At 46.5% G+C, this 111,989-nt stretch overlaps 5 protein-coding genes, 1 long non-coding RNA gene and 2 other non-coding genes across 9 annotated transcripts in view; 5 read left to right on the top strand and 3 right to left on the bottom strand.

Annotated features, from left to right (window-relative positions):
* HSPA8 (heat shock protein family A (Hsp70) member 8) overlaps window positions 1–1,984 on the top strand; it is a 6,177-nt gene extending 4,193 nt beyond the window's left edge. The window contains exons 7-10 of one of the 2 annotated variants that reach the window (XM_027906968.1): window positions 1–100; window positions 371–569; window positions 819–1,051; window positions 1,497–1,984. In XM_027906968.1, coding sequence (XP_027762769.1) covers window positions 1–100; window positions 371–569; window positions 819–1,051; window positions 1,497–1,682 — 718 coding nt within the window. In that variant the 3' untranslated portion in view covers window positions 1,683–1,984. The remainder of the gene's footprint in view (window positions 101–370; window positions 570–818; window positions 1,052–1,496) is intronic. The other variant, XM_027906969.1, reaches the window with a different exon arrangement.
* Window positions 189–285, top strand: LOC114069871. The gene has a single exon (XR_003573838.1). It is a non-coding gene; the product is annotated as a small nucleolar RNA SNORD14 (small nucleolar RNA).
* On the top strand, window positions 1,116–1,212 carry LOC114069870. Its single transcript, XR_003573837.1, has one exon. It is a non-coding gene; the product is annotated as a small nucleolar RNA SNORD14 (small nucleolar RNA).
* A 19,110-nt stretch (window positions 1,985–21,094) lies between the features above and the next one.
* On the top strand, window positions 21,095–24,359 carry BSX (brain specific homeobox). Its single transcript, XM_027906967.1, has 3 exons — window positions 21,095–21,430; window positions 22,267–22,463; window positions 22,829–24,359. Exons 1-3 carry the CDS (start codon window positions 21,163–21,165, stop codon window positions 23,066–23,068), a joined length of 705 nt encoding a protein of 234 aa, XP_027762768.1. The 5' UTR covers window positions 21,095–21,162; the 3' UTR covers window positions 23,069–24,359.
* Window positions 24,360–28,709: 4,350 nt separating this feature from the next.
* Window positions 28,710–41,618, bottom strand: JHY (junctional cadherin complex regulator). The gene is made up of 6 exons (XM_027906964.1): window positions 41,246–41,618; window positions 38,576–39,005; window positions 35,451–35,543; window positions 30,654–30,734; window positions 29,872–29,997; window positions 28,710–29,086 (listed from the first exon to the last, which is right to left on the bottom strand). The coding sequence occupies exons 1-6, from the start codon at window positions 41,605–41,607 to the stop codon at window positions 28,886–28,888; spliced, it is 1,293 nt and encodes a 430-aa protein (XP_027762765.1). The 5' UTR covers window positions 41,608–41,618; the 3' UTR covers window positions 28,710–28,885.
* Window positions 36,564–38,521, top strand: LOC114069868. The gene is made up of 3 exons (XR_003573836.1): window positions 36,564–36,675; window positions 37,628–37,736; window positions 38,089–38,521. It is a non-coding gene; the product is annotated as an uncharacterized LOC114069868 (long non-coding RNA).
* Window positions 41,619–43,663: 2,045 nt separating the features above from the next.
* CRTAM (cytotoxic and regulatory T cell molecule) lies at window positions 43,664–53,458 on the bottom strand. The gene is made up of 11 exons (XM_027906962.1): window positions 53,410–53,458; window positions 50,921–51,079; window positions 48,833–48,985; window positions 48,474–48,605; window positions 46,788–46,958; window positions 46,267–46,368; window positions 45,493–45,564; window positions 44,919–45,023; window positions 44,379–44,525; window positions 44,109–44,192; window positions 43,664–43,972 (listed from the first exon to the last, which is right to left on the bottom strand). Exons 1-11 carry the CDS (start codon window positions 53,456–53,458, stop codon window positions 43,842–43,844), a joined length of 1,305 nt encoding a protein of 434 aa, XP_027762763.1. The 3' UTR covers window positions 43,664–43,841.
* A 4,499-nt stretch (window positions 53,459–57,957) lies between these two features.
* On the bottom strand, window positions 57,958–111,658 carry UBASH3B (ubiquitin associated and SH3 domain containing B). The gene is made up of 14 exons (XM_027906963.1): window positions 111,446–111,658; window positions 73,217–73,270; window positions 72,476–72,662; window positions 71,807–72,005; window positions 69,555–69,724; window positions 67,512–67,720; window positions 64,549–64,684; window positions 64,000–64,120; window positions 63,163–63,285; window positions 61,718–61,810; window positions 61,227–61,371; window positions 60,562–60,668; window positions 59,529–59,638; window positions 57,958–59,167 (listed from the first exon to the last, which is right to left on the bottom strand). Exons 1-14 carry the CDS (start codon window positions 111,595–111,597, stop codon window positions 59,030–59,032), a joined length of 1,944 nt encoding a protein of 647 aa, XP_027762764.1. The 5' UTR covers window positions 111,598–111,658; the 3' UTR covers window positions 57,958–59,029.
* Between the last annotated feature and the right edge of the window lie 331 nt (window positions 111,659–111,989).

Here is a 111,989-nt window from a genome sequence, read left to right as displayed (position 1 = left end):
TGTCATGACAGTGCTGATCAAGCGCAACACCACCATCCCCACCAAGCAGACCCAGACCTTCACCACTTACTCTGACAACCAGCCTGGGGTGCTGATCCAGGTAAGCACAGAGCTCTGGGATGATATGATGTAGTTCCAGTAACTCCTAGGCCAGAGGTGGTGTGTCCTGGCAGTTCATAAATCCCTGGTTGCTGTGATGAAAGTGATTCCAAAGCCATTCGTAGTTTCCACCAGAAGTCGAAAGACTTGTGTTGGTCCAAGTTCCTTCCTTGGATGTCTGAGCGACCACGTCCCCTCAGGATAATGAATAGTTCATTATGATTTAATAATGTTAACCTTAATGACATAATTGTCTGGTTTTGCTCACCAGGTGTACGAAGGAGAACGTGCCATGACTAAGGACAACAACTTGCTGGGCAAGTTCGAGCTGACTGGCATTCCCCCTGCTCCCAGAGGTGTCCCTCAGATTGAAGTAACCTTTGATATTGATGCCAATGGCATCCTGAACGTGTCTGCTGTGGACAAGAGCACTGGCAAGGAGAACAAGATCACCATCACAAATGACAAGGGTAAGGAACCCACATGTTCCTCAGGGTGGGAGGCTGGAGAGCTCTGACCTGTACCCTTTAATCACAGCTTGCTTGTAATTGGCATTTTCACATTGATTTATAGCAGTGAGCCTTGCATTGCTGCTGGTGCAGTAGTTCTAAGAAAGCACATTTTGTGCCTCTTTAGCCTGCCCAAACTAACCAGAAATGTGTTATTTTTAACATGTGGGAATTTGTGACTGAGCTCAAATCATGCCTTGTGCTTTGCAGGCCGGCTGAGCAAGGAAGACATTGAGAGGATGGTGCAGGAGGCAGAGAAGTACAAGGCAGAGGACGAGAAGCAGAGGGATAAGGTGTCCTCCAAGAACTCCCTGGAGTCCTATGCCTTCAACATGAAAGCAACTGTGGAGGATGAGAAGCTCCAGGGCAAGATCTCTGATGAGGACAAGCAGAAAATCCTGGACAAATGCAATGAGATCATCAACTGGCTGGACAAGAATCAGGTAGGTGACATTCCGTGCTCCTGGTGTCCGGCTGGGCTGGTCCAGGATGGTGGGAGAGCAATGGTTGCTGTGATGAAAGTGATTCCAAAGCCATTCGTAGTTTCCACCAGAAGTCGAAAGACTTGTGTTGGTCCAAGTTCCTTCCTTGGATGTCTGAGCGACCACATCTTCCACTCCCTCCTTTTTCCAGCTGGGTTTCTCCCTCACACCCGTGACCTGACCTCAAATGTTGCTCCTTGAGCAACAGGAGGTTGTGTTGAACTAAGCAGAAGTTCCCTTGGATCTATCCAATTCAAATCTGACTTGGTGGGGCTGAGCATAGCCTAAAATAATAATAATCTGGACTAAAAATAAGCCTGGGTTCTTGAAGTATGTAACCCCATTTTGTCTCTGGGCTGTGTCCATGGGTGAGAGCAAAGTTAACCGAGCTCTTGTCTTTTTCCAGACTGCAGAGAAGGAGGAGTTTGAGCACCAGCAGAAGGAGCTGGAGAAGGTCTGCAACCCCATCATCACCAAGCTGTACCAGAGCGCTGGAGGGATGCCCGGTGGGATGCCTGGAGGATTCCCAGGTGGTGGAGCTCCTCCCTCTGGGGGAGCCTCTTCTGGACCAACCATCGAGGAGGTGGACTAAGGACACTGGGAAATGCATTCCACTAGCAGTTAGTGTTGGAGGACCCCCAGGTGGGGGGTAGAGTGAAGGACCTACCTGTAGGCACATCTGGGTTGGTTTTGCCAGATTAAAAACTCCATAACTCAGCTGCTGTAAAAAAAAAAAAAAAAGAAAACAAAAATCAAAAGAAACATTTTTTCTGGGCATTTTAAATACTTGAAAGTGTGCACAGGAGGGAGATGAAACCATTGCACTTTACAGTACTGTAATGAGTGGAAATGCAGTTCATGTCCTAAAGAATAAAAGCTATTTAATGGGCATCACACTGTCTCTGTCTTCACTTATTGGTATTTGTAAACGAAGGGAAGAGAAGGGTAAATAGAATTAAAGTTAGAGAAGCTGTTGCTGGGTGGGAAGAGGTGGTTTTGGGTGGTGGTTTCACCAGTAATGGGCAGTAATAGCTATTTTATGGAAACTGCTGCAGTGGCAGTTATAAGGTGCAAGTGCAGTCCATGAGAACCTCTAGGACAGGATCAGTGGGAAGGGAGTTAAAAGAGATCATCCAGTCCCTCTGTCTGAGCAGGGCTGGGTGACCTGGTGTTTAAACCACAGTTTACCCTCCCTGTCAGTAAGGAAGCATTTCCCTGTCCGCTCTAACCCTGCAGCACAGCTTGGTGTTCCTGTGCACCCTGCCCCTGGATCCCAGGCAGGGATCAGCCTGTTCCCTTCACGAGGTCACCTCAAAACGAGGCAAACCCAGCTCCCTCAGCTGCCTGTGGCGTTCAGATCCCCACACTTCATTTTTGGGTCGTAGTGCCAGGGCTGTGTGTGGTACTTGGGGGCAGAGCAATGCTGGGAGAGCTTGTGGTTGGCAATTTATTTGGTAAAATGAAAGCAAACCATGAAATTTATTCCTCACACCTAATGGTGACTAGGGAGGGAAAATCCCATCCCTGTCTCCACTTCTCCTTCCCCCAGCTCTCTATGCTGACTGTGACCCCACAAGTTCTGGGGCATCCTTTGGGGTCACCTGTCCTGGCTGTGTCCCCTCCCAGCTCCTTGTGCCCCTCCAGGCTATACTTGATGGGGTGAGGACCAGAAGAGGCTTCTGTGCCAGCCCTGCTCAGCAGGAACTGAACCATCCCTGTGTGATCATCCCTGTTGTCATCCCACACCCCAATCACAGCCCTGGGCAAACCACTGTGAACAAATTACCCTGTCCCAGGTGACCTTGGCATAGGACAACAACAGGACTGTCCCTAGGTGTCCCCTCAACCTGTGCCTGCTGATTGCAACATCTGTGCACTGCCAGCTGCTATAACCCCTTAATAACAATTAGGGGAAAAACCAATGAATTAATCCTACCAAATTGGGTGGGAAATGAGTGTTGCTCTGCAGGGTTTAAATTCCATTCAGCTTGGGGTGGCTGGGAACCCTGCTGGCACTGCTGGTGCTGGGCCACCAGATAGCAGCACCTGACCATGGAATGGCACAGGGGCACCTTTTTTTGGTTGCCCTCCCTCTAAGGTTTTGAATTTTATCACTCAAAAATATTTATGGCATTTAACTGGATCCGTGGCAGCACCTCCCATGAATATTGTGTGGTGCCTTTGTTGCCCTAAGGGACACGAAGTGGAAATGGGGGTGGGAAAGTGGATTTTTAGGATGTTTTAGGACCAGTGGGTGAAGCCAGCACAGTTCTCACAGGAGGATGTTGCTGTCAGAGCTCTGGTTCAAACCCACCATCCTGCTCAGGCTCAGGGAGGAGGTTCCACACTGTAAATCCTAAACAAGCACAGGTACAGCCTGGGGGTCTGGCCAGGGGGATGTGGGACCCAGAGTGGGACAGAAGGAGCTGCTGCAGAGTTCTGCAGCCACAGCAGTGCTTGACACAGTCAGTTTTCATGAACAAATGAGTGAAAACGATGTTGAGTTTGTGACATTTTACATTAATGACAACAAAGAAACCTGAAGAGTTGTCTGCAAAACAGGGGAGCTGTTTTTAGGTTACTGTGTGGCTAATTCCAGCTCTTGATTTCAAGTTGCTTCCATCCCTCTTCTTTATAAGCACAAAATCAAATTTATCCTTTGTTAATAAATAAGGGAAGGAAACTTGAGAGTCAGACTCAGTTTATTTCCTTCACATACCACAAAATGCAAAGACAAGGAGCTCTGAAGAAGCTTTCACAGTCTCTTCAAGAAGAAGGTGTGATTGAAAGACAGTTTATTGATGTTAAACACTCGTGTTTGTGAGCAAACTTAGGTTCATAATCTGCAGTGGCCTTAAGGATAATGAACCAAGCTGTGCTGCTTTTCCCTGCCTTGTAGAAGAGGGAACTCCTTAACCTCCAACAGCTACAGAGGTGCTGTTTGTCGACTCTTTCAAACAGCCCTCAAGAACTCCCCCCACAAGCACAAGAGAATAAAAACACCTCAGGAAAGGTGGGGACTGGGTGTTCAGGGGCGGGTGGCTGTGAGGAAGGGGCACAGATCAAAGCTGTGGTTTGAAAGTGCTCGGTGTGAAGGCAAAATGCAGCTGAACCAGCAGACCCAGAGCCTGCTCGGTGCTGAGGCTCAGCACTTGTCTCCTGTCCCTGGTCAAGTGCCTGTTTTTCCATCACTCCAGGGGCTGTTTTGTTCCTGCTGAAAGCCCGAGGCATTTGCTGGAGGAGGGAGTGGATGGGGTTGGGAAAAGCCAGGATTAATGGGGCTGGCTGTGCCTTGGAGCCCTGTACCAGAACCAGCAGTGAATCCAGGCTTTCTTCTGCCAGGCTGCAAGGCCAGGGCTGCCCTGCCCTTTGGGGAAGTGAGGGTGACACAACCTCAGCTAATTTGGGACCTTCAGCAGCAAATCAAGCACAGCCACCAAAAGAAAGGATACCCACCAAAGCAAAGCATCTCTCTGGGTGCATCCACCTGCATTTCATGTGTCATGGAGGGGGGGATGCTTTGACATTTAAAAGCACCAAAAGAGCACCTAAACCTGTGCCTGGGAGCAAGTGCAGGTATTGTATGAGGGTACCTGGACAGGTGAATTCCTGGACAGGTGAGTGCCTTGTGTTGCTTTTACAGTACAGGCACAGGTACTTGTATTATTTTTCTCATCACCTCTGCCCCATCACTGGATTTATTTGATAAATTTGTCCCCCAGCAGACACGGGGACACACCAGCCCTCCTCCTCCCCTCACACCTTCCCCGCTCTTCGTCCCCTCTCCCACATCATCACCCCTTTCCTGTCGATTTTCCACCAATGCCTCGCTCTCCTGCCTGGAATGATTTCCCGCTGGGCAGTGGTTTTATTTCAGTCGTCAAATCTCGGCTGAAATCTTTAGCCCTGAAATATTTAGCCCGGCACCAGCAAACCACACATAGTGTTAACGTGTCACAGGCTGCCTGGAGACAGCATTAGGCTGTAATTTGAAAGTGAGTGAAGTGATAATGCCACGAGCCCTGCTTTTGTGAGCCTGCATTAATGCAGCTTCTGCCAGCACCAGGCATCGACAGCACATCGACTCCCACTAATAGTGGGAGGGAGGGCAGCAAAATTGGGGGTGATGCGGAAAATAAAGCGTATTGACCAGCCCACTGCAGCGCCACAGTGGCCTTTAATCCATGATTGCCCTTGATGGGGGGGTTTTAATGCAACTTTCCAGTCAATCTCATTTGTGGTCTCACACTCTGCCTGCTGGGGAGCACTGGGAAAATGGCAGAACTCGGGTCATGCTGTTGCTTAGAACTCATAGTTATTGATCCTGGCCGGGCTCAGGAGTCTGGGTTATAATTATTTCATTAAACCATTTAATGGTTATCAAATATGAACCCTTGCACCGTTCCATTTCGGGAGTGTGGCGAGCTTTGTGTTTTATTGCTAATCCATGTCGAGCTACTTCTTCTTAAATTGGCTGATGCTCCCAAGTGGTCTCTGTTCCACTCCCAAAGCTCCCTGGGCATTGATCCCTCTCACATGGCACAGGGAGCTGGGGTTATGTGTGATGGTCATCCCAAATGAAAACTGGACACCCTGGTCCCCTCTCTGACCCGTTTTTGCCGTGGTGGGGTCACTCTCAGGCTTCCAGCTCAGGATACTCTGTGATTCTCTAATTCTTATGGAAGATATCTCGTGCCTCAGTTTCCCCAGGTCTCACTTTCTCACTTCACCAATGGAGTTCTTGGGTTTTTTTCACTCATTTGAGGCTCAGGGAAAATTATGACCAAAATCCTCCCCTTATTCAAAGACAGGTTGCTTATCGCTGTAAAGGAGGGAGAAATTTCCCCTTCCGAAACGTTCTTGGTTTCTTTCTGAGAATGAAAACAATTCTGTTGTTTTCCTCATCGAACCAGACTGTGGCTGCATCCCACTTGGTCCCAAATGTTTGAGGCAGCCTTGAGAGAAAAACACAGGCTGTTGCTGCAGCCCTGGCAGGGAGCATTTCCCTCTTCCCTGGGTGTATTACCCTCCACGTGGCAGCTTAGAGCACCTTGTCCTGGAGTGATTTTGGGAGTCTCCTCAACCTCTAGAGGTGCAAGAGCTGCTCCAGGCACTTCCAGGCACCATCTCTGTGGGCTTTGGGGTTGGTTTGTTCCATTAAAGGGGCCCAAGTGATCCAAAACCCTCTTCCTTTCACTTTTCCTCCGTGGTGAGTGGCAGATTAGGTCAGAGTTTAATTCCTGTAACTGGAAAACCCCAGAGGAACTGTAGGAATCCCAGGGACTCTCATCAGCTGCCCCCAGGGCACCTCCCGCCCTCCCTGACCCCTCAGTGCCTTTCCAAATCCTCCAGAACTCCTGGATAAAACTGGATGAGCCCAGGTCTGGGGGGACAGGGAGGAAACACCTCGGAAGGCATTTGTATTCCAGATCCATTGAAAGCCTGTATTCACTGGCACCTTTCCATTAAACCCCTGGATGCTCTGGAAAAGCTATCTCTTAATTTGAACAAACTGATTCCTGTTTCTGTGGGCAGGCAGCACAGTTCCTGCAGAGTCCTTTATCAGTATTCTGTGCTGCCTTCTGGCAGCTGCTCATTTGCTGTTGCCTCAACCTGTGCTGACCTCATTTTCTGTCACAGAGCAGTGAAGGATTTGGTAAAAATTAGTTATATTAGTAGCTCCCCATACAGCCAGTTTATTTGTGATATGACAAATATTTCAGCCATTAGGATCTTTCCATCTCTTAGCAGCTTAAATGCACTCACTTATATTCCAAATCACTGCTTAATTTAAAAGCCTATTTGTGTAGATTGTTGCAGGCATGAAAAAAAAAAAAAAAACAAAACCAAACAACCAACAACTGTGGAACACTTACCCTTTCAAATAGGCCTGTGCAGAGCTGGAGTTGTGGCTGTGATTGGATCTCCCACTCCATAACTTCACACTCCCACTAATCACTGGGTGCACAGCAGAAGCACAGCAATTCCAGGGAGGAAGGGAGGGTGTGATGCCCACCCAGGATGAGGGGGCTGGATTGTTGTTGGCTCCCCTCCCTGCTGGGATCTCACTGTGCCTCAGTTTCCCCACCTGCCCTGCTGTCCTTGCTTTTTCCCCTTGTTTATTCCCCTGGGGAACTTCTCAGAGCCCCTTTGAGGGGATTTTTTCCCCCCAAAATGCAGGTTGTGTGATGAATTTTCTGCCTCTTCTGCCGCCCTGCTGCCCCTGGATCTCAGGGGGATGAGACACACCAGACATTTCCCTCTGAATTTTAGGAGAGGAGATGCAAATTTGAAGCTGATTTTTGGGGAATGAAGGATCCACAGGTTATCCTAGTTAATTCTGCCTCCAGGAGTCTGCAGAGGAACCATTTCCAAGCCTCTACCTGGGGCCTGGGTGTTATTCCTGCCCCTGGTTTTCCCTCTCCTCCTCCCAGGCAGGCAGTTGGTGTTCCTGGATCTCACCTTGCAGGGCAGATACGGCTGGATTTGATGGATTGCAGAGCACTGGGAAGAGCAGGAATTCACCAGCTCTAAAAGACAAAGTGGCCCAAAGTGCCATTTGCTTTAGAGGGGAAGGTTTTGTGCTCATGGCATTTGTCCCTCAGGTTCACAGGCATTGCCTGCTGCTGATAATTCTGCAGAGGGCTGTGAAGGGTGAAAAAAAGAATTTAAATTTAATTTAAAAGTGAAATGCTGCAATTACTGCATTTGATTATGTCAAAAATATCTATTAAAAAGTTTTGTAGTGGGTTACGGTGGATGATTCTGACCAAAAAAATTATCCTAAGCAACTGAGTCTTGATAAATTCTCCTGCACCTTTCACAGTTAAGGAGCTGTGATGGAGACATATTTAATTGCTGGAAAAAGCCTCACAAACCCAGAGCCAACTGTAATTCTTGCTTGGCTTCACCATTCAACTTGCAAGACTCTGGGAGTTCAAATGCTGATGGAAGTGTATCGATTTTGCCCTATATTGAATGCTTCCAAAAAAAAAAAAAAAGAAAAACCAACCCTCAACAAAAAAAACCCACCCCACCTCCCGTGATGCAAGTCCCATGGTTCCAATTAAAATCACCTGTTAACTTAAAAAGGTCTCCTTTTAAAAAGGCTTTAAAAGATTTTCATTTAATTGATTCAATGTAAAATGCCCTTTACAATTACCACCATAAACTACTTGTTTCCCACCGAGTAAGACCCAATTTGAGATGTTTATCAAGACTTTGCACTCTTTCCACTCCTCATACTGAGTTCTTAAATTCCTTATTGACAGCTTGCATCTGTCAGCAATGGATATTTTTAGTTGGTTGCAAGAAAGCTTTTAAAAGGTCGTAATGGCTTGATTTTGTCTCTGTGGTCTCAGGGAATAAATCAGCTCTGAATGGCCTCGTAAGTGTGGCCAGTGCTGGGCTCCCCTTATTTCAGAGCAGCGAAATGACTCGATTTAACCAATTTCTCCTTTCCTTGCTCCAAGTTTTTCCATAAAGACAGTGGGTTTGGTGCAAAGATCACACCCCTTGTTCTTCTTTAATTTTTGCCTCTTACATGAACTAATAAATGTTGTGGCACTGGTTGGGTTCTGCTGAAGTCTGGGGGGCTTATTTAGAACTTCAGGGGTGTCTTATGCAGGGTCAGCAGTTGGACTTTAATGTTCCTTGTGGGTCCCTTCCAACTCAGGATATTCTATGATTTGTCCTCAAAAGAGTGATGATCTCCCCCAAATTTAATTGAGGCAAGTTTGCTGTATTAGAAGACAATTTATTTGCACAATTTACTCTCTCACTGTGCATATTTAATCTCAATTTTTCGGTTTGCTTTATTAGCAGATGATTTATTTGACCACATTTTCTCTCTCATATTTAATGTCAGTCTCCTTGTTGCATTTTAGCTCCCAAGATCTATCAGGGGAGAGAGCCAATCCATCCAGAAAGCCACAATATTTTTTTTGTGCCCATGAGCTGGATGGTTTTTTACAGGGTCACCCTGAGGGACCCAGACCCCAAAGCACATCCCTTGATAGAAAGGGAGGGAAGGGAGAAAGAAAAGAGTCATAATAAAGGATCCAGAAACCAAAGCCCACCTTGTTGAGTGTTTGGTTGAATCGGGGAGGTTTCTCTATATAAATATAAAGGCAGCTTTCCTTTCTTTTCTCTCTCCCCCCTCTTTTCCTGGGAAAGCTCTTCAACCCAAGGGGGTTCAAGTCTTGCAGTGCCTCGAGAAATCAAGTCATTCCTGTCACTCCAGCTCTTTGGGCATGTGAAATATAAACATTTTAGCAGCAAACCCCCCTTACTTTGCAGTTTTACACCATGGGATAGTCTGATCCCTCAGGTTTCCTGCAAGGGCAGGCACCAGGGAAGGACCTTTCTGCAGAGGGGTCTCCAGGGAGCTGCTGGAAAATGGGTTTTCCTAGGGAAATCCAGCAGCTCCTCTGGCTTTGTGAGTCCTTCAGGCACCAAAGGGAAAGAGATTTTCCTCCCTTGCAGTCGGCATGGATAGAATTCAGCAAACACCAGCCCAGGAGAGGCTTTTCCCCCTGCAAACCCATTTGTGTGTCCATTAAAGGGGGTGCTCTGGGATGAAGGAAAGCACTTCCACTGCGACTTGTACACCTTCCCCCAGCATGGAACAGCAAAATACAACCACAGCTCCCCCTTCAAACAGGGGCTGCCATCTCATGCTGGATTTCAGCCTTTCTGAAGGGGGTGGGGGGGGTAAAAAAGGCTGAATTTTTGCTGCTCAGCAGCAATTTGTCCTTATTAAAATAGACTCACCTAAGTGTGCTTAAACCCAGCCCAGCTTTCTGACCCAGGCTTGCTGCTAATAAAAACCCTCCTAAATTACCCCAATTACAGGTTCAGAAACGGAGAGTTTGTTTCCACACTTGCAATTCAGACCCTACCTATGCCAAGGGAGGGGGGAGGCAGGATGGTGCCTTAAAGCCCCCAACCCTAATTGCAAATCACAACAGGTTAAAGTGTCCAGCACAAAGGTGATAAATATGGGCATAATTATGGGTTATTGTAGGAGCTTAATTAGGATAGCTGTAATTAGCCTATTTTTCCCAATTTTCAACGAGCAGCAAACAAAAATCAAATGGGAAATATTTTAATTTAAAAGGCATTCTCAGTGCAGGGTTACTAGAAGAGACTTAATTATTCATTGATAGCTGTGAGGGGGAGAAATCAGCTCTTTTGTGCCAGGAGTGATGAAAAACGAGGCTCTCAGCCAAAAAAAATAATCCCCAGCAGGTTTAACCCTGGAATTTAGGTTCCAGCCCATGCAGAAACCTGGGAGTCCTCACTTTCACTTTAGCCAGGCTTAACTTGCAAACTGGCATCGACACCTTCCTGGAAAGGTCTCTCTTGTCTTTTTTGGGGTTAGGTAAGTGCTGAGCACTGCTAAGGGGGTCCCAGAGCACCCCAAATTTCCTGCTGCTTGGCTGTTTCAGGGAGATCTGAGTGGGTTTAAACACCAAAGCCTTGGAGCTGAACTCTTCTCCTCCCACCGCTCTTACAAAGGAAAGAGGGAAAGAACTGGGCAGGTTTAAGAGGCAGGTTCTGGGTGTGGGTTTAGCAGTAAAGGGGCAGGAGAAGATTTAGGTTTAAATTCAGGTGTTCAGGGGATGATTAAGTCCTTCTTTGAAATATTTTTGTTGTCAGAGCCTCCAGAAGCAGCCTGGAAAACCCTCCCACTGCCTCACGTGGGATCTCCAGCCCCTGGCCAAGGAAAAACTGCAGAAACCCTCAGTTCCCTGAAGATTAAACAAAATAACCAAGTCCCTCATCCCTGCTGGTGTGGTGGGAGCAGGGCACAACCCACACTCACCATCTCAGCTTTTTGGGGTGTTGTTTTTTTTTTTTTTTTTAGAGGAGCCCCTCCTGCCAACCATCCCCCTGTGGATTAGGCTGCTCATTTGCTGGCCTTGAAAAAAACATCTCCCTGCCCACGAGCTGAACAGATGAGAGGCTCCAAGACTCCTCTCTTTCTTGTTCACTTAGGGGTGAAAAATTGCCAGCAAGGATTCAATTAGCATCATATCTGCTCAGCCTGGGCTGTGCTGGGGGCCTTCCTGCACCCACACTTGGTCCCCACAATAGCAGCATCTGCTTTCTGAGGAGTTGGTTAATTGATGCTGACGTGCCCAGTTATTCTATGTTCACAGTGTCCTCTGGGGTGAATGGTTGGAGGGGATGGGGTGGGTTAATCACAAAGATGGGTTTCCCTCTGTTTCTTGGGCCTCCTTTCAGCATGAAAGGCCTGGGCTGACCTGGTGCATTGCTTTATTCACAGAAAGGTCCTTAACTTCTGGACCTGGCTCACGTGGCGGGTGCTGGTGGATAATTTTCCCCTGGGAGTTTGGGTTTGGTTGTAGATTTATTTATTTGTTGTTTTTTTAAATCAGAAAATGCATGCTCAGCACCGGCAGGAAGGCTTCTAATCTCCTCTTATATGAAAATTGCTTTTTTGCTGGTGAGGATTGAGACAAGCTTGGCCAGCAAGCTTGGGCAGCATCTTCCAAGAGCTCAGCAGATACACTCAGAAAAACTGGAAACACCTGGAAACACCTTTTGAAGCTCACAAACTCCCCTCCAAGAACTCTGCACAAACTTCAGGGCCATCAGTGCTTTGGAAGGGGGATGAGATCAGCAGCAGGACGTTGCCTTCCTGTGGGAATTGTAAAAATATCCTGACTTTTCCTCGTGAGGAAAATGTATACAAATATATATGTATACAAATATTCAGTCCCTTATATATGAAGCATATATAAGGAACTGAAGCCCAGAGACTGTACATAATACTTATATTTTATATATATATAAATACTTCTATCTAAAGAACTGAAACCCAGATTATATATAATATATAGAAATGCTTCATATATAAGGATTAAGGATTTGAAGCACAGACTATATATAATATATAAAAACATATAGAAATGCTTGATATATGAAGAAATGAAGCCCAGAGACTATATATAATATATATTTTATATATATATATGCTCCCTATGTAAGGAACTAAAGCCCAGACTATAGATAATATATATAGTTTATATATATATATATATATATAAATGTTTAATATATAAGGAATTGAAGCCCAGACTACATATAATATATAAAAATACATAGAAATTCTTGATATATAAGGACATGAAACCCAAAGACTATATACATTATATATATTATATATATATATGTGTATATATATATACACACACACTTCCTATGTAAGGAACTGAAGCCCAGATTGTATGTAATATATTTAATGCATCATATATATACAAAATTGAAGCACAGGCTGTAGATAATAACTATAAATATATATATCTTTCAAATATGAGAAACTGGAGCCCAGAGACACCGAGGTGTGCAAATTAAACCCTGTTACCCAGAGTGGACCCATCCCTGAGCAGACTCAAACATCCCCTGCAGGGTCAGTCCCTCCTCGGCCTAAAAAAGGAAAACAGATCCCAGAATTTGTGGAGCTGCCTTTCCCTCCCACCCCAGCGGGTGGGATGTGAAGCTGCACATCCCCGGGAAGGCTCCTGAATTTCATGGGAGTAACTTCTTAGGGAGCATTACTACAGGTTGTTCCCCCGGCTGAAACAAATCCTCCCCTAAAAATCCAGGCTCCAGGAATTGCTGGGTGTGCGTGTGGAGAGGCAGCAGCAGCGTGGGAGGAACCAGGTTTCCCGTCCTTTTAGGGTTGGATGGCAATAACCTCCCAATGCTGACAGCTAAATTAGCCAAGATGGCTTTCCATAATTTCTCCAAACAATCACTTAATGGGAGCGGTGTAATTCCACGAAATAGGTGAATGGAGCAGTGATCCATTTTATGGAACCATCAATAAACTAAACCTTGCCTGCTTTTAAGATTAAACTGGGGAAAAAAAAAAAAAAAGAAGCCCAAAAAAACCCCCCAAACCTTACAGCCACTGAAGGGAGAAAAAAAAAGAGAGTATTTATCTTTACACAGAAAATTTGTGTGCTAGTAAAGTGCAGGCAGTGACAGGAATTTCAATTATTTAATCAAAAAGAAAATGAAAGTGGCTTTAAGTGTTGTGATTTGAGCCAGTGAAATCTAATGTGGGCTCACATTGAATATGAGGAAAATGGGAAGAAAATTAAAGCTGCTCCTACTTAAATCATGTGGTTACAAATGGTAAATTAGTTTCTCGATGTTTTCATTTAAGTGTTTAAGTGGAAGGTTTTATTCTTAATGTAGTGTTGTGACACAGAATAAAAACCTTATCTGTCTCTATGGCTTTTTTTCTTCCCCCCTCCGTGTTGCTGCCTTAGAAGGCAAAAGGGGAAAAAGCTGCAGCAGTATTAGACTGCTTTTGTTAAAATTGGGAGGCAATATGCTTTCACCACAAGCTCATTAAGGTAATAGATGAATAATGCCTATTAAAAATGCACTAGGCTAAATGAATTTAATGTGTGTTGCATTTGCCAGAGGATACAAACTGGAAAATTCTTCTTTCCTTTTTTTTTTTTTTTTTTGTACTTATTTGGAGGCTCAAGGACTGATCTGGGCTGGGCAGACATGCACTGACAAGCAGACACACACATCTCGTGTTTTATATCATTTTATTATGATGATTTCTGTTATATATATATTATAGACACCTCTTTTACATAGAAAGAGGCACAAGCTTATAAAATTCTAAAATCCCCCATATTTTGAGGGCGTTTTCTATGATCTGTTGTTTCCCTTACCATGCTGTTGTTCTCTTCTCTTCTCTCCAAGCTTGTTTCACTTGACCTGTTGGACTTGCAGGTTTAAGTTTCCATCTACCACAACAAATGGCAAACTCCTTTGCAAAGGACTCCTTCAGGTTGCTGAATTCCAAGTCTTGATCCCCTCCAAAGTCAAAAGAAAACAAAATTTGAGCAGAAAACTGATATTTTCTTTGCGCTGGTGGACCTGGTGATTACACTGCGTTGAAGAGCAGAAAATGAATTTATGGACTAAGAAGCCTCATTATTAAAAATAACAGATGGGTGGAAGCTAAATCAAGACCTAAAAAGATCAAGTTTGTGTGTTTCCTCAGTAAGAAAATCAGCACATTTTTAAGTCTGGGCAATTTTCCATCACTTTTTTTGTTCTGAAGAGAAACACCCAACTCACCGTAGTGATTTGCAGCCTCACACTGCAATAATGGAGTTACTGCCTTCTATCCAGCCACTTAATTATGAAATATTTTGGGGAAAATGTGTGTTTGAGGCTGCTAATTGTCCAACTAATTTGACAGAAATTGATTGCTCTGTTGAAACCACGGTCAGGGGGGAAAGGAGAGTTGGAGAGGGATGCACGAGCCTCCCTTTCGTTTTAGCAGGAAATCATATTGAAGTAAAACATCAGAAAGAGCTGAATCAAACATTGCAGAGCGAAATTAATTGAGTTTATTTTTTAAGGGTGGCACTAATCTGTTGCCCACCTGCGTCGCCACCTGTTTCAGGTGACTTGGAGCGTTTTAATATTTCCCTTTGCAGATTATATTGACAAATGTGAGGAAGTGTTTTTAACCCTAAGCAATGCTCCCTCACAGTCACGTGGCCATTTGAATACCTCACCCCTGGAAATGGACAAGATACCATTTGGGAAGGCAATTTCCAGTTTTAAAGAGTTATTTGAAGATGCATTTGCGAGATGCTGACTGGATTCTGTCATTTTTTTTTTTTCTTTTTCTCAACCCCCCCCCTCTCCCCAGACCTGTCATCCACTTCTGGAGTGCTTAAAATAAAGTGCACAGATACAGAGTAAGCTGAAACAGTCAAGAAGCCATATAATACAAAAATGTTGCCAGTAAAGTGTGTTACTCAGATCTTTCTAAAGTACATTTCTGCCTTTATTCTGAAGGCCACAGCGCAGACAACTCGAACTAATGCAAGTAATGGAACCAATCTCTCCCTTTGATCATCAAAAAAAGGTTATATTTTTTTTTCTTTTTTTTTTTTTTTTTTTTTTTTTTTTTTTTTTTTTTGTAAACTAGGTCCAACTAGTTTTGCAATCTGTTGGGAGCAAACATGAAAGAAAAAAAGGTTTAATTATCTTTCACCAACGAAGAACAATTCCTCTTCTTTGGACACACACCTGAGTCGTGACATTTGTGTGCATCAGGTGACGGCAACGATTTGTGTGTTTAAACCAGGAGGAAAAACCAACCCTAAGTGATTTATAAAATCCACTCTCTAGTAGAATTGACCTTTTAACTGGAGGCTGAAGCGTGTTTACTGAGAGTGGTTTGCAGATGATTTTCAGGGGAGCTGCTCAAAATATAAACACGGAGCTGAGGGCCTTGATAGAGATCCGGGGATGAGAGAAAGCTGCTCGTCCACTTTGTTTATCAACACTTATTTCCTCTGCAGACACTGCGATTCAAACTGTGATTTAAAGACTTAGAAACCCGGGGTTTTTGTTCCACAGGCTGCCAAGGTTGGGTGTTTTCTCCGTGTCTGATACAGGAGGTCAAGCTGGATGGTCATAACAGCTCCCTCTGACCTTGGAGTGCATCACTTGTCTGCTTTTTGTTTTTAAGGCTTCAAAACGAGACACTCTAAGGTTGGAAAGTGAAGAGTGGAACTGAAAAGAAAATCAAAGTATTTGAGTCGTTTCGGTTTCTGTGCTCTGCCGGTTTTTATTTATTTATTTATTTATTGCTTCTCTCTTACTGCAGCCTGAGCTCAGACTTGGGGGTTGTATATTCAGTGTTTCTCCCGGTGGAAAAGGGATAGGAGGTTTCCATGAGGAACCTGGAGCTGCAGAAAGCGGAAAAACACAAAGAAAAAGTAGGGAAACAATGGGAATAAACTCAAGGTTGAATGGAGAAGAAAGGGAAAAGGAGGATTATCCTGCCCCAAAGGTTAAAAGCAAGGACGTGCATGGTTCATACATCACGAAACTGGGGGGGAAACAAGGGAGGTCCCCAGCCATTAATGCAGAAAAGGGAATGAAAATGTTGGGTTGTGCAGATGCTTGTTACACAGCTGGAATGAAAGACCACGAGTGAGCATTAATGTGCTGAAGGCAACAACAAAGCAGGGACTAGAGGAGCGAGAATGGATTTTTTTTAGAGAGCAGAGGATTAGCCCAAGATCCCCAAAGTACAGATGGCGTTGGGTGAAATAATCACCTCGGCCTCGAGGGAGCCAGCAGTGCCCGTGGGTTGGTCACACCATGAGGAGGAATTGAGATGCAACCAAATGAAGAGGAGACTAATTGAAAGCAGGTCCCAGGGAAACTTCTAAGCCTCCCTCCCAATTTCTGACTCATTCCAAAAAAAAAGAAAAAAAAACCAAAAAAAAAACCCGAAGAAAAGAAAGAAAGAAACAAAGAAGAAAGATGACCCTGCTGAAGTTGAAAACAAATATTAGGGAATTAAAAAGGTCTATTTTAAGCAAGTGTTTAGACCAAACCTGTCAGTGTTAACACTTTCTTTCTCTTTCTGTGAGTTCCCTGCCTTCAGAAAATGCTCAGGGTTTCCAGCTCATGAGGCAAATTTTCAGTGCAGAGATAAAATTTTGGATCTAGGAACGAAATCCCTGAGCTCGTGCACACATAGTTGGGTTTGGGAAGTGTGTAAGGAACCTGCAGTCTGGTTTTACACTTCAAATGTTGTTTTGCCCTTCAGTTGCCATGCCTCCTTTTATCCCCCAGGTTCTTGCAGGTGCTGGTAGTGATACAAACCTCAAAAGTGCCTTCCTCTCTCAATGCCTTCTTAATGTGGCATCAACCACACTTCCACACCCTGGAGTTTTCACCTGGAACTCCAGCCCTGAAATTATTGTGCAGTTCACGGGGAGATTCAGTGACTCTGTGAGAATAACACAGAGCCAGCTTTTGACCTGAGTGTTTCTTGTCTGGGGGTAAAAATCAAGGGGCTGATTTCATCCCTGTTCCTCACTCTGTCTCCTCTTCCTCTCAGCACAGATGAAGGACATGGGCAGTCCACAGGATGACACGTTTCTGAGGCAGCAAAGGCCAAGGGGGAGTTCTGATTCCTGGAAAACTCTGGATCTTCTCCTGGTTAGGAATTAACCCCCTCTTTGATGCTTCTTTCCCCTCCCACCCTCTCTCAGCCCTGGGACAGCCTCCCAGGCCCTGTGTTTTTAGGCAGCACTTCACCTCAAACCCATCCACGCCCTCCTTGAGCTGGTGCCAAGGCACAGCAGGGGGTTTCCAACACTGAAGTATTCATGGAATCACGGAATATCCCGAGCTGGAGGGGGGACCCACAAGGAGCCCAGCTCCTGATTTTCTGTGGCAATCATGCCAGGAGAAGCCTCTGGTGCAGACCCAACCTGGAACTCGGGAGGTTCTCACCACTGCCTTTACCTGGTGCCAGCTGAGCTGAATTTATAAAATCATATCATCCTTGCTCCTGGAAGGATTTCCCACAGCCTGCAGGGTGGTTGGAAGCAGGGTTGGGTGCCAGGGGTAGGCATAGGTAGGTGGGGTGTGGAAGGGCAGAGGGGCTGGAGCAAGACAGGAGTGGTTTTTCCTCACCCCAGCAGCACCCTCGGGGAAGGGGCACCTGCTCCTGCAGGGTGAGAAGTGGTTTTGCTTGAAGCACCACGATGGAACATTCTCCATTAAGCCATGCTTTGTGTTCAAAAGACCTCTCTCCAGGTTGCAGTGTGGGGCTACTCAAACCTGAGCTCTTCAGACCTTTTTCCTGCAGCCAGGCTCCCGTTTTGATCATATCAAGGCTGTCTGGCTTTAATTTAACCCTTCCTTTTGGAGTGGATTTGTCCTGAAAGGCATGAAAAGGCCGGGCTCCCAAGCTACCTCACCTCTTCAAGAGCCACAGGGAAGGTAAGTGCATGTATTTTTAAACTGCACCAAATTTATCCCTAATGCAACAAGACTGAAATAAAGCTGCCCACGTCGATGTGGCTGCACTGACCTTTTAAATGACCCCCGGGGTTTTGAGTCACACGAATTTCTGTTCTCCTGGGCAAAATTCTCCCTGTGACACCTTCAAATGGTCTCGAGTGTGCAAGTGATGGTGGTTGGGGTTTAGCTGAGCAAAGCAGGTGTATTGTGTGTGTTGTTAAATCATGAAAGGAGGGGGTTGTACATACACAGTGGGGATATGTTTATAAAAGTCCATAAAGCTCTTCGAGCCTGTAAGAATCATTTTATTTTATTTTAGCGAAGAAACAACAGCAAACAAACTCCACAGCTGCGTGGCTGCCTGGGTTGGGTATCAACCATGAGGCTTTGGGGGTCCAGGAGCCCCTGCTCTGTTCACCCGCCAGTTTGGCAGCAGGTGGGATGATTTTGTGCTTGCAAAAACCCACAGGAACATCTGCTGTGTGCATGCCTGGCCAGCAAAAAGGGGCCAACCCGGGATCTGGGGGCTGCTCCTCAGGGAGGGCACGTTTTGGGGGTCCCTGGGTGAGATCCATCCTGCTGGTCCCCACCACCCCAGGGACCTGCAGAACAGGGGAAAAAGGGGAAAATTGGTAAGAGACTTTCAGGGCAAACCCACCTGCTGAGGGTGGGAAGCCCCTGGCACTCCCTTTCTGTCCCAAAAAGCCATGAAATGCTAAATTTCGAACAGCCCTGGGTGTGAGGGCTGCAGGGTAGAGGTTCCTCCTTCCTGGGGGTTCCCTCCCTTTCCCTTCTCCACAGATGGGGGGGTTATCATCTCTGCTTCTTGCCCCTCAACTGGCACCAGTGCCTGAAGTGCCACTGCCTGGTTTGGGGCTGGGTTTTTGCTGCTGTTGCTGCAAGAAAACACCTGAACAGGACCCCAATCCCCTTCTCCTTTATTTGTCTGTGCCCTAAACAAAGAGGGACCCCAAAAAGCAGCCCCTCTCAATGTGGTTTCAGGCAAAAAACTCCTGCCTGAGCCCCAAAGCTGTCACCCAATCTGGCTGAAGGAACACAACTTTAATCTTTCAGATCTGCTGTAAATAAATATATATATATATTTATGGACTGAGCAAAGCCCCAACCCTCCCAGAGACGAAATCTCAGCTGATGAAATGGCCAGTCAAGCAGCTTATACACTGTAAGTTGGGCTTTGGACCCTTTTAATCACTGTTAATTCATTTAGTCATTTGCTCCTCAGAGAAAGTTGTTGGCATGTTTTTAAACCCCCAGCCAAAATCCCGTGGTGATGCTGAAATGGGCATTTGAGGGGGGGACACCGCGACAGATTTGTTACATTTATCTATTTATTTATCTATTTATATGTCTATCAATTTATTTATTTATTTTTCCCAGAGAAAAAGAGGGAGTTTTGTGGGCAACACAGGGAAGGGAGAGTATTTCCCCCCCCCCTCCAGTTCAGAGGGGCTGCTTCTGCTTCCCTGAATCAGTGCAGCTGCATCCATACTCTGCAGGCAAGAGTTTATAGCCATATCTGTAAAATATACATACGAATATAATATTTAATATAAATAGAATAACTGGAATAAATATATAAGTATACAAAATATAGAAATATACAAAAATATAGAAATATACAAAATTTACAATATAAGAATAAAATACATAAATATAAGAACTAAAATAAATGTATAAATACATATTTAAATGCATATATGTGTTGTTTAAGCGAGTGCTGACTGCCTGCACGTGGACACTACACGTGTAAAACAAGGTGTGTGTGTGTGGCTCTAACACACAGGGAGTGAAAAAGCGCCCCTGTGGGTTTTCCCGGTGGGATGGGGAGCTCTCTGGTCCCCTCCGAATTTTTGAACTGATGCAGGAGCCACATTTTCCTCCCGCCCTCGCGTGTCTGTGCCCGGCGGTGGCGGAGAATCGACGGCACCGCTGGAAAGCTCGGGCGTCTCACATTCATTAAAGCCCGACGATTGCCATTTCTATTCTTTTAAAGCTTTTTCCTCATCTATTTACCATTTACCAGCTCATCCATATGGAAGACATGGCTTACACTTCCCTGAGAACTGTACTTTTAGGACTAATTGATTCGGGTAATTAATTTGTTCTACCTGCTGGATCAGATGGAAGCGCTGTCCGTGTGCCCAAGGATTAGCACTTGCCTTTCTAACATCTTTCTTAATTATCTAATAGCATGGGTTGTGCGAATTCTGGCTCTATTAGAACACTTTTACTATTAACGGTAGTGATTGGAATTGTGATGACAACTCGATTTCAACAAATTAGAGCTTAAAATCAGGAGATGAAGGAGAAGCGCCTTCTTTTAATTTCCCTGAGTTTAACATCAATAATTAGAGCAATTTTCCGAGATGCGAACCGAAATTATCTCGGCTATGATGTGGTGTATCACCCTCATTTTAGCAAATTGACTCCGGGGAAATGAATGTTACAGATTAGAGGGGAAAAAAAGAAAAAAGACAAACAGAGGAAAGACCCCCTCCCACACCAAAAAAAGTCTTGGCTCAACAGAGAGCGGGGAAGGGAACAAAACCCCGACGGGGTGAGAAGCTGAGCGGGAAGGGAGAACCTGAGCGCGGGGGGACAGGTTGGGGGTGGTTTAGGAGCGGGTTTAACAGCTGATTTATTTCCCCCAAAGTTTTCTCTTTTTAAAAAATAAAGGGGAAGGGGGAAAGGAGATAACGCTGAGATTTGGGAAAACGCTCCAAGGGGGCTGAGCGGGGCTGGTGCTGTGCGGGTTGCGGGGGATGCTACTAGGCACCGGAGCGGCTCCAAAGCTGCTCCTCGCCCCCTCCTCGCCCCCGGGGTGGTTTGGGTGGCCCGGCAGGCCCGTCCCCCCCCTGCTCGCCATTGGCTCGCAGCGCAACCCCCTTCCCACCGCGCCTCAAAGGCGCGCAGCGCCCCGCGCATCCCCGACCCGCCCGCCTCGCCTCCCCCGGCTCCGCCAGGTTATTTCTGGCTGGGGGGATATTTTTATTTATATGTATTTTTAAAATTATTATCATTATTTATTTTTACTCCGTCTCTTTTTAAAATTGTTGTTTACTTTTTTTTTTTTTTTTTTTCATCGTTATTTTTGTTTATTCCCTTCCGCGCCGGGGTTCGTTCCGCCCGCCCCCCTCTCTTCCCTCCTCCGGCAGCTCAGCCCGGCTCGTTCCCTTCCGCGCTGCCCGTGGGGGGACACGACCGACATGAACCTCAACTTCACGTCGCCCGTGCACCCCGTGTCGGCGCCCAGGCCCACCTCCTTCTTCATCGAGGACATCCTGCTGCACAAGCCCAAACCCCTGCGGGAGGTGCCGCCCGAGCACTTCCCGGGCTCCTTGGCCTCCCGCGTGCCCCTCTTGGACTATGGGTACCCCCTGATGCCAACGCCGACCCTGCTGGCGCCTCACCCGCACCCTGCCCTGCACAAGCCGGAGCATCACCACCACCACCCCTATTTCCTCACCACCTCGGGTAAGTGCGGGAGGGACACGGTGGAGTTTGGGGTGGTGAGGTGGGGACTCGGGTGGGGACAAGAGTGAAAGACGAGCCCCTCTGGGGTGGGTGGGCATCTTCCTACACCCCTCACGGACACACTGGCTGCATCCCCCGGGGCAGCACTGGCTTTGTTAGTGGGGAGAAGGCAGAGTAACCCATCGCGCTGCGGCTCATCGTTCACTCGGCTGCCCGAAATCTTGAAGGTTTCTCCATCTTTGACTTTAATTTTATTTTTTTTTAGACTCGCTTTTATTTTGGGACTGGTAACCTCTCTTTTTCCTTGCGCTGTCCAACCGGGCTTCGCTTTTCCGCCACTGGGGCTGTGCCGCTCCTCTCCCTCATCCCGGGGCTCTGCTCTTCCCCAGGCCCGTTCCTTGCTCTGGAAGAAGAAAATCTCAAAAGTTTCCCACTGGGCAGCCCAGAATGTGTCCCAGCGGCGCCGCGGAGGACCGCTCTCCTCCTCCCAGCCTTTTCCAGGGCTCCCTTGTGTTTTTCCATGCCCATTTCGTTGTGGTTTCGTTGCCGGGAGGGCGCAGTCTCGACTCCCCTCCGGTGGCAGCACTGCGGGCACTGCCCGCGCTGCCTTCGCCTTCCCGGGGTGAGCTCGAAGCGCTTGGAAAAGCAACAGAATCCCCCAAACCAAACCAATAAATCCACCTCAAAAACGAAATAAACGAAAAAAAACAACAAAAAGAAATTAAAAGAGGCAGGGGGAGAGCCCACCCCGAACCTCCGCAGCCTCCCGGGGGTTCCTCCCTGTCCCAGGTCCCTTCCCCACCGCAGCCCAGGGTCTCCGCCGTGTGTCCCCCCAGGAATGCCGGTGCCAGCCCTTTTCCAGCACCACGCTCATGCCGAGCTGCCCGGGAAGCACTGCCGGCGCCGCAAAGCCCGCACCGTGTTCTCCGACTCGCAGCTCTCCGGGCTGGAGAAGAGATTTGAGATCCAGCGGTACCTCTCCACGCCCGAGCGGGTGGAGCTGGCCACGGCCCTCAGCCTCTCCGAGACCCAGGTACGGGGCTGCGGGGACCGGCACCACCCTAGCGGGAAGGGGTATGGCACCTGTGCCCACCGCTCACCCCCTCCAGCATCCCCTCATCCCGTTCAGCATCCCCTCATCCCGTCCGGCATCCCCTCATCCCGTTCAGCATCCCCTCATCCCGTCCGGCATCCCCTCATTCCCTCCAGCACTCCCTGTATCACACTGAGCATCCCCACATCCCATCCATTCAGAATCCCCACATCCCACCCAGCATCCCCAAATTCCATCCAGCGTCCCCACATCCCCTCCGGCATCCTTCTCCCTTTCATTTTTATTATTTTTTTCCCCCTTCCTCTTTTCCTTCTCTCTCTCCTCTTTTCCCTCTCTCTCCCCAGGTGAAAACCTGGTTCCAGAACCGCCGCATGAAGCACAAAAAGCAGCTGCGGAAAACCCAGGACGACCCGAAGCAGGCGGGCGGCGAGGAGAGCCGGGAGCCGAGCTCCCCCGAGCCCGAGCTGCCCGAGCCGGCCGGCGCCGAGCCCCGCAAGGGTCCCCCCGGCCCTTTCCTGCTCCAGGACCCCGAGGACGAGGTGGACATCCTGGAGGAGGGGGAGCTTTGCCCCCACCGCCTCTAGCCCGGCCCGGGCTCTCCTGCGCTCCCGGGCTCTTCTGCCCCAGCGCCGACCCCGCAGGTCGCCCCCTCCTCCCAAGCCTTGAGGAACGCGCACAGGGAAGGGGGACACAGGTTTTTTGGTGCCCTCCCCTCCCCAGGGTGAGGGTAATACGGCCGGTTCCCTCCCGCATCACCCCAAGCCTGAGCTTCGCTTGGAAATCTGCTGCTGGGGTGGAGGGGGGAGTAAACCAAGCCGAGTTTCCTTTAGGTTCACCCTTCCCCTCGAGATGCCGGACTTTTTCCCCCTTCCCCGAACTTTCCTGGAGTTTAAAATAAATGTATACTCGTGGCAGCATGTTGTCGTTCCTGGGAGCGGCAGGCAGGGCAAACCCCAACCCCATTCCCCGAATCCCTAAATCCTCGCCGCTCTTTCCATGCACTGGGCTCGCCGTCTCCATCCCTAGCGCCGATCCCTGGCAGAGCTTCCAGGACGTGCACACACTCAAACAAACAAACAAACAAAAAAAGAATTGTAGAAAAGCCCTCCAAAGAAACAGGTAAGAGCGGAATTATGGTTTATTTAATTCCGATGTGGACTAGGGGAAAGGGGGAGCATCACCAAGAACTCGATCCCGCAGCGGATGCTCGGAGCAAACGCGCTCCCGGCGGGCAAAAGGGATTTTCTACAGCTTGGAGAAACACCTACGCTGGCAGCCGGATTCCTTCCCGGCTTCCAGGTGGGAATCAGCTCCCGGATATTCCCTTTTCCTCTCAAATAGTCCCGGAGCTGCTCCCGCTCCAGGTTTGGCTCCTGTTCCCCCTCTCCCGCATCTCCCCCCGGCTCTCTGCGCTCCGTGCCGCGGTCACACAGAGCAGCCACCGGCAGCCCTCGCTTTGCCTTCATCTTCCTGCCGGGGAAATGATGTTAATTTCCAGGTAAATTAAGATTTTTATCATTTATTTATGTGTGCTGCCGGGTTGGGAAACCCGGAGCTTCTGCCGCGCTCCCAGCGCATCTCCGGGGAGGAGATGGTGGGACTGGGGATTTCCTCCACAAAAACCCAGAGCAGAGGCTGTTCTGGCTCAAAAATCACCTGTGCAGCCCCCGCTGCACAACAACCCGGTGGCATGTCGATGTCTCGTTGGGCTATTTAATTTATTCTCTTTACATTTTCTGATTTAATCGGGAATTTATTTTGGTTGTCTGGCGTTATCAGCACGTTCAGGGCATTTTGGATTACGGGACGTGTTGTTTTGTGAGGGGGAAACGAGTCCCTGTTTAATACATAAAATATAGATGATTTAAAAGTGTATGTTTGCTTCATTTATGTGGGTTTTTCTTAATATATAAATTAAGATATATATATATAATTTTTTTTTTTTACATGTAAAATAATAAAGATCACACATCGTGGGGAGGAAAAAAACCCAGCTCTCCAGAAAAAGCTTTTATGTGGTGTTTATGAATACTTAAGGACAATAATTTTCACCAACAAAACGCCACCCTAAAAATTACGATTCAGAAGGTAAATCAAACCACTTTCCTCCTGCAGCCTTGGCGTGGTTTTGAAGCAGCTCAGGGAGCCAAGAGCAGGGTCCAACAGGTCATTTCCCATCTCTGGCTGGAAAATGCTTCTCCCAGCTCCTCCGTGGCTCTTCCCTTCTCCCAACACCCGTAGGGATGTGATGGAAACTGCCTCAAAATCCTCTCAATTTGATGCTGTTTCTCCCCAGGAACTCTCTTCCCGAAGTTTTTATGCTGGTCAATAAAATAAACCCCACAAACACTCTCTTCTCTCCTCCTCTCTGCGGTTTTAGGCACTTTTTGGGTGACGTTTAAAGCTACAGTCCTATTTAGAACCGAAGCCGCTGATTTCTGGCAGCCTCAGCGACAAACACAGGCAGGATGGGAAGCTCCCAACCCCAGGGATGTCCCCCATCCCAGCGGTGAGCACTGAGCCTTGCAGGCAACAGGGGGATTTGGTGTTTTGTTTGTTCGTTTCAGAGATTTTTTTTTTTTTCTCTCAGAATAAGCGAAATTCATTTTTATTCCTGGATCTTTCCTCATTCCACGACAACGGCCCGACTTTTTCCTGCTCTCCCCAAAAGCTTGAGGAGCAGGGGAGAGGTTGTTTAGAGCTGCCTCTTCCTCCTTTAAAAAAAAAAATATTTAATGTCTTCATTTGGGAAATGTTGGAGTGGAAGTGGCTTGCAGGAAATAAGTGCTGGAAAAGGGAAATCTTGGTGGATTTTCCTATTTTTCAAGAAATCCATTGAAGATTGATTTTCATTAAAATTCTTCAATGAGATTCTTCTTTTTCTTTTTTTTTTTTTTAAATGAAATTGTTTCCTGTTAATTTTTTTAACATCTAAGTGGGTTTTTTTGTTGTTTTCCTTATAGAAAATCAAAAAGCAGTTTTAAATCCCTCCATGAACCTTTGCTGTTGTGATTTTAAACACTTTCCCATCCGCTGCCCTCAACATTTTAAAATTTTAAGGGTCTGGAAAGCAAGTACAACTCAAATTTTTTCATTCTGTGGCCAGAGCTACATAAAAGCAGATCAGATATGCAGGTTCTGTGGGCAGTTATAAAGTGAATAGTAATGAAAGCTTTGACTTTGCTCTTCCTCTGTTCTGGTGGCAATGACAAACAGCATCACCTCAATCAGCTGCAAACTCCTGCTTGGATGGTCTTACTGGGCTTAAAAAGTGGCTGATTTCTCTCTTGGATTTATCTTCTTTCTAAGGAATGAGACCCTTCCAGGGGTGGATGCAGTTCCTCACAGGATCAGTGCAGTTGGAGCAATACTTGTCCCTGAGCCTGCTTGGAGCAGAAGTGAGAAAAGAGAAATAAGGATAATAAAATAATAATAAAAAGACATATTTTTTGTGCCACTATATGATTTAGTGTAGAATAATTTACTGTAGAATTGACCCTACTAGGAGCTGGTAACAACCAAATGCTTGGCTTGTGAGTTGCTGGACATCAGAGCTTGTTCAAGTATTCCATGACTGCAGGATTTGGACATAACCTTGTCTGGTTTACCTTCTGTCTTCAGAGATGTGATGTGGCTTTGAGGTTCTGCCCAATTTGATGCTTTTAACTGATAAACCCACCGTTTTTTTGTTGGGGTCAGCAGCCTGTCCATGCCTTTGGTGAGGTGCTGATGTCACTGCGGTAGAAGTGACTCCAGGTCTTTGACCACCGAAGGTGCTCTGGCCTGCAATGCTCCCAACAGTTAAATATTAAGAAATGGTGGCTCTACAAAGGGCCTGCCAAATAAATATTGGGAATTTCCATGGGATGATGGACACAAATGCCTCTCTGCCCCGTGCTGGGCCATGGGACCAACAGACATTTTTCATATACAAATTTACATACATTTCTGCAGAGATAACTGAGGCACCTTTGTTATCTTAGTGAAACCCTTTTCCCAGCAATTTGAATCAAAATCAAAAGGAGAATTCATTACTTATATTATCAAAAATGCTTCACTTCTTACTTTCAAATTGATACTTAAGTCACTGCCCTTACTCTACTAAAATAAAGTCAGTCTAGGCTAGTCAGGTTCTGCTCCAGCTCAGCCCCTCCTTCCACACTTAATGCCACATTCAAGGCCTATTTCTCATTAAGATTTCTTGTCTTCCCACCCTGAAAGACACAAAGTTTTGGCCTTTGCTTTTAAGCAGGTGGATGCTCACCTTGCACTCGGGTGGCCCCCTTTTTGTGCCCCCAGATCTGCTGGGTGCAGGAAGAACGTGGGTTACTCCCGGGGGAGATCAAGAAGATTTTCTTTCCACCTAGATGCTGCAAATTATGGGGAAGAAAAACCCCCCAGAACAACACCACCAGGAAGAGGCTTCTCCAAATTTTTGTGGGGATGATCAGTGCTCACAAAGAAACCTACCCCTCCCCCAGGAGCAGCATCGCGTACAGGGCTTTTATTTCAGCACCGAAAAGCTCCCCAAAAGATCATTGTTTTGTTCAAAAAAGCCACCCCACCCAGGGAGATGCCCCTAATTTATGGGAGCTCTGAAAGGTAGTGGGATGCCAGATAGGGAGGAAGGTGATCAATTAAGACATTAAGCATTTTGCACCACATGGACGCATCTGCATGGCAGCCAAATAATAAGGCCATCAGCTCATTTTCAGGGGGCTGTTGCCTACTTCAACTCAATCCTCAGATCAAAGGGAAAATGTCTGCTTGCATTTTCTAATCAGAAAAGGGATGCTAATTTAGGTTCCTTAATGTGTGGTGATAAGAGACTTCTTCAATTAACTGGATTCTATAGCTCGGGAAATAAAAAAAAAAGGGGGATACAAAGGGAGTCAGGCTGGAAAGGCAGAAGTTCTCATTAAATCAAAGGTCCAATATTCATTACCTCCAGCATCTGGGGCTAAACACTGAACATGGAGATCATCAAAGGGGGTTTAATGGGTTAAATTGAGAATATAATCTCATTAAAATATTAGATACGAGTAAATAGCTCTTTGATATTCATCTGAAGGTTTCATTAAAATAGGCACTTGAGGTTTGTATTAAGGGGGGATTATCACTTTTAAGCAGAAACAACAAGTTCAGGTTCCCTAAGCAGAAATGCTTCCAAGTGCTACCATTTGGTTTAAAAATGAAAAGTAAGAGCACTGGCAGGGCATAGGACCATTTTTTCAGCCAGGATGGGTGGATTTGGCCACCTTCCACAGGGAAGGGGATGCCAAACATCCCCCCTGCGGCCTCACCCATTTTGGAAGGTGATCCTTCCAAAGCATCCTCCCCACAGTGGAAGGTGATTCTCCCACCAAGCTTTCCCCCAGTTGTCACGTATACCATAAACTTCCAGCTGCCAAGCCCCCTTCAAAAAGAGACAAAAAGGGACCTAATAAATTGGACAAAGCAATTACACCCAATCACAAGGCGGTTGGTTATTTGTTTGCCTTGTAACCAGCCTGTTTGCTTGGAGATTTTAGTCAAAAATTCCCTTGCTGGGCGTTCTAATCACATTTCACATGTTGACTTAATTCATCATTTACTAAGTTAAAGGGATAGAACCATCATAAGAAACCCATCTGTTTGTTGTTATTTTTATAGACTTAATCTGTTAAAAGCTGTTTCCTCTCCAACATGTAGCTCTCAATTATCCTTAGTTACCTAATACATTTTCCAACTGCTCCTGGCTAATAACAGATTGTCTGCCTGCTCAGCCAGGACTTGGTTGGAATTTTCTTGTCCCAGATGAAGCTTCAAAATTTTGGTCTTAATGTGACAATTATTCCCTAATAAATACCAGAGTAATATTTGAATAATTAGTGTTGCATTATTACCAACTGCTGTGTTTGGTGCATATTTCTGTTTTTTTTCCTTACCAGCAATGGCTTATTTTTGGCTTCATTTCTGGACAGTCTGCCAAAATCTCCTCTGCACTTCAAAAAGAGAAATATTGATGGTATTAAGATCATCATATGAGACAGAAGTTCATTTCTAAATGTGTTGTAGATGTGTCCATGTGTTTGACTTATCCAAAAATGATCCAGCTGTGACAAGCCAACAGCTGATTAGTCTGAAAGATGCAACTGCTAGATCAGTTATTTTTAAGAAATATAACAGAGAAGACCATATTTAAAATGCTACATATGCAAAGGTTTATTTTATTAAAAAAAAAAAAAAAAAAAAAAAAGCTGTGGTAGAACTGAGCCCAAAATGTAACAATGATTAAACTTGAGCCACTTCATATTTCAATGGGCTGGTAAATCAATATGTGATGGATGGTCAGAGCTCATAATCAAGTAGTTCAGGCACTTCTGATTTGAAGATATCCCAGATATTTTCAGATATATCCCTTATAAGATATGAAGGGCTTTGAAAGCAGCCACAACCTCCTTCTCCTTCTCGTGTCTGCTTCGCAGCGTCTCCAGGGATGGGATTTGGGGGAAACTGCTTCCATCTGAACTCTGGGGCACAACTTCCTCTTTCCCCTCTTTGTCTGATGGTCTTGTCATGAAAGTCTTTGGCCTTGGAATCTTCTTAGCATATTCCAGTGCCTAAAAACAGCAAAACTGGGGTAACTGATGGGGAGAAAACCTGACCACTGTTTCCAAGAATACTTAAGTGGGTTTATGTTGAGTCAAATCAACGGGACTGTAGAAATCTTGGATCTGAGAGAGCCCTGTTTTAACTTGGGATGTTTTTTGGTGTCTGTGTTTGCTGCAAGAGTTGGGAAAACACCTCTCTGTGCCTCAAGTGGAAGCTGCATCGTCTCATGCTCTTGGTGAAAGAGCGTGTGGGAAGCCTTCTGAGGGAATCCAAAGCCCTTTGGACACCCAGAAAATTCAGCTTTGTCCCATTAAACCACCCCCTCTTCATTCCTGAAGCCTTCAGGTCTCCCTTTGTCCCCTTGGAGAAATACCCCACTAGGCAGGTGAGCTCCTGCAGAACTGATGGGTCAGACATGGCATTTCCAGAGCTCTGTTAATTCCTGCAGTAAGGAAAAGGTGCTCCCTTGGTTGGTGTGTGTGGGTGCAATGCCATGGAGGCCCTCATTGCTCATTTGGGTTGTTTTGGGAGGCCAGTGGAGGCTAAAATGACGTTGTGTGGGCTGGAAAAACAAGAGCAATTACTGGAGCTGTGGAACTGATGGGCACGTTTGTGAGAGAGTCTGAGGGGCAGGTGGGTAATAATTAACAGGAGGAAATCTGTGATTCATGGAAAAAGGAAAATCAGAGTGGAGAAACTATTTTAGCCTGCTCTGAGTTAAACTGATTCCCTTCCCTTTGTGCAAAGCCCAGAATCTCTCCCTGCGTGCATTTTAGATGGAATCTGCTCTTACCTTCTGTCTCGACACTGAAGGTGTGACCTGAGGTTTGGCAGGTAACTTCTGAACTGAAGTAATATTTTTCATGTTGTATTCCTTAATCTGCCTTGAATATTCCTTTTGCAGTTTTAATTTCTGCTTCTGAAAACAAAAAAACAAAAAAAAACAAAAAAAGGAAAAGAAAGGTGTGTCATTGAATGTCTCAGTGGACTCATCAATGAAACACTTTTCCCCACCAAGTCTTCCATTTACACCTCTGCTGCTGTTTAACCTGGCCATGCCATTGATCCCCCCTCCCTCAGCAGAACACAACAGGAAACCCTGATAAATGGCACAGCCTTTTTTTATTTTATTTTTTTTTTTTAGTGGCTTTTCATTTTTAAGAGCTTTTCCTTGGGCTGAGGGCAGAGCTCAGCAGAAACGTGACAGGCACATCTGAATGTTGGGAACAATCTGCCTCCATTTCAGCAGAGTCACGTGCATCCAGCCGCTTTCTTGTGTTTCCACAACTTGTTTTGCTTCCACTTCGAAGGCTGGGCAGACCTCCTGCACTGGGAATGACAGTGCAGCTCAAGTCCCTGCTTCTGGAACCACAAAATCAGAGGGATAAAATTACCCCCAGTACAATCGTCTTCCCTTCTATTTGAATTTCCCCCTTCAGGATCTCAAGGCAGACCTAAAACCAAGGGGCATGAAGCACCAAACAACCCCAAGTGGCTTCTCAGCAGCGGTTTCTCTGCCTGTAAATTCACTTTGCACAGCTGCAAAGCAGAGCAGGTGGCAGAGGATTTACTCACTTTCTCTTTGATGGCTTCGTAGTCAGGTCCGAGGCCCCCGAGCTTCACGTTCAGGTTTATGCAGACTTTGGGGCCACGTGGCTGAAAAAAAAAACAAACAGCAGCGACAGATTCCCCTATATATGGTTTGATAGAGAGAACAATTAAAGCAGGAGCAGAGCAGGGCTCAAATGGCGTCTCAGTCTTAGCCTGGTGTCATTTTAAATAAGTGACCAACGAGACTGAGTTAATTGCTCGAGGCAGAGGACACTGTATTTATTTCCTTTGAATCTTGGTGGGAAATTGCCAATTATCCAAATCACAAAGCAGCATTTTCTCAGTCAAAACTGACCTCTTGGCAGCTTTATTTTTTAAAAAAGCTTAAAGTGACCCCTTTGACTGTTATTAGAGACTCCAAAGGAGGTGTTGTGAGAGAAGCAGATAAAGAGTACCTGATTTTGGTGGTAAAAAAACTAGGCCAGCGTTGATAGTAATAGTAACCTTTCTTTGTTCTCAAAACTGCAGTGGAAAATTGTCCACAGGCAGTTGAAAAATCCATGCCTTGAGCACAGCAAAAGCTTCACAAGTGCATAGGAAGAGAGGAGTGATGGGTGATGCCACTTCAATCCTTCTTTATCCAAGGACCCCAGTGCTTCCAGAATATTTTAATAAGAAGATCCTTTAATACAAAGTCCTTTTCTAATAAAAACCTTGATAAATAACTCTAATAAAAAGTGCCCTTTCAAGAGTACCAGGGTAATTTTGGGAAGTGAACTATGTTTTAAAAGCTCGTCCTTGTGATCAGCTCTGCAGTAATTTCAATCACAGAGTAAAGCAGAAGCACCAAGGCATTTCTTCCATATGCAAGTAAAATATGCATTTATTTAAAACACGTGTTCAGGTTAAACTCAACTGCAGAGAAACTAATTCTATGCACTGAACTTTCTGTTTGAGGGTTTTTTTTTGTGTCATCTACCCCATGGCATAAATTGCTAACTTTTAATTTTAGCTGCTGTGAGGAGTAAATCCTTTAGCTGTCTGCAGCAAAATCAGGGTTTTCTCACTTCACATGATGAGCAGAACTGCATTTGTTTATTAGGAAAAGCTGGATTTTCCTGTGAGACACAAACACTCTTATTCTCTGGGCATTCCTCACATATGAAGCGTGAGAAAGCCACCGAAAATACAGGATATAAACAATGGTTGGAGCTCAGGGGAACAGAAAGGGAAGGAAATCTGCCCTTCAGTTACTATCATAATCCTGCTAATTCTTCTTAGAGGCATCCAAGCAGCAACACACAGATGAAATGCAGGAATAATTATTCCAGCTTAAGTTTGTCTGCCCTGAGACTTGGAGCAAACTTCTTAAACGTTTAATTTGTCATGGACACGCAGGGATCCCTTTATGCTGTTCCACTGTCTCTGTGTTAACTGGTTCCACTGTGAAACTGGACACACACAAGAGACAAAAAGACCCAAATGGGATCATCAGGAGGTTTGGAATCGTGTTTATGCCGTTAGCTTTACAAATCCCCCAAGTTTGGTGCTGTTCCCTGGGAATCCCTTGGAAACCAGGAGATTTGGGTTGGATATCAAGTGAGCCTGCCCAGGGTAATGGTGTGCTCAGATGGGAGGCCAGGCTGCCTGCTGGCAGATCCAAACAATCTGTAACAATGAAATATGTGATGGTTTAGGAGGATTCTGGGGTAGAACTCAACTACTGCTGCCTTATTTGTTCCCTAAAATCCCTGAGAACATCAAGGAGTTCCCATAAACCCGAAAATGTTACAAGCAGAAGAAGCTGGACTCACCTCCTCTGCACACCCACTTTTTTTTTGTTTTCCCCTAAAGAACTTTGGAAAAAAAAATTAATCAGATGTTAAACCATCCAATCCACATCTGTTTTCTTACCTTCTTGTTGACTTTAGGCAGGGTTTCCTTTCTCATTTGCATGAGATGTGCCTCTGAGTTGCTCCTCCTCGTTGTCAGTGGATTTCCTCCATCTCCCTCTGGATCCCCCTCGGAGCCACTTGGTAGCCGTGGGATTGCAGGTGGGAGGAGGCTGAGCAGCCACCTGTCAGCAAAGTGAGCCCCTGCCAAAGCAGGGATTCCTGGGGGATGCTGCTCCATCAGCTGGGTAAACCTGGAGGTTGCACAAGGGGCTGGTGGTGACCTGTGAACAGGAGGTTGAGAAGGCCTTAAAAAGCGAGATATATATTTATATAAATTTTTTTTTTTCTATAAAATAAAGATGTCTTTTAATTTTACAATCATTATATATTTTATTTTAGATTATTATTTGTCTAGATTAGCAATTTCTTTTTATATTTTATTGTATGTATTTTTATTTTTTATATAAATATATTTTTTATATACAGCAGAGGGCTCAACAAGCAACCTGCAAATAGAATATACTGGGAGCATGAAGATGGAAAAATGGGTATCTCACAATGACTGACTTCCCTTGCACCCAAGTGTATGGAAACTGCACAAAATAAAAGGGAAAAAATACAGATGGGGAGATTTTCAGCCTGATGCAAAGTTATCTAAAGCTGTTTTTAAATGGCTTTGGGTCAGGCCCGCTGAGCACTGAGAGAAATCCTACATAACTAAGGATTTTCATGCCCTTTCCCAAGTGCAGGGAGGCAGAACTGGCACTGGATTCACTCTGGATATCCACCTGGAAGGCCAGTTTTGGTTGATGCACAGTTCTCTTTCCTACCAGTATTTTAATCTTTTCCTTCTGGAAACTTCCAGCCCTGGGAAGTTCTATACCTGGAACTGTCCTCTGCCAATGCCATATTTAAAAATCAATAGCTACAGTGAATCTTAAACTAATAGTAATCTACAGTGGCAGGCTGGTAGCAAAATAACTTTATACTTTGGGCTTTAAAGCATTTTATGGTCCATTTCTATATTTTTTTGGGGCATCATAGTGTTATAATAACACTGTTTCAACATTTATGCCCTTACCATAAACCACTGATGTCATAATTCTGGTACCTTTCATCCTCATGGGTGTGTTTTTTGCAGTCCTGAAGAGGGATTTGATCCTTCAGTTCTTGAAAACATCTTGAATTTGGGGAATTACTTAAGCAAGGGCTGGGTTTTGCCGCTGGATCCGTGTCAGGGCCAGCAGAAGGGTTTGGATGCAGAGATTCCTGCAGGGCAGTGCTCTTGTCCTGCTCCACTGGGCTGGGAGCAGCCTGAAATCCTGGTATTTGCTGGGCACTGCGGTGCCAAGGCTTGGGTTCTGCTGCTCTTCCTTGTGGTTTTTGGCTGCCATTCCCTGGAAAATCTTTTCCATTGAGATTCCCAACGGGTTTTGCTTTATCCCTCTGGGAGAACTTGTTGTGCTGATCCTGAAACAAATCATCAAAGGCAGAGTGAGCTTCAGTTTAGGTGTTCAACAGGAGCCCTTAAATGCACAGGAGTGCCTGTTCCTAAACCCTGGGGACTGTCAACCATCTGGAGAAACTCTTCCAAAAACCAAATCAGCTCCTGGATTTTATTCTCTAATGAAAGTAAACTGTTCCAGATTTCAGGGGAAGATGGTTTTGTGCCATTAGACTGATCCACAGTAGGAACAAACTGATGCCAGTTAAAGGAATGACTTTATTTCTAAACCTCCTCCCTGCCTGGTATCCTGCAAAACATAACCCAGGTGATAAGAGACAGTTCAGGAGTTTAATCACACCAGGAATGCTGTTGTGAGCTAAACTGCCCTCCTCTAAACCTGGAGTTTATTTAAGATTTATCCCTTTGCAATGACAGCGTCAGGTGTTGCCCACTTTGAGGGAAGACCCGGGAACACACAAATCCACCCTCAGCCCGTTTAATCTCTTGTCAGCTCTAAAATCCTCCATTTCATCCTCCCGTCTCTCCGGGGTTCTTTTGTCAGCAACGCTTGCAATCAGCACAGTGGCACATGCACTCAGAACAACTGCTTAACGGCAGGAATTAAATCCACATATGGACCCGGGGGGGTTTGGAAAAGGAAAGCTTTAGCACTGGAACCAACAGGATCACCTGTTAGCTCGACCCTCTGCTCTGACAATCCTGGTACATCGGGGCCACTGGTGGAAAGAGGGAGGTGCAGCCAAAGTTTTCCCGTTTAAACAGCCCCTTTTTCACCTTGAAATTCCAGATATAAGGCAAGTCTCTCCTGGTGAACAGCAGGGTAAAATCCTGTGTGGGCTTTGCAGCTGGGAATTGAAACAGCGCCTGCACTGCCTAAAACGCTTGAGAAGAACCAGCTTTGCCAGAAATTATCCCAGTGGGCTGGTTCTGGAGTTCCTGCTTTTTCATCAGTGATCATAACCTGGTCTCTTTACTGCTCCAAAGACTCACATTGCGTTGGTTTAAAGCCATCAGATTGATGTGTACAGAGGAGGTGAGTCCAACTTCTTCTCTGGTTTATGGTGACGTCTGGTTTTCACAGGGATTTTAGGGGACAAATAAGGCAGCAGTAATTGAGTCCTAGCTCAGAATCCTCATAAACCATCAAACATGAACTTGTACCATTGTGATTTTGCATTGTTATCAACTCAATAATGTCATAAATCCACGAAATAATGTCATAAATAGGCAAGATTCTTTAAGCTCAGAATTCTCTGGCATTTGGGATCCCTTTTGCTTTAAAAATATTCATTCCATAAGGCACATGCACTAAATTGTGGTGACCATCTATTGATAAATATTCAAGGATTTATTGTCAGCCATCAGTACTTTAAAAGTAACAAGATGACAGCTTTAAATATCCAAACTTCAATGATTTTACATATATATTTCAATTATTAAATTCTATCCAAAAGGCACCTTGAGCTGCTGCCCTTTCAGGTTGTCTTCAGGCTTCTTTTTCACAGTCTGGGGTGGTGGTTCTTCCTCTTCAACTGCTTTAGGATCTGTAACCTGAAAACCAAGAACGTTTATGGCAACAGCCCAAAGAAATGAAAGGATTTAAAAGTCTCAGGGAGAGAATGAGCAATAATTTGCCTCCTATTAAAACTAAAATGCTGAAGTTAGGCATGATATAACAGGCAACAAGAAAATAAATGGTTAAAAGAGAAAAGGAAGCAAAAAAACCCGATTAACAACTGTGTGGTATCAGGGAGTGTTGCTTCTACTTTTAAGGGGGAGAGAGAGAGGAAAAGAAAATTGCAGGAAGTTTGCAGCACAGAAACCTCCTTGTGAGCCTCAAATATCTGGGCTGCTCCATTTCGAGGAGTGGATGCACCTAATGACAGAAAAACAACCAGAAACCATCCCCGGCCAAGCAATCAGACCCTGATGGATGACACACCCCACCCACTGCCAGGGCCTGAGAAAGTGTTGCAGAAAGAGATGGCAAAAAACACAGTAATGCTGGGAGAAAAGGGCAGGGAAAGCTGCAGGAATAAAGCACCCAGTCCATGTCACCTGGCAAAATAAGCTCACAGACAAGAACGTCTTCCCGTGGCCACAGCTGGGGGAGCAGGATGGCTGCAAACCTGATTTGAAGGATTTTTTTTTGCCCTGGTAAATACAGCAATAATGAACATTTTCCTTGAAAGCATCATTTTTTCCCACCCCAATCTATTACATCACAGGAAAACAATTTTTTTAGAAAAAATTTTCACTTATATTTTTGTTGTCCCAAACTACCCTGCCGAGTGACCTTGACGAGTGGGGCAGTGTCACCACGACAGGTGACTCTGTACCTGCCCCACCCTCCCACAGAACTTGCACTGAGAACGTCCCTGTGACCAAGAGGATTGTGAATTCAAAATCAGACTGGTGAAATCAGTGGGAAGAAAGCGTGGAATCCTCCCTGGAAGCTGAGCCTCTCTGTGGGATAAGAGTTCAGGACAAGGAAGAAAAGAGTTTCCTGCTGAATTTTTTTGGGGGGTGACCCCCTGGCTCCAAATGGAAGTGCAGAAACTACAAAGCAAATTAAAGGTTGGCAAGGCAGGTTTCCTGACCTGTGGAAGGAGCCAGCTCTGCAGTCAGCAGGATGGTTTTGGTGGAACCAACTGACTCGCTGCACTGATGGTTTCCTGGGCAGGTAAAACATACTTCTACATTATCTCTTTGAAAGAGGAACAGGACACAACCTCTGCCAGCATTTTTCTTTATTTATTTTTTTATTTTTTTATTTTTTTCATGTGAACCATTCTATTAATACCAATCAAATTGAGAAAATGATCAAATGAAATTGCATTTTGAGAATCATAAGCTGTGTAATGCCTATTCTGTTAAATTGAGGCCCGTAATTGCTTCTCTACTGAAAAGATACAACAAAGACAGCAATCATGGCATGTCATTATCCCAGACTAGAAAACCAGCCTTTGCAGTGAGGACTTCAAAGGCTTGTGGTTCTCGAATTGCATTTGGCTGCTATTGTTGAAGCACAGGCAATCTTGATTAGGTGTTTACACTGAGGTAAGGCACAGTGCACACAGAGTCTGAGTGCCTTGGTCTAGAGCCATTAAAAAATTGTACATTATGTTCCTGGCTTTGAAGTAAGGGGCTTGGAGGTAGGAAAGCAACTCAGATTGAGTACAGCTGAGCTAGATTGGGCCACTACTTCTCTCTCTTTCCCCCCTCCTCTCTCTCTCTCTCTCTCAAAGAAACTCATCATCGGGTTCTTTAAGAATCAGGCAACGCTGCAAAGAACTTGATGCTTTATAAAATGCTGTATAAATTAGTAAATATACAGATCAGCACACGTTTATGGTATGTTTTGGTACATGCAGCCTGGATACACAGAGAGAACAGGAGTAAATCCTGCAAATATTTTAACTCCAATATTTTAACTGCAAAGTACTGACTTCACTGTTTCATTACCACATCATCAGTGTCATATGAACAAAAATATCCTATCAATAAAAACAGCTTCAACCCCCTGCAAAGCTCAGATTAATCCTGTTTAGGAAACAACAGTTTGGCTGCTTCAGCAGAGGATGTGACTTGTTTGCTTCTTCACATCCTTGGTGTTTAGGCACTTTTTGGTAAAGTTTTCCAGGTGAGGTGACCAAAGTTGGCTCGTGAGCCAACAAGATGCTTCCTTCAGGCCTTTCTTCACCCCTTCCAGCAAGATGGAGCAATGGATTAAGAACAGGACAGGTAAGGGCTTCTTCCTGTGCAGTGAATACACAGGTGGTGATGCTGTTCACAGAATCACAGAATTACAGAATTGGCTTGGAGGGGACCCCAAGGATCATCTGGTTCAGCCCTCCTGCCTTGAGCAGGGACACCTTCCACTAGCCCAGGTTGCTCCAAGCCCTGCCCAGCCTGGCCTTGAACACTTCCAGGGATGGGGAGTCCACAACCCCTGATGTATCAAGTTTTTGAGGGAAGAAACACACGTGGCACACATCACAGCTCTGCTGTCCCCATGGCCCCTTCAGCAAGGAATTCTTATATCACAGCCCTGATTTTAAGTGGTTTTTTTTCCCTATTACATGTCTTTGAACAGTGCCTACACAATGGAGTCCTGATCCCTGGCTCCAACACTCAGATATGAAAGATTTTCAGAATTCCCCGGGGGAGCAAACATAATCATATCAACACAGCTTTAATTAGCAGCAATCTGCACTAATTATTTTTGCCATCAGCCAAATTATAACTGGAAAAAACCAAGTGCTCTTAATAGCCCTGCTAGGAGAAAGCCTGTCCACTGCTCCTGTCAGAGGAATGCAGTCACCACACGCCCTCTAATGTTGTGTCAACTGTTCATTAGCCCTGGGAAGCAGCACTTTCACTCCAAGCACAAAGTCCCTGTGGTTTTTCCAAGCTTAGAATTTTCTATCCCACAACTCCTGGAGCGATCCAGTGACTCCTAGCTTCCTATTATGCATAATAAGTAGCAAGGAAAAGCAACAAACTCGTGTATAATGGTTCATCAGGAGCTGTAATTACACTAGACAGTCCTCAGTTTATAAAAATATGTCAGAATCACCCACCTGCTCTTGAAGAACTTGTTGCTTTTTATTGTGCAACTCCAGATAGGAATTTATCCTCTCTGAGGGCAATCCTAAGGTCTGTTTATTTTTCTTCACAAAGTTTTTTTTTGCTCTTTGTGGTCGATCTCTGGACTGACAACCATCTGCAGATTCCTTCTTTTTGGCCTGTAGCCCAAGGGGCTCATTGCTGACCAGGACATTTGGGTCATGAAAGCTTAAAAATTCTGAACTGAACTCTGAGAATGAATCCTGTGCTTCTGCCTCCTCTTGGCTCTTTTCTTCTGAGGAGCCACTGGAGTGGAGGTAAAATGACTCCTGTGAAAAGTCCACACTGCTTCCTCCAGCTTGAGACGCTTTTCCTGCCTTTCTTGTGTTCTTCCACTTAGGACTGTACCTTAGGCTGGAATATTTGTCCACAGACTGTTTTTTCCTGTTTAAGAAACAAACACACAATTGTTCTGCACAAACTGCACAAATTAGACATTATTTCATATGCAATGAAAGACTTGAAATAACTTTAAACTAAGAGATAAGTGTAGAAAAACATGAATAAGAAAGGGTTATGGGTTTGCCTATTTTTTAATAAAAAGTGGCCAAATCATTGCTCTGCGTTACATTTGTCATAAAGCAAACACAGATGCTCTGCTTTAAAAAAAATCCACAATTGGTTCAATTTATGATTTATGATCTGATCCAACAGGAGGAAAACCAGTGGCAGGAGCCAAACATATAAAAACTGGCTTCCAGGAGATGTGGAGGACGTAGCAGGAGTAAGAAATGTGGGAGGAAAAAGCTTTTAAGACTGTTTTTTCTTCACTGGACCTGCAGCACAGCCCTGGTTTCTTGGGCATGATGATTCTTTCAGTGACATTTATAGGTATTGAAACGTGGTGGACTCTTCAGCCCCTATTAAAAGAACTGTCCTGATGTGCTGGATTCTCCAAAGTGTGGCCCCAGTTAATCCCATTAACGTTTCCATAAACCATTTATTCTCGTTTCTAACTGAGTGACATGCCTTTGCCTGTATTTCAAGTGGCTCCCAACAACAAAAAAATAACGTTTCATTTTCGTTTCAGGTAACCACTGGTGTGCCTTGCCGTGGAGAGGAGGTGATTTAAATGGGGGAAAAACATGATTATTTCTCGCTGCCACGCACTGCAGGTAAACAGAAACAGAAATGAGTACAGAAATATGTGATATAATTGCAAGGATTCAGAGTATAATGCTAAAGAGCCCCTTTGTGCTGAAACGTGGGCTCAATTGGGGGCTGCAGCCCCGGTCAGTGCACGGGGACAGAATGAGTGTGAAGAGCCCCTTCAGCCCTAATCATCCCCCAGACAAAAAGGGCACCTTTTATTCCTCCCCCCTCACCCCCCACCCCAGCCCAACTTGAGAGGAAGGTTAGATGGGCTCTGCTCCTCAACAAAAGTGTGGTGCACAGACAACAGATGCAGCACTTCCCCTTCAAATTCCGGGGTTGGTAATGGATGTAGAGAGGGGGGCTCGTGTGTATGTGCTGTGATATTTGCTCTGGTTAATGGACTGGGCTGGAGTACTTACTGGGCTAAGTTCAAACAAAATAAAATCAAATTTCCATTTAATGAAGAGCCTCACATTCAGCGCAGTATTCAGTCAAAAAAATTACTAAAAATTAGAGCATGTTTCTAGTACAATTAACATCATTTGCACTCACAATAAAATATTCAATAACTGGCCATTTTGCTTGTTGAGGAGGTGAATAAAAGCATGCTATTAATCATTTAGCCTTCATTTGTTTGTCATTTTATTTTAAGTAGACAATTAAATTGAAACTGCACATTATTATTACTTCAGGTTTAATTTAATCCCTCTAAACTTGAGAATTATTCCCAATTCATAGAGGGTTAAACCTTTTATGCACACGGCAGCAAATTAAATTTTATTTCATGTACCAAGTTAACGCTTTCTGAAGGATGTTTAAAGGTGACAGTAACGCTGGAAATTTTTAGATTCACACAGCCATGAGGACAAAACTGCATTTATTCAAGCCATTAAATTTTGCCTATAAGTTTTCAGACAGAAGTGGCCTGGTTTGTTCAGCACTTTTTGTAAAGAATGAGAAGAGGATCACCCAGTACTGAGTCTTGTTTTTTTCTCTCTTGTCTTGCTCTCCAAGTTCTCCCTGCAAGCAGTGACTGGAAAATCATAGAACTATGGAATATCTTGGGTTGGAAGGGATAACAAAGATCACAGAATCATAGAATTAACTGGGTTGGAAGAGACCTCTGAGATCATGAAGTCCAATCCCTGGTGATGCCCTCCGGACATGGATGTCCCTCCTGGTTGCTGGGCAACTCTGACTCATATTTAACTTGCCCTACAGGTTTGTGAGGGATGTTTTCTTCTCCATCTTACCCCTCTGGACTGGTCATAGGTCATTCTGTGTTTCAGCCAACATCATAAAAGTTGAGGATATGCTGAGAAATGGACATAGTAATTATGAATGTAAGATGAAATTGTACATCTTGGTGTGTAACTATGTCTGTAGGTCCTCTAAAACTATGTCTGTAGGTGATTTAATAGCACTTGGGCAACATAAATTGGTCTTGAAATGCCATGTATATTCTGAGGAACATAAGGGTTTAAAAGTGTCAGAACTGCTCTGCTCATCTACTGAAATCCAGGCCTTACCCTCGATCCTTCTGTGTTCCGTTTGGACTGGGGTCTTCTCCCGAGCTCACCTCCTCCAGGCTGTCCTCCTCCAGGCTGTCATTGTCCAGCTCATCAGAACACAGTCCCAGCAGCTCTTCTTTCTCCAGGATCCTCTGCTGGAGCCCCAGCTGGTCCTGCCCCTCCTCAGGGAGGCTCTCAGAGTCCGAGTCCTGGCAGTCCTGCAGGCTGCAGGCAGATCCCCCTTCCCTGGCCAGGGCCCTTCTCCATTTGGGAGGGTGGAAAACGGGTGGCACGAGGACTTTGGGAGGCACGTGGATTTTGTTCAGAGTGTGAGTGTGGGGAGAAAAAACTGTGATGTGCTTCAGAGCCGAAGGTTTCATGCCGTGGTTTGCACCGATGGTTTATTTACGCCAGCCCTGTGTTTGGAAAACAGAGCAAACAACAAGGTTGTTGACCTTATAATAATGATTATTTTTATTAAAAGCTAAGGCTCAGGACTTGACCTTTTACTGTTCAACAATTCTTTATTCTCATCTGTCACACTCATGTTTCTCTAAGCAGTTAATAGCAAGGTCCCTACGCAGCAACTGCTATGAAATCTTAAGCTATTGGTGGTCATAAATAATGCATAAACATCTTTTGAAGAGGAAAATGAAGCTGAGACACAGCAACGAGACGTCATCTTTTAACTTTTGAGAGTTACAATAAATTCTGTATGTTCTCTTTATTCAACTTGACACCATCTTGACATGCAAAATCAGCAAGGAAGTGTGGCAGGGAACAACACAGTGGAAAGAACTGGAATATTGTAAATTAGGATGAGACTTTCTTTACATTTGATTGAAGCGTTCATAAGTCATTAAGGTAAAGGGTCTGGGAGGGAGGAAAAAGGCTCCATCACTGGTCACCCGCAGTAGGGCAGAGCCTGGGGCGGGCAAGGAAAATGGAATCTCACTGGGAATTGCCTCTCCATGAGCCCCTCTGGGGCCGAAGCAGCTCCTCAGCCCCTGGAGAAAAGCCAGGCCAGGCGTGTGTTCCCCAAGGTGTCCCCAGTCCCATGTCCCCATCCCCTGTCCCCTCACCCTGGTTCCCTTTCCCAATCCCATCTCCACTGTTCCTGTCCCATTTTGCTGGTCCCTTCACACTGGTCCCCTCTCCCAGTTCCCTCTCCCATATGTCCATCCCCTCTCCCATGTCCCCTGCCCCTTTCCCCTCTCCCAGTTCTTCATCCCATGGCCCCTCATCCCACTCCCCTGTTCCCAGCCCTCTCCCAGTCCCCTGTCCCTGGTCCCCTCACCCCCATCCCATTTCCCACATCCCCTGTCCCCATCTTTTTCCCACGTCCCTTCACCCAGTCCCCCGTCCCACATCCGTCCCCTCTCTCCTCTCTTGATCCCTTGTCCCCAGCCCCTCAGCCCCTGTCCTTGTCCCAGTTCTTCCCCTTCCCTTGTCCCCATCCCCCGCCCCTAATCCCATGTCCCCTGTCCCGTTCATTCCGCTCCCTTCTCCCTGTCCCCTGTCCCCGGTTCCCGTCCCCTCTCCCTGTCCCCACTCCCTTGTCCCGCTCATTCCGGTCCCATCTCCCTCTCCCACGTCTCCCATCCCCTCTCCCACGTCTCCCATCCCCTCTCCCACGTCTCCCATCCCCTCTCACCCTCTCCGTTCCCAGCTCATTCCCGGTCCCATTCCCGGCCGTTCCCCGCCGTTGCCATGGGAACGCGGAGGACGCGGCCGGCACGTACCAAGTGCAGGGGGGAGCGGGGGGAGCGCGTCCTTCCCCCCCCCCGCCCCAGGGCTGTGGTAGCGCCCGGGAGGAGCCGCTTTTCCACCCTAAAAAATGGGATTATTTCCACTCCCTCCCGGCATCTTTCTCTCATTCGATATTCCAACCCACTCCGCCTGATTTTTTTCTAGCGAGAGATAACAAATTTGCACGACCAAAACAGCGCTTTCTTGTTGCCGCGTACGTGCCCTTTTATTTTAGGGGTTTGATTTTACCCTTCCGCGACAGAAAAGGCGATGCTGTGGCAGAGCTCTGCGGGTGTAAAGCTCCCACCTTGCCTGCTGGCGGGGAAGCGACTTCATTCCTGGCTTTGGAGGGGTCCCGTGTGTAACATCCTGCATCCCCTTCACCTTCTTAGAATCATCAAATCACAGAGTGGGTTGGGTTGGAAGGGATCTTAAAGGACATCCATCTTCTCTGCAACACCCCTGGAAGTTTAGGGTGATGTGGGAGACTGTAAGTGGTGATGTTGTGCAGAGCAGGGAGGGATGTTATCCTTGCACAGGTGAGAAATGTTATCCTTGCACAGGACAGAATATCTCCAGAGGACCCCCATTGCTGGTGGGATCTGGGATGGGATTGATGAGCTCAGTTTCTGGCAGTGGATAATGAAATCCTCTGAGGATTACAGGTGAACCAGCGAATTGCTGACAGGTTTCCAGGAGCACCAGTCCCATCTACCTGTCCTGCTGTTTAATAAAAGCAGTCCCAGTTGGCTTTAGGATGGAGAGCAGCTGCTGCTGCTGCTCCTGCTCCTTAAAATCATGACACCCGAGATGTTTGACATGAGGAAAAAGGGGTGTTTCTGCCCATGGTACAGGTTTCCCATCGCTACACATCTGTTTCCTTTCCACATGCAAACATTTTCTCACTTATTGCAGTGGTTTTGTCACTTGGATTCTTGGGGGTGGTTTCCCCATATCCCTCAGTTACATATTGCAGGTTGGGCTTGTGATTGGCAACTGAAACACAAACATACATTATTTGTTATTATTCTTAATTATTATTTATTTATTTATTTATTTATTATTTATTATTTATCATTATCTGCAGCAATGCCCCAACAGGAATTAGTTTACGCTGGTTAAAGCTTTTTACCTTGTCCATTCTTCTCGTGGCCTGGACTGTCCTCATTAGATCTGGATTTATAACTCTCCAGTGTCTGCTCTGAAACATCATTTTCTGCACAGAAAACAAATGTAATTAAGATGATGAGGGTTTTTTCCCCACCGCTCCTTCTCACCCTCTGCCTTGAGCAGGAAAATCCTGAGGGACTAGTTATGAAATGGGGGTTCAATCAGCCTGACCAGCTCAGGGACAGGCCTGACACAGCAATTCCATGGTCAGCGTTCCAGGGAAATCACCCACCTCTCTTCCACACTCCATGAGCTTTCTTCAGCTTCATCATGAAAAGAAGGACAATGATGAGCAGCACGAAAATCAGGGCAGCCACCAGGATTGGCAGCAAGAGGTTCTTCTCCTTCTTTATGATGCCTTTGGATTTGGGATCTTGCTCTGTAACAGAGGCAGAGGGGTGTTTGTGTCGTTAAATGTTCTGTGAGCCTCTGCTAATTAACACAATAACCTGAACTAGGCCAGATGAACATGACAGAAGAGCAGAATTCACCTTATTTGACTTCATTTTGGGACATGAGGTCAATTTTTTAATAATATGAATAAGAAAAGCTGATAGAAATCAGTGGACTTGTGCTCTGGCACAACAAACAGCAAAATTTCGCTTTTTTTATTTCCTAGATGATACAAATGGCTGTGTTTCTGTGGTCTCCCCCCAGAATTACAAGCCAGCACTACCTTGGTGCACTGACAAAAGGGTTTGGAGGGGGAAGTGTGGTCAGAGAGTGTCAGAATTCCCATTTTGTGTTTGGAAGCTCATTAAGGAGTCCCTACCAACAGTGAAGATGGAAATCACAGTTGCATTTTCACGTGGCAGTGGGGCTTCTGTCCTGGGGAGTTCCTCTGTTGTGACATCTCCTTTGGGTGCTGTCTCAGTCCCTGAAGGAAAGGAAAGGAAAGGAGAACAATATTTCTCTGAAGGCCAAAGGGATGCTTAAGAAATTCATGTTTTCCCAGCAGCTTTGAAGCACCTGGGACTTCCCCTGGCTTAGAGCTCTGTGCTCAGTCCCCTAGTGCTGGATTTTGGGTAAATCTGAAACTCTGGGAACAGAAAATCCTCAGAGTCCCTTACACATTTTGGAACTCAATGGTTCCCATTTACAGCCGAATTAAAACAAAGCTGAGCTTTGAATCTTTGGTCATTTGGGGGCTTTCCCTGTCCATCAGTTTGCTTCCTCTGCTGGAAAAACCAGGAATGAGGGTGTATCCTTCTCCTTGAAGAAAGTATTTTGGTGTTCATAACCCTGACTACTCCTTTAGTGTCTTCCCAGCCCCCAGTGGTGCAGTCCCAGCGTGACAATCCCTGTCCTTTGCCACCACCCCCGGTGTCTGATGATGTAAATCATACCATTGAGGTCACCATAACCTGATGGACCTCCCAATTCTTCATCTCCTGACGAAGCTGATGATCCTTCAAGCCCTGCACGGACAGAGAGACGAGTTCTGACTTTCTTTTGGACGCAGACAATAAATCCTTGTGTAGTTCACTTTGATTTGTAAAGCTGAAATGATGATGATGATGTACCAAAACTTTGCATTTTGCTCCCTCTCAGGTATGGGAGCACACCTTGTGAAAGGCACACAGTCACAGGATGGTTTGGGGTTGGAAAGGACCTTAAAGACCATCGAGTTCCAACCCCCTCTTAAAAGGTTCAAGCTCCCCTTCCATGTGTGTTTATCAACACGTGCATGAATTGTTTATCAGGACGTTTGTAATCACCAATGTAGCGCTTTTAAACAAAAACAAACAAAGAGCTCCTGCATTTCTAAAGCAGCAAGTGACTTTTCATTGCAGGGCCTCCAATGCTAAGAGGGCACAAAAACCCTTAGCCAACTAATTTGGGCAGTGGAGCTCTCGATTCTGCTGGAAACAACTCAGTAATCGCAGCCTGGTACAGGCACGGATTTGTGTTGTTGCACAGTGCCATCTAGTGCAACCCACCCAGAGGATCCCAGCCTGGATCTAAGAGATACTTTGGCTGCTTGCATGGCTGGAAACTGAGAAAGCAGGCAATAAATGCTGTGTTTAATGCTCCACAGCTCTTTGTGGCACGAGATGTAACTGTTCTTGCAGCACTCCCACCCTGGTTTGGTAAATTCACGTAGAAGAGTCCAAACTTACAATCAGATGTGAGATCTGCTGGGAGGTTTTGCTGGGTAGGTGCTGAGCTGGTGCCTGCTGGACCCTCTGGTGCTGCAGGAGGGCTGGTTGGTTGTTTGGATCCTAAAGGAAGCCCCCCCAAACACGACATAAATCAGAAGACACCCTTTGCTACTCGATCTGATCCTGGGAAAGCTAAACCTGCCCTGTGAGCTCCATGCTCAGGGCTGTTTGGGTTCTCTGTCTGATCTGGGGTTGCACTCACAGTCCTACTCTCCCACCCTCACTTTCTCTGCCCTCTGAATGTATTTAATGCCGTGAAATGAGGAATAAAGTGAAGGTGAAGCACTATTCAGTGGGTGTCTCAGAGCAGAGACCTGACCCTGAGGAAGAACTGCAAATCCTTTTTGCCCCAGGGGAGCCTTCTCCTTTGAAAACACATTCCACACACAGGGCAGGACACTCTGGGCTTCACCTTTCCCAGTGTATCTGTGCAATTCTGACCACCTTGGAGCAGTACAGTGGGAAGGAGCTCACAGTACCCGTCCTTGGAAGGTCCTGGAAGTGGAAAGATGCCATCAGCTTCTCTTCCCTCAGCGCTGGGTGGTGGATGATGCAGCTGGCTGTGGCATTGGGCCCGTGGGAGAGGACTGTCAAGGTGCTGGTTGTGCTCCATTTCTTCCCATCAGCTCCCAGCTTGTGTTTGGTGTCACCTACACGTTTAAGGAAACATTTCAGTGTTTTCTAGTCAAGGGCAATTTAATGAAAACCCTTTCAGGTCTGATCTGCTTCACTGTGCTGTGCTGGATGTGTCCCTGTGTCACCTACTCCAGGTGACCCTGCCTTGTTCTGGATGATCTCCAGAGGTCTCTTCCCACCCCAGCTATTCTGGGATTCTCTGTGCTCTGCAGCACAGCTGGGATCTAGAAAATTTTCCATTCTATGTGACACCCAATGGCATTGAATTGGTGTCTTAACAGCTGTGGATTTGTCGCCCCAAACATAAAAATAATAATAAAAAAAAGATTTTTGTGCAATATTTGGGCACGTCGATAAACACACACAGTGAATATTGATGGGCAATAGTTCCATTTGTGCTAAATAAATATTTCTGTAACAGTCCTCCATCATCCCTACAGTGCAGGTTTGGCTTTTCTGCTTTTCCAGCTGGGGGAAGTCAAACACAAAGATTCACTGCCTCGCCAGAATGAATTAGGGGGAGCTGTGTAACCTGTCTGATGGAGCTCCTGCTCCTCCAGGTGACGCTGACTGTGTTTATATGATTTGGAAAAATAAAGATGTATTTCATGTGACACAGAGCTGTGTTTGAATAGCCCTGGTGGAGAGGGAGGCATTTTAGATGTGGTGGCACAATAATTTTGACTGACTGTTTGTAATGTGCAGGTTCTGATTCTTTCCCTTGATCTGTTGTCCTTAAATGGAAGAAATTCCTTGTTTCCAAATCAACTTTTGCAGATAACTCACTGTATCACACAGACCAGTATTTCCCAACCCTCTTTTCCATCCCCAGCAGGGTCATGTAAGAGCTCCAAAGGCTTTCAGAGTGTTTTTTTGCTGGGAAGAAAATAATCTTTGTCAGCAACAGCTCAGTAATTATGGCTGGTCTGCCCCTGCTGAGCCCTGGTGGAACTCAAGCGATGCTGGTAATTAAGATTTATTAGCTGCTTTCTGATTAGTATAAATATTTGCAGGAAGTGATTAAAGCTGAGAATGGAAAGGAGAGTCACTCTAAACCTTCAAAAAGGAAGAGCACAATTGTTTTAAGTGGAGAAATGCATTGTTTGGTTTATGGAGATGCCACAAATAATTCACTTTGTCAGGTCAGAACTAAGGTTGTTTCTAGTTTGAGGAAACCCCTGGTTTTAGAATATCACTGTGAAAANNNNTTTTTTTTTTTTTTTTTCCCTGATTTGGGCTCATTTTACTCCAGTGGGATCTCACCCTCTCCAGGGGTTTTGGTGCCAAGTGTTGCTGTTCTGTGCTGAGTGTGAGCCAAGCAGATGAGCCTCTCCCTTGCACAGACACTGAGATTTAATGCTGAGCCACCTCCAAACCTGCACCAAGTCGTACTAAAGGAGTAGTAGGGCATGAGTAACAGTCCAAACTGATGTGTTGCAGAAGGTGTTTCACCCTCCGCTACTTTTAAGCTGCCCAAGGCTGATAAGAAGAAACTGCTGGTGATCAAAGCCCGGTCCTTGAACACTCACCTGGGAGCTCCATCCCGTTGTCCAGCAGCCAGCTGACCCGGGGCTGGGGTTTGCATCCTTGGGTGTGGCAGGACAGTGTAATGCCCTTTTCTGTGTCTTGGGAGACTTCCAGTGCTGGGTTAGAAGGAGCAGCTGCAGCAGGAAGATTTAGAATCAGTTATATATATATATCTATCAGTTATCTTTCCACTCAGCCTGATGAATGGTCGCACTCAGAGCAGTGTCTGGTGGGGCTGAGCTCAGAGCAGGACGCTGTTGTCTTAAGCACCATCAAATTCCATGCAAAAACTGCAGACCTGGAGCTGAGGAGCTGGCTCTGTCGTCCTGCTCCTCTGGAACAAGCAGGGGAAGGGACTTACCCAACACCTCAACAGGCTGGGCCTTGCTTTGGAAGGGTCTGCCGTAGTAGAAGCATTTGTAGGAGCCCTCGTCGTGCACCGTGACCTGGGACAGCTGGATGGATAATTCCTCCTTGGAATAATGGAGGAGTTTGTACCTCCTGTCTCTTAAAACTGTAAGGAAAACAAAACCCAGCGTGCCATGTGTGTTGGTGCATAAGAGGAAGGCAAATAATCAAAGCAGTGACGAGTGAAGATGGTTTTTATAATTCAGTTTTTAAAAATTCCTCCACACTTAATGTAACAGAGCAGTTTTCAATGAAACCATCTCCCAGGATATCTCTACTCTGCTGTACAGTTCCCTTTCTCTCTCTCTTGACTTTCTAGTCTTTATTTCATCCCTCCTGCTGGATGACTTACAGGATCCCTCAAGGTCAGGCCAAGTTCCTGGATCTTTCCCACAATTGCAGCACAGAAAGTGTAACTTTCTGCCCTCAGAATGAACCGAAACTGGGGGTGTGCACCAGCCACAGGGAGAAAAAGACCTCAAAACCTACATTTTTATTTTCAATTTTTTTTTTTTTTTCAGCTGAGGCTTTGTAAAAATACAGAGCCTGGAGAAAATCACAGCAATTTCAAAGGGATTAAATACTCAACAATTCTGAGATTCCCCAGGATGTCAGACTTGGAGTATTTGTAGCTGCAGTGAGACTGGAGGGAACTGATTCACAAAGTGGCTTGTTGGAGAATCCACGTGACAGAGGCTCCCTGTGGTGACTCAGAATGGAAAATTAAAAACTTCCATGTGCAGGGTCAGGTTCGGTTTCTCCTTAAACAAGGACAGTTTTCTTTTGTAATACAAAATATTTGGTGTGCCTGACTTATCCAGGATCCAAATGCTTTGCAAACCCTGGTCCACGTGGGTGTTGTATCACATGTCTGACTGAAGGATGACTGTGGGATGTTGGAATTATGGGGGGAATCCTCAGGTTATGGAAGTTTTGTTCACTTGGGTTAAAATCTGCTGCTATAGGTACCCATGGATATGTCCTTTCCCTACCCTTCTTAAATTGTTGTGTCAGCACAGAAAAACTCAAGAATCAGAAGAACTAAAGCTTAAAAGGTGGAGATGTTTAAAACTGGACAGGGACAGAATCAAGTGTCTCGGTCTAAAATTGCTTAGAAAGAGTTTGTGGGCATAAAGAACTTGCATAAATAAAGGGGTTTTGCTACCCTTGCCTACTTCTGTGGTGTAAAATATGTCAAAAATAGAGGTAACTGATGGAGAGGGGACGGTTCACACACTGAGAATACCGAACTTGGACTCTTGGATCCCCCAGGAAACAGTTCCAAATCCATACAGGTGTGAGTCACTTCAAATTGCTGATCAACACTCATCCCACCTGCTCTTGCAACTGAGTAAATAGGAACAGCAGTTACTCAGGGCATATTCTGCTTAGAAATATTGGCAATATTTAAGGGAAGCATCAGTGAGCTGGTTTGGTGGCTGTCATTCCCAGAGCAATCTAGGAGGACTTGGGCAGTTTCAACGTGAGTTGGGTACCTAATTTGGATAAATCCCAGTTGTTGTTACTATTAAAACATACAGGATTTAACAAGGAATGCTGTCTGGGCACTGTGTAAATAGGGAAGGCCAAAGCAGTGCTCACCTTACAGAGCTGTTTGGTCCAAGAGGAGGAGAGACAGGTTAGGTGTGAGGAGTGGAAAGGAATGCAGGAACTGCAGCTTTGGCTTTGTCAGCACATCCAAGAAATCACTGCTTGTTCCTAAAAACTTTCTCCTGATGCTCCACACCCAGTTCCTTGGGGAGCAGGAGGGTGCCTGGCGCTTTCAGGCACCTCTGTGGGGTCAGAGTGGGGTTTTAGTGCTGAGCTCTGGGTGCTGTGGGGGGAAACTGCAGTTCACTGCTAAAATCTCCAGCGCCAGACCACTCCTGGGGGGTGGTGGTTTCCATTTCATCAGCCTCCTGCCAGAAAGGGGTGCAGTGGAAAAGCCCCTCGAGTGGTCGGGTGGCGGGTTGGGAGCTGGGACAGCCCACGCTGGGTGACCCCCCACCCTCCGTGGAAAGTGCTTTTCACACTCACTTACCCTGCTGGCCGTTCAGAAAAATAGTGAAACCTCGAGGGTTTAACCACTGCAGGGCAGAGCTGTTGGTGCTGCTGAGGGTGCTGAAGGTGCAGCGGAGCTTCAGGTCTTCTCCTTCCTTCAGAGTCACTGAACTTTCACTGGCAGCCCCTGGAAACCCCCCTGCCACAGCCCGGAGGGGAGAAAAAAAACACCTCTTAAAGGAAAGCAATAGTGGTTTGGACACAGTAATACTGCAATTTTCCTTTTCTCAAGGGTTTTTCTGCGCTGGGGGACTCGCCCGTGTGGTTGTACTGACGTAAATAAATCACAGTTATCAGAGAGGTCAGTGGGGACAACCAGATTTAGTTATTAAATGTTATTAACAAGTAAAGAATTGATAGTAGATTCATTTGATGTACTTTCTCATTCGTTTTCATTATTCCATTATGGGACCTCCATGATCTTTCAGTCCCTTCCAACCCAAACCATTCTGTGATTCCATAATTCCATGTTTCATTGTGGAGCTGTTGAACCTGAATTGCAAGTGTGTGAGACTGAGCAATGAAGGGGTTTTTTTTGCAGCACCTCTGAAAAATGAGGCTTTCTTGATTCAGAAATCATCCTGCTGCAACTGCTTGGAGACTTCTTGCCAAGATAAGACCCACAAACCTGGCCTGGCACAGGTTACTAAAATGAAATTTCATTCTCTTCTCTCAGGTCATTTTACAGTAAAATGTCTTTTTTTTTTTTTTTTTTTTTCTCTCCAGACATTCTGAGATATATAATACATTTTGTGAAAATATTTGACCTGGAATGAATTACCTTCTCCGGAAAAAAGCAAGCCCTGGAGAAATTACTAAGGGCAGTGCCTGGGTTGGAGTTAAGAAAATAGTCAGTAAGAGGGTTTTGCTTTTCATTCCCTTTTTTTTTATGTGTTTTGATTTTATTTTGCAGGTAGCTCTTTGCTGCAAGTTCCTACTGCGCATACAAGCACTGCAGTTTGGGGAAATGAATCTTTCTGGGCTTTGGGAAAGCTTTTCATGTTCTTGAAGGTTTAAAATACATCAGAAATGAAGCTTTTGTAGGGCATCCTTACTGGAGCTGTTATTTTCCCCCTGGAAACAGAGAAAGGACCCAAGGTGGGGTTTGTGGCCCTGGTGGAAGGAGGTGCAAAGTTGTTGGAGTGGCAGGGGAGAGTTCTCTGTGGCTTTCCATGGGGGGCCCTTTCTTCATCGTGGTGGTTTCCTGTCACCACCAGCAGCGTGGGGTCTTTCAAATCACACCTCTGGAGGTGAGAACAGCAAGACTGAGCAAGAAATGGGGGTGTTTGCTTGCTTTTCTGAAGCAGAGCATGCATGGAATTTCCATGGGAGCCCATGGCTTTGTTCAGCCCGTGACTCACAGGTCGAATCTTCCCTGCACAGGGGGCAGTTGGACCTGGTTGTGATCTTCAGTCACTGGGGAGTGGGAGATGCTCCTGTGCCAGCTCCAGGGGACACTTGTTCTTGTACCACGTGGATCCCACTTGGAAAAATTAATCTGGCATCAAGTACAGCAAAATATCCACAATTGCAACAATTTCTTGCCAGAAATTGCAGGATGCACTGAGCAGAACAATTCATGCCTCTGGTTGCTGTTCTGAGAGCCACCAGGAAATGCACTGAGAACTCACAGCTCTGAGATGTGCACTCACAGCAGAGCAATCTTTGGACCTGTAGCCCACACAGACACCCTGTCTAATGAGTTATTTTTGGCCTGTGAGTGGAGCTTGAGTTAATTGTGCTGCCCAGAGCAGACAGTGGTGGTCAGCAGATCCAGGTTCATCCTTCAGGAGTCTGGCAGTGAGGGGGGAGAGGGCTTGTACTCTGAGCAGAAGCTTCTGAGGGCATTAGCAAAGTGACAGCAGGAGCCCTGCTGTGGTTCCTGCTCCAGCATCTGGCAAGGAGGGAGAGGGACCACACATTCATTTCTCCTGCAAAGCTCAGGAGTGAAGCCTGCAGGATCCTGAGCAAAGAGCACTGTCTTGCTGGTTTTTTTCTTAAACCTTTCCCTGTCTGACACAGTCAAATATGAATCTCTCACACTTCTCCTGTGTATGAAAGACAGGAGATTAGCAAAGCAGGTATAAGCTACGTCCTCTAGCAGGAGCAAGGAGACTGAGCATTTAAAGTGCTTTCTTAATTATTCTGACTTCTATCAGCCTCTCTTTACACAGGGGCATACACAGATATCCAAAAGCCATGGAAAGTAAGCAGTGATCCACTGCCCAAATTTAAGGGAGAATCCTTGGTGACCTCAAGGATGTCACCAGCTGATAGGAGGTGACCTGGCCTCGTAGATCCTGGCTTTAGGAGCCAGCTGAGACTCAGCATTGGGGTGACAATATCTCGCTATCAACCAGAAAGCATCAACAGCAAAGCTGCCTGGGGTGCTGGAACTCTGGAAACAGAGCTGTCCAGGCTGGACCAAGTGCAAAGGGGAGATGGAACGAGATAATCCAGAGGGCTTACCTTGCAGGAGGAGCAGAGCCACGGCGTGCAGCACCCTGGGGACACTCATGCTGTGCTCTGGGTGCAGGCAGTGTTGGCTTCCTCTCTCTGCTGAGCAGCAGCAGCAGGTCCCTTTTCAGCATGGGGTGTGTGTGTGGGGGGCAGATTTACCATGACTTCATCCCCACCAGGGTCTCTGCCCCTTCCCTTCTGGCTGCTGTTCCACTCTGCTCTCCCCCCACCTCACATTTCCCGTGTGTTGGCGACTGCTGAGAACTCAGTGACCTCACAGGTCCCAAAAATGAAACTGGTGGGTGACAGGATGGGGGGACTTCACTTTGACCTCCCCCTCCAGCTCTGCCTCAGGGCGGAGATGCACAGAGGGGGAGCAGGAAAAGGTTAGCAGAGCCATGGCACAGCTGCACTGTGTCCAGGATTTAATTCCCAAAAAATGGGGAGGCAGCAGAAAGTCAAAGTCGCTTGAAAACCCATCTGTGTGGTTTAAATCCCTGGAGAAAAAAAAAAAAAAAAGTCCTTGGGTCACTCTGCTCTCGCCCCAGGAGGTTTGTTTGGCTCTCATTGCTGGGATCCTGGGGAAACAACGAGGGAAAGGTAATTTTGCTGGGTTGCAGGGCTGGGGACAGTGGGCAGGTCCCACAGGACTGGTGGCACAGTTTGGGTTCCCCTTGCAGGTCTGATTATTTCAGGAGTGATCTGAGGCTTGGAAAAACTTTCCATGTCCACTGAGTCTGTGATTTATCACAAGATTTATCCATGTGTTTCATGGTGTAGCCACCAGCCATGTGGTGACTGCCAAAAGGCTTTGGCACATCCTCTTCTGGGCTCTCTTTGCAACTGCCCAAAATTTAGTGTAAATGGCTATTACTGTCAAAATAAACTCAATTTAGTAAGGTAAGAATTATGGCTTAAAAGCTGTGTGCACTTGCAGGATGTGGGCTTGGGGGAAGTGGACAAAATGGTTAATTATAAATGCATTACTGGGTTTGGCTTCTAATTTATTATCAGCTGTTTCCATTAAACTTTCGGGTGCAGGGAAGTGCATCATTCTATTAGTGTACCTTTGATTTATAGAAGTTATGGCTCCTGTGTTAATCAGTTTTACTGGGATACAGAGCTGCAGGTCAGGAATTCACGGAGTTTGAAAGGGAAGAGTTTCTCTGTCTGATAAAACTATTGGTGGATTAAAAAAAAAAATTCGAATTAAAGTAAGGAGTGCTTCGGGTTCAGGAGTTGTGCCCCCCATTCCGCACGTGAAATAAGTGGGGAGGAAAAGGCATAACAAGGAGCTGAGACTCCAAACCGGAGGGAAAACTCGAGATGGTTTTGTGCCATCTGCTGTCAAATGGATGAACTTCACCAGCAGCGCAGGGAACCAAAACGCGGCTCCAATTCCAGCAACACTCCAGAGGAAAACTGAAATAGGAAGGGTGTTTGGCATCTTTATTCAATCACCTGCGAGGCTTTTTCTCTGTCCGACTTTCCGAGAAATCCATTTAATGTCAGAAGCAAATTAAACTGCAGTGGTTGTTTTAACAGTTGTTAGCACTTGAAACTGAGATTAAAAACAACCAACCACCCTCCCCTCCCACCCCCAAAATAAAAAAATACAGATGTCACAGGTAATTACAGCTATTTTTGGCAATACAATTATTGTGGTTTTTTTTTTTTTAAACAGCAAACAACATTTTTTTCCCTCAAATAAATACAATCTGCTCACACTAAAAAAAAAACAAAAAAACAAAAAACCAAAAACCAAAACAAATATAATAAACAGAATGATACAACAGGTTGAAAATGAAACACCAAAAAAGTCGATAACATCAAGTTTGAACAGATGTCACCGAGAGAAACTTCAGAAAATACATCTGAATGGGAAATAATAAAGGAACTGGCTGTGTATTTTGTGTCAGGAAGCATGTGCAGGTCATGAATATTCCCCAGGGAACAAGTATTTGAGGAAGTGGTGAGCAGTAAGTAGCAATTTAGGGTGTTTGCAGCCAATCACACCAACTGCTTAATTATATTTATTTTCTTCATTGATTCACCATTTCAAGCATGTCTGCCCCCACCACCATCTCATGTGTATTTTTAACTTAAAAATAATTTCCTGTGTGCTCAGGCTCTTTTTTCTTTAAGAAACAAACCAAACCACAAACCAAACTCATTCTTTGGTGATAAAAATTATCACTCTCACAGTAACACTGACATTAAAATCCAATATCAGAGGGGACAAGGAGGCTCCTGCCCTCAGCCAACTTCTTCCTGAAACTGCTCAGTCTGAGAGAAAAGGGAAATAATGATTTATTTTTTTTTAAAGTTATTAGGGTCTGGATCCTCAGTTTGCATAAAAAAGCAAAGCTCTGTGATTTCAGGTTACAGTGTCAATTTGACTCTTTCATTTTCCCAACCCACCCCCTAAGTTGCAATTCATGAAAATACTGGGTTAACAATTTATTCTTGGCAGCTTTATTCCCTAATCAGGGAAAAATCTGGGAACTGTTTGCCTCCTACAACCTGATGAAACTGTTGGGATCTGATGCAGCTCAAAGTGCAGGCAAGGAAGAGACTTGACAGAGATCAAATTCAAGTCTAAATTTAGGACAAAACACTGGAGTGACTTAAACACACGTTAATGAGCAGCAACAGAGTGAAAGTGAAGCAGCAATTGTCTTGTACCCTTAACTTCTCAATTAAAAATGTAAAAGGAAAAAATTTTTATTCTTTTTTTTCCCCCCACAAATAAGCCTTACCAACGTGAGACAACACAAAACCCCAAAGAGAAATCGAGATGCTAGAAGAAAATAAGATTTTTTTTCTTTCTTGACACTTAATTCGAGACGAGACTACAGTTGTCAAAATACTTTCCCAAACATCCAAAAATATACTTTTTTTTATTTTTTTTTTTTTAAAGAAGAGAGTATTTTACCACTACCTTCTCCAACAGAACATTCTTCTATATTACTATATGCAAAGAGCAGCTTGTACCTCGTTCAAGTTGTGCATTCAGGTTTTTGTTCCCTCTCTGTTTCATGCTTCTGCTTAAAAAGAACCCAAAAAACCCCAAACTTCTTTTAATGTCACTTAACTGCAGCAGGGCCTGAGCAGCCTCCACTGCTTTGTACAGGCAATAGATATTATAATACTATTTATTGCCCAAATTACATCTTGCTGGCCCCCAGCACGAAACAAAAAAGCCACCTGGAGAATTCCACATCAGGAACCAAATTTATTGTGGTGTGATTGTCAACTACTTTTAGTTTTTTAAGCATGGAGGAAAACAAGCCAGAGATGCTCCTCAGGGTGTCTGTACACAGCCAAAACCAGCTTAAATTACAATTAAAAATTAACCTGGCTAGGAGCAGTTTGCTCTGTCGCCTCATGAATCATCTCCCTGACTTTGCAGTTACATCCCTGCTATAATAATGCACTTACAAGTGGCCCACGGTGTGTTAACACAGTCAGAAAGGGATAAACCCCAGAATATTCCCGTGGAGATGGTGCCAGTGGACGGGATTTTGCACAGGATGAGCTGGAAATATGTACAGGATCTGGTGTTCAAGCTCCACAAACCCAAAGAGAAGCTGAGCTAAACCCCTTTGGGTTTGCTGTCTCCCAGTTTTGCCTCCTTTAGGAAGAGGGAATTGCAGTTTGTGCCTCCTGGTTCGTTCTGGCTGCTGGGAAGGCAGCTTGGTTGTGTCCTGGTGGAGGTGAGAGCAGTCCTGCTGAAGGCTGGAGAGCTTAAAATAAATCACCACAAAGCCAGCTCTGATCTGTGAATATTAAACCTGCATCAAATTTGACCTGTGTGCCACTCACATGTCTCAAGTGAGGGCTCTGACACTTTTTGCAGAGGAAAGGCAGGACAGAAGGATGCTGGAATGTCTTTCCTGGTACATCTGAACATCTTTTTATGCTATTTTTTGTTATTAATTTGTTTTTACTCTTTGTTTCTCAGTGAAATGTTGATGCCCCAGCCCTGGAAGTGTCCAAGGCCAGGCTGGATGTTGGTCTAGTAGGAAGAGTCCCTGCCCACGGCAGGGGTGGTGGAATGAGAGGAGCTTTAAGGTCCCTTCCAACCCAAACCACTCTGGGATGATTCTGTTTCTGGGAATACTCAGATTTATGGCTCAAACCAAGAAAGGGCTTTGCCTAAATCTCTTTCATCCCACTTCAACACATTTTTAAGTACCTTCTGACAGTGATGAGATCCATACAAGTGTCTGCAGCAACATTTTCATCCAAGGCTGATGACTTAGATAATTCTAATCCAAAAAAAAAAAAAAACTGTGCTCTGATGCCACTTTATTCTCTAAACTACCCACTGTGGTGGATTTTGCATCCTCCTGTGACACAGCTGGGATTGGCATCCTGCAGGCTCTTCCACCAGGAGGACCCCTCTTGTGATTCCAAAGATTTTAGTTGAAGATGGAAACTCTCCTCTTCCCCTTCTCCCAAAATCCTAACTTTTCCCCCACTGGATAAATAGCATTTTAACAGGCCAAAGCAAGTTGCTCCTAAATTTAACTGTACTGTTTTTTTTTTTTTTTCCAGCTGCTTTGTGTTTATGACACATGGCACTTGGAAATTAAGGATGAGGAAGCAAAGCACTGAATTCCAGCATCTTTTTGAGTCCATCATGACCTCCTGGAGAAAGCTGCTTACTGCAGAATCTCACCAGGGCTGACAAAAAAAAAAAACATCATCTCCCAAGCGACAGAAAGCCACCCCTGTGTAAATGAGCAGCACAAAATCTCAGTATAAAAGGGGAAAAGCCTTTTCTGAAGGGAACTGAAATGGCACAAATGCTTTAGGCTGTGTCTGTGCACAAGGGTGGATTTCAATGACCAAAGTAAAGGGAAAAAAACCACCCAACCCTGAACTTTCTAAGCCCTCCAGGTTGGGTTGAAATAGGCTTATTTTATCTCCACTTAAAAGAAGCTGCTCCCAGTCTTTGTTCACAACAACTTTTGATGCTCAAAATTCATCCATAACTGATGGGAAATTTGGGATTGTCCTGCAGTGCAGATCAACATCCATCAGTCTCTGCATCCAGCACAACCCCCACCACAGTGCTCAGACAGAGGAGAGGAACAACCTGGTGCTGGACCCTCCTTTGCAGCTGGTGGTGGTGGAAAAAGGTGCTGAGAATTTGGGGGGGGGGGCTCACACGTGGTGCTGGACAAGCCTGCTAATGCTCTGCAAAAACAGCAGTGGAAAAAAAAAACCAACCCAGCCCCAGCATCCTGAATACTCCACTGACACAGTGCTACGTGTTCCTAACGGGGTGCAGATGGCAGTGAAAGTGTCCCCAGAGCTCCCTGCCAGGTGGGAGAACGGCTCAGCACAGGCTCTGGGGCTGTGCAAGACCTTCCAACCTGTATTTTAATACCTTTTTTTTTTTTTTCCCTCCAATCAGTCCCCTTTTTTGTATTCTAGTTGTGGATGAGACTCTTTGCATGGCTGTGGCTGTGTGAGGTAACACCAGAACAGCTGCTTTGTGTGACCCCCCTGGACATGGTATGACTGTTTTTCCACTGTCAGTGAAACACAAGAGAGAAGAGACATTCTCTAACGCTTCCAAAGGCTGTGGGTTGGGTTCTCCTGGCTGGGGTGGCTTTGCCTACTCCTGTAGTAAGGTTTCCCTCCAGTTAAAGCCTCCAGTGGGTCCATGTGTGAGAGGGAGGATGGGGGGGTCTGTGAGCTGCCAAACTCCCGTGTCTCCCAGTTCTTCGCAGGAACAAAACCCCAAGTACGGAATCTGCGGGAAAAGAGATGGAAAAATAAGTAGGGATTGAGCTGAGCTGCCCTCAGGGGTGAAGTGTAGCTCAGAAGTGCCCTGGGCACTGTGGGGAGGGTGTTTTGGGCACTGTGGGAGTCTCTGGTGCCCACAAAGCCACACGGGAGTCACTGCCAGCCCATCTGCAGGTGGGCACCTGACCCCACACCGCTACAGCAGTGCCACTCTCGGACCATCAGCCCCTCAAACCGACCTTCTGCACTCCCCTGAGTCCTGAAATGAGTGGAACTCGGGCACAAAAAGGTGTCCCTGCCTGGCTGGGCAGATTTCAAATCACTTTTCTCTCTGCAGAGCCAGAGCTTTGCTCCTTGGTGGGAATTACCTTTCGGACCATCTGCACGAAGTCCTTGGAGTTCTGTGGGGACAGCCCTTGGAGCTGGCAGGTACAGGCCTCCAGGGAGGATGCATGGGCCACTATCAGGATGTTATTTCCTGAAATACAGGGAGAAACACGGGTTCAGGAGGCAGGTGGAGCCAAATTTAGGCACCGGCGCACAAGATCAAGCAGATTGTCGGAAAAAACAGTTTCAACTTATCACCTAACAACACATCAAGCTGTGCATTAGGGAGAAAAAACGCGATTTATTAACATATTTAGAGCATTTCTCAATTTTCAGGATAACGGTTGACTCGGTGCTGCTTGATTTTAGATGCTTTCTGAAGGAAACAAGGATTGCAGTGAGATTTCTTGTGTTCTTGTCAAGCAGGTGCTTTTTGCCTACACAAACACGAATTCCTGTTACAAGCAACACTTTTAATTCCAGTCGCTGCTTTTCCACTGTGGTAATTTTACGTTTCCATTTCCAAGATCCTTCCCAAAGCAATGCCCCACTGTGCTATTGCACAGTTTTGTGTGCAAAGCATTAAAGTAAAAGCTTCGAGACAGAGCAGTGAGATGAAATGAGTAGAAACACCAGAGCTTAGAAACGTCCTATTTCTATGGTGTGAACAAAAAATAACAGCTAGGGATTTTTTTTTTTAAATCTCAATATTGTGTTTGGAGAAACGTTTTAAGGTCTTTATGGGGGATATATCTCAGAGGAGGAGCTCAGATAGGGGAGGGAAGATGCTCCCCATCTGATGGGGACAGACAGCAGAGTGCAAACAGCTCATTTATTCCCTTGGGTTGGGTAGGAATTCCTAAAATACCCCCATTAGTTGAGTTTATGGGCTTTTCTCATAAGGTGAATGCATTTCAACTCCTAGTTCTGACATTGCAGTGCCTCTGGGAGAGGGAGGAGAGATTCAGGTATGGGAATTCCCCCCCTTTAAGAGGGAAAGGCTGGTCAGGAATATTGGCATTCACATCCCAGCCAGCCTGGCTCATTTTTTTCACCCCTCTCTGCCGCACTTACCTTTGCCTTTACATTCACTGATGATCTCCTTTGTTACTTGGTAGCTTCTGCTTATGTAGGTGTCATAAGATTCAGAAACCACCAACTTGCTGACAGGAATATGAGGTCTGTGAGCAGAAAAAACACACACAGTAAACTGGAAGAAACAATAAAGTTTGAAGTGCAGGTTATGATTCATCTCAAAGGATCTGTTCTTTAACTCTCCTCTTTCCCTAAGACCTCAAAACTTGTGTCAGGACCTCTGTGATGATTTTTAAGCTTCGAGAATGAGATATTTACCCTTCTGCTGTGAGATAATTGGGGAAAAATGATGGGGATGACTTGGTGAAGGCAGCTGGGTGGGCTCGTGCTCCTCCTGCAGTGGAGATGTTCCTTTGTGTTTCTTTAGGCATGCTTGTGGAAAAAATTCCTAGCACAGGTTACCCAGAGAAGCTGTGGCTGCCCCATCCCTGGAAGTGTCCAAGGCCAGGTTGGATGGGGCTTGGGGCAACCTGGGACAGTGAAGGTGTCCCTGCCCACGGCAGGGGGTGGAACTGGGTGAGCTTTAAGGTCCCTTCCAACCCAAACTTGGAACCCGCTCTGAGTTTATTTTGGGAGCTTCAGAAGCTCTTCCAGGCACTGCTCAAACTTACAAAAGACCCTTTCCCTCCCCTCTTTTCTGCTACCTGTAGGTTGTATCAACGCTTAGAGTAGCTGCAGCTAAATCCACAGGGGGGATCCAGGCAGGTAGTGTGTTCCCAGAGACCCACTTGGTCCACTCGAACAAGCCTGGCTCTATTCGGATTTTCAGGTTGTTCTCCTGTTGCATACCTGGAAAAGGGGGAAAAGAGGCCAGGGATCAATGGAAGCAGAGGGGGAGGGAGGCAGAAAGACTTGGCAGCTTTACCACTTCAGTTTGATTGCTCATGAATGGTTTTAATCAGTTGATTAATAATGGATATGGAAGATGAAATATTTAAGATATGCACTTGACAGAGGATATGCCAGGGAACGTAAACCTCTGGCTGGCAGCTACATGCAATTAAAAAAGGGTTCTTTTTGTGCTGATATAAAACATATTCCCATGCAGATAATCCTCACCCTGAATTCCCACTCCCTGGGGTCTCCCACATCAGCGTTTTACCCAGACAGTGAGAGGAATTCTGTGGGTTCTCACCTTTCAGGATGTTGTGTGCTGTCTGTACACACCTCAGGGATGGGGAGCTGTAGATGTAGTCTACAATGGTGTTGGTTTCTAGCAAGGCTTCACCTGCAAGGAAGTTTTACCTCCTGTGAGTAAAACGAGACAAGTGGCACAGCAAAGTGCAGCCACCCAGCCAGGAGCTGCTCAGGTCCTGCCAAAAAGCAACCAGAGTGCTCAGAGGGCTTGGATTTGATTTCATTTCGTTTATAAGCTGTAAATCAGAGCAATCCAACCAAACTCGAACCCAGCTTAATTCAATTGGCTCCACTCCTCTCTAGTATAAATTACCATTTCATTACACAGGTGGGAGATCACCGAAAATGAGATAAGAATCAGCTCCACTATCAGGGTTATTAATATTCTTGCAATGCCTAAGGGGACCAAAGGAGAACAGGGATCTGCACAGGCTTGTAGGAAGCAAGAATTACATTTTTGCTCCTTTTGAACATGCAGGGCGAAGGAGTGGGAGCAAGCAGGGGTGGCTGACCTCGGCTCCAGTGGCTGTAACCTGTAAATCTCTCAAGAGAAGTGGGGTAATTTAGAAGGAGAAGGGTAATTTAGGGGGGATCTACCACCCTTTCCTCCTGGGGAAGCTGCTCTTTGGCTTCATCCATCAGAGGAATTACGGCTCCAGCACCACCAAGGTCACACCTGCAGCTGCAGTCGTGCCCTCAGCCCCCTCCAGTGCCACCAGCAAAGTGTGCTCTGGCTGCTCCCACACTGCCCTGCTGCCATGGGCACCCTGCAAACCCCGGTGCCACGTGGAGCCCCAGCATCCTGCTGCTGCTGCTGCACTGGGATTTGTTTTGCTTTAAAGAAGCAAGTGTAATTTTAGCTGCCCTACTTTGGATGGGACCAAGGGGAAGCGCCCTGGAGGAGCTGAAGCTGAGGGAGTGCTGAGCACTGAGGCTGCCCTGAGCACAGCACTCAGCAACTGCTCTTTGGCTACCAAATGGTTTTGTGTCTCTGCACAAAGTCAGGGACGGGGATGGAGGGTGGGGATGGGGGGGAGAACACTGGCAAATATCCCATCTGTCCCTGCCCTCTGGCAGTGGGAAGCCATTCCCTGTGTCCTGTCCCTCCATCCCTTGTCCCAGGTTCCCTCTCCAGCTCTCCTGGAGCCCCTTTAGGCCCTGCAAGGGGTTCTCAGGTCTCCCTGGAACCTTCTCTCACCCTGCACAGCAGAGGAGCTCCAGCCCTCAGAGCATCCTCAGGACCTGCTCCAACAGCTCCACCAGACCCTCTTGTGCTTAAACTGTGTGGAGTTCAAGGCAGAAGAGTTGCCCCTCAAAATTTCCACCTCTTCCTTGTGTCTCTGCATCCCTCAAAGCCCCCTCATAGAGAAGAATTTCTTCCTAATTATCCCATCCAAACCTCCCCTCCTTCAGCTTCAAAGCTCTTTTCTGAGGAGGACTCACCAACCAGCCTTGCCTGTGTGCAGCCCAGCACGGTGATGGGAGCGTCCTTCTCGTAATCCCTGAATCCACCACTTCTCTGAGGTAAATTGTGAGGCATATTCAGGTTACTGCGCATGTACCTTCCTGGAGGGAAAGGGTCCAAGCTGGAATTATTCCTTCAGAGGGACACAGAAGCATCGCACCTTCTCCTGCTCTCTCCCACCCACCCACATCTTGCAGGTGCTGCCCTGGCTCTTGAGCAGTTTTCCCCAGGTAAAACCACCAGGGATCTCCCATAATTAAGTGAAACAGCAGCATTTATGTTGCTTTTAAAGTTACCTTTAGCACAGTTTTCCCCCCTGAGTGTTACACTCTTAAAGGAGGCTGAAATGTCAGAGCTCTGCAGCCAGAGGTTGGAAAGAAGGCAGTTGTGGAATCATCCTTTGGCTACAAGACATTGATTTCTATGTTTTAAATATAAAAAAAGACTTTCTGGACAAATTTCTGATCAGTTCTAATGGCAACAAAGCCTGGACTTACAGTTTAATTAAAGTCTGAAACCAAGCATATTACTGAGTTGAAAACACCAGTTTTTGCCCCAAAAGCCTCTCTGAGCTGTACCTGTAGTGGAGTTATTTTCATTTAGCACTGGTAGCCAGCTGTGGAAAATATTTTCCTGATGGCAGTGAATGTTTTCCCTGAACACTGATTACTAACATCATGGCTGCATTTGTTTCTGCTTCTGACTGCAGCCCTGCCACCCCAAAAAACATCAATCTGTGTTAGGAAACCACAGGCTAAGATTTCCCCCCACTCCTTCCTCCCTCTTAAAGCTGGGAGACCCCAGAGCAGACTCACCTTTGGCATCAAAACACTGGGACAACCAGTACTTCCCAAAAACCACATCCATCCTTTCCCCGTGCCTGCAGACAAACAGGCAGCGTTTCTGAGGCCCTGGCTGGCTGGTTATCCTCAGGGGCTGGAAGGGAAATCACAGGATATTTGACCTTCATCCAAGTGCAAGGGGTTTGCTGAGATCTGGGAGTCAAGAGCAGGCACTTCTTGCTTTGCCCGCTACAGGAAAGTCTTCTGCATTTATGATTTTTTATGGATTTATGAAACTCTTTATAATATTGGTAAATTTATGGTGGTGTAAAAACTGCCGAAGGGAGCACCCCCTCTTAAGAGCCAGTTTGGGGACAGCAATGTCTTCAATTAAGAAGACATTGTGGTTAACTGTGGTTAATTGTGCCATTCAAAAGCTTGCAGAGAACTTGAGCTGCAGGTAATGAAAAGAGACCAGGGCATAGTTGTGGTTTTTTTTTTTTTTTTTTTTTTTGGAAAACCCAGTGGCTGGAAGCTTGTCCCTAAGGGCTGTGTGTGATTTAGGGGTGTGGGGGTCCCTACCTGCACGTTCTGGCAGATGATGGTGAGTGGCCCTGCATCCCCAGGTCCTTGGTCCTCCTGCTGTCTTCTCTCCAGAGCTCCATCCATGAAGCCTTGAAGGGATGGGGAGGATGTGGTATTCAGAATCGAGTAGGACCTGCCAAAAACAGGAGGATGTTGTTGGCTTTGGGCATGCTTGGTGTGCTCAGGCTGCTCTGAGGGCATTTCTGCAGCCCTCAGGACCTGCTGATAATCGCTGCTGTCACGTTCTTTCGTTATTATTCATGTTTTATTCTTATTTGTGCCCAGAGAGCACCTGGCTAAGTGATCTGCACGCGTGAAAAGACAAATTCCACCTCAACAGGCTGTTTCCTTGGAAACAGTTTATGGAACAACAGTTCCCAAACTTTGGTCTGCGAGGCTCTGAATATTCTCATGCAAGTGCCACGACCTTCCTCACCACCACAGGATGTTCCCCAACATCATCTGGAGACCAGCTGCATGTCACTGACCCTGGTCTTGTGGACCAAAATTCGGGGACTGAAGCCTGCAGGGAGTTTTCCCTCACCTTTGCAGCACAAGCTGTTGCTGGGGCTCAGCCCTGCCTCTCCCCCTGGGCACAAAATAGCTCTTACCCCCCTGGTAGGGACCTGCCACTGTCAGCTTGGGTTGTGGTTTCTACATTTCCCAGTGCTGATTATCCTTTTTTTTTCCCTCCATGGGAGTTTGTTCTCACCAGTGCTCCCAGTTCAGTGCAGCCAAATGGAGGTGACAGATCCCACTCTGCCTCGAGGGGTTTCTCTCTGATGATGGTGCCCCTGAATAAAGCCCAAACATTGAAGGACTTTGACCAAAACCCTCGGGACTAAACCCTGACAGGCAATTACAGAAGCTGCAGTGACCCTCTGCTGACTCAGCACATTGGATGTGTTACCTTTGCTTAGTCATTAAGAAAAGAACATCAGCAGGTAATGTATGTGGCCATTTGCTTTGACAGAAATAGTTGCTAGTGACTGCACTTTTCAGTGCCTTAAATATGTCAGCAGTTGCTTCCTGATGGCACCTAGATAGGATAAAATCTCAGGGGGGCTCCACAGCTGTTAAAATAACACTGAGTGCCTCTGCCAGAGGAACAAAAATGGGTCACCTGCATTTTTGTTAAGAGCTGATTTGTGAGATCACATGATTTGCACCAGTTTAAAGGAGAAAAAAATGCCTCCTTGTTGGTCCTGATAGTTTCTCCAGCCTTCAGCACTGACCTTGCAGTTTATTTTAACTGTATTTATTTTATTCATGGTGAGTTTTTCCAACAGGGGCCGGTCCCGCTCCAAAGAACTTTTCCTCTCAGGCAAAGGTTCAACACAGATCCATCCTCCCTGACCCCAAAACTTGGTATCTCAATATGAGAAAAATCTCAGTTTCTTAGCCAGACCCATCTCTATTGCTGTACAAAGTGAATCCTCTTCCAGCCTTTCATCCTGTCTCAGCCCTTTCCCACATGACAGATTTTTAAGGACACTGGTCTGGAGAACCCTAAGAATTTTTTGGCTGCCTCTCTTCCCTTGCCCCCAGGAGCTGCCACACAATTTCTGAGACTTTCTTCTTTCTCTAAGCCCTTACTGAAAGGCCACAAATGCTTCAGCACCTATTTATAGATGGGAATGATGATGAGGCAAAGGCACCCCATCTTGCTGTGCCTGGAGAAGAGCCACCAGCTTGTCTTCTACCTCCTTCATGCTGCTGGAAAACAGAAACCACTGAAACTATTTCAGCTTAGTCATCTTCTAAGCATAGGTCATTGTTTGGAAACTTTTCCCAAAGGGGAAAAAGGAGGCAAACAGAGGCTGAAGGCAGACAACAATATCCCCTGTCTTCTGGATGATGCCTCGTCCTCACTGCTCTGTCAGGGAGATCCCTGTATCCCTGGAGGCAACAGGAAAAGGCCCCTTGGAGAGTGGAGATGGTACATGGAGAGGATGGAGAAAGGGTCTCTGTCACAGCTGGCCCTCAGCTCTGGGTAGGGAAAGACTCCTCTGCCACATCCCTCATCACCATCCAGAGGAGAGGGATCGCTGTGGAAAATGAACCAGCCATTGTTGCAGAAACAGGGGGAAGAAAGGGGGGGGGGGGAACCTCCTCAGGTCCAAATATAGCTGGAAAAATCAGGGCTGTTCTCCCTCCCCTGGCACTTGTGCCAAGTCTGATTTCTCAGGACTATTAAAGGGGCAAGGAATGGCTTTGGTATCTCACGAGGGGCTGGAATAAACTGTGGTGTAACATCCCCAGCACTCCTGGCCTTTTTGGGGCACAGGAAGGGACTATTTCTGGCTTTGCTGGTAATGGAAAAGCAGTGCAGGGAACCATCCTACCATGAGTACCGTGGTGGGTTGTCCTTAGTTTGCTGTATGGCTTTGGCCACATGACATTCCACAACCTGATATTCCCTGTGGAGAGCCCCTGTGTAAGAAGAGATTTCTTCTGGGTGTGTCACAGTGGTTTTGGTAAATGCTCAAGCACTATTTTTTTAATCACTGTTTAACTAATTCCCACCAAAATCAAGAGGCATAAGGCATAATCTCATTCAAAAGGTGAGGGCTGCACTCTCACTGAAGCCTTCTGAAAAATCTTGCTAAGTACCCTAAGAAATGTTGCTGATCCCAAATCCTTTTCCACAGAAGACGTCCCTTCCCAAATTAATGCTCAGATTTAAACCTTCCTGCTCCTGGTCCCACCACAGAGATGTCTCCACAGCAGTGCCTGCAGCAGCCATCTGCTCCAGCAGTGATCCTGCGAGTGATAAATAGCTGCTGCAACACCTCAGCTAAAAAAGCCCCACTGTCCTCTAATCCCACGCCCCGGGGGCAGCATCTGGGACGGGGCTTTGTGTGCCAGCTCCTCTTCCCCCAGCGACCTTCTCAGCAGCCCTGGCAGCCTCCTCACTCACCCAGGTGGAATCCCAGCTGCTGAGCAGCTTTCTTACCTACCCGTGGAACACCCAGGTGCCGCATTCATCCGCCTTGGTGATGTAATTCTCGGGCAGCAGCCCCGAGCAGCCGGTTGCGAGGGAGATGCCGTAAATCCAGCCCTCGCTGGTGCTGGTTTGTTCCACCGGGGACATGAAGATGAAATCCCCCGGCACCAGCTCCAGCTCATCGTCGTTCTGGGGGGTGTAGGGGTAGATCACTTGCAGAGTCTGGGTGGGGGGAGAAATGGATGAGAGGGTTGTTAAGGGAAGGGCAGCACACCTTTAAGCCCAGCAAGGTGTGAACAGCTCTCCTTTTGCTTCCTCCAGGAAAGCTTCCCTTCAGGGAATCCCTGCTGCTTCCCCCTCTTTGCTCTTGGAAAGCCTTTCTAGGTATTGGCTCCTTCTTCCCTCTTTGATTCCAGTTGCATCTTTGATAACCAGGAGGGAAAGGCGAGGGGGATGATTTTTTACACTGAGCAAAATCATGACTGTGTGCTTAAACCTGTTTAAAATGGAACTGAATTCTTGTTGGGACCTGGAATTTAGACAGCTCTGGTGGTCAGTGACCATTTTTGATTTACCTACACACGTTTGATCTGAAAGAGCAGCTCTTGTTGCTGTTGCTTTTGAAGACAGGGCAGAATACTCCTGGGAATTCGTGACTTGCTGCTCCCAAAGCTGTTCATGGGACTGCACAGGGAAAAAGCCACAGGTGATGAGAAAGGCTGGGATGTGGCCACACTGTTTTTCTTTGTATTTCCTGACATGAGCAGGATTAAGTTAAAAGGTGGGAGAAAGATGGGTGAGTGTAGGTCTGTGATCTCCACTTGAGCATGAGGAATCCACATGTATTAAATGCCTACCATTAAATTTCCTTGGAAATGGCTGCAACAGTCCCCAGTTTAAAAGGAGAACAGATGTGTTCTTGACCCTTGGCCATGAATAACTTCTGCATCGTTTCAGAAAAGAAGAAAACCCCTCATCTGCTGAGCAGCCCTGCTGTCCTGGTGGTGTCAGCCCTCACCAACCCTTCCAAACTACATGTGGTATCTTCAGAGGAAGATGGAAACGAGTCACTGTCACCTGACATCACAAGGCCCAAACTTTCACACGTGGCTGCCTGAAGTGAGATATGCAAAGATGGAGCTGGGTTTCATCAGCAACTGCCTTTGCCATCAGCAATAGTGTTGGTGACTGTGTGAAGCTTCTGAAGGACACAAGGACTCTCTGGGTAGGGAAGGAGGCTGTCACACGTGGAAGCACAGCCAGGGCTGGGTCAGAGACGTGCCAGCTCTCCAGGAGCCCTGGTATTTGTGTGAAAAACTGCTTTTTCCCACTCTGCCACAGGTTTTGTGGGTCTGGCTGTGGGCGTTGCACCTTGATGGGGCTGATCACCCCAACCTTAGGAGCTGAGTTAAACACCCGAGCTGAGCAAGCACCTTCTGGAGGTTCCCTCCCCCAGACACTGATTCATCCTGAGATAGACATCTCAGATGGGTCAGATGTCTCGTGTTCTGGAGGTGCCTGTTCCTCTGCACTGAGCCTCAGACTGCAGGTCTCACTTGGGTATTTACAAGTGAGGTGAGATGAATCTCACGTGTGGTTTCTCAGTGCCCAAGATCCCAATCTGCTAAATGGAATTAACATTGTTTTTCTGTGTGTTACGTGAAAAACAGCATTATTAAGGGAACTGTCTTAAGAGACTTAAATACTGCAGTTATAGAATCCATCTGAATAATTGTAATATATGAGGGCAAATTGTTTCTTACGTGATGGAACTAAGTGCTGTGGTTAATAATATAAAGTCCAGGCTGTACAGTAAAACTGGATACTGGTCAGGTTAAAATACTGGTCTGGTTCTGGAGAGATCAGACCAGTTTATGCTGAGCTCACAGGAGAGTCATTATTAGAATTAATTAATCCAGCAGGACACTGTTGCTGCAAGAAGCAAGGGATGAGGTGGGTGAAACAGCAAGTCTGGACAGCACGAGTGTAAAGAACAGGCAGGAAGGTCTGTTTGTTCAGATGGCTGGTGAGTTTGGGTTTCTTTTCAGAACTTTACCTCGTGGTTAACAAAGCGAATGTCTCGGGAGAAGATCGCGGCCACCCAGTCACAGCCCAGCTTGACATCAATGTTCTGGGCCAGCTTCTCCAGCGTGGGCAGGTGGCTGCTCTGGAAGTGATAGGCCAGTGTCACGTGGAGCTGCTTCTTGTGGGGCTCCACGTGGACATCTGCAAGGAGAAGACGTGGGTGAGCGACCCCTGAGTGCGAGATGAGCGGTGATGGAAGGGGGGGGAGCAAAAATGTCACAAAAATTGCCAGGAGATGAGCTTTGGAAGACACTCTAGAGGAACAGACCGCAGGGCACTTTGAACAGGCTCTGAGGAAGCCAAATGTGAGTTCTCTATATTGCACCTTGGATCAAATTAATCAAATTATTAGAGGTTTGTGGGCTGGCTCAGCCCTGAGTCACAGCAGGGTGGGAGACAAGGCTGCCCTGCCCAACTGCCCAACAACAGGTTCCTGGGTGGTGTGGTAACAGTTGTTGCCCTTCTGAACACACTACCAAAAAAAAAAGACAAATTTCCAGGTAACTTGGTAGGCTTTCCTGAGCAGCTGAGGATCTTTCAAAAAAATAAGCAAGTGAAAAAGAGTAATTTTTACTCTCCCTCCTTTGTTCTCTCTGCCACAGCAGCAATTACAAATCCATGGAATCTACAGGTTCATGCAGGTTGATTAAATCTTTTCCCTGGGCATTAGTTGGATTATCAGTTTAGCCACTGAGGGCGAGGTATTCCCAGATTGTGGAAACAGACATTGATATAATAATGATTCAAAATGATCCTGCAGGGGAAAAAAAAAAAAAAGAACCTGCATTAGGAAAAGATTCCAGGAAGCAGAAAGGTGAGAGTGTGTGAAATACTGGGACTCTTCCAGAAGATGTGGAAATCATAGGATACGTTGTTTGCATGTAATTTATTCTCGCTTATTCAACCAAAAATTGCAATTAAATTTGACTGATTATTCAGTCAAAATTGCAGCGATTCAGAGACTTGGCTCCGAGTGCCAGCCAGGGTTAGCTTTGCAAGCCCATCCATCTTTTTCTCTCTTTTTTTTTTTGATCAGCAAAGAAAAACATGTTTTGAAAAAGCCCCAGAGACTTTAATGTGATAACCTGCCCAAGCTGTGGGGGCTGCAATGCAGCAACTGCCTTCCCCCCCCAAAAAAAAGAACCAATTTGGTCTGAATTGGAGCAGAAGCTTTTAGGAAGCTGTGGGTGCTTCCTTCTTCTGGGTCAGTGTTTTTTGGGGGTAAGAAATGCCCCTCTGACTGGAGGGTGTGTCTGAGGAACAATTTGGAGGGGATCATTTGTCCCTCTCTCACGTGGCTGCAGCGTCCTTGGACCTGCCCAAGGTCTCTGTGACCGTCGCTGCCTAAAAATGTGCATTTTTAAAGATAACATTCCCTCCCTCTTCTAAAAGGAAGGAAAATTCTGGGTCATTGTTGGGTGAAAGCAATGAATTTCAGGGCTGCGGTGAGCCTACAGCACATCTGGATCTCTCCCCTGAACCAGGGGCAGAGACTTGTAGCTGTTCTGGATGGTTATGGGATGTCTGTCCAGCAGGGAAACACCCCAGGGACGCAGAATTTGCTGCATCTTGATGCATTTAAGCTCCAGATTAAGCCTGTGACAGTGAAAGACTAAACCAGTTGTGCTGTGACCAGCCCAGGCTGAGACCTGCAGTGATGGAGGGTGGGAGGATTAGTGGGGGAGCTGTTCCAGTGCTCCCTTGCTCTTCTGAGTTTGGAGGTCACTGGGGGACACCCAAAGAGCCTATTCAGCAGTGGAGGGAGCACAGGGTGCTCTGTTTACTTCCCTCTCCACAAGCAGCAGAGGACCAGACAACAGAGCCAGACGTTTCAGGACTGAGGACTCCTCTCCAAGTCCTCTTTCCACCTCAGAAATGCAGTGAGAAAACAAGCACGGCCTCGAAACGGTCAAGGAAAGTTTTGTGGCGGTGGCTTGAGGCGGGGAGGGGAGCAGGAAACACCCAGCAGACAGAGCAGCCACGTGAAAGGTTAAGGAACCACCAAATGTCAACTTCCCTTCCAGGAGATAACGCTGGAGGAGGTCGAGAGCGAGGTGGATCTTTCGGCTGAAGGGCACTGAAACCCAAAGCACCTGCTGGGCTGTTCCTCTCGAGGCTTTTAGTTCTCACTTACAAACCAGCTCCATGAGCTTGGTGGCACCCAAAGTGACAGTGCCCCAAAAACAGCCACGGGCTCTGGGCAGCCCCAGCTTGGCCACTCACCTGCTTTAGAAGCCGCCTCTGCGGCAAAGTCTGCAGCAAACTTCTTGAGCACCTCAGCACTCTCCTCCTTGACAAAGAGGCCGATGAAGTTGGAGGATGTGTAGAGCTCCAGGGGCAGGGGGGCGGGGAATTTGCATCTCCAGCGCATCACGGTGGCCTGCAGGGCCTCTGTGAGAGCATCCACCTTGCTGTCCTCACACTGCCAAGGGAGGGGAAGGGCAGGCACTTGTCAGGCAGGGAAAGGAAAGCAGTGGGTGGTGGGGGTGTGAACTGCCTACCTTGGCTGTATCACAGTGAAAAAAGCACGGGGGGCACAGAAAAATCCCTGTTTAGAAACCCCCTGCCCCTCCCTCACCCTCGAAGCGGGATCAGCTGTCCCCAAGTAACCTTCCCAACCTCCCCCCCCCCCCCCCCCCCCCCCCCCCCCCCATCCATTCTCGTGCTAATGATCACTTGGGATGATGAGAATTTGCTCCTCTGCTGCTGCTCTTGGCTAAAAACAACAGCTTAAAACCCAATTACCTCCTCAACAAGCCCAGGCATCAGGCAAAATTTCAACCCCAGCCCCCCAAACCCTTGTGCAGGGACCGAGTGGAGCGTGGAAAGCTCCACCCTGAGCCTGGTGAATCCACGCAGGCAGGCAAGGCAAGGGAGGGAGCTGTGCCTCACCATGAAGAACTGGCACAGGGTGATGTGTGGGAAAATGTTGTGAGCTTTGTTCTTCCCACAGATCTGCTTCGACTGCTGCCAGAAGTCTGAGAGCTTCTGAGCCAGGGGGCCCGTGGGGCGCAGGTACAGGACGTACTCCCGGGGCAGGGGGTCGTCCAGGAACGGGTCACCCACGTGGGAGAAGAGCCTGGGAGGGAGAAACAACCGTTAAGATTGTCAGACAATGGCACATTTTCTCCCGGCAAAACCAGCTTTCCCTTGTCCTCGCTCTCGTTCGTTCTCCCTCTGCGGCAAAAATCACCTCTGGCAGGTCAGGCAGAGCTGCCCTGTCCCCCCTCCAGCCCATCTCCCCTGCCAAGTAATACAGAAAATTAGGGTTTGGTTTCAGGCTGACGCTCTGAAGATCCAACCCAGGTCACTGCTTCTGCCTTTCTGCCTTCTCAGTGGGGAGAGAGCTGGGAATTGCTCAACATCTCTGAAAAGGCAGCTCTCAGCTTTCTGTTCATCAGCTGCAGATAGTGGGGGGTTCTTTCTCTCATCTGTTTCTGCTTTTACTGGAGACCACGAACTCCCTCAGACAAGGCTCCTTGCTGGATTGCTTATTTACAGCACTTAAATAGCATTTCACTGAATTCTGCAGGTGCTTTTCAGATGATTACCCTGCTTTACATCCCCCTTTCTAATGGCTGAAATCTTAAATTCACTAATTTCTTTTACTTTTTAACATTTATTCATACCAACCAGTCGCATGCTGCTTGAACACTTCTTCCACCTGTCGATGCCAGTGCTTTTTGTCTGGAGAGAGAAAGCAAAATAAAGAGTGTTTTAGTGCTGCTGGTTTGTAGGGCTCCTGTCAGAGATATTCCTTGGACCTTCCTTGTGAGAAGGGCTGTAACAGTGTGTTTGGAAAGCTGTGGGATACCCTTTCCAGACTGATTCTCTCAGCCCTGGGGCTTTTTTTTTTCGGATGTGCCACCTGCCAAATTCCTGCAAACTGTTTAAAGGGCAGAGTCGTTTGGCCAGGGCAAAGTATGAGATATGGACTTCTGGGTTTTCCATGTTTTCCTCGTTTTATGGACAGTGAAGCACTGGATATTGGCATTCAGTGACCTTTCTGATGGTCGTTTCCCCATGAAAACCCAAAGGTTTGGGTCTGAAAGTGCAGACGTTGCACTGAGGACAAGAAAAACTCAACTGCCACGAGAGGGCACAAACCAGAGATTTTCGAGGTTAGAACAGTTCCCTTCAGTCCTTGCTACACAGAAACAGCTCTTCTGCTTTTTTCCCCCCTCCAAGACACCTCTAAATCCCTTTTCACTCCAGATGGGAAGACCCAAGTCTCCTGTTCTGCAAGTTTTCCAGTTGCAGGACAGATTGACACAGTGCTGTTCAACTCCCAAACGTGGAACAGTGTTTTCCAAAGGCTCAGCATCAGCACTGAAACGCAGCTGTGGATCAGGGAGGAATTCACCCGGAATCCAAATGGCAGAAACACCCTCTGTGCTTGTGCCACCCTCCCTGTCTGCAGCAACAGCTTTCCAAAGCACCCTGATAGCCATGGAGGACGTTCATGCAGCGTCACCCACCAACTCCTGGACATGTGTTGTTGACTCAGCTGTGTTTCAGCTCTGCCTTGGCCTTCCCCACCCCTTGAATACACATATTTTTGCTCATTTTGAGAGCAAGAGGAAGGCAGAAAGATAATGCTGCTGCTGAAAAAAAAACAACCCAAACCAAAACAAAAAAAAAAAAGGGGGGGGGGTGAGTATTGCAAATGTGTGATTATGAAAATACTTCCTCCTGAAGGGTTTTGCTGCCCTTATCTGCCAGTGTTCACTTGGAGGCACCTGCCTCCTGAAGGGCAGCTCTTGTGTGGTGAACACTGCAGGTTGGGGTGTTCATCTTGCTGACCTTGCCTCAGCTGTGCTATGCAAAGCAGCCACTGCTTTGCTTTGAAAAGTAGCTCAGGCAAGAGCAAAGAGCCAAAAAAAGAAAAAAAAAAAATAAAGCTCTTCCCAGCAACTTGCAGAGGGTGGGAACCTCTCAGGCAGGCTGGATTTTCCCTAGCCTGGTTTCTCACCCATTTCTGTTACTTTTGTTCACCTCCCCTCTTGCTTGTGCTCTTTAAAACACAGGGCAATAAACAGGTTTAAAGTGTCCAAACCATCCCAGGGCAATAAACAGGTTTAAAGTGTCCAAACCATCCCTTCTGCAACGTGTCTGTGTCAAACCCAAGGCAGTGACTTCCAGCTGCCCTCCCAGCAAAGCCCTGGCCTGGAAATGAGCAGTTCCTTCTGCTGCCAAGCAGGATCTCCCTCGGGATTCCCTCTCCCCAGGCCCCAGCACGGATTTCTGGAGGAGACCTCAAACTAAGATGCTCTTCTCTTTTTTTTTTTTTCCTTATTTTTTTCATGTAGAGCAGGGAATGGTGATGGTGACTGATGGCCTCTGCATCCCTTCCAAATACTCTCCCCTGCAGCCAGAACTTGGAGAGGGCTCATCTTCCAACTCCCAGGCCAAGATCAACTTTTTATGAGTTGAGTACTCAAAACTAGTCACAGCTTATACAAAAACGGCCTGATTTTCACAACTGCTGAGTGCAGTGGGAGCTGGGAGGCATATTCTGCTCCTGAGAAAATCAGGTCACTTAATTAGGTGACTGGGGGCTCAGATTTACTCATGCTGGGTAGCAGAGCAAGTGTTGGCTGTAGCATTGTAGCAAGTGGTAAAAAAGCGGGTTTATGACCCAGGTGAAGCCCAGAAAAAACATGAAAAAGGAAGAAAATAACTTATTTTTCAGAATCTACCAAATGGCATCGCACAGTAACCACTCCTGGTCATGCAAAAATGGCAGGTGGGTTGAGGGAGCACATGAAAAGCTTTGTGCAGCATTACCAGTCCCTTGAGCCCCCCAATTCCTCCATTTCTTGATTTCTGCTGCCTGTGAGATGAAGCGCAGGGGAATCATTTCACACAGCAACACGTAATGACCCTTTGGGACAGACAGCTCTGTTCAGCTGCAGGTGGAGACTTCAGGGCAGGGCAAAGAAAATCCTGATAGCAGTGTCCTCCAAATGCACAGCAGCATTGTAGCCACCACAAAGAATCAGATGCATTGGGTTCTTCAGCCTCTCTTCAAAGCCAAGTCGTAAGGAGAGTCTTTCTCCACTCAATCACTGGTTAAACAGGACCAAAATATTGCTGGGAAGCACATCCCAGCTAAACAGTTGACCCCTGGGCCCAAAACATTCCAGCAAATTGGTGTTGCTGCCCTGGTTTCCATGTTAATGTGTAAATGGTGGGCATTTCAACCCCAGCCCACGTGATGGGAGAGCACAAAGCTCTGTGTGCTACACAACTGAACTCCTCTCTCTTGAAGGATTTTTGGCTTCCTGCAATTTCAGGGTAAGGAGGAAAAAAAAAAAAAAAGGCACAAGGGAATGTCAATTCAGCTAGGAAATATATATCAATAAACAGAAATATAATGGCCAAATCCCATTTACTTCAGAGGAAATGACTGTAATGGGGAATGATGCATTAACCATAAAGAGAACCTGCAGTCTCAGAAGCACCACACAGAAACCCTCCCTCTGCTGAGGGCTCAGCTTTCTGATTCTAGTCCAGCACTTTAAAAATGGCTCAGCTTCATTCAGGCCCTTCCTTAAAAAAGGAAGATGTGTGTGGCTGCCAGTTGATGCAAACTGTGAATTAGAAGTTAATGCAAACAGTGCAAGAGCAAGGGATGGGAGAGAACTATTTTAAAGGCATTTCTTTATCTGAATTATATTTTATCACTAAAAACCTATGCAGGCTTCAGGGGGTCGATGCCCCCAGCAGGGATTTCCTTTACTTTGCCAAGCAGAGACGCCAGTTCTGCCGTGGGCAGAGCTGAGCTTTGCGTCTTTGAGGAGGACCTTGTTCTGCCCCGAGTTGCTGCTCTCAGAGGCAGGAGAAAATGCCAACATTTCTACCTCAGACCCACCTACAAACTGCCTCCAGAGGCACCAGGGGATTTGTGAATGAGCAATGGAAGGATGGAGGCAGCCTGTGAAAAAAAAAACGAATGACTAAACCTTCCCTTTCGTTCTCAAGCCCAGACAAACTTCTTCCCCATGAACAAAACCCCTTGGAGGGATGAATTCATCATCTCAAGTAGCCCTGAATCTCTGGCCCATAAAATATTTAGCTGTGTAAATACTGATTTTTTTTGGAAATGGCATGAAACATGATGGAATACTTGGCTCTCCTAGTTAGGTTCTGTTCAAAGGCCTGCCTGACATGATAAGATAGGAATTACAGATCATAATTTATGCCAGAGGAGTTTGAAAGAAGGATGCCATCAAACAGAGCTTTTTTCTTACAAATATAAAATAGGCACCTTTATTTTTTGCTTGTTTGTGTGCATAAAATATGTATTTATGTAAATACATATTCAAATAGGTATATGTATCTATTTAAGGCTTGACTGTTTCCATCTTTGTTGGTTTATGGTAAAAGAACAGACAGCAAAATGCTTGTTGCCTCCAGGGAATGAGAAAAAAATAGGGATTTTCTAGATGTGAAGCAGTGTGTCAGTCCAGGCACAGACCAGGTCAGAAGCTCAATATTAACTCCTCCCTTAGTTTTTGTGTCAAGCTCAGCCATGGTGTGAGAGGTCCTGAATTCAAACCCAGCAACACCTCCAGGGAAGCTGTTCAAAATTCTTCACACACAGTAACATTCCCACATTTTCCTGTGCATGTTTGTTTCCCAGCTGCCCATCTAAGTGACCTTCAGAGATTCCTGAATTTTGGCAGTTTTCATCAATTGTTTGTGCCACCAACCGTGCAACAAATGAAACGTGTCTATTTTGGGCTTTCAACAAACAGTTGCACGTTGAAGAAAAGTCCTGCAAGTGAGATTTCTGTCCATCTCATCACCTGATCGGGGAAAGACACCCGAATTCCACAGTTTTCCTCCACACAAAAACGGCCACAGTGAGGAGTTCTTCCCAATGGTTTTCCATGTGGGGCTGTGCCCCTCGGAATTCTCCATGTGCGGGATTCACTTGGTCACCAAAAAAAAAAAAATCATCTGATACCATTTCTGTTGTTATTTGGGTGACCTTCCTTCTATAAATAGGGACAGCACAGGAAGATATCACCAGGGATCCAGTTCCTGTTTAGGGCAGGGGGTTGGGTATGTTCTTTTTCTGCAGGGGAAAAAAAAAACCCCAACCCCAAACCCTGTGTGTTTTTGTGAGACAAACAATCCTAATGTAAGTGTGTGGCAGAAATGTAATCACACACTGCTATGTATTCCCAGTCTCCAAATAATTTAAATATTCATTTTTTTCAGAGCACAGTCCTGCAGCCACAGGATGATGATGATGGTGATGGTGATGATGATGATGATTTTTAAGTGCAAACAGAGAGGGCCTGGGCGTGTCTCTGGTTTACATATTTGTTTCTGATGGTTATGTAAGATTTTGAAGGCGAATTTCTTTCCCCCCCCTCCTCCTTCTTTAGCACATGTGCACTAAGTCATCCCCCTAATCCTCTGCTCAGCCAGCTTGTTAAAGCAAAAGGAGAGGGAAGTACAGGCTCGTAAAAAGTGCCCGGGATAAAGGCAGGAATGTAGCAGCCATTTAACATGTTTAAAGAGATACACGGTTTAAAGAGGAAGCAGGATATTATTTTCCTCAGAACAATAACAGCCCAGCTTTTTACAAGACATGGGCTTTGATGGCCAAGTCCTGAGCTCACATGGCCCTCCATGTCCCTGTGGGGTGGAGGAGGCACGAGGTGCAGGTATTTGGGCTGATTTGGATTGGTCACACCCCATCAAAATTCCTCTTTTATTTTCCCCTTCAAATGCAAACCCTTTATTTTTGCCTATTATTGCTTATAATCGTGATATTGGCTTTACTTTTAATTTTTTGCTGTCGATTACATTTGTTGTCTGGCTTTCTACTTCACTTCCTTAAGCTTTTCTCCCCTAGAAAAGTATTGCCCAAACAAAGAGCAGCAGTGTCTGAAAATGACAGGAGTCCTGAGGCTGGAAATTTAAGAAAACCATGTCTCACAATCCCCTAATAAAACCATAAAAGTTGGCAGCACCTCAGCTGGCTGGTTCAGAAAAGCTTCAAAACCGTCGTGCAGGGCAATCACTGGAAAATGAGGTCAGGGTTAAGGGAGCTGGGAAATAAGTGGTGCTGTTAAAGGGTTTGGAGAGTTCTGACCACTAGCAGCACAAGCCCAATAAATAAATCCAAATGGAAGGTGGATATAAATGGAGCACGTTGATCTTGTCCCCTTCAAACACCTGAACGCTGCGGAGCGGCCACGATTTCGTCCCTGCAGGGAGCAGGAGCTTCCACCCCAACACCACTAATCCATCTCCAGCTAACCAGGAAGACAATGCCTTTGTGAGGAGCCAAGTTAGAGGTTTAAGCAGGCTCGAATGTACCATCTGGAGGCCCAGTGATAGCCAGGAAAGGAAGCAGTTGTCACGCTGATTGCAAATAAATAAGTCCCCGGCAGCGCTGGCGGCAAACACGGAGCGCTTTCTTCTTTCCAACTGCTCTTCTTCCTACACAGGGACGAGCTGGGGCGGGACAGAGGTTTGCTGTAGCTGTGGTTTTGGGATCTTCACCCCTGTTTCCCTCCTCAGGGGTGGGTTTGGGGCAGCGTGGAGCTGCAAGCGGGGCCAGGCGGCCGCTCGTGGCACGTGAGTCGCGGTGGTCCCGCTGCCACTCGGCGAGCACCTGCCCCTCCATCTGTCCCCTCGTGTGGCACAGCCCCTCTGCAGGGCCCAGAGAGCCACAGGGATGGATCACACCCCATAACCCCCCCCTAATTTGAGGGAGGGGGAGAGCCACGAGCTGCCTGATGTCACACAGGTCGTGGGTGCCGCGCCAAGCCTGGCTTCAAGCTGCCTGCAGAGAGACAAGTGCTGCTTTGCTGCCCCCCAAGTCCTCGAGGCAGCCCCACTTTACTCCTTTGCATGTAGAATTTTTTTTTTGTTTTACTATCGTGTAGATCTTTAGGAAGGGGAAAAAAAAAAAAAAAAAAAAAGCCACGACCAGCACTTTAAAGTGTCAGTGTTAACATTTTCCAGCTCCTTGGGGTTTCAAAACAGGAAGTTTGGGGGTGGTGCAGTTGCTCAATTTGCCAGAAAGCTGCTGTTCTGTGAAGATGGTGATGCTGGGCTGCACCAGCAACTCGAGCCCTGATGGCCACCAAGGCCCTCGCTCTCTGGGACCCATTCTCAGGGAGTTTTGGTGTGCTGCTCCTGTCAGTGGAAAGCTGACAGCAAAGCCAAGGGGAAGTTTTCCCAGCCTGGCAGAGGTAACACAGCCCAAAGCCAACGTTGGTACAGCTCAAGCCTGAAAACAAAGCATTGAGCTGCTTGGTTTGGACCTTGTGATGAAACCTGCAAGGCAAACTTCACAGAGCCAAATCTCCTGCATTTGCAAGAGTCTCTGTTCATTCTGACCCCTTATTTTCACCTCAAGAGGTGGTTTTCTCCTCTTTGTGGGCAGTGTCTCCCTACCACGAGGAATCCTACAGGCTGTGTGTGCTGATGGCCTCACAACTTTGCTGAAAAGGCAAACCCCAGAGATGGAAAATGGGAAGTGGATGCCCAGGGAGGAGCCAACCACGATCTCACCCCCAAAATAGACTCAAGCAAAGCACCGAGAAGGAAGTCTATGAAATTAAGGAAGGTGGAAGGAAGAAGGGTGGGGTGCTGAAATAGTTGGGTTAAAGGCAAAAAGAGAGACTCAAAATAGCCTCCTGCTCTAGACAGCTCTGTTCAGGAAATTTTTTAAGCCCTGCTGTTTTCAGTAACACACACATCTCACAGTACTCCAGATAAGCATTCCTGGCTTAGTGTTTCTTGTCATCCAGGTAAAGACCAAGCTGTGTCAATATTTGTTACGTCAAAATTCACGTGGGAGAACCCCAAAGTGCTGCAGAGAAAGGGGGAAAGGAGAGTTAATGCAGCAGATGATGAGGCACATTTACCACTGACTCAAGGCTAAAACAACCCCTCTGAGTAGTCTTGGGAGTGGGAGTCCCATGGTACTCAAAGCTCTGTTTTGGGATGAGAGAACACACACAGTTCTCAGTCTCTTGCCTCAGAGATTCTGAAGCGTGTGGTTAAAGCAGCCAGCGAAGGCTCAAGTCAAAGTTTCCATCAGGGGAAAGAGAAAACAAGTTACTTTGCAAGCTCTGGTCTGAATTTCAACCTGGGTGTCTGTATTTCAGACCACATTGTAGTCCTTGGGTGATACAAGTAGTAGAAGCTATAAAAACGCACAGTTACAATTATTTTGCTGTTCCAACAATGATAAGTCATAAACTCATGGCCAGACTTCAAACCCTAATACCAGATTACATATTAAAAATGACCCTGTAGGGTCTGGCTCAGTAATCTGGAGTTTGTACACGAGGCCTGGCCAAGAAGACTCCAAAAGGTTTAAATCCTTACTGGGGAAGGGTTAGGAAAAAAAAAGCCACATTAAAAATAAATATGTTTGAAGTCTGAAAGGGAACAGGAAATGAAGAACTGTGATAAACTGAGAAACAACGAGATAAAGAAGGATCTTAAGCATGTAATGAGAAAACTTTACCACAGACTGGGAACATTTCCTTGCCTACTTTCCTGATTTTGTTATGGCCTGTCAGCTCTAAGTGTGGAGTCTTTATTCCTGCAGCTGATCATACTCCTGCAGAATATGGAAGTGAATTACAAAAAAAAAAAAAAAAAAAGAAAAAAAGAAATAGGAAGACGTTAATGAGACCTGGACTTAGTAATTATCCCTACACCAAAGAGTACTTCTGCATCTCTTTAACTTCAAGCATGTACTTACAGACTTCACTGAGGCAGAAGCACACGCCAGCTGCTCTTATGCAAAGCATGTGCTGAAAGGTTATTGCAAATCAGGGCTTTGGGTCTGTTCTTCCTTCCAGCAGCTTTTCTAAGGGCTTTAAAACAAGTGGTTTGAGGTGATAAAAGGAACTTTGTTCAGCCTGCTGGAAAAACCTGGGGATTTGGTGCTGGCAAGAAACAAGTGGATGTGTATTTGCTGGAGTGTTTGCTCCCCCGAAAAGCCCTCAAAGCAGCATTACCTGAGCAAAGGTCTGTCACAACCCTCAGCACCTGCACAGTCCTGCTGCATCCCCTCCCCATGGGATATTCCTTGACCCCAGTCATAGCCTTTAATTTAATTTAATCACAAATCTAGCAGGCATCATGATGCTCTGGTTACTCCAGCGCTTGGTTCTGATGTTTGTGGAGGAATAACTTCACCTTCCTGTGCTTTTTTACATTTTTAACTTGTAAAATGCTCCTGCAGCATCATCATCATCTCCAGGACGTGGCACAAAGCATGTCAGAGACCCCAACAGGGCACAACCACAGCACAGATCATAAACTACCAGCTCAGCAGGACCCCTCAACCATTCCAGTCTCTTCTGAGCCACCTGGGTAAACACAAGGCTTAAAAAGTGCTCAGCACACGGTTCCATCTGACCACAAGGGATGGGAATTCCCAGGGGCTGAGCACTGCTGGAATCCTTCATCCTCTCGCCATTATCCCTCTAATTTCTGACACCTAAAAGGTGGGAGCAATGGAGTGGGAATAGGGAAGGAGATAAGTGAGGAAGGCACGAGGATCAGAGACACAATCTGACCCTCTCCTGGTCTGCTTGGCCGATAACACCTCCTGATGTTTTGTGACTGCTTGGTGACCCAAACAGTGGGAGATTCGGGGCTTTATTTAAGTTTTTTAATTAAGTTAAGCCTTTAGTTAAGGCTTTTGACCACAGGGATTCTCAGATGAGATGTGCTGTGAGTATGAGGTGCCCAAACACAGCCAGCACCCCATTTTTGCACCTCACCAGCAGTGGGGACACCCCTCATCCTCTTGGCAGGGGTGTGCAGGAGGCCAGGTCTCTGATGCTTGCCTCGAAGACCTTGTCATCCAGATTGATCTTTTCAGGCAGGTATTGTCAGACAGACAGACAGATAGACACACACACAGGAGCATCACCTCCTTTCCACAGCCTCGCTCTCCCCCGCACTGAGTGTGAAGTGCTGCTGTGGGGGTGTGTTTCTAAAATTATTCCTGATGAAAATCTTTTACAACTGAGCCCCATCTTCTCTGCTGTTTTTTTTTGATTGTTTTTGTTGTTGTTGGTTTGGGTTTTTTTTTATGTGTGTGTCTGGTACCTTGAAATCATCCTAAAAACTGTTTGGGGTTTTCTTTTTGTCAAATGCAGGAGCAGTAGCGGTAATATTGCAACCTTTCTTGCCATGGGATGGAAGTCACTGATCCAGTGATCCACTGACACTTCCAGCCAGGCAGCACCAGCAAGTGGTACCCAGGAATAACACCTTGTACTGTTGATACAGCAAAATAACAGCTGTGCTTCCTGCAAGACCCCTCTCTCCCCTTGTCAGAGTGGGAGATACAACAAGAAAGAGCTATAAATTAATGCAATGCTCAGTGTGGAGAAGGATTGGTTGTAAAGTCCTCTTGTTTTTTATAGACTGGTTTGTTCTTCAGGCTCCTGTGGTTATGGAAGAGGATCCAAACTGATGGGATGGTAGATGGATCCAGACCTGGTAAATATTTCAGAGCTGCCTTGTGAAAAGTAGGCAAGAAAGGAGAACAGGTTTTTGGATGGCTCTAGGAGTGAACCATCTGGAAAAGACTGGGAGGTGAGCTGTCCCATTATCAGCCATCAGAGCATCCTCACAGAAGCAAGGCCCTAAAACATGCTGCAGTCCAAAGGGAAGCATCAGCCATGCACAAAACCAGGTTTTGGGAGTTGTTCTGGCATTCCTAGAGCTGGTTCTTCAGCTGGTTCTTCAGTCAGGGCAGGTTCAAAAGGCACTGCAAACACATTCCTGTGCCGTGGATTCCTCAGGGCTGCTGAGCAGACAGACAGGACAAGAGCTCAGATCTGAGAGTGCAGGAGCTGCACCAACACGAGCACTTGGACACTGCCACAGCTGCAGAGGGGGTGGGAATGTTCTGGAGGAATTGCTGCCCTGGGAAAGCCAAAATTTCACAACTCTCCCTTGGGAAGCAGAGATAAGGGGGCTCCACGACATGAAAACTGGGGGGGGGGGGGGGGTGTATGTGTGCAGGGGTCTCCTCTGCCTCTCCATGAGGCAATCCAGGATTTCAGGCTGCAGCTGAAAACAGACCTTCTTTCAGTGCATTCCTCTTTCGTTCTGCAGTTTAACATTTAATGCTTTATCTCTGCAAGGCACGAGTTGGCAGGCAGGGTGTAAATAAACTGTGTGGAGCGAGGCTGAACCAAATATCAGAGTAAATCCCGCAGGTAGGAGACCACTGGGACCGTTTTCTAAGCACAGCTCTTCCCTGCATCAAGGCTTTGGGACGTTCAGGGATACTGAGCCCAGTTCTGCATGGATTCCCAGGTGGAAATGACTCCATCCTGCAAGACAGGTAAATGTGCTCCGTGCTGAACTGCATCAAGACAAGGCTTGCAGAAGAGCTCAGCATTAGCCTAATTTTGCTCCCAGTGGTATTGAATGAGGCAGAATTAGGCTGGAGCTGAGCTTCTGAAAGCTGTATCCTATCTTCCTACTGCCTAAAAATAAGGAGTCCAATTAAATCTACAGCAGCAGAGAGTATGAGGGAATGTATAATTAATTAAAAAAAATCAAAGGCTGTCTTGCAGTGCTGATCAGCATTTAGCAATCCTGCCACCAGCTCTCACTCTTCTCATTCTTCCTTTTTAATCAGTGATTATTGTTGTAGCTCCTGACATTGTGATCACATATTCTGGTAGTATTTCAACATGACTGCGTTTCCTGGGAGCAGTAAACCTGCTCACAGGAGGAAAATGAGAAACTCCATTAAAAGAGGAAGGGAAAAATTTATTATCCCTTCCAGCCCTGGCCCTGACACCTCACTGGAGCCCTGAGATTGGTGAGGGATAAAAATTTGCTCCCTGTGACAGTCGAGGCTTTCATTTTTGCAGCACAGCCCTGATGAGAAGCTGCAGGCTGAGGGATGAGAAACTGCACGTCCAAGGTCATCTCTCAGAGCTGCTGCTCTCTCTTATTGCTGTTTTCCTGTATCCAGCACTCCCCAAAAACAAAAAGGGGTGGTTTTCTTTTGGTCTACCAAGAGAGCATAAGGCTTTGTCACCTCCCAAACAAGTGTTTCACACTTGTACTCTCCCAGTGCAGAGCGAAGGGAGCTGGAGAGGATGTGCTCTTCACAGTTGTCCTGGCAGGAATCCCCAGGAACTGGGCTGGATTCACAGCAAATCTGGAGTGACTCCATCTGGGTCCCCAGGAGCAGAATCTGGCTTACATTTTGAGTGCCAGCTGTTGGTGGGAAACAGCAAGACAGCAGCAAAGGGGTTGTGCCTGGATTTCTCCACCTTCCCTTTGCCTCATGGAATTCCACGTTGAATCTATTCCTTCGAGTCAAATTTCAGGTTGTTAAAGAACCCCATGAATAGTAAGGGCAGACTTCTCCCTCAGGGTGAAGTTTGAGGGGAAATCACCCCAAAACCCAGCGGTGATGGCACCAATTGCTCGCCCTGGGGGTCGTTCCAGCGAAGTGAACGAATCTTCTGGTGCCATCACTCCTTTTAAATATAAAGACCTGCATCTGGGCTTGTCCTACACTCAGTGGAGGCACTTGCAGCCACATGACAAAAAAAACAGCACAGGACCTGCTAATTAGTACATGCAGACAGGAAAAAAAAAAAAAAAAAGCAGTTGGGAGGGAGAAATTATTCATGGTGTGGTCTCTGCACTCTGGAGGGGGAGGATCTTTTACCTTAAGCCACAAGAGCAGCTTGTACGTGTGACTCATAATTTCTTTATCAACTGAATACCCCCGGTGAAAAGGCTGATAAAGATTATTAATTAAAGGGCCAGTCATCTCCAGGTTCAGTGAAATTGAGGAGGAAGTTCTATCCTGCTGTGGGTTGGTGTGGAACAGCTCAAAGAGGATGAAAAGGGATCTCAAGAGACTCATATCTGTACAAACATCAGCCCCGGGCTGCATTACTGTGGTGTGTCTGCTAAACAGAATTCTTTTCTTTCCAGTCTGAAACACAATTTCAGATCCTGCGCTATTTTAATATTTTGTTTAGTGTGTTCCTGAAGGAAAAGTCCCCCTAAATAGATGCAGGGTTCCAGGACCCAGCTCTGCTGGTGCCAGATTTAAAAATAAAGATCTCTCCCAGGTTTTTTTTTAATGTAAGGAAGAGCAATTTTTACTTCTCTGCTGCCTATGCTGACTGGGCACTCGTTTCCAGCCATAGGCTGCTGCTCTGAACCACGCATTTGAAGTTATTTTTGAAATGCATTATTACCCTGAAGTTGCATCTCTCCCTTTTTGATGCATAATTTAGATTTCAGCCTCTCATAAATTACATGCCTAAGGAACTGCTGATGCTTCTGAGAAAAAGAAAAAAACAAACCAACAGCACAACAGAAATAAAACTGTACAAAATATTCTTTGTGGAGACTGTTCTGGATAGAAACACATTTATGCTTCTCTGAGTTTTCCTTATTTTTGTCTCTGGGATGTTTACACGGATACAGAACCTCTATTGTTTGGGAATTCCCCACTGTCAGTGAGATCTCATTGAATTCCCCCTGCAAATCCTGAAATCACAGTTCTTGGTGGTACCCAGGTGGATGGATGGATGGAGCAGGGATGGAAAAGAACTCGAAAAAGAAATTCAAAGAGTTTGGGGTTTTTTTCCCCCCCTGATGTAGGAGCTTCTTCATGGCAGAACTGGAAGGCCAAGCAAAACTCAGGGAGAAACAGAACTGTGAAAATCATGAGGGGGCTTGAGTAGCTACATCTCAAATGCTGGATCTGCTCCTCTTCTGCTGGTTGATGTTGACAAATCTATTTATTTCTGGGTGCATTTTATCCTGGGCCCAAAATAGAGGTAGGGAGGTCTCTGGCTGTTGCTCTTATTCTTTTGGTTACCACAGATTTCTTCCAAAAAAATCTGCTGAAGAAAATCCCAGTGGCTCACAGATGTCCTTGGCTTTAATATTTCTATAATTAAAGGTGTAGGCATTTTGGACAAGATCCCACAGAATATGAAATGCCACAGCTCCCCACTGAACTTGGCTTAAAATTAGTAAGAACGAGCCTGAAGTTAATTAAAATCAGGGAAAATAAACCTTCTGTTGCAAAACAGCCAGAAGGGCAGAAGATTTAAGATGGCTCTGCATTGTGTGTGATAGACAATTAAAACTGAGTTCATCTGAGCTGCTCCTGAGGTTAAAAAGAAGAAGAAATTATTGCCCGAAAGTAATAAATATATGTAAGTAAAACTGAGATTCAGCAGGGGGGCAGGGAAAAAAAAAAAAAAAGTCAAAAGTGGAATGTTTTACTAAGTATTGGAGGCAAAACATCAGCAGGTTTTTAAGTGTGTCATTTATAAGGGAAGTGACTCAAATGAAATTACGCACTTTTAAAAATCAGCAAAGTGTTGAGGATGTAATAACCTTTCAAGAATTTTAGAAGCCATTTCATATTCCTATTATCAGAGTTCCTCAATCCTGTAATTTTACCTTTTTGTTGTTGTTGTTGTTTTAATGGCACAGCTCCCGATATCAAGTGATTATTTCGGAATCAATGAGTTTCATTAAAAACGGCAAAATCAATCTGTATCCTTCCTGTCTGGGGAGAAAAGCTTAAGAAAACAAAAGTGTCCTAAATCCTTAGAGATTGTGGTGAAAAAAAAAAAAAATTTAAAATCTCAGCTTTTAATGTTCTGGTAATTAAATCTCACTGTCTTTAAACCAGTCCCATGAACTCCTGTCCTCAGTCCTAAGCCTGGAGTTCTCCCCTGGAGAAGGTAGAGGGTGGAGAGGAAAAAAAAAAAGCATCACAAACTCCAACCCTGTGGTAGTTCCCCGCAGGAATTAAAAATACATGGTAGTTTATGGTGAGGATGTGGCTATTTTTTTTGGTATTCCATTAATAGGGAGACCTGCAAGAGCATTTTTTGGGGCAATCCACCACCATTTAAAAATCTACACACTCTGTGAGTTCCCATCATTTTCCTCCTCTCAAATCAAGGTGGCTTGAATGACTTCAGATATTTTTCACACAGAAAAATCTTCCTTGAGGTTTTTTTCGAGCCTTTTGCCTCCTGCACCAGCTCTGGGACGGAGGCAAAGGTGTAAAATGGTACCTGAGCCCATCAGTGTAAGACATCAGGGAGCCACAAATCCATGGGGGACCTTTGCTAAAAGCCACATCAGTGACAGCCTCACACCTTGTCCAGTTCCACGAGGATTAAAAGCACTTAATGTGGCCTAAAAATCAACTTTCTTCCTCTCTGAGAGCCTCGTGTTTGCAAAACAAAAATGCCTTTTTCTTTTTTTTTGTCATTGTTGAGAAGAGATGAAAGTTTCCAACCTGGATTTCTTTTTAGGGCCCGGGTTTTCTGATGGGAAGAGAAAGTTCTGACAAACACCTCTCCTGAATATTTCAGCCCCTCTCCTTGCCTTTGTAATGGAAATTACGGTCTGGCAGGGAGGGGTTCCGGAGGGTCACCTGGAGGCAGGAGGTTGATTTTATTAGAAAGAAGCACAAGAAAGGTAAAACACCACTGCACAAAGCCCTTTCTGCCCCTGACCCAAGAGGTGGCGAACACCCCCTCAAAAAGGGGCTGGGATTTGCTTCAAAAGGACTCAAACAATAACCTTTCAATGGATTCCATCACTTCCTCCATCAACAAAACATGATTCCCTCTCCAGCTTCTCCCAGTGCCAAGTTCTGTGGCTGCAGCACAATGCCTGCATTGTTCCCCCCGTGCTCCAGGCTAAAATGTATTTTGGTAACTGCTGCTCTTTATAACACAATTGTCTGCTGACAGTTATTCCAGCAAGCCATTAACTCCTTCAAGGCATGGGAACCTCTTTCCAAGCAGGATAAGCTGGATAAGCCCAGAGAAGTTGATTTCTCCCACTGAATAAGAACAGAAAACAACCTAAACCTGGGGCTCTCAGTGTTAGATAACATGTAAATGATGGTGACTCACAGTGGAAAATCGTAGATAAAAATTGCACAAAGGCTTATTTAACCACCATCTTGTGATTTCTTTCCCTTGTGCATGAAGAGTGTGAGATAAACTCACACACACACACACACTCCAGAATAATGCTGCTGTTTGTCCATCCCTCTGCCCTGCAGCTGCCTTGGAAGATATGAGAGACAGAATAAAAATGGCCATGCATATTCATCCTCATCTCACATTCCCCACCGAGGCATGAATGAACCCTCAAACAGCTTTAATTTGTGACAAATACCCCAATTCCCACAGTTCCACTCCTAGGGAAAAGCTTGCTGGGTTACCAATATATGGGATATTCTCATTTTACAGCCTGGAAAACAGGAATAGGGGCAAACCAAGAAGTTGGTGGGTCATCCTAAGCACCCAAAGACTGGGGAGGGATCCCAAGTGATGGTTTCCCAGACTTTCTTCCTTGGATTAAACTACAGGGACAACACAAGCCTGGAAAGAAGGTTGGAATAGGCAGAATACCTGACTTGTCATGGCAGGAAACATTGAGAACAAGGTGTTGGGTGTTTTGGGGTTTTTTTTCAGTGTGTGTTACATGTGGTATTTTTGTAATTCGAGCTCAAGTCACAGCCAAGCTCTGAAAAACCAAAAAAGAAGAGCCAAAAGTTGAGCTGGAGACCAGTTCCAGCAGTGACTTGAGATATTCCTGAATCAGTAAACCTGAGTAATGTCCAGTGCTGAGGGAACATCCAGTGAGGAGAGAGAAGGAAATGTCCAGTGAAGAGAGAGAAAACAGCTTGGCCAGACCAACAGAAGAAGATTTTAATTTCTGAAGGACACAGGTTCATAAATAAGTGCCAGAAAGTGTGGCTGGACTTTCAGAGAAAGGCTGAAGAAGTGCATTAAGCAGTTTCCATATTACTCATCCTGCCCATCTCCCCAACAGCACAGGATTGTTCCCAGTGGGATTGTTTCATTCCTTTCCCCAGCCCAGCACTCAGAGGCTGAAGGAACGGGGCCAGGCGACCTCACAATTAGAAATGTTCTTCCTAATGTTCCCCCTGTAATTTGTCTTTGCTCATTTTCCTGCATTAGCCTTTATGAGCTTCACAAGCCAACCTTAATTGCATTCCCTGCTGTCTGCTTAAGGAAGGACTGGTTGTTTTGTTGTTTTTTTTTTTTTTTTACATGGATGGAAAACAGGGTTTGGAGCCTTGGGGATTTTTACAGGCACCCTCAAGTGAGAGCTTCCCACAACCAAAACCATCTTGCTTTGCCAACATCTGAAAGGCTTAACTTCTGAAAAGCCCATCCCTGAAAGGATTCCTAAGTCAGAGCTCACCTATAAGGTCCAGCGTGGGGTCAGTGACTTCCAGAGGGAAATAAATAGTGTTGTCTGTGAAAAGGGCCAATATTCCTGTCTTTTTGGGAAGCTCTAGGTGCAAAACCCACTCTGGGTGTAGGACAAGGAAGCAGCCAATTCCTCCTGCGCTTTCCCACCTCTCCTCGCCCTGTCTGTACCCACATGATGTTACCTCCCCAATTCTTAGGGTTTTTTATTAGCAAAGAGCATCAATATATGTATGAACAGTGCTCAGCAGCTTGTGACCTCGATGTCAGAGGGAGGCTTTTTGGTTCTGCCAGCACATGCATTATTAATGCAAATATCATAACTAGTTGTGAGCAACCAGAATTTTCTTCCTTTGTACTTCGGTGTGTAAAGGTCTGTGAGGATGGATCAAGCTGCTGCATTTATATTTGCTGTGTCACTAAGCTAGAGCTCCTTCAAAAACAAAACAGAGAGAGTTCCTTAAATAACAGAAGTTATTTTCCAGACTTCAATAGGTGTTCTTATTAACTTGAGAAATTGCTTTTAAAACAGCGAGCATTTTTTACAATGAGTCAACAAAAGCTGATTGTGGTGATGCTGGATGGTTCTCCAGAATCAGCAGATTGTGGGGAAAGGCAGAAAATGTATGCTAGGCTCATTTTAGGTTTGAGGGAGGCAACTCATCAACTAATACACATGAAGAGCCATTTACAGGAATGATACATTCAGCTTTCAAGGGTGGGACAGTGATGTGTCTGTTCTTGGTGCACAAGTCTCAGTTCCTTCACAATCCAGATCCTAATCAACTGCAACTGTATTTTTCAATCTTGTAGGAACCTTTCTGACCAGTTTTTTTTTTTTTCAGGGCCTCTCTGCTTTCCACCTTCCAGCATTGTTACTTGCCTGATTCTCTCAGTAACTAAATCCTACTCATCCTGAATTCAACGGTGGAACTCAAAGCTTTGGTTTGTTTGTTTAAAAGAATCATGGAAGGGTTTGGGTTGGAAGGGATCTTAAAGATCATCTCCTGCCATGTGCCAGGGCCTCCCCACCCTCACAGGGAACAATTTCTCCCTAATACCCAACCTGAATTTCTCCTTTTTCAGTTTGAAAAAAAGTTCCATTGTCTGCTAAGAAACCTTCCTAACAATTTTAATTCCCAACAATTTTTAGGAGAGGAGACAGGAGGTAAAAAAGTGGGGCAAGATGGAAAAGTCAGGACTGTGAGGCTCATGTGAATTTTCTCCCTCTCCTGGAGTGGGAAGGTTTGTCCCTGAGATGTGTGATGGATGGGGAGGGAAACGGGCACTGAAATTTGGGTTCATTAAGGAACATTCACAGGGCTATAACTCAGGAATGGTTTTTGAGTTTTTGGTTGTAGGCAGATGAAGTTTCACAGAAAAGATCTGGTTTAATACTTAAAATAAAAAGGATGCAAGCCAAGAGTCTGAGAAGCTGCCTGAAGTGTGAGGAGCCCTTCTTGGGCTCTCATCACCTCACCAGCTTTTGTACTGTCACAAAGTGACACTTCCAAGGTGCCTGACTTTGATCAAAACCAGCCCAACTGTCGTCTCAGACAAAGGAGTTAAAAAGACCCCAAAAAAAAAGCGCTTGTGCAGAAGTGGGGAGAGATGTAAAGGCTAAAGGCTGCTCTAACCACCAAGTATCAACTTCAGCGCCCACCCACCTCCCACACACCACTAGAAATAACCTGAAATAATTTATTTAAGCGTGTCTGTATTGCAGTTACATATTTAATGACTTAAAGGGACAGGAGTACATCTGAATTTCCCGTGATTTGAAGGGAAGCATCACTCCTGCACCCAGTTCTCTGAGAATTTCGGGATGTCTCACAGGCACTCCGTGGATTCAACTCCAGGCTGCTGTCTCAGGTTGTCATTACCCTTATTAACAGGGAGAAAAACCACAGGAGCTAAACTTAGAACGTGGTAATTCAGCGAGAGAACAAGGTAATTCTCCTGTCCTGCTCGCTGAATATTAGAAGGGAAAAATACATCTCATCTTCCTCCTGCTCCTATTGTTTGTTGCCTCAGGCATTGTCTTTTTTGTAGATAATAATATATTCAGGGACTTAAGGGCAAAAAGTTAGGTAGGAATGCTAATGGCAGAATGTTGGGGACATAATTTAGAAAGGGAGAACAAAAGGAAGCACGTACAGTAAAACCTCATGTTGGAATTATCTGAGGACACTGGAGATGAAAGCAGCTGACTGAGTCATGTTATTAATATGGTGAATAGTTCACGTCTCTAGGATTGTCTGTCCTTTTCTGTGAAGACCTTTGCCTTGACAATGGTCACATTTGGCCATGCTGCTTCCAGGAAATCCTAATTTTCACGTGCTTAGCATATTGGTACATTTGTAGAATTAATTTGGTTTTATCAGCAGAGGAATATTCCTCAATGTGAGGGTTTGCTTTTTTTTTTTTTTTTTTTTTTTTTTTTTTTTTTTTTTTTTTTTTTTTTTTTTTTTTTTTTTTTTTTTTTTTTTTTTTTTTTTTTTTTTTTTTTTTTTTTTTTTTTTTTTTTTTTTTTTTTTTTTTTTTTTTTTTTTTTTTTTTTTTTTTTTTTTTTTTTTTTTTTTTTTTTTTTTTTTTTTTTTTTTTTAACAGGCTCCAGTCATTCTGACCTTGCAAATGGGCAGGAGAGCTGATAAACCCAAGTTGGAGAGTTCTGGCTTTTTTTCCCCTCTGATTTGGAAGACATCATTTTCCACATCCCCCTGAAAGTTCTCAGTGCCCTTCCACCCCAAGGAAACCTCGGAGAACCACTTCCCATGCTGCCAGTGGGGTGAGATGATGGTTTTGAGCCCCCAGAGAGCACACAGCATGTGGCACAACCACTCTGCTATCAGGGAAGAGCCCTGATCTCTAAAGCACCGTTTTCCCCCTGCATAAATACATGGCACAGAAAAGCTAATTATACCCCCAGGGCTGACAATTATCAGCGACAAACACAAAGCCCCCAAACAAACCCGACAGCTTCTCATTTTCAAGAAGTTCGAGGAGTGCTCTTTTAATGGCCCAGCACCTGAACTGGGTGGCAGCTTTCTTTTTGGGCTGGTGCTTGCCCAGAACAAAGCAGAAAGCAGGGAGGCAGTGAAGCCCTGGCAGCTGCCTGAATCTCAGCATCCTGCTTTAATTTCCCTTTCTTGGTGGCAGATGGCAGCTTTGCAGGGGTGTTAAATCTGCTCAGAGCTAATAGGGTGCTGTTTCTTCGAATGCTCCATCTATTCCCACAGGAACAAACCACCCATTTTCACTAGAATATGGCACAGCCCAACAGTCAAGAGACTGTAACGTGACTGGGGGTGAAAAGAATTAAAAAAAAAAAAATATCACACCACCTACGTCCCCCTAAAAGCTCTCTCAAACAAACAGTATAACCAGGGCTGTTTACTACACTTTCTCATGTATTCTGTCAGTCTAAGAGCTGAACCCCGTGTGCTGCTCACAGCCAGGCTGCTCAGGCTTGCTCAAACATGCAGGTTGAGAGCTGCTCTGACTTCCTCCAGGCCCAGAGCTGCTGTTTGTTCAGAGGATGAGACACAATACCTGCCCTGGAGCGCTCACAGCTTAAAGAGAGGATGGAATCAACAGTTTATCATCCCTGGGACCTCCCAGACCACAGAGGGGAGGGGGTCAGATGTGCTGAGTAGGTCTCAGCCCCTGTCTTTATTAAGCTTTCCACTCCCAAAGCAGCGTGCTTTCTGCACTGTTAGTTTGGATTTTCCCCTTTCACAGAAGTTTAACTCCACCTGCCCAGAAAGCCACCAAGGAGGTAAATCCATAACAGCTCGAGCTGCTCCATGGAATTGCAAGCAAAGCTTGGACCAGCACTCTTAGGGATGGGCTTGGGGGGCAATTCCTGTGCCTGGAAAGCAGCTTTCCCACAGGACACCCCGTTCCTCACACTCCAGGTGCCCCCTGACACCCCTGTCGTGCACTGCTGTAAATTGCTCCGAGGGTTTTGCAGAAAAAACTGTGTTATGTCATCCCTAACAACAGGCAGAGGGGCTTGACACGGCAAATATTGAGAATTACACCCCCAAGGGTGAGCAGGATGTGTGACTGTGGGCTGGGGGGGTGGGGAGGGAAGGCAGTGGTTATAAAACTGCCCAATATTTGGTCACTCACGTGACTTTCACCTCTGCCCCAGAGCTGCAAAGTGACCCGTGTTTGTGTGCAGCTTTTTCCACCCCGTCAGCAGCTGAACCTCCCATCAGCCCCAACCCCTGCCAGACACACAGCAGAGCAGCTCCAAACGCTGCTGAGCCTCCAGTGGCCCACGTGTAGGTTGGATTCTGCCTCCCCAGGGCTGCAGGGAGAGGTTTCAGCTCTAATCCCGGCCCCTGGGGTGTGTTTGGTTGCAGAATAAAGGTTCACTCCTACTGCACTGCAGGTTTCATCCTCCACTGTCCAAGTGCTTCTGCCCAAACTCATCTGGCCAGAGCCCTTATCTTCCTGAACCTTTTTGGCCTCTCCTCCTCTTTTTCTTGGTCAGGGAAAAATCCTCTTGCAATTGAAGTGATCTGCTCTGAAGAAAGAGGGGCAGAAGGTGGCCTGATGTCACTGGTGGTCACAGCAGCATCTCATGGCTCACCTGAGCCAGGGACCAGCCACAGCTTTGAGAACAAGCTCTGTTAGCATGTGCCAGAACAAATGAATAAACAAAAGAGACACCCACTGGAAGCCAGGAGTTCTCCCACCCACGGAGCAGATACAGTGACACCTTCTTCTGCCACCAACAGATAGCCCAGCTGGTTGTGACTCTCAGTCACCTCTAAAACCCAGAGGCTGTGACCTGAGGTGGAAGGAAATGGGATGGCAGGGATCCCAGAGATTGCACAGCTTGGCTCCTGTTCAGGTTTGGGGCTGCAGCAACTGCAGGGCTGGCTCTGAGCTCCTTCCAGCTCCTGGGCTGTGCAGGTGTGAGCCCACATGGGGCTGCTTTCTCCTGCATCAAGGGGCGCATTTTGCTTCCAACTATTCCTGCATCATTTCCCCTCCACCTCCAATCAACTGGTGTCATCCACCCAGTAATAAGCTCAGCTCAGAATCAAAAGAATTAGGCACTGGGATTTGCTTATATCACACTTCTACGTGCTTCTGGAAACTGGTTTGTAGTTGTGTTCATCCCAGAGCTGGCTCAGAGCAGACACATGACTGCTTTGCCTGACAATGCTCCTGTTCCTGCTGACTGATTTCTGGGGTGTTCCACCTCAGCTGAGCTCAGAATCCTTCACCAGTGGAGTGTTACACAGCACTGAGGTTGCAGAAGGGAGAGCAGGGGAATACCAAGCACACCAGATTCTCACACTGAAATTTTAAAGCTCATTTTTTTTAATCTAAAAGGCAGAAGAGGGATTTCCCACTTCTCCTGAATGCCTTTGGCTTCCCTTTAAAAGGGAATGAAGCCAAATAATACCAACCAAGCTCTGCCTGTCTGGGCCCTCGTGTTGTATCCTCAGTTCTCTCCTTTTCCTTCAAGAATCAGTAAATTGGACTCTTCTAAATTGTATTGGCTATGATTTGATTGCAAGTCAGAGCTGGGCTCCCTCTGATTTTATGTATCTTTGCAGTATTCCCTTTGAATTCTTTAATATGCTCATGTCCTCAGCATGTACTTGATGGGGCTACAGCAAACAGATGAACTTTGGATCTGTTAAAACCCACTGAAGGGCCAGGATTAAAATCAGTCTGACCCATTACCTGCTGTGCTGCCAAAACTTACACTAAGATTAATAACTGAGTTGTGCCCAGTGCATTTTAAAGAGCTAAGGGCATGGCTGTGCTTCTTCCCAGGTTTCTCCATTTAAAAAACATCCAAGCAGCACCCCCATGAGTGGCTGAGGAATAGAGGGCTCTTTGGAAAGAGAGGGAAGATTGATACTTGACTTTTTTTCTTTTTTTTTTTACCAGTAAAACTCAGTCCTCTCTGCTGAATCATTTGCTAAAATCAGGTTTGGATGCTTCTAGATGTGCTCAGCATACCACCTAAAATGAAAGCTTGGGAGCCTTGGGCATCCTCTGGAGTTGATTTAGATGGGTATTCAGACAATCTAAAACCTGAGCTTAAAAGAGTCAACAGCTTTTGTGCTTAAAAACATGAGCAAACACACTGGAGTACTTTGGAGAGGATGCACTGAGTGGTGGAAGTTACTGGCACCAAGTGTTGTGGTCGAAGTGTAAGTGCATTATGAAAAAGGGAATTTCAGTCAGGATTGGCTTAATGGTGGCTTTCAAGCATTTTGGGCCCAAATGCAAAGTTTGGCTCAGGAAATCTCCTGAGCACAGGCTAAGAAGAGTGGCAAATTCAGCTAAGTTTGATAAATAATAAATTTCCTCTAAATTTAAATTCGATAAATAATAAAGTTCCTCTTCTCAGGCTCTGAGTTGTTCTTTTCAAGCCCTCACCTAAATACCTTTCGAGAACAGCCCGCTGTAAACCAGGCCACAGCTTGCAGAGCAAGGGTGAAACAGGAACAGAACAGATGGTGCAAAGGGAAGATTTCATTCATCAGGCATCAGGTTCCTACAGAGTGTAGACAAACCTTATCGGGACAAATATGCTGCAGGACAGGTTTTTAGTGCCAGCCCTTGCACATACTTTGTGCCTGAACCATTTCACCCCAAAAACCCTCCACGACAGTTCCTGGGTGGTTGGGATGTGCCCTTCAGTTTAATAAGTGATGTTTATCATCACTCTTCAGGTTCTTTTCCAAACCAACAGGCTTCTGCTGCTGATTCTGATGGTTTGGTTTGTACTGCAGAGAAGGGAAAAAAAAAAATAAAGGGGAAAACAAACCACATTTCAACTGTCCATGCCCTGAACACTTCAATGCATGTGTTGTAGGAACATATGCTTGTGTACATGCATATAAATGTCTGCATAAGCCTGCCTATATATAGCAAATAGGTACATGCTGTGTCTTTTTACAGCCCTGAGCAACCTCAGGGATTTTCAGCTGTGTTTGAATAGATTCCCAAGCCCCTCAGGGTGTTTTGGGTGAGCTGGAGAGTCGCAGAAGGGCTGCAGAGATGGAAGGAGCCCTTTTCCTTTTCCCTTTCCCAGGTTCAGAAACACACAGGAGACAAACTGCAGGGAGGAAACCCCAGTACCAGTGTTTGGGTGGAGGAAGGGACCTCCACCATCTCCTAGATCCTCTCTGCTTGTGTTGTGGCTTGTAAAGATTGTGGGGACACGTAAAAGAAGTGCTCCACAAGACTATGTGACTTACAAAAAGTCAGGGCAGTTTTAAAACTTGCACAGTCCAGGGGGGAGAATTATTATTTCTCTCCTTTGAATGCATCATCAAGAGTGGGGGAGAGGGAGGCATAAAAATCCTGTATTTCAACATTTCTTTTCACCTAAGGTGGGCCTGCAGAAATCACCTGTCACCAGAGCGTGTTTCTGTAACCAGAGCTACACCCAGAAATAGCCACTGTTGGCAGATTTACAGCTCCACATTTCTGACCTTTGTTTCCTGCCCAGAGCAAGAACAGTTGTGTCTGAAATGCTCCTGGGAGAGGGAAGGGATGGAGTGGGAGCCATCAGTCCACCCCAATCACTGACATGGGGTGTAAACAAACGTTTAGGGCTTTCTTAAACAGGAACCTTAAAAGTCTTTCTTTGCATGTCTTAATAGACCCCATTCAGTCACCAGCAGAGAAGATTCACTGTCACCAGTTATTGCAAACATTTCTCTTCTCAGCCTGGTCTCCTGACCAGCTGAAGCCATTCCAACCTTGCTGGCCAGGCTAATCACATTTCCTGCCTGGAGTGGGCTTAAGAGTTGACTTGGATATCACCAGCACACCAGTGAGGGAGGGAAATCAATGCTTACAAAGGCTGCTGAATCCAAGGGAATGATTCCTCTTCAAGCCAGCGTGCTCTGAATGAGGCTGGACAAAGGAAAGCTTCGACAGCCATCGATTTCTGAGGCGAAGGAGCTGCGTCCTTTGCTGGGCTTGAAAACGAGTTGTTTAAAAGTAGAGGCAAAAAAAAAAAAAAAATCCATGCTGGCTGGGGGAAGGTGATGGGGGCTGTGCACAGGTTGTGATGGTGAGAGGCAGGCAGGCTCTGGGCTCTAATGAAGAGAATTGAGAGGGGCTGTGCTGGAGATACAGAAGTGCTCTACTGTGAGAAACGAACTGATAATGAGAATGAAGAACTTCCTCTGATTATTGCTTCTCATTTCCTATAATGCAATCTGCATCTCTAAAGAAGGCCCTTGTGTTAGATGTTAGGTCCCCTTGCCTCCTCTGCCTGATTAGAAGCGGCAGTATTGAAAAAGAAAGGTTAAACTGAACCAGGCAGAATACAAGCCTGTTTTTCTTCTGAATTGCATGCAGTGTAACACCACAGGTATGAGTGGAGCCATTTCAGACAGGCAGCAAAATCTGGCAGGCAGGAAAGTGCAGAACTTGGCTGTGGCAGCAGCCAAGACAATGCTGAGAGAATCGTTGAGACCGAACAGGAGGTGATGGAACTGTGTGTTTAGATGCTTAAATTCTCCTAAAAATCTAGTCCCCAAATCACCACTGAAAATAACTCCCAAATTCAGATATCTCCTCTCAGGTTTTATATCCAAATTGGACTGGTGCTTTGGGTGAATGACTCAGTTTGCCACGAGCAGGTGCAGATTTTGGATGCTCCCCTTTCAGCTGTGCAAGGACTTTCAGAAACGGTGCTGAGCTGCATTTGGATGTGTGAGCCCTCACACACGTCTGCTCTTACATGGTTAAACCCCCCCAAAACTGACAGCCAGGCTTGAAAACAGAAGCTCAATCCTTGTGCACTTGCAGCTTCCCCTCTCTGCGAGGCGGGGATGGTGATAACACGTTATCTCCCTGCTGATGGCCAAGAAATTTCTCTGCCTTCCTCACACCACAGTGGGAGGCAGAGCAGTCACAGCTGTTACAGGGCAATGCCTGTCCTTGAAACCCTCTTCCAAGCAGGAGCTGAGGGACATGGGGGCAGCGGGCACAGCAAGGAGCAGAGCCAAAGGGGTGGAATTGCCCGTTTCAGAGCAAACAGGATGCAGAGACACGAGAGGAAAAACCCTCCTCGACGAACAGCCGAGAGGAAACGAAATTAGAGACACCGAATCCAGATAACCAAATCGAGCAGCTCTAATGCGGGGTGGCAGTTAGGCAATGGCAAGAACAACAGCACAGGGCTATCAGCAGGCTCCACCCTGCACCACAGCAGCGAAAACCAAAACTGTTCCAAGGCCGTGCGTTCGCCCGCCTGAGCAATCGCAGCTTAAACCAAAGGAACAACCGATGTGTTTGAACTTGAGCAGCACCTTTGGATCCCTTGCCAGGCTGGCACTGAAAACTCCTCCTGGTTTCCTCCTCGGAGGTGGGAGAGCCTGTGGAAACCTGTGTGGTTCCTCGGAGTGCGCTGTTCAAAGGATGACGTTCCCCCTGCTCGACGTGCTGCTGCAGAGCTCAGTCCTGCCTCAAAACTTCAGAAGCCACAGGGATGTTGTACCTTAAATACTCTTTTCAGGAGTGGAAACAACTCCCAAGCCTTTCTGGGATGCTGCTGATATTACTCCTGATTGTTTTCCCACCGGCAACAGTTACAAGAAAGCCCCAGTTTTCAGGAGTTTTTCACTCCAACCAAAAACTCCTCTTGGCTTTGACTCATACCTTGAAGCAAAGGGACAATTACCTAATCACAACATTCAATCCCATTTGCATAATATCACCTAAATTGTTCAACTGCTTCAGATACTTTTGTGATTAGAAAGATGCCCCACAAACAAACTTCCTGCCTGTTCCTGACACTCAAAACAGGGGTTGAAAGGAAGGGGAAGATAAAGCAGCATGGAAAAAAGGTTTTCTTCCTTACCAGACTTACACTCAACCTAAGAAACCACGAAATTTCACGTCTCTTACTGAAGTGAAAGTCACATCAAAGGTCCTGGAAGACTTGGGGATGTGCTGCAGCAAAACTGAGATAATATTTGGTAGGTGGAAGGTTGAGCTGGATGCCTGGAACAGGAACTAACTGCCACCTAAGAGCACGTTTTTGGGTTATTTATGGCCTGATGGCAAATCTAAATGACTGAGCTCCAAACCCAGTGCTGCAAGAGACTGTCTCTGTGTCCTCAGGCTCACTGGGAGCTGCTTAATTTGCAGAGACACTGAGCATCAGTTGGGCCAAGGTTCTCCAAAGTGGCTGCTGACTTTGGGGGATTCTGGACTTCCAAAAAGGGCTTGGTTTCCACACACTGCAAGGCCCTTGGGTTTCACAGTTTCTTTCAGTGAATAAACCCGAAATCCAGCCATACAACTTTCTCCCATGTTATATTTTTGAGATCGGGGTTAAGATTTTCACACATTCAGATATTACTGGTTTTTAGTAAAAATTATGAAGGAGAGGAGAGTAAGAAGTTAGGAAGTTGCTTTTGGCCTTTATACCACCTTGAATAACTGAATATTTGGGTTGAGGGGTTTTTTGGCTTCTAGTGATCCAAGGGGGAATTATGCCCTTTTTGTGGTCCATACACAACTCCTGTGCCCCATCACTACCAGAGCTTGCACCTTTAACATATTTATCCCCCAAAATATCTGTGAGACAGGGAGTTACTGTATTCCTGGAGCCAAAAGAAAGCAGCACCTTGCCCTGGAAGCTCTTTGTGGCTCAAGGAACCTATTTCCAAATGTAATTCTGCTAACTTTGGGGATGACACATCCTGAAAGACCTATTCACATTTTCCCTCCTGTTGTCACATTTTCTCTGGGCAGCCTTGGCTCTACCCTTCCAAAGCTGACTTTGCAGCAGATGGGCCTATCTGAACACCAAGAGCCAGCACAGAAATCAGCAGCTGGTCACCAGAGAACCCCCAGGAGGAGGTGGAAGGGATCACAGCAGGCTGCTCAGCACCCTGGGTCAGGCTTCTTCATGCACTTCCAGAGGAGCTAAAGGCTGTGCCAATGACTGCTGGCAAACGCTGGTAGGGACATGGGAATCCAACAGAACTCCAGGCACGCTGTGCACTCCTGACATGCCGTTCTCCCCTTTGGAATTCCCAAGGGCTCAAAGTGCTTTGATCTCCAGGAGAATCAGCAGCTCAGGGGCAGGAAGTGGAGGAAGCTGGGAAGATAAATTGACCCCCAAAGTCAGGGTCTTCCTAGGGAGTTAAATCCTCTCTCTGAGATAGCATCTGATGGGCTTTTTTTGGGAGGTTGGATGATGAAATTCAGCGTCCTTATAAAGGCTGATCTTCCCATGCAAGTAGAAAACATTACCTTAGGGAGAAAAGAGGAAATACCACAGGGAAGTGGGTCATTATCTCCCCCCCCACAAGCTGAACTCTTCTTACCCAGTCAAAGTGAGACTTCAAATCCCCCCATCCAGTTGGTTTCAGGTTGGTGTGAGGGGTTTTAGTCATGCAAGTCACCCCACACAGGGCACCTCTCGGCAGAGGCTGAGAAGGGATGGTTAAACAGGCTGGACAATGGATTCTCCTGGAGCAGTGAACCTGGAATTGCTGTGCTGCTGAAGGGAAGCAGCATCAGCTGCCCTGACCCATCACAGCACAGCCCCCTGTGCAGCACTCGGGTCTCTGCGGAGCCATCCTGACTCATCCTCTGCCCAGCCTTGGCTGACGTGTCTCAGACCCAACTAATCAGGGTATCCAGGGACCAAAATGCACCCCAGCTGCCTGGGAAAACATGATTACGTGCCCCAGCTCCAGGCACAGAGCTGGAGTCACTATTTATAAAATCCTCTGCGGCCCCAACATATAAATGTGCTGCGAACAAGCGAGAAACACCTGAGGTTTATATTTTTCTCCCACAGGCTTTGGTACTGAGTCTTATTTATGCACAGGCTCTGAATGGTATAAACCTTCTCATTTCTCTAAAGAAAGCTTTTTTTTTTTGGTTATTTCTGGGTAAGATGCTCAAAGCTGGTGTGCATTAGCATCACTCCAAGAGAGTAAATGGTGCTGGGCTGATTTACACTGCTGGAAGGCTTTGCCCCTCAGAGCATGAATGCATTTATGATGCAGCCATATAGTGACTGTAAAGGGAATATAAATGTGTTTTCTGAGGTGCAGCTGTAAGCTACATTTACTCCAAGGCTCGTTTCTGTTGCCCATGGACAGCGTGAAGATGAACCAGATCCAATTCTTGGTTAGGCTGAGATTTCTTTGAATGGAGCCTGGGAGAACTGACTGCAACTCATCCACGGCTCATACACAGTGATTTGACACTTACTGGGCCTTGGCAGCTCCTCTCAGAAAGAAATATTGATTGGGAAGAGAAAATTCGATATAATTGTAGAACAAGGGAGCAGGACATCACTGACACCACTTAGAGCCTGCAGTTCTGGAGAGCCCTTTGTCTCAAGTGGATGGCAAATGTTAATTAAGGTGCCCTCTCTCTGGCATCAAGTGACTTGATGCATTGTCTCGTGGTAAATTTTTCTGTCTGTAAAACGAGAGTGATAGTTATTTGGAAGTGGCTGTTCCTGCCAGTGCCATTCTCATGCAGCTGTGAATTCTCCCCATCAATCTAACTCAGCTGTAACTATGGGTAACACAGGGAGCGAGGGATTTTGCAGGCAGTGCTGGGATCAGAGTGTGCAAGCAGGAGATGATCCTGTCTGGCCTCTCCCCATCCTCCTCTCCAGACAAATTTGCTTTTTCTGCCTCCTGGAGCGGGGAGGGCGTTTGCCTTTTCTCTTTGCACGGCACAGCAGGACTGTGGGACAACCCAAATCAAGCTTCTGCTCGCTGGGGAAAAATGGTATCAGTGTTCCAGGTCAGCACAAACTCAGGGCTTCAAATTTGCATCATGAAACTGCTTCAGTTGCTCTTGACAAAATGGGGAACAGCTCAGAAGAAAAACAGCCCCCACCTTGTCCATGGCAGGTGTTTCCAGGGCCATTTGACTTGGTAGAAATGTTTGGAACATCCTGCTCTCAGCCATTCCAGCACGTGCTCAAGGGCTTTGCTGAATCAGAGCATTAATGGGATTTGTGTGTCGTGTGAGAACTTGCTGTATTTTTCGTTAAGCAGAGGAGAAAGAAAATAGCCAATTTAAAAATCAGGAGATGAAGAATCTGTCCGAAACACACCCTCCCCTACACTGGCAGTTGTGTCACAGTCAGCAGCCTGGAGTGATTAATTCTGCACTATCATGAAAGGGGGACAAATGGCACTTGCCTTATGTTTGACAATAGCAGAGGGGAGTGTGATGGGTGTCAGTGAAATACAGTGAAAAACCTCTTTCTATGTCGGGCTATTTATCAGAGTTCCCAATTTTTGGGTTTGCCTCTGCATTTCTGGCACACAAGGCAGACATCCCACGGTTGGCTCAGCCACATATATAACCTTCCTCCAGCATCTCCACGCTGATCTCCTGCTGGCAGGGACTGGCCTGGCAAGGTGCTGGCAGTGACAGGAGAATTCAGCCTGGAGGACATGAATCTGGTGCCCAGGGAAAGCAAAGCCATCAAAAACATCTCCTCTCACTCATTCCATGTTCCAGTTCATGACTGTTTGCTTTCTCTTCAGATTCTACACCACTGGTGGGTGACAGGAACCACTCAGGGTGCTGCCACATCTGCTCTCCGTGCCCATCTTTATTCTTTTGGGAATCTGGGGGGAAAAATGGGAAGGTTGAGCCTTCCCAGGGGAAAGGAGGAGCAGTGGCTCTGCTCCCTGACTGCGTGAGGTTGGTGTCTCAGCTGTGTACCAGGAGCTGTGGGCATTCAGGAGTACCTGAAACAGCACCTTTTGCTTCTGGGACTCGCCAGAGCTTCAGGAGAAGTATCAGGAAGAGTGGATTTGAAGGGACAGCACCTTGTGAACACAGGCAGGAGGTACAAGGTGTCTAAAACTCCATTTATGAAGGTTGTCAGCTGCTTTGTTACGGTGACTTCATCAAGTCCCTCAACCCACTCTACTATTTCTTGCTGTTTTTTATTTATTTCCCCCCCACCACCACTTTTTGCTGCCCCCTGGACTCAGTCCTTGTGCAGAGCACGGAATATGGTGGGGACAGAATAATGCCAAGCAAAGCCCTGGCCTCTCCTTTTTGGGTCTGTTTATAGAGGGGCTGAGTAAGACACAGACTCGGCACTGCACCCCATTGTACAGCACAAAGCCTGCAGAGAGTCTTGGTGATGGCATCCAAAACCCTGTCAGCTGCTAAACTACAGCTCTTTTGATGACTCTGCTTGTTGAGGATAATTAGACTGGTGCAGCACAGACACACACACGGATGTCTCTATTCTTCCTGCAGTTGCAGAGCACATGCTGTGAATCCACGATGAGCTCTGGTGAAAACCCAGGGCAACGTTTCCAAGCGGGAGCAAGATTTGGGAGGCCGGGATTTGCTTTCACAGGTGACTCAAAACCACGAGGGGCCAGCAGGGTTATTAGCACTTGATGTCTAAAAGCACTAAATTTTTAGGGTTTTTTTCCCCCCAAACTTTCACTCACAATCTTTCAAAGGATGGAATTCCCCCCCTGACTTGTGTCAGGGTAGTTATCCAGGAGGTCCTGGGGACTGGCAGCATCCTTTGAGCACGGGCTCCACAGCAAAGTGGGGGCAATAATTTAGGGATAAACGCCCTTTATAAGGGGCATTGTGCAGAATTCTGCAGGAACAGGCTGACCTGCTGCCACTGCCACCAAGCCTCCAAGGAGGGGGAAGGATAATCAGCATTTAATGCAAACAAGGCTCCATTCAAAGAGCCTGGATATCTGAAATCATGAGTTTCTCTAGTGAGTTCTTTGTCTTGAGAATCTCATCAGTAAATTTAAACTGGCTCCTGACAGTGGTATCAGGCCTGTGAGGAGAGAGAAAAAGGGACAGAAAAGATAACACTGGTATCTGTATCGCTGGAGCCTGATATGAAGCCTGAGAAGGAATTGCATGCTGAGGATCAAGTCATGAACTGCCTGGGGTTTTGACACAGAAGGCACAGGGTAATTTTTCAGGCCCTGTCAGTGACTTGTGAGGCCTGGGTTGCACTCTCTGAAGTTCCTCTCCTTCCCAGTGCAGAGAGTGGGATCAAGTTCAGGACCTTGGCTCCGAGACAACAAACTCATCACGGAGACAGAAGCACAAGCAAATGTTTTCTTGTCACCATGTAATTTTAATACCAAAACAAACCAAGTACTCAGGGACTGGGAAACTTTCTGACATCTCCTACAGCGTTTGCCAGAGTTGGAGAGCCCTGAAAACCACACCCCAGCCATCCAGGGATTGCTGGCTTCGGGCTGAATTGCCACTGAACTGGGGGTTCTCTGCACGTGGTGATGCCACTCAGACATTTACATCTGAGATCCCACTGAAGCACGGTGTGTGCAGGCACTAGGAAGGTGTTGGGGTGTGTTTTCCTCCCTGAACACACCCAGCTTGTTCTCTGGGCAGCCAGCACTCATCCAGCAAGTACTGCAGTGACCTTGGCTGTCTGGGGAGCAATCTTTGTGCAGGGAGCCTCTGTCCTTGAACTGTTTGTGGCAGAAGCATTTTCTTTGCCCAGACCAGACCTGAATATCTGATTGTTCCACTTCCCCCAGCCATCAGATATGATTAATGGCAGTTGTGTCCAGTATCCTGAGTCACTGAGGTAACACAGGGCACTGCTGCTGCCATTATCATTTCAGAGGGTGATCTTATCACAGGAATGGCTTCTCCTGCCTCTGATAAGGAATGTCCCTCCATCTGAAAATTCTGTACAATGCCATGGAAACAGTTGTTCCATTTAGACCAGACATCTGAGTCTTGTCATTAAGCTGTTGGACTGAAACTCTACAGATTTGGGAAGAATATCAAGTATCAGATTTAGGTAGGTGCCAGTATCAGCCTAACTATAGATCTGATGTATATATTTAAGCTTCTCTGTGCTTCAGTTTCCAGACTACACAGTGGAAACAAAGAGCCCTTTATGGTTTATCACTTTAGATCTTTAAAGTAAGGATGGAGATCCCCCCACCCCCAAACACAGTGGAGCCACTGGCACGGAGCAGCCTGAATCCTGCAGGAATCATCTCCCGGTCCCAGCAGCAGAAATTTGCAATAAAGCCAATGAAAAAAAAAAAAATTATAAATCCATGTGCCTGTTTGCTCCAGCCTTTCTCCAGTGCACCTTCCTGGCAGCTGCTGATTCCATCGCACTCCCCGTGTCCCACTGCTCCGTGCAGACCTGCTGGATCCCTTCCAGCACAGATGTACAGAACTGCTCTGAGGCCTCAGTGCTGAGCCCAGGAATTGCAAGAGTGAACTGGAGCAGTTAATTGTTCAAACTATTGCTCAAGTTACGATCTCATCTGTTAAACCCCTGGTGTGGGCCGAGCTTAAATGTCAGAGCCTAAACAGGCACGTGGAGAGGGAGGGTCATGTAGGGAAAGGGAGGAGGGGGGGGGTCTTGTCCAAGCACTTCCAGCAACTTCTTCCTCTTTCACTATCTGTAAACAGGTCACAGACTCTCCCTGTGAAGCTCCTGATCACAAATGTACACAGGGCTGGTGGTTGTTACTGGAAGTATTTTGCTTGGGTGGTTTCTCTGCCACACAATCCACGGCTCTATCCGAGCCCAAAGCTCCCTGTCCTGAGTGATGAGCACACACAGAGCATTAGGGAAATCTTCTCCCTAATGCAGCACCTGGATTTTCTATTCAGCAGCTGAAGATTTCCTCCAGTGCTGTTAAAACTTGGAAAACCCCCTTTCAATGGAGCCTTCCAAGCTGTTGCTTCTGGAAATGTTTCTGTGTATCAACTTCTTCCCGTGGGGTGGGGTTTCCCTCCACACCTGGGCCAACACAAGTCCCTACAACTCATGAAAACCCTTCTAAAGCCTGGGCTCAGGTGGGGCTTGGGGCAAGCCCATGTTTTGGGCTGGTTCTTTGTAGTAGGATGAGTTTCAGCCAAGAGCATCTGCAGAAAACTGACACCCTGAAGGCAAGGCCGGGAAGGAAGAGAAACCTCTTCAAAATGGGAAGATTATCTGCCACACTTCTTTTTCCACGCTGGATCTTCCCAAATCCAGCTCTCCCAAACCCATGAGGAAGGAGGGACTTCTTCCAGCCTTGCCATGTTGCTAAGTCTGTTACTAGGCAAAACATGTTTTAGGAGAAGATTTTACTGTTTGTAAACTGGATCTGAGCTGCGTTTCTTTGACAATAACGAAACCCTTAATGCTCCTAAATTCTCACAGCCACAGGGAAAGCAAATCCAAATCAGACTGGGGCCAGGGGAGTGGACACAGAGTTAAACTCAGATAGTCTTTTGTGGGAGGGAAGAAGGAGGAAATGTGCAGCACACAGGGAAGTGATGAAGCTGATTCACTGTAAATTGTCCAATATTCCTGTCTATCCCATTTTTATTGGGGGGGGGGATGTTTGCAGTTATGTTCAGATCCACCCAGAGACACGGCATTACACATTAAACCAATATTATCCACCTGTCTGTAGGAGATGGTTCCCCTTTTCCAGGCTGAGATGACGGGAAGAAGCATCCATTTATTTTTGGGAAGCTTTGGCACCTGTGTTTTCCTTTACTCTTATCACAGAGAGCACAGTGCCTGGAAAAGCACAATACCTCTAATTGAAGTGTTCTGGTTATGGACATTGATTTACCCAGCTTGAGTAATGACAGGGGCCAGGGAATTATCTTCATTTTCTTAGGCCTGGATCTCTTCTGAAACAACATGTCGGGGCTGTGGCTTGAATTCAGAGTTGTATGAAACTGCAGGCAGTAACATTTTAAAATGTTATATATTTATATATTCCTGCACATATGTGCACCCAGAATTCAAAAAAAGAAAGCAGGATTTTTAAAAAAATTTTTTTTTTTTTTGTCTCATGCTAGAATTTTAACTTTCTGATTTTGGAGGATGTTTTGGAGGAGTTCAAAGTCTGTCATGAAACTTTTAAAACTGTGGATCGCTGAACGTGCAGACTCTGGAGGTACATTGATTTCTGCACCGTGCAGGCCAGACAAGTTTCAATAATTTAAATTTGGTCAAAGGTCTTCTTCCATCCTGAAAGAAACTGCAGTCCATCACTAAATTTTCCTATTTTTAGCATTTTACAGACACAGGTTATAGATTTTTTTTTTTTAATTGCTTGTACCTACATAATAGTTTTTAAGTGGCCAGGATCTGGGTAAAACGCTTGTCTTGGTGCCCAAATTGCAAAGTGGGAATTGTAACATCACCTTTGCCTTCCTTCCTTGTTTGAATCAGAAGCTCCTCGGGGTAGAGAAAGCCTCCTCCTGTGTGACCAGACAGTAGGTAATTAGCAGTGGGCTAATTGCAAAAGCAAGAACTAATGAGGGTGTGCTGGCAGAGCCAGACAAAACAGAACTGCAGCTGAGGGGAGCATTTCAAAGGGGTGACACCCTGCAGTGGTTTGAGCAGCTGCCACGCACAGGTAAAGGCATCCCAGGGTGGTTTGGGCATCTCTGTGTGATCTGGAGTGGCTCAGATGAATGGGAGCTGTTGCTGGGAAGAGGGAAGGCAGGCAGACCTGTGCCAGCAAGGATTTAGAGGTGAATGGGTATTGTCCTCTGGTGGACCCTTTATCCCCACAACCCTCATTCAGGAGGGGAACAAAAAGGGGCTTATTTAATAACACCTTGATCTGAACACCAGATCCTGACAGCCTCTCTTGGTTCCAGCCTGGCTCACACATTTTCTGCCCTTAACTGAGCCAGTCTGTGCTAAATTAGTCTGGACTAACCATCCTAGTAACCATATTTAGCCTTTCACCTTTGATTATTTCATCATACACTGGGTGGAAGTGGCTTGCCCGAAGGAACACAGAACCAGGGAAATAAAAGGAACATGAGACTCCTCAGCTCCTGTCAGCAGTGCAAGCCCAGGATCATCCTGGCCATCTGAGCTTTGAAAATGGAGGCATGGAGAAATATTATCAAATAATGAAACAGTATCAGTTGGAAGAGGCAAAAGCTGGGGGGGTGAGACACATGGAAGTTGCTGGAGCTGAATTAGAAGCTGAAAGTGCTCCCCAGGATCTCAGTAACGGCTCAAAGTACCCAAAAACTGTGATCTCCAGCTAACTCCTGTGTCTCTGATCATGTCTCCAGGGGTCCCCTCTGCCCCCTGCCCCAATCATTCCCCCCCAGCTCTACCAAAAAGCCAGGAGGCCGCTGATGCCAACAGAGATGGCATTTTGTGACATGCCTGACAGACTTGTCTGACAACTTGGAGCTTTGTTTTGCACAAGCCACCCAAACAGATGGTCACCACTTTTAAGTACCAGCCTGGCTTGTGTTTGTAGGCAGGATCTACAAGCACAGAACTGAAATTTCACTGAATTCCCTGTTTCCTGCTCTAACTGTGGCTTTGGGGTAGAAAACAGAGGTGGGAGAGGTTGGGGGGGGGGAACTCAAAAGGTCTTTAAGGGTACTTCTCAATGCCATATTTGAGAGTGAGGTGCTGGTTTTACCTCCTTGCCATCTCTGTCATTCACATGTAATATTCTGTGAGTTAAAAAGCATTTTCTGGGAAGCAATGACCTTTAGGGAATGTCCTGTGGCCACACAGTCCTGCCCCTCAGGCTTCCAAACCTGTGCTGTTCCTTGGTGGCACTGCTGAGATGTCTGATTTCCATTTTGCTTCCTGTCTGAATTTTAATGATGAATTATTTGTAGCATTTCCAGCAGGCTGGAACAGGGGCACTAATTGCTACTTCAGATGGGGAAAGTGGTCCCTCTCCCAGCAGAGAGCTGAGCTGTCAAGCAGGGTTATGTCACATTATCCCGAATTTAGGATCATGACAGCCTCACCCATCTGGCTGGTTAGATTTGCAATGAATAGTTTTTGCAGTTAGGAATATTTTACCCCTTTCTCTGGCTTGCTCCCTGTGTTTAACCTTCTCTGGCTTGTCTGACGAGGCTCTGGGTGCATTTTTATCAAATGTCAGTGGTTTTCTTGGGCAAGAACATGACCCATAGACACAGTTCCTCAGTGAGGTAAGAGCAGGGCTGCCTGTCAGCCTTGATGGCACTGTTGTGCAGGTAATAACCAGTTTCATTCATAGTATCAAGCTGCTTTTTTTTTTTTTTTCCTCTAGCTACTCTGAAAGATGCACATCTGTTTTTCCAACCGAGCAGAGCATGAAGTCACCAGCCTCCTCTGATCTGCATTTGCATTCCCTGTATAGAAATGCTGTGTGCTGATCTCAACAGACAGCTATAGATCACTGACAGCCCTGAGGAATGCAAGGAGGACTGTGGAAAACACAAGATTTCCTGCATGTGCTGGTGGATCCACGAACCCACAGATGACATATGTCCTTAAACTGCATCTGTCTGCCTCTATATTTGTAAAAAAACCTGCCCAAAGACAGGCTGCCAAACCACTGAGTTCTGACTGGTACAAACGGGACAACTTAAGGAGATCGAGGAACCATCCCGATCCCCCCCCCGGTTTCATTTGCATCCTAAAGCGCCGGGTCCCACTTCAGGAGTCGCTCTGTTTCATCATTAAGTTACCATTACGTGGCTGCCTAATTAATTAAAAGCACAGGCACACGCAGGGAGATGACACCAGGGCAGAAACCACTTCGGGCTTCGCACGGAAATCTTCTTGCATTGCTCCGTCCCTTTTTGGGTGACTTGTACAGGGATTAAAGAAAATCTCCAGGCTACATGACCGAGCTCAAGCACTCGCCCCAGGGACTCGTTATTTTCATGGCGCGGGAGCGACGGGCTCTTATTTCAGTTTAGGGGTGCAAAAGCTGCCTCCGTGGCCATCCCCAACTTCCCGGGGTGCTGGGACAGAACCTTGGACGGCACCTGCCTCTCCCTCCCCGGCACCTCGGAGCATCCAGAGCATCATCCCTCGGGTCCTACGGCATCCCCGGGCCGCTCCGGGAGCGCATCCCCCTGCTGCGGGATAGCTTCCCTGCACTCCCGGGAGAGTATTCCCTGCTGCCCTGGCCTCTCCCAGAAGGCATCCCAAGGCTGCTCCGAGAGCGTATTCCCTCTCTGCCCAGCACAGCATCCCCTCTCTGCCTCGGCCGGCCCGGCAGCGCATCCCGCCGGCTCCGGGAGCGCATCCCTCCGCTGGCGGGAGAGCATTCCCGCTGCCCTGACCGTTCCGAGAAGGCATCTCCGGGTCGCTCCGGGAGCCTATCCCCTTCGCAGCCGACTGAGCATCCCTGCGCTGCCGGGAGAGCATCACTGTTGCCGGGAGAGCATCCCCAGCGCTCGGGAGAGCATCCCGCGCTGCCGGGAGAGCATCCCCAGCGCTCAGGAGAGCATTCCCAGCGCTCGGGAGAGCATCCCTCGCTGCCCCGGCCGCTCGCGGACCGCATCTCCCCGCTCCGGCAGTGCATCCCCCCTCTCCGGGAGCGCATCCCCCCTCTCCGGGAGCGCATCCCCCGTGCTCCGGCAGAGCATCCCCCCTCTCCGGGAGCGCATCCCGCCGCTCCGGGACCTCATCCCCGCCTCCCGGCTGGATCCCCGGATCCCTGGCGCTCCCTCCCGCCGGTCCCGAGCAGCTCCCCCCGCTTCTCTCCGCCGTCAAGCGAACAGGCTGGGGGAGGAAATTTGAGGGAGGGAAGGGGCCGCTCAGCCGACTTACGCCCGTGCTTTCGGGAAGCCCATGGAGAGCAGGATCTCGAGCGAGGAGCCGTGTTTGATGGTCCCGGCGCGGTGCTGGCGGTTCCGCCGGGGGATGACTTTGCTGTAGAGCTCGTCTCTGGCAGCCATGGCGAGCGGGGCGGGCTGGGCCATCAGCGCGCAGCCATCGCGGGCCGCGCAGGGCCATCCATGCACACGCCGCGGGAGCGCTGCCTGCCCCGGCCCCGCGCGGCGCGACCCGCCCACCCCGCGCAGCCCCCGCGGAGCCTCCGCGGCGCTGCCACCGCCTCCGGGTGGGGGAGAGGGAGGGAGGGAGGGGAGGGGAGGGGAGGAAGAGAGGGTGGGGGTGGCCACGGGGACGTGGGAGGGGAGGATGGGGGGGAGCCCACCAGGGATCCGGGGGTGAGACACGAGGGGAGGGGAGGGGGGGACAATGCAGGAGAAATGAAGGTTCCTTTAAAAAAACCCCAAAAAGGAAAGAAAACAAAAAACCCCACCCACAAAAGCACGTGCACGCACGATTATTTCAATTTCTTTCTTTCTTT

This window comes from Empidonax traillii, unplaced genomic scaffold (genome assembly GCF_003031625.1).
Source record: "Empidonax traillii isolate 1590-97213 ecotype Southwest subspecies unplaced genomic scaffold, ASM303162v1 scaffold1380:size119256, whole genome shotgun sequence".
In the NCBI taxonomy this organism is placed as follows: domain Eukaryota; kingdom Metazoa; phylum Chordata; class Aves; order Passeriformes; family Tyrannidae; genus Empidonax; species Empidonax traillii.
This window is presented reverse-complemented; position numbering and strand designations above follow the sequence as displayed.

Coding starts and splice junctions, on each gene's coding strand:
- BSX (XM_027906967.1), top strand. CDS start 21,163: ATGAACCTCAACTTCACGTCGCCCGTGCACCCCGTGTCGGCGCCCAGG. Junction 21,431..22,266: donor CTATTTCCTCACCACCTCGG/GTAAGTGCGGGA, acceptor GTGTCCCCCCAG/GAATGCCGGTGCCAGCCCTT. Junction 22,464..22,828: donor TCAGCCTCTCCGAGACCCAG/GTACGGGGCTGC, acceptor CTCTCTCCCCAG/GTGAAAACCTGGTTCCAGAA.
- JHY (XM_027906964.1), bottom strand. CDS start 41,607: ATGAAACCTTCGGCTCTGAAGCACATCACAGTTTTTTCTCCCCACACT. Junction 30,735..35,450: donor TGAAAGGGCAGCAGCTCAAG/GTGCCTTTTGGA, acceptor TTTTTTTTTCAG/CCACGTGGCCCCAAAGTCTG. Junction 29,998..30,653: donor ACGAAGCCATCAAAGAGAAA/GTGAGTAAATCC, acceptor TTTTGTTTTCAG/AAGCAGAAATTAAAACTGCA.
- CRTAM (XM_027906962.1), bottom strand. CDS start 53,458: ATGAGTGTCCCCAGGGTGCTGCACGCCGTGGCTCTGCTCCTCCTGCAA. Junction 46,369..46,787: donor CCAGGACCTTCCAAGGACGG/GTACTGTGAGCT, acceptor GGCTTCCTTTAG/GATCCAAACAACCAACCAGC. Junction 45,024..45,492: donor AGGTTATGGTGACCTCAATG/GTATGATTTACA, acceptor CCTTTCCTTCAG/GGACTGAGACAGCACCCAAA.
- UBASH3B (XM_027906963.1), bottom strand. CDS start 111,597: ATGGCCCAGCCCGCCCCGCTCGCCATGGCTGCCAGAGACGAGCTCTAC. Junction 69,725..71,806: donor AGAGGCGGCTTCTAAAGCAG/GTGAGTGGCCAA, acceptor TTCTCCTTGCAG/ATGTCCACGTGGAGCCCCAC. Junction 64,685..67,511: donor GGCACCTGGGTGTTCCACGG/GTAGGTAAGAAA, acceptor TGTTTTTGGCAG/GTCCTACTCGATTCTGAATA.